Here is a 144,179-nt window from a genome sequence, read left to right on the forward strand (position 1 = left end):
GGTTGTAGGTGGCCGTTTCCCCCTCCACTGATACAGGGTAAGATTCTTTTGGTGTAGGGCAGCGGTTCTCAAACTTGGTCCTCTGGACCCAAAGGGGTACATGTTTTGTTTTTTGCCCTAACACGACACAGCTGATTCAAATGATCAAAGCTTGATGATTAGTTGATTATTTGAATCAGCTGTGTAGTGCAGGGGGGAAACCTAAAGCGTGCTCCCAGAGGGGCCCCGGGACTGAGTCTGGTGTAGGGTAATCTGATCCTAGATCTGTGGTTAGGGAGTGACTTCTACCTCAATTGTGCGAAGTTTAACATTGACCAACCTCTTAAACCTACCAGCATCAAACTTCAGCCTCAATCATCAGAATCACCAATGTAGGGAGCAGGAGAAAGGGGGTGGGAGGGAAGGGGTGGGACAGAAGGGGTGGGAGGGAGGAAAGGAGTGGGAGGGAAGGGGTGGGAGAAAGGGGTGGGAGAGAAGGGGTGGGGGAAAGGGGTGGGAGGAAAGGGGTGGGAGGGAAGGAAGGGGTGGGAGGGAAGGAAGGGGTGGGAGGGAGGAAAGGAGTGGGAGGGAAGGGGTGGGAGTAAAGGGGTGGGGGGAAAGGGGTGGGAGAGAAGGGGTGGGAGGGAGGAAAGGAGTGGGAGGGAAGGGGTGGGAGGGAGGAAAGGAGTGGGAGGGAAGGGGTGGGAGGGAGGAAAGGAGTGGGAGGGAAGGAGTGGGAGGGAAGGGGTGGGAGTAAAGGGGTGGGAGTAAAGGGGTGGGAGGAAAGGGGTGGGAGGGAGGAAAGGAGTGGGAGGAAAGGGGTGGGAGGAAAGGGGTGGGAGGAAAGGGGTGGGAGGGAAGGGGTGGGAGGAAAGGGGTGGGAGGAAAGGGGTGGGAGGAAAGGGGTGGGAGGGAAGGGGTGGGAGAGAAGGGGTGGGAGATAAGGGGTGGGAGGGAGGAAAGGAGTGGGAGGGAAGGGGTGGGAGAGAAGGGGTGGGAGGGAGGAAAGGGGTGGGAGGAAAGGGGTGGGAGAGAAGGGGTGGGAGGGAAGGGGTGGGAGGGAAGGAAGGGAAGGGGTGGGAGGGAGGAAAGGGGTGGGAGGGAAGGGGTGGGAGGGAAGGAAGGGAAGGGGTGGGAGGGAGGAAAGGGGTGGGAGGGAAGGGGTGGGAGGGAAATTAATGGAGAAAAAAACGTTTTATTTTTGTTGTAATAATCACCAGAGATATATACGTACTTCAATGTTGCCATTATTTGTATTTTATTCCTAAGACATTGTTTTATTTTTTATTATTAAAAAGTCATAGGTGATATGAACCAACTGCTGTAAATATTCGTACTGTTCCGTTCAACTCAACAGCCAATAGGTGTTCACTATAGAACATTGCAGTCCAATGACCGAGCACAGTTTATAGGATAATCAGTCACAGAATCCCACAGTTTATAGGATAATCAGTCACAGAATCCCAGTTTATAGGATAATCAGTCACAGAATCCCACAGTTTATAGGATAATCAGTCACAGAATCCCAGTTTATAGGATAATCAGTCACAGAATCCCACAGTTTATAGGATAATCAGTCACAGAATCCCACAGTTTATAGGATAATCAGTCACAGAATCCCAGTTTATAGGATAATCAGTCACAGAATCCCAGTTTATAGGATAATCAGTCACAGAATCCCACAGTTTATAGGATAATCAGTCACAGAATCCCACAGTTTATAGGATAATCAGTCACAGAATCCCACAGTTTATAGGATAATCAGTCACAGAATCCCAGTTTATAGGATGATCAGTCACAGAATCCCAGTTTATAGGATAACCAGTCATAGAATCCCAGTTTATAGGATAATCAGTCACAGAATCCCAGTTTATATGATAATCAGTCACAGAATCCCACAGTTTATAGGATAACCAGTCATAGAATCCCACGGTTTATAGGATAATTAGTCACAGAATCCCAGTTTATAGGATGATCAGTCACAGAATCCCAGTTTATAGGATGATCAGTCATAGAATCCCAGTTTATAGGATAACCAGTCATAGAATCCCAGTTTATAGGATAATCAGTCACAGAATCCCAAATCCAGGTTCTCAAGGACCCCTTAGTATGCTGGTCTTAGTTCTGAAACTTTTTCATTCAGTTAACTTACAATTATCTATCAACTTAATTTAAACATACTTCATCAATTGAATGTAGTTTCATAAGTCCACTTTAAGTTGGATAAATAAGTTCTGTTTTGAATTGTATAGAAAATGAGAATAACCAGGGGCTCCTTGGGACCAGGATATGAAAAAATGGGCTACTACTGTATAATCTAGATTGTAGACACTTCATAGGCTATTACAGAGTACTTTGCTGTCAGTTATGGGTATATTGAATGCCTGTAAAGGAGTTTAGGTGCAGAATGAAGCTAGATAGAGAGGATTGATTGATCGATTGACACTTGGCTCATTTATCAGATTGGAAAGGGGACAACTTCCCACCTAATGTACCATTTCAAAACGGGACAAGCTTCAACTATGGCAAGCCAAGAGGAACAAATGACTAAGCCAGCAAATGCAATGTAACAACACTGATCACATCTTCTTATGAAAAGTGTTGAATTGATTGTAGCCATCGCCATTTTGGTTCAATGACAATAATGTTCTTTCTTAACATGAAATGTGTGGCCTCATTCAACTTGTGTAAACCCATCAACAATTGTCCATGGTTAATGAGATTAATATTGATAGTCACAATAACAAACAATATTGCACATTAGTTTTTACCCCTCTATGAGCATCATACTGTTACTAACACCCAGATGATGACGTCATGGGAACAGGGTGTAATCGTAGAAAGAGAATTTCTAGAATTGACATCTCCATTCAAGTCATGTTTATTTCCCTTCTTGTAATTATATTTCTATGGGTGTGATGTCAATCACAACACACTGGTCATGAAGCTTCACAATTAGGTTATAAAGGTTCATAAGAAGGTAATAAAGGTCACACTGTGTTCATGTTATGAATGAATTGACGCATGGCATTCGAAAAATGCAGTGTCTTAAAACATTTATGAACAATTTAGTGATGTAGAACATTCAGAACCTCTCGTAGGGACCATGTAAATGTTACAATGAGCTATTTTGTATTTAAAGTGGCCTCTTATGAATCGGTATGCCTTATGAACCTTCATAGCACCCTTATAAACAGCCACAATGGATGATGAAACTGTGCAAGGGAAATAAGGCTGTCATATATTGATCATGTCACAGCTAAGGGGGCCTCTTGTGGCTGCTTTAATATTCAGTTATATCACTGCATCATAAGGTGCTATGAATGTTTAAGGCATTATAAGACTTTGCAAGAAACCACTTCAGGTAGTTGTGTTACCAGATTTTCCTTTGTTTGTCAATCTGAATGGTGATGGTCTTTGTCGGTCTGTAAACCGGTCAAGTGTTGCAAAAGACAAAAAAACTTAGTGGAATTTCAGTATTTCACAACTTAACCGTGGATTAGTTTCCCCATAGACAACTTTTAGGTTGAGGAACCATCTAAAACACTCAGTAAAATACTTAACTTCCCTTTTAAAAACAAAGATCTTCTATTTTTTTCCCCCTTCCACCTTAGTTGAGGTATCCATGGAAATGCACGGAATCATGTTGGTTTGTAGACTATTGTGTAACTATTGAGTCAAGATTTATATTTTCTTTTAAGGACAATTTTAAGCTACTACAACTATTACTACTGCTAAAATTGAGATTCATAGAGAACTATACTTAAACGCTACCTGATAATTTAATAAATTCACAGATAAAGTAAGACAAAGTATATTGTTATTAAGGAAACCAAGATACTGTATAAGCAATATGTTATTTTAGTCAATAAAATGTAACAAAATCACAATGAAAAAAAAATGTAAAAAGGTTTAAAAGCATTGGAGAATATATGTCGCTTCTTTATTTTGTACTGCATTTTAGAAAATGTCCATTTTTAAAAACAGTTAACATACAAAACAGGTTTCAGTGTGTTTATTTGTTAGTGTGTACTGTGTGTATACAATATGAAGGAATGTATCAAACAAATAGGGAAATGTAATGAAACACTAACTTTATTACAAAACATAGCCAGATACATTTTCTGACTAATATCATATAAAAATGAAAAACAAAAGTATTTCAGACCCCATCTCTCTGCGGCAGGTGGTGCTAACACACCACGGTGACAACAAGTCATGGAAATGTCCACCTACTGCGTCTCCCGACCAATCGTTCTGGTGTGACTGTTTTCTCTCAGGGTTGTGGATCCAGCATGACTTCGCAGGTGCGTCCCAGCTCTCCCAGTTTGACCCTGGCGTACTCTGCTCTGTTCAGGGCCATCTGACAGTCCTTCCTAGCTGAGTATGTGGAGCCTTCGTGGGGCTGGCCTGTGGCAACCTGCAGGGGAGAGAGAGAGAGAAGGCAGTGTGTGAAAGGGAGAAATGTAAGTGTTCAGTTAGGTGAATGTGGGCCGTTCTGACTAGCAGAATGCTACACTACCAGGTGAATGTGGGCCGTTCTGACTAGCAGAATGCTACACTACCAGGTGAATGTGGGCCGTTCTGACTAGCAGAATGCTACACTACCAGGTGAATGTGGGCCGTTCTGACTAGCAGAATGCTACACTACCAGGTGAATGTGGGCCGTTCTGACTAGCAGAATGCTACACTACCAGGTGAATGTGGGCCGTTCTGACTCGCAGAATGCTACACTACTAGATGAATATGAAATATGCATAACTTTGATGCAGAAATAATCTATGCTACTATTGTACTTAGAAAAGCCAATAGGCTATAGTATAGTCACATAATTGGAGTCATATCTACACTGGCAAGTTACATTTCTATGTTTCAGTTCCCGGTGTGGCACACCATGTGTGTGTCTGTGTGCAAGGCCACGCATGTTTGTGTCAGTCTGTGTGTCTGTCTCTTCTTTGTCCTACCTGTGTGAGGTATTTGATCTGTGAGCTGAGTTCAGTCTCCACTCTGCTGACCGAGCCAGTAAACTGACTAAGCTGTCTGTCCAGGAAACTGGCATTGTGCTTGTCTTTAGACAGCTCCAACACGATGTTACCTAGAGAAGATTAACACAGTAAACAGTATTAGGCATATATGTATTTACGTACAGATACTGACATTGTGCTTGTCTTTAACATCTCCAGGCAATGTTACCTGCAGGAGTCAGAATATGAGCACAGAAATCAACATTATCAAAGAGTAGTCTAGTCTACAGATATAGAGATAATCGAGCGAAAATGAATGCCTATTCCTTCGAGAGCTCTATTTCTAATAGAATAAATGTGTGGCTACCTACAGCTAACTAGTTATACGGAACATGACACAGGTACAGCTAGCTCTGGTCCAGCAAGCCGCACTGTGGATCAGAGCTAACACACTGGGCACTGTGGATCAGAGCTAACCCACTGGGCACTATGGATCAGAGCTAACCCACTGGGCACTGTGGATCAGAGCTAACCCACTGGGCACTATGGATCAGAGCTAACCCACTGGGCACTGTGGATCAGAGCTAACCCACTGGGCACTATGGATCAGAGCTAACCCACTGGGCACTATGGATCAGAGCTAACCCACTGGGCACTATGGATCAGAGCTAACCCACTGGGCACTGTGGATCAGAGCTAACCCACTGGGCACTGTGGATCAGAGCTAACCCACTGGGCACTATGGATCAGAGCTAACCCACTGGGCACTATGGATCAGAGCTAACCCACTGGGCAAAAACTAGTTAAATAAACGTCGTTTCCAAGTCATAAACAAATCCATGTGATGATGTAGAATCAACGAAGAAGACGAATTAGATTTGCAAAGTCATGAACTTAAGGTAATTTCGTATTGTTTTAAACTTTTAACGTAAATCCAATTACACTGTGAAATGTTTTGTTGATTTCACTCAACCAGGTGTACCAGATGTAAATCAAAACCAGACGTTGAACTGACGTCTGTGCCCAGGTGGAATATATAGCTAGCTAGGTACGTGTTTCTTATTACAGAGTAGTTGAACAGTTGTTGCTGCCGGCAGGGATAACGTTATACACTAAGTAACGGTAGCTACTAACCGGCGCACTGCAGAATCGTTGCAATTTGATTCTCAACCTCCTCCAAAGCTCTCAGTCGGTCATTCGCCATCACTTTCACTCACTGGGAGTAATACAATCAGAGAAACGAATCTTCACAGAAACGGCTACGGCACAATATCGTAGCTAACAGTTTGTTAACTCAATGCATTAATCCAAAATGCTGCCAAACTCATTCGTGTCAAACCCACACACTAAAGAAAGCGAACATCATCAAAAGCCCTTCTGAGAAAGGGCGCATAGAAATAACGTCAACACATTAGGTGCGTAAATATTTCCGTCGTACAATGATGACGTTGTAGCGTGGCGAAGTGGCAAGATGGCTGCAACAGCGGCTTGGATGCATGGCCCCGCCAATATGCGGTTAACCGAGGGTCTGTTGTCTGTTCTGAAAGAGCAGCGGCCCGAATATTTACCTGCACTTTTAGCAAATTACCGGGAGCATGGAGTGGTTTCGACTCAGGTAAAATTAGCCAGCTATTATTGGAAGTAGCCACGGATGGCAGCATCCCATCGGCGCCAGTCCGTAGCATCTGTTCCAATGCAATGGACTCGTGCTAGTCTTTGTTTTCCCGTTTACTGTTGTGTCATAGCTATATAGCTTGCTACATAGCTAACTATATTGAAGTTTTGCTTCCGAAGTGTGTATAGTAGGGTCGATCGCCTGGTTCCTGTCTCTTACTTCTCGCTCCGCTTCTAACCCCCAGAGTTCGGCAGCAGTTGGTGGTCTCGTGGGACTCAGCAATGCCAAACTCGGAAACAGCAAAACCAGGTTTGAGGGCCTGTGTCTGCTGTCAGTGTTGGTCAAGGATAGTTCTAGCGATGTGTTCCAGCAACACTGTCTGTCTTGGCTAAGGTCCCTACAGCAGGTCATACAGGTAAGATACACATGTATGGACTGGAAACACCTGTAGACTTTCACCATAAACACACACCTATGGCAAACATCTGGGGTGTATTCATTATTTCTTGCAAAGGTAATTGTTTATTGTTTCAGAACCAAATGGATGCAAACAGCACAAACATAATAAAATGAGGACCAACCTGAATATGTCCAATTTAAAACTCTAAATGTTTTGCAACAGAATCGGTGTAATAAGTACACCCCTCAATTAAGAAATGCAGGTCTTGTAACTAGTAACTTCATCGGTCCAAAACATTCACAATGAGACAAATCAAACCTGCACAACACAAAGAAATAAAATACCTCTTTCTCATCTGAAATCATGGGGACGTCAGAAAGAGCTGGGGTGTATCGATTAGTCGCAGACTGTAGCAAAACGTTTTGCTATGGTCTTCAACTCGAGAGCTAAATGTATTCCTTTTCACACTTAAAACATTTAGTCTCTCTCTCAGTCCCAGGCCCCTCTCCCATCCATCCAGCTAGCGGTGGGTGTTCTCCAGGACCTGCTCCAGTACTCCTCCCAGCTACCTGAGCTGGCCAGGGAGGTGGGCCTCAACTCTATCCTGGGGATCCTCACCTCCCTGCTAGGCCTCAAGTCTGAGGTAAGACTAACGCTTAAATTGGGCCAGTACACATTGGTACTGAGTTCTGGCACCTCCTAATTTTCAACAGCTCCAGTACCAGCAGTTCTTATGGAATATTGGCTGTAAAATATGAGTACCAACACTCAAAATGAGTACCTGCACCTATTTAATTCCACTTCAAGCGCTGTAATTGCGTAGGCTGAAGGATACCGTTTGAAGTAAATTGGGATGGTGGCAAAATCTGCAAGATTTTGTTGTAGAATGTTTGTAGAATGTTTCAGATTGTTGGTAGGACTGTTGCAGTGACCGTATTTCCGCCACACCGTCAGTCATGACCACAGTCAAATTCCAGGTGACCGTTGAGTCACGGTAATCTCCTCTTATGCACTCTGGACATGTGTTGGTAGTAGAGGTCGACCGTTGAGTCACGGTAATCTCCTCTTATGCACTCTGGACATGTGTTGGTAGTAGAGGTCGACCGTTTACGATTTCTAAACGCCGATACCGATTATTGGAGGACCAAAAAACGCCAACGCCAACTAGTAATATCATCAACCATGTGTAGTTAACTAGTGATTGTTATTGTTTTTTATAAGATAAGTTTAATGCTAGCTAGCACCTCACCGTGGCTTCTTGCAGCACTCGCGTAACAGGTAGTCAGCCTGCCACGCAGTCCCGTGGAGTGCAATGTAAGGCAGGTGGTTAGAGCGTTGGACTAGTAACCGGAACGTTGCAAGATTGAATCCCCGAGCTGACAAGTTAAAAATCTGTTGTTCTGCCCCTGAACAAGGCAGTTAACCCACCGTTCCTAGGCCGTCATTGAAAATTAGAATGTGGTCTTAACTGACTTGCCTAGTTAAAATATATTTTTATTTTTTTTATAAATGTGTGTGTTCTTGTATGTGTTTATTTGAATGAGTGTGTGTATATGCATGTGTACAAACACCTGAATGGCATTAGCCTCAGGCAAACCGACATTAGTTGTAAAAACACTGCCACTTAGTGTCATTCAAATGTACTTTTTACTATGATTTATTAGACTTTTTAAAACATTTTTGATTTACTTTTATCTTTGACCATCATTCTATTTCTCACACAGCAACTCCACTCCCACTTGTCTCCAATTCCACATACCAACCCTCAGCTTCCCTCAGCCCATCCCATCTATCTCTGCTGGCCACCCACTTTGCTGGCCAACACATCTTTCAACTATACTGTGATGTTTAATGTACAATGTCAATCTATCTCATCGAATAGAATCCACAGATTGCGAGTTGAAGATAAATACTTTTGCTAAGAGTATTAGTATATTAGTAATTGACTGACCCGGTCTCTCCAGATCTCCTATTTCTAGGGCCAATTTTAGATCAATGCTATGCATTTTCAGCCATTCCTGAACCTGGGACCAGAAACAGGCTACCTGAGGGAAATACCAAAATAGATGGTCTATTGATTCTGTATCCTCACAACAAGATCTGCAGAGCTTCGACGATTTATATGCCCCAAATATTCAACATTTTGTTGGTGGCAAGGATTCTATATAATAATTTTAGCTGAAAAGCACAGAGTCTTGAATCTTGCGTTGTTTTATATATTTATGTACCATGGAATCGGTACCTCAAAAATCTCTTCCCAACTATTTTGCAGTCTGTTTGGCACAGTTGTCAACATCCTGGTCCTCAAATGAAAATGGTATACAGACAGACCAGTTCCTCCTCCCGCTGCCACCCATCTCCTCGTATTCAGCTCTGCTTGTTTGAAAAAAAGAGGGACTTTTTTCAAAGTATAATTTTCAATTAATTGAAAATGAGACATGGCAATCTGCACAAAGGCAAAAAGGCCATTTCTAAACAATGGATGAGCTTTTCTTAATAATCTACTTGAGAACCATTTAGGGTTCAAATAAAACTTTTGAATAAGTGAAGCTTTTAGAGGTTAAGTGCTTTTATATTTAATAATCTCAACCCACCCAATTCATATTTATTATATAGATAGGCATGTTTTATTTTGTCTGGTTTAGCGTCCCAGATAAAGCAAAATATTTGTTGCTGATATGATTTGAAAAATGAATAGGCAGGATTTTATCAGGAATAGGCAGCGCCATAAGTAAGTGAGTAAACTGAGATATGACTAAGGAGTTAATCAGGGCAATTTTTCCATCAATAGACGGGTATTTACCTCTCCATGGTGGCAGGATTTTGTCTATTTTACAAGTTTTCTATTGAAATTCATTGTGGAGAGTTTATTATATATTTTGTGATATGAATACCGAGTATGTCTACTTCTCCATCAGCCCGTTTTTATAGGTAAACTGCAGGGTAATTTAAATGTTGTATTTTTTTAAGGATCCAATATGTAGTATTGTACACTTATCACAATTAGATTTTAGTCCAGAAAGTACAGAAAAGTTATCTAGATCTTCAATGAGACATTGCAGCTTGCGGACTTAATATAAAACTTGAGTTATCGGCATACATGGACACCTTTGTTTTTAAGCCTTGGATTTTTAATCCTCTAATGTTGTTATCTGATTTTAATAGCTAGCATTTTGATGGCCATAACGAATAGATGTGGTGACAGGGGACACCCTTGTTTAACTCCTCTTGACAATTCAAAACTCTCTGACAAGTAGCCGTTATTTACTATTTTACATCTGGGGTTGCTATACATTATTTCTTAACCATTTTATAAGAGAATTACCGAAATTGAAAAAATCCAGGCATTTTTAAATAAAATACTGTCTTACTTTATCAAATGCCTTTTCAAAATCCGCTATAAATACCAGTCCTGGCTTCTTATATGTTTCATGATGTTCTATTATTTCCAGTAGTTGTCAAATAATATCTCCAATGTATCGTCCATGTAAAAAACCTGTCTGATCAGGATGAACAATACCTGGTAAAACCCTTTTTAATTCTGAGTGCTATGCATTTTGCTAGTATTTTTGCATCACACCATTGAAGTGTAAGGGGCCTCCAGTTTTTTAGATAGACGGGGTCTTTATATTTGCCATCTGGGTCTTGTTTTAATAATAGATGAAATCAGACCTTCCTGCTGAGTACCTGACAGACTACCATTTCTATATTTCTATAGGAGTAGTTAAACAATCTAACAATGGAGCTTTTAGTATATCAAAAAATGCTTGATATACCTCTATTGGTATGCCTTCAAGCCCTGGGGTTTTTCCAGACTGAAAGGATTTTATAGCCTCAAGAAGTTCTTCCTCTATAATTTGGCATTCACACTGTTTCTGTACATTTGTTAATTTTCCATTTTTTAAAATATTATTTGGAAAGAATTCCTTACCATAATCTTCATTCAGTGGGAAAGGATGAGGCGGAAAAGAGAACATCTGCCTAAAATAATTGGCTTCCTCTTTTAAAATATAATAACTCGTTACTGAAGTTTCTGCAAATTATTTTTGTTAGCGTTCCTGTATTGGAGATTCAGGAAGACTTTAGTGCATTTATTTCTCCATATTCCATCCAGTTTGTTTTATTTTTTTAATAGTTTACATTAGATCGTTCTTGAATAAGTTCCTCAAGTTCTTTTTGTTTTTCCTCTAAATTATTTAGTATCTCTGTAGTATCCATCCACATGTTAGAGCTTTCGCATGCATTTCCTTCTCCTCTCTCTCCTTCGTTCCTTTCTTGAGGATGCAGAGAGAGGGGCCGTCAGTAGTTTATTTAAATCTGTTTAGTTGTGAAAACGTACAATGTTTCTGGAACAGATTTCACCTGCTTTCCCAAATGAAGCACTGGGTAATCACAGCAGTGTGGTTGCAGAGCCCATGATGTATAGAGTTTTGGTGAAACATCACCTGTCGCCCAGCAGTTGATGTGTGACGTGAAATATGTTTTCTTTTTAGCCTAGACATTTCTTTATGTAATGCCGTGTGAAAACAGAGTTTAGATGTTTTTCACTAACAAGACGAGGATTCCAGCTGCTAATATACACTGCTCAAAAAAATAAAGGGAACACTAAAATAACACATCCTAGATCTGAATGAATGAAATATTCTCATTTACTTTTTTCTTTACAAAGTTGAATGTGCTGACAACAAAATCACACAACAATTATCAATGGAAATCAAATTTATCAACCCATGGAGGTCTGGATTTGGAGTCGCACTCAAAATTAAAGTGGAAAACCACCCTACAGGCTGATCCAACTTTGATGTAATGTCCTTAAAACAAGTCAAAATGAGGCTCAGTAGTGTGTGTGGCCTCCACGTGCCTGTATGACCTCCCTACAACGCCTGGGCATGCTCCTGATGAGGTGGTGGATGGTCTCCTGAGGGATCTCCTCCCAGACCTGGACTAAAGCATCCGCCAACAGTCTGTGGTGCAACGTGGCATTGGTGGATGGAGCGAGACATGATGTCCCAGATGTGCTCAATTGGATTCACGTCTTGGTAACGGGCAGGCCAGTCCATAGCATCAATGCCTTCCTCTTGCAGGAACTGCTGACACACTCCAGCTACATGAGGTCTAGCATTGTCTTGCAGTAGGAGGAACCCAGGTCCAACCGCACCAGCATATGGTCTCACAAGGGGTCTGAGGATCTCGTCTCGGTACCCAATGGCAGTCAGGCTACCTCTGGCGAGCACATGGAGGGCTGTGCAGCCCCCCAAAGAAATGCCACCCCACACCAGGACTGACCCACCGCCAAACCGGTCATGCTGGAGGATGTTGCAGGCAGCAGAACGTTCTCCACGGCATCTCCAGACTGTCACGTCTGTCACGTGCTCAGTGTGAACCTGCTTTCATCTGTGAAGAGCGCAATTGGCGAATTTGCCAATCTTGGTGTTCTCTGGCAAATGCCAAACGTCCTGCACGGTGTTGGGCTGTAAGCACAACCCCCCCCACCTGTGGACGTCAGACCCTCATACCACCCTCATGGGGTCTGTTTCTGACCGTTTGAGCAGACCTTTGCACATTTGTGGCCTGCTGGAGGTCATTTTGCAGGGCTCTGGCAGTGCTCCTCCTTGCACAAAGGCGGAGGTAGTGGTCCTGCTGCTGGGTTGTTGCCCTCCTACGGCCTCCTCCACGTCTCCTGATGTACTGGCCTGTCTCCTGGTAGCGCCTCCATGCTCTGGGCACTACACTGACAGACAGCAAACCTTCTTGCCACATCTCGCATTGATGTGCCATCCTGGATGAGCTGCACTACCTGAGCCACTTGTGTGGGTTGTAGACTCCGTCTCATGCTACCACTAGAGTGAAAGCACCGCCAGCATTCAAAAGTGACCAAAACATCAGCTGGGAAGCATAGGAACTGAGAAGTGGTCTGTGGTCCCCACCTGCAGAACCACTCCTTTATTGGGGGTGTCTTGCTAAATGCCTATAATTTCCACCTGTTGTCTATTCCATTTGCACAACAGCATGTGAAATGTATTGTCAGTCAGTGTTGCTTCCTAAGCTGACAGTTTGATTTCACAGAAGTGTGATTAACTTGGAGTTACATTGTGTTGTTTAAGTGTTCCCTTTATTTTTTGAGCAGTGTATTTAAGGCTGCTCGCTATAAAACCAGAGTAGACGACCCGGTGTGACACATTAAACTGCGGGAAAGCGGCCTCCATTCACTATTTTGCTGTTCACTACATGCATTGTTCCCCCCCTGCCCTTTTCTTACCCATTTGATAATGGGCCATTCTAAAATCGAAACAAATTTGACATATTAGTAAAGATGCAATTTTTAAATTGAGAATAGTCTAATGGGTGAAAATATGATCACTTGATGAGAGAACAGCTGTGCAGCCGGAGACCAGGAACTTTTTATTCCCACTCTTCATTTAGTCACTAGTCTATAGTCGCATCATGCAGCACACATATGGTTTTTTCTAAGGTTTGTATCAGTCACAACTGAAGTTGCCAAGGAACTCTAAATCTAGTGTATCGGACCTGTTTCAAATGATCACGTTTACGCTCAACATAGCCACCCGCTCCGGAATGGGAACAATATCATCTTAATATAAATGAATGCCACAGGACTTATCAGCATATCTTGTCAGCTAAATGAACAAGCCTACAGCCTATGGCATGGAGCATAGCCAGATTAACATACAGTAGGACAACTCACATTCTGTTCTTCTAAAATACATTTTCTTCACATCATAATGTTTCTTTAGACCTGACTAAAATAAATAACGTATTTCTTGTGATGTTTTAGAATATATATATATTTTAAACTTAAAAAAAAAAATGTAGATGTTCCAAAGGTGTGCATCAGTGGCTTGTATGTGGAGACCAGGAGATGCTAAACGTGTTTATGTTAATTAACGGTCAATAAGCGTGACCATAACCTGGCTGGCGTTAGTTCATTACCGCCACACTCCTAATTGTAGTTACAGGTTGGAAAACACTTGTTTTTGTCTCTGCCAGTTTCATCTAGCAGCCATGGAGGGGATGACTGCATGTATGACCTTCTACCCCAGAGCCTGTGGCTCCCTGAGGGTGAGTAGTACACATCACACATTCATTAGATTACAAATGAGATGCTTGTCTTTTCGTGTTCTGTTTGTTTAGGAGACACTGTGTTGTATTTCTGTCTCTGCCAATTGGTGTTCTTATGAGGACACCCTGAGGGGTATACGAATAAGCAGGATCAAGCCAGCTAACTTGCTTAAATGTTAGGAAATAACTTTTTTGTAAGATAAGCTTATCTCAGGCATGGTCTAATTAAATCAACAACCAAAAAACAGATATCCAAGTTTAGCTTTCTTAATGAACCCCAAAATCAGTAGTTATTTCTGGTTGTTTATCCAAGTTAGCAGCTAAATCATTGATCCTGCTTTGTAGTAAACCACTCTGATGAAGGCTAAGGGCTGAATGGCATTGGTATTAATACTTGCATCTCTCTCTCAAATTATAAAATACATCTAACCAAATCTGCCCTACTATCCCCCGATGGAGGGCTCCATCTCTACTTATGGAATCTCAATCGTTTCCCGTTTTGAAGTATTTGGGAATAGATTCCATCCCTACAACGCTCAAATCAATAAAATTCCACCTCGGTAGATGGACTTGTGTCCCGGTTGCTTTAACCAGCCGAATATCGGTTGTTAAAATGAATAGGAATATATTACCAAGACTGAATTTCTGTAGTTCAATGCTTCCCAAGTCCCCCTTCTGGCTGTTAGGATAACATCCCATAATGCGGTTTAAAATGTATGTGACACATAAGCGAACCCAAAGAGGGAAATACGTTGGAGGACTAAACTTTAAATTGTATTTCCAGGCACTAGAATTTCTCTCCATCCTAAATTGGTTTAGACATTACTCTTCTGCCCCCTGGCTGAGTATAAAGAGAGGTCTGGTGTCTCCTATGGCCCTGGAAGAACTGGTCTCCAATGATGTTTCCCTTAAACAGTGTAAACTAAGCTTTGGTCCTATTATTGACCACATCATTTCTATTTGGTGCAACATTTAAAAACAATAACACAATAATGTCCTGCGATCTGGATGGTGGCCTTTTGGTCCAAATGTGGAATATGTACTCTTACCGATATCATGGACAGTGATGGTTCGAGACATTTTAGGAATGGAGGCCCACTTCTTTTTATGTTTTATTTTCCTGTTTATACATACTTTATTATTCAGCTTTATTTCTTACCCCTTTATTTTCTTATTTTTGAGTGGCAGCTTACATGTTTTTATAAACTTACCACTTACCAACCCCCCGAAAAAAAACAAATACACATTTGATCAAGTTTTTAAAAATCTACTTTCACTGCCCTTCCACTGTTGTGGAATTTCCTCTTCACTGACAATTAGTCTTCAACAGGACAAGCTGGGTGCCTGTTTCCTATCCAAAATGGACAGTGTCATCCCTGAAGTCCAAGAGGTGGCGTGTGAGTGTTATGGTCGTCTGCCTTGTCTGGGCGGAGTCTTGGAGAGAGGGGGAGGCGGGCGTAGAGCCGAGGGATGGACCAATCAGCTTCACTGCCTGCTGGCCTCGGCCAATGGCATGCTGGCACAGCTCTACCAGAGCACAGAGTCCGGTAAAATAACACTTCTATGAACTGAAATCTTGGAACAACATGGTGGTCTTAGACCATCCATGTCATGAGTATCTGATGTGATTTTCTCTCTCTCTTCTGTGGTCTAGAAGGGATGGTGCCATATGAGGGGCCAGGTGTAGAGCTCCCCTCCCCTCCCCTGGACGACACGGACCCCCTCGTCCTCCTCCAGCTCCAACACAGATACAGAGGTGTCTGCCTGGCACTCAAACACACCCTCGGGTAGGTGCACATAGTGTTTTAACACACTCAAACACACCCTCGGGTAGGTGCACATAGTGTTTTAACACACTCAAACACACCCTCTGGTAGGTGCACATAGTGTTTTAACACACTCAAACACACCCTCGGGTAGGTGCACATAGTGTTTTAACACACTCAAACATACACACTCCTACCTTTATTTCTCTACCCTTCTATTTGAACCAAAAGGTCTCTTTTCCAAGTAAAAAAAAAAAGAAGTACCATTTTGTTTATGTAAGTGATGAGTGTTTGACAGTGATTTGTTTCTCTCAGTGTGGACCCGGCCTCTGCTGTGCGTTTGCCTGTACAGCAGGTTCTCAACCTGGTCTGTCGCGCCCTGGCCGTTAGCTCCAAGAGCATAGTGAGTTGACTTCCAGAATGTACAAGAACTGAGCGACCGTGTAGTTGGTGTATGACCACTAGTGTATCTCTGCGTGTCTTGCCTTCCAGAATGTAACAGGTGATGGGTCTGTGCGACTGCTGGTGTTACCTTCCATACACAACCATACTGTAAAGGTTCTGCATGCTCTCATCACAGCGTAAGTACTCTACTGAAGGCAACCCAAATGCTAGCTGGGTCAAATCTGACAAGCTGTATCCCATCTAGTCAAAAACCTGTCTGAAAACAAGGAAATGTGTTTTTGGTTGCCTAGGCAACGACCTCCGTAATGCAGCAGAACACATCTGTTGTGCTCATGCCAACTCCATTGCTGTCATTTTGTCGTCAAGCAATGAGTTGGCATGACAACACATACAGATCTGGTACTCGGGCTACCCCAGTGCTGGCTTTTAAAATAATAGTGTTTTATTGGGTGTGTTTTATTCATTTGTGGACTGATGGACTTAGTGATTGATTTCTTCTTACTCCCTGCTGTATGTTCCTCAGTGTAGGCAGTGGGTTGGTGCAGTACTCAAGTATGTTACAGAGACTGTTCTCTCAGACTCTGTCTGCCTGGACCCCTCTACCTGAAACCAATCTGGGACAACAGCGAGCATTCAGGTAACTTACAACGCATACATGCGCGCGCACACACATACATTTAAATATTTTAATTGGTTTCCTATGTGTTTCTACTTTGACTCATAGTGCAGTGCGAGTGTCCCTGTACCGAACCTTAGAACTCTGGGTCAAGGTGGGAGGAGCCTCAGCTGGTGTGCTGCAGGGAAGCCCCACCCACTCCGAGATCCTACTGGCCCACCTGCTGGGTGACATCACGCCGGGAGCGGACTCTGTCAGGGTGATAAGATCTGATTGGTTTATTGGAATGGCGAAAGCTTAGGATGGTCATTACTATGGCTCTGTCTGAAATTAAACCTATTCCCTATGTAGTGCACTGCTTCTGGTCAACATTATTCACTCACCCTCCTAATGCCTCACTGTCTGTCTAACGCCAACCTCCCTTCTTTTTATCCCCCTCCTTTCTTCTCTCTCCCCCTCCACTTCTCTCTCCCCTCCACCTCATTCGCTCTCTCTCTCCACTCTCCACCCCTCCTCAGCTCCGTGCGGGCCAGTCGACAGTGGCTGATCTGGTTTCCAGCAAGCCCTGCCCTAAAAGCCGGAAGCCTGGATTGGGCATGGGCAACGGGGGCGGAGCCTCTCTGCAGAGGAAAGGAGACTCGCTGGCCAATCAGGACACATGCGTGTCTGCACTCAGAGGTGAGGGGGCGGGGGTTTATCTCATGCAGTTCCATTTTTAGAGAAGTGTAAACTAAATAAATGATTTTGGTTGTCTTTTAATTGTATTTTTCTGAGTCATGTTGCCAGTGAATATTTGTAGCATTACAGACAGGTGAATGATATCTTGACTAGCCGTGCTGTGGTGAGAGTACAGGACCATTGACTCTCTCTCCTTTACAGCACTGAGACAGATCATACTGACCAGTGGAACTCTGCTGAAGGAAGACATACACAAGGTCAGTTCTGTGTGTTGTATTCTTCTATAATCCTTCCCCATAGTGTTTATGATACTGTGTGTGTTGTATTCTATAAACCTTCCCCATAGTGTTTCTGATACTGTGTGTTGTATTCTTCTATAAACCTTCCCCATAGTGTTTATGATACTGTGTGTGTTGTATTCTTCTATAAACCTTCCCCATAGTGTTTATGATACTGTGTGTTGTATTCTTCTATAAACCTTCCCCATAGTGTTTATGATACTGTGTGTTGTATTCTTCTATAAACCTTCCCCATAGTGTTTATGATACTGTGTGTGTTGTATTCTTCTATAAACCTTCCCCATAGTGTTTATGATACTGTGTGTGTTGTATTCTTCTATAAACCTTCCCCATAGTGTTTATGATACTGTGTGTGTGTTGTATTCTTCTATAAACCTTCCCCATAGTGTTTATGATACTGTGTGTGTTGTATTCTTCTATAAACCTTCCCCATAGTGTTTATGATACTGTGTGTGTTGTATTCTTCTATAAACCTTCCCCATAGTGTTTATGATACTGTGTGTGTTGTATTCTTCTATAAACCTTCCCCATAGTGTTTATGATACTGTGTGTGTGTTGTATTCTTCTATAAACCTTCCCCATAGTGTTTATGATACTGTGTGTGGTATTCTATAAACCTTCCCCATAGTGTTTATGATACTGTGTGTGTTGTATTCTTCTATAAACCTTCCCCATAGTGTTTATGATACTGTGTGTGTGTTGTATTCTTCTATAAACCTTCCCCATAGTGTTTATGATACTGTGTGTGTTGTATTCTTCTATAAACCTTCCCCATAGTGTTTATGATACTGTGTGTGTTGTATTCTTCTATAAACCTTCCCCATGGTGTTTATGATACTGTGTGTGTTGTATTCTTCTATAAACCTTCCCCATAGTGTTTATGATACTGTGTGTGTTGTATTCTTCTATAAACCTTCCCCATAGTGTTTATGATACTGTGTGTGTGTTGTATTCTTCTATAAACCTTCCCCATAGTGTTTATGATACTGTGTGTGTTGTATTCTTCTATAAACCTTCCCCATAGTGTTTATGATACTGTGTGTGTTGTATTCTTCTATAAACCTTCCCCATAGTGTTTATGATACTGTGTGTGTTGTATTCTTCTATAAACCTTCCCCATAGTGTTTATGATACTGTGTGTGTTGTATTCTTCTATAAACCTTCCCCATAGTGTTTATGATACTGTGTGTGTTGTATTATTCTATAAACCTTCCCCATAGTGTTTATGATACTGTGTGTGGTATTCTATAAACCTTCCCCATAGTGTTTATGATACTGTGTGTGGTATTCTATAAACCTTCCCCATAGTGTTTATGATACTGTGTGTGGTATTCTATAAACCTTCCCCATAGTGTTTATGATACTGTGTGTGTTGTATTCTTCTATAAACCTTCCCCATAGTGTTTATGATACTGTGTGTGTTGTATTCTTCTATAAACCTTCCCCATAGTGTTTATGATACTGTGTGTGTTGTATTCTTCTATAAACCTTCCCCATAGTGTTTATGATACTGTGTGTGTTGTATTCTTCTATAAACCTTCCCCATAGTGTTTATGATACTGTGTGTGTGGTATTCTTCTATAAACCTTCCCCATAGTGTTTATGATACTGTGTGTGTTGTATTCTTCTATAAACCTTCCCCATAGTGTTTATGATACTGTGTGTGTTGTATTCTTCTATAAACCTTCCCCATAGTGTTTATGATACTGTGTGTGTTGTATTCTTCTATAAACCTTCCCCATAGTGTTTATGATACTGTGTGTGTGGTATTCTTCTATAAACCTTCCCCATAGTGTTTATGATACTGTGTGTGTTGTATTCTTCTATAAACCTTCCCCATAGTGTTTATGATACTGTGTGTGTTGTATTCTTCTATAAACCTTCCCCATAGTGTTTATGATACTGTGTGTGTTGTATTCTTCTATAAACCTTCCCCATAGTGTTTATGATACTGTGTGTGTTGTATTCTTCTATAAACCTTCCCCATAGTGTTTATGATACTGTGTGTGTTGTATTCTTCTATAAACCTTCCCCATAGTGTTTATGATACTGTGTGTGTTGTATTCTTCTATAAACCTTCCCCATAGTGTTTATGATACTGTGTGTGTTGTATTCTTCTATAAACCTTCCCCATAGTGTTTATGATACTGTGTGTGTTGTATTCTTCTATAAACCTTCCCCATAGTGTTTATGATACTGTGTGTGTTGTATTCTTCTATAAACCTTCCCCATAGTGTTTATGATACTGTGTGTGTTGTATTCTTCTATAAACCTTCCCCATGGTGTTTATGATACTGTGTGTGTTGTATTCTTCTATAAACCTTCCCCATAGTGTTTATGATACTGTGTGTGTTGTATTCTTCTATAAACCTTCCCCATAGTGTTTATGATACTGTGTGTGTTGTATTCTTCTATAAACCTTCCCCATAGTGTTTATGATACTGTGTGTGTTGTATTCTTCTATAAACCTTCCCCATAGTGTTTATGATACTGTGTGTGTTGTATTCTTCTATAAACCTTCCCCATAGTGTTTATGATACTGTGTGTGTTGTATTCTTCTATAAACCTTCCCCATAGTGTTTATGATACTGTGTGTGTTGTATTCTTCTATAAACCTTCCCCATAGTGTTTATGATACTGTGTGTGTTGTATTCTTCTATAAACCTTCCCCATAGTGTTTATGATACTGTGTGTGTTGTATTCTTCTATAAACCTTCCCCATAGTGTTTATGATACTGTGTGTGTTGTATTCTTCTATAAACCTTCCCCATGGTGTTTATGATACTGTGTGTGTTAATGCCTTCTCTGTCTCTCTCCCCCCAGCGTCTACACGATGTCGTCCTCCCGTTGTGTGTACGCCTGCAGCAGCAGCACGGGGGAGACTGTGGGGCTGGGGGTGTTAGTGGTCAATACGGTAGTGCCCTCCCTCGTAGGGAGCTGTACCGTCTGCTCCTAGCCCTGGTCCTAGTGCCCCCACCTCGATGGCCCCCACCCCTCACCTGTACGGTGTCCATACTCAGTCACGGACGCAGGGATCGGAGCCTGAAGGTAGGGGGAAATATGCATGCAGGTACTGCACAGGCAGGGACCTCCATCCCCCCCACACACACACACACACACACTGGATGCAGCATTTAGATATGGAGGGGGAGTAGAAGGGTAGGTAGGTATGGAGGGAGGGGGAGTAGAAGGGTAGGTAGGTATGGAGGGAGGGGGAGTAGAAGGGTAGGTAGGTATGTATGGAGGGAGGGAGGGGGAGTAGAAGGGTAGGTAGGTATGTATGGAGGGAGGGAGGGAGAGTAGAAGCGTAGGGAGGAAGGGAGGGAGAGTAGAAGGGTTGGTATGTATGGAGGGAGGAAGGGAGTGAGAGTAGAAGGGTAGGTAGGTATGGAGGGAGGGAGGGAGAGTAGAAGGGTAGGTAGGTATGGAGGGAGGGAGAGTAGAAGGGTAGGTAGGTATGGAGGGAGGGAGAGAGTAGAAGGGTATGGAGGTGTGGAGGGAGGGAGAGTGGGTAGGTATGGAGGGAGGGAGAGTGAGTAGAAGGGTAGGTATGGGGGGAGGGAGAGTGAGTAGAAGGGTAGGTATGGAGGGAGGGAGAGTAGAAGGGTAGGTAGGTATGGAAGGAGGGAGAGTAGAAGGGTAGGTATGGAGGGAGAGTGAGTAGAAGGGTAGGTAGGGAGGGAGAGTGAGTAGAAGGGTAGGTATGGAGGGAGGGAGAGTGAGTAGAAGTGTAGGTATGGAGGGAGGGAGAGTGAGTAGAAGGGTAGGTATGGAGGGAGGGAGGGAGAGTGAGTAGAAGGGTAGGTATGGAGGGAGGGAGGGAGAGTGAGTAGAAGGGTAGGTATGGACTGGGCTAAATGTCTCTCACACACGACTCTGTCGACATCCTGGTGTTTTGTTTTGTTGGTCTGTGTTTAAGCAACCAAGTAAACATTTCTCCTGCCTCATCAATTACACTGGAAATACAAACATTCTAATATACACACACAACTCCACCACACACACTAACTGGTATAACACACGCCCCATATTTATAAACTTGGTGGTTGTAGCCCTAAATGCTGATTGGCTGACAGCTGTGGTATACCATGGTTATGACGAAACATTTATTTTTACTGCTCTAATTACGTTGGTAGCCAATGGCGATGGTTTGTGGACCCCTTGACCTTGACCTTTTCCTCATACTGTTACGTTTCAGCCTTATTCTAAAATGGATTAAAAACAATTGTTTCCCCTCAATCTACACGCAATACCCCATAATGAAAAATCATAAACAGGTTTTTAGTTTTTTTTTTATGCCAATGTGTTAGTTTCTTATTATCACATGTACATAAGTATTCAGACCCTTTACTCGGTACTTTGTTGAAGGACCCGTTGGCAGTGATTACAGCCTTGAGTCTTCTTGGGTATGATGCTTCAAGCTTGGCACACCTGTATTTGGGGAATTTCTCCCATTCTTCTCTGCAGATCCTCTCAAGCTCTGTCAGGTTGGATGGGGAGCGTTGCTGCCCATCCAACCTGTGCCTCGACATGCAGAGACTTGTCCCAAAGCCACTCATGCGTTGTCTGGGCTGTGTGCTTAGGGTCATTGTCCTGTTGGAAGGTGAGCATTCAACTCAGTCAGGTACTGAGCTCTTTGGAGTTTTCATCAAGGATCTCTCTGTACTTTGCTCCGTTCCTCTTTCCATTGATCCTGACTAGTCTCCTAGTCCCTGCTACTGGAAAACATCCCCACAGCATGGTGCTGCCACCACCATGCTTCACCGTAGGGATGGTGCCAGGTTTCCTCCAGACATGACACTTGGCATTCAGGCCAAAGAGTTCAATCTTGGTTTCATCAGACCAGAGAATATTGTTTCTCAGTCCTTTAGGTGCCTCCAAGAGGGCTGTCGTGTGCCTTTTACTGAGGAGTGGCTTCCATCTGGCCACTCTACCATAAAGGCCTGATTGGTGGAGTGCTGCAGAGATGGTTGTCCTTCTGGAAGGTTCTCCCATCGCACAGAGGAACTCTAGAGCTCTGTGGTCGTTACCATTGTGTTCTTGGTCACCTCCCTGACCAAGGCCCTTCTACCACGATTGCTCAGTTTGGTCGGATGGCCAGCTCTAGGAAGAGTCTTAGTGGTTCCAAACTTCTTCCATTTTAGAATGATGGAGGCCACCGTGTTCTTGGGGACCTTCAATGCTGCAGAAATGTTTTGGTACACTTCCCTAGATTTGTGCCTCGACACAATCCTGTCTCGGAGCTCTTTGGACAATTCCTTCGACCTCATGGCTTGGTTTTTGCTCTGACATGCGCTGTCAACTGTGGGACCATACAGTGGGGCAAAAAAGTATTGTCAGCCGCCATTTGTGCAAGTTCTCCCACTTAAAAAGATGAGAGAGGCCTGTAATTTTCATCATAGGTACACTTTCAACTATGACAGACAAAATGAGAGAAAAAAATCCAGAAAATCACATTGTAGGATTTTTAATGAATTTATTTGCAAATTATGGTGGAAAACTTTTGTTATTGACCAAATACTTATTTCCCACCATAATTTGCAAATAAATAAATTAAAAATCCTATACTGTGATTTTCTGGAATTTTCTTTTCTCATTTTGTCTGTCATAGTTAAAGTGTACATATGATGAAAATTACAGGCCTCTTTCGTCTTTTTAAGTGGGAGAACTTGCACAATTGGTGGCTGACTAAATACTTTTTTGCCTCACTGTATATAGACAGGTGTGCCTTTCCAAATCATGTCCAATCAGTTTAATTGACCACAGGTGGACTCCAATCAAGTTGTAGAAACATCTCAATGGTGATCAATGAAAACAGGATGCACCTGAGTTTAATTTCGAGTCTCATAGCAAAGGGTCTGAATACTTATGTAAATAAGGTATTTCAGTTTTTTTAAATTTGTTTGCAATAAATACATAACCTGTTTTTACTTTGTCATTATAGGGTATTGTGTGTAGTAGATTGGTGAGATTTTTTTCTTCATTTAATTCATTTGTAGAATAAGGCTGTAACATAGTGAAGGGGTCAGAATACTTTACGAATTCACTATATTTAAAGGAAAACGCTCCCCAAAAACTATCTTTTGGTATTTGTTTAATTCGTCCACTGTTGTTATAGTCCCCAAAAAATGTTTTGCAGGTCAGCAATCAGGTTTTGTCTTGAAAAAGGAAAACTGTTGGCAATCAAGTTAACTGTGAATATAAGGAATGTTTTGGGAGAGTCAACAAGAGTTTTGCGGTGTCGTGTTACACTCAGGCTGTTGACTAGTTAGACATGTTTAGAGATACTCTCGGAAAATGTGTGTATATATCGTAGGAGTATTTTCCACCTGTACGGTTATTTTCTCCTTTTTGTTTATTTTGCTCAGGCAAATTTTTGTCCATAGTTAAATGTACTGGAATTAGTGACCTTTGGAATGCACTTGCTTACTGATCTTACTCTCCATCTGTGTCTCTGTTTCTGCCCCTCTCCTCAGGTGTCCTCCTTCTGCACTGAGGCCCTGACCATATGCAACTCCCTTCTCCACCCCCGCACCCCATCCCTCTGCCTCCCCCTGCCCCCCCTCACCCTCAAACCCAGCCCTGCCACTTCCCTCCTCACCCCTTCCCAGGCCTCCAGCCTCACCCTCCCCACTCTCCTCGGAGGGCCCTTCCCAGGCCGACACTCACTCGGCCTAGGCCACAATCTCCTAGGTTCCCTGGACAACCACCTGTCTCTGGTTCCTCCGGGGCTCTCTGGCCAGGGCTCTACCCCAGGAGACCTGCTCCTTTCCCCCCATCAGGGCGAGCTGGCAGGGCTGGGGCTCTCAGAGGGCCAGAGACCCGTCTTCATCCGTTACGACAAAGAGGAAGCGGAGGATGTGGAGATTTCACTTGAGAGCGACTCAGACGATAGTGTTGTCATCTTCCCACGGGGGATGCTGATGTTAGAGAACCAAGATGGCATCAGCACCGTGGCCACTCTCCCCGTGTCTTCCTTAGTACCAGGTGGGGTCACTCTCCCCGTACCCGGTCCAGGGGACGACCCAGGCGGTGACATCTCCCTCCCCCTCGCCAATGACCTCCCCTCCACCTCCCTCCCTCACCCTCTCCTCCCCTCCTCCTCCGCTCCTAACTCCATCAACTCATTCCCTCCAGCTCCACTAGCCTCTCTGGTTCCCCCCCTCAACTCCACCGGCGTGACCCAGCTCGGTGCTCCCTCTGTGGGGCTAGGAGTTGGGGCTGACTCCCTCCCTGGAGCCCAGCTCCAGCAGATGTTGCTTCAGGGCCAGTCACCAGTCCCAGGTCAGCCCACACCACTGGGTCTCCCCATACAGGTAAAATCACAAAGAAATGTGAGTTATAGATATCTCATTAAAAGCAAGTCTGTGAAGTGGTAGATCTGTTCTATGTGCACTATTTCTATGTTTCCCCCCTTAAGTTTTGTTTTTACGTCCGGTTTTGTACACCAGATTTAAATAGCTGAAAATACTATATTTTGGGTTATTTAAAAGATATATGGTACAATGGTTCTCTACACTATGCATTGCTTGTTTCACAACATGATCCGACAGATGTTTTTAAAGTGTTCTACCTCTGTCTACAGATGCTCCAGAACCAGCTAGCTCAGCCCAGCAGAGCCCTACAGCAGCAACAGGCCAGTGAGGAAGATCATTCTGTTATTAATATCAACAGCTCTGATGAGGAAGAGGAGGAGGATGAAGAGATGGAGGATGAGGATGAGCTGGGAGAGGAGGAGGATGAGGAGGGGTTGGAGGATGAAGAAGAGGAGGAAGAAGGGAGCGATTTCCCCGATGAAGAAGAAGAGTTTTATGGAGAAGAGTTTGATGACTATGAGGAGGAAGAGGGGGAGGAGGAAGAAGAGGAGGAGGATGAGGAGGAAGAAGAGGGAGAGATCAGGCCGTTGGACAGAGAAGGGAGGAGAGGAGGAATGGGGAGGGAGGAAGGAGAGGTGCTCAGAGAAGTGCCGGAAGATGGAGGGATGGGCGGATTCTGTGTGGAGGGAGAGATGGAAGGAGGTATAGAGGAGCTGGGGACTAACAGAAGGGTGTACGGGGAAGAAGGGGTGAAGGCTCAGGAGGTAGAGAGCATCGGTGTGCTGGAGGAAGAGAGGGAAGGAGAGGAGGATGACGCTGATGGAATGAACGACCCGACAATGCCTCAGATTCTCTGTGTGACGGGCGGAGCTCTGGAAGAGAGGGAGGAGGTAGGGGAGGGGCATGGGCAGGAAGTGGGGTCATGTGAGCAGCAGGGAGCTGATCGTCCAGAGGCAACGCCCTCTTCTGAAGGCCCCACCCCTCAACACAAACAGGAGGCAGAGCCTGCACAGGAAGTGAGGGTGGGCGGCAGCGACCAGCCGTCCAATCAGGGAGAAGAACCAGCAAAACAGGGCGGGGACTCTGCTAAAGAGGAAGTTAAGCCATCAGCCGCTCCGAGCGAGACAGAGGGGGAGGAGCCTGAACGAGAGAAAGGAGGAGAAGAGGGAGAGGAGGATGGAGAAGAGGATGGGAGAGGGATTAAGAGGAAGAGGGAGGGAGAGGAGGAAGGAACAGGACAGGGCACAGAGAAGAAAAAGGTAAGAACTCTTTCTCAGACCTTTAACCTTTCACATTCCAAGCCTTTTAGCTGATTTTACAACACATGTTCTCAGGAGTGACTTCCTTGGACATGGTTTGTGTGTAGATACGGTGAGCTCCGTAAGTCTCGGGACAGTCAATGGTTTTTTTGTCTCTGTACTCCTGCACTTTGAAATGATGATATAATGACTATGAGGTTAAAGTGCAGACTGCCAGATCTAATTGGAGGTTAATTGGATGCTCCTATGATTACGGATAATCCTGAATGAATCGTGAATAATAATGATGAATGAGAAAGTTAGAAGCTCAAATATCATATCCCCCCAAAAATGCCAACCCCCAGTTCTTGTAATGGTGACAGGTTAGCATGTCGTGGGCTTATGATATTTGTGCATCGAACTTTCTCACTCATCGTTATTCACGGTTCATTCAGGACAATCTGTAGTCATTGTAGCATCCACATTAATGTAGAAGTGTTTAGAAATCTATTCTATTCACAATAAAAGTGACTCCAAATTGACACAATACATTATTTACCTTTAATTTATATTGTGAACAAAATAATCTGAAACACAACCAAAACAAACAGCAAAAAAAAATGCATCTAACAAGTTTGTAGAGTTACAGGCTTGATGTATCATTGCATGCTATGAATATTGGACCAAATACTAAACTTTTGACAACGTTAATAAACAGAAGTGAATTTGTCCCAATACTTGGTGGTCCCCTACAATGTCCCCTACAAAAAGTGCTGTAATTTCTAAACGGTTCAACCGTTATGGATGAAAATGCCCTCAATTAAAGCTGACAGCACTTTAACCTCAAGTCATTGTATAATTTCAAATCCAGAGTACAAAACAACAACTGTCACTGTCCCAGTTTTGGAGCTCACGGTATACCAAGTATCTGTTTTAAGATACAAAATGCTAGTTAATGACTGTTGTCCAGTTCCTGAGCCACAGAATAATGTAAATCTAACCTGTGTTTCTGTTGTCTCTGTCTCTCTGTCTCTCTCTGTCTCTCTGTCTCTCATCTCTCTCTGTCTCTCTCTGTCTTGTCTGTCTCTCTCTGTCTTGTCTGTCTCTCTCTGTCTTGTCTGTCTCTCTCTGTCTTGTCTGTCTCTCTCTGTCTTGTCTGTCTCTCTCTGTCTCGTCTGTCTCTCTCACACCCAGTTGGATGAAGAAGTCATGGCGTCCATGTTGGCTGATTTTGTAGCCTGCCCTCCAGACGACGAGGAAAAAGGTCCCTCCGCATCCAACCTCCCCTCTTAAAGATGTCCAGCCATGGCTTCGTCACCAAACCATCAGAACAACTTGTTTTCTACCCCCTTCTTATAGTCTCACATAAGGTTTCAAAATTCTCAGGTTTTCCCGACATGTCGGTTGCGAAGACTCCCAGAATCGTGAGGGAATAAAGCATGAAATCCTCTGATCAGAATTTCTGGGAAACCTGTGTATTTTGAGAAGGTTACCACTGCATTTTGCATCTCACACTACTATTCATTACCAACCTGCAGCTTAGACCATGTTGAAAACATTGAAAATTGCCATATAGTCTCTGTATGACTTGTTGTTTATTTCATCGGAAATCGACTTCCACACTTTTTTAGATGTTGGAGATGGAATGTTCCTAAAATAAAAATGACGATTCGACTTCCAGGAAAGTGAAAGCATTTGTAATACACTCTGGACTCCATATTCAATTCATATTTTATATATATATATATATATAATAAAACACCAGTTAGTTTACATCAACCTTAAAGTCTTGGACATCAAATGATTGAAACACACAGCAGTGAAGACTGCAGCTTTTCAGTAGTGCTGTGTGGTACCCTACAGTTAGTGAGTGTAGTCGTGGTGGGGGTAGTACTGCTGTGTGGTACCCTACAGTTAGTGAGTGTAGTCGTGGTGGGGGTAGTACTGCTGTGTGGTACCCTACAGTTAGTGAGTGTAGTACTGCTGTGTGGTACCCTACAGTTAGTGAGTGTAGTCGTGGTGGGGGTAGTACTGCTGTGTGGTACCCTACAGTTAGTGAGTGTAGTCATGGTGGGGGTAGTACTGCTGTGTGGTACCCTACAGTTAGTGAGTGTAGTCGTGGTAGTACTGCTGTGTGGTACCCTACAGTTAGTGAGTGTAGTCGTGGTAGTACTGCTGTGTGGTACCCTACAGTTAGTGAGTGTAGTCGTGGTAGTACTGCTGTGTGGTACCCTACAGTTAGTGAGTGTAGTCGTGGTAGTGTTAGTAGTAGTGTGGTTTTGGTCACCTATCATGTTCATGTTTTTGAGGTCTTATATACAGTATCAATTCTTTTTGTTATAAAATAAATTTACTTCAAAGACAACTGCTGAAAGTCTCTCTTGATGTTTCAGATGAAGTTTTAGTTTGACTTTGGGAATTGATTAACTCCCTACCTACTGTAACAACTCACCCTACTGTTAGTATGAATGCTTCATTTAGGTTTCACTTTTAGAGGGTTTTTTTCAGCCTACATAGCACTGTGCTACTCTGTACTTTTTAAAAACTGGAAGTGTGTTGAGTGGTGTGTCCAATATCTAGTATATTAGTGCAATGCAGGCTGAGCTGTGATCATTTTATTACTCAACTCATAGTCTCTTGTGGACAGACATTGTAAAGATTACTCATAGCAGAACTATCAGTAGCCATGGGGCATCTTGACTGAAAGGTCCCGGAAGTGTCTTGTGTGACCAGTATTACTCGAAGAGGAACTATTGACGATGATAAACCAATGATAAGCGCAACTGGCAAGAAGTCAATGGAAGGACGTTCACTAGTAGACAATCTAGTACCATGTTGACACTAGGTTATAACCTGGGGCATCTTGACCGAAAGGTCTTATATTCTTCATGAAGTGTGACTGTTGTTTCTGTGTCTTCACCCATTTTGTGTAGTGTGTCTAGCTTCCTCTATCCCTCTGTTGACTTGGGCCAGTCGAGTGCTAGGAACATATATGTAACTAGGTTGGTGGAAGATGTAACAGACTGAGACGGTCAGAATGTCTGACACACACACACACACACTCACTCTAGGGATGACGTCACCATTTGGGGGGTGCTTCTAGAGAGTTTAGGCTGCAGATTTGGTGTGAGGGGAGTAGAATGGAACAGCTGTGTTCTGTAGAACACTATAGAATTTTTCAGAATGATGGAATGTTTAGAACAGACATGACTAATCCACAGGATGGAGATTCTACACATGACAAGATAGAACTTCCGATCTCTCCCACTTGGACTGAACACACACGGCAGACAATCTATAGATATTCTCAGACCACATCTTAGATAGCAGCCTGGTCTCAGACTAGATATAACATAGTAAACTAAGTCCGGAATACTCTTAATTATTATGATAGGTTACATTTGGTATGGTTACATAAGACGAAAGATTACTTAAGGCCAAAATGAAAGTAGGGTGGTTGGACGGTTTTGTGTATAACGCGAACGTCTAGCAACCCAAAGGTTGTGTATTAGAATCTCATAATTTTAGCTAATTAGCAACTTTACTACTTTTTAGCTACTTTGCAACTGCTTATCATGTTCACTAACAATTCCCCTAACCATTTAACCTAACTCCTAACGCCAAGCCTCGCTAACGTTGGCCACCTAACCAACATTAGCCACAACACATTGGAATTTGTAACATATTGTACAAATTGCATTTCCTAACATATCATTTGAAATGGATGATGGACATCCACAAATGAATACATACCACCGGAAACCTATCATACAGTATGATACTAATTGGAGTGTTCCAGGATTTACGTTGATTATGTTACGTCTACCCCTGAGTCCAGGCTGTGCATAGAAGCTATTAGCAGAACGACTAACAGGATGCTTGTTGGCATGCAGTACCAGTTGCAAGTTTTAATATTTTCTACATTATAGAATAATAGTGAACACATCAAAATTATGAAATAACAAAAATGGAATCCTTTAGTAACCAAAAAATTGTTAAACAAAAACATATTTTTTGACATTTGACAACTTTTGCACACTTGAATGAGTAGGTGTGTCCTAACTTCTGACTGGTACTATATGTGAGAACCTAATTTGAACGTCGAGTCATATTTTCTCCGAATGCATTTCCTTTTTTTAAATTCTCTGTATTAGACTTCCCTACAGGGGTTGTCTAAAGAGAACATCTGAAATTACACTAATACACTATAATATATTATATATAACAGTGTGTAAACTATTGTATGGAGGTGTATGCTGAGGAGAGATGCTTGTTGTGTTTACATAATTTTGGACTGCAGGTTTTGAAAGATCTCTCCGATAGTGATTGTTTGTCAACCTTGTCTGTCTGTAGGGACTCGTTGGTGTGCTTCCTTGTGCGAGAGAGTGGAAGGGGGAGCAGAGAACGGGTGTGTGTAGACCTAAACAAAGTGAGAAAGAGAGAGTGCGAAGCCAATTCATTAGTTTGGAAATGTGGACAGGTAGTAAAACCATGTAAATGATTGAGGAAGGGAGAGATGTGGTCTCATCAGAGAGGATGTTTGCAACATTGCAGATTGCAGTTGGACCACTGAACCGGTGCACAGTAGTGTGAACAAGCTAACTGTCTGTGAGATTTCAGAGAGAGGGGGAAGAGAGGGAGAGTTACTGACACAGAAACAAAGCAGAGGGGGAAAGAGAGAGGCAAAGAGAAACATTAGACAGTGGACTTTCTGTTCCTTTCACTAACAGCTGAGGTATGTCCTTCCTTTTTGTTTTTACTGTGGACTGTGTTTGTACCTCAGGGACTGCAAGGTAGAAACATACTGAAACGCAAGGTCAAAAAGTATAGAACGTTTTGAACAGTTTGAACTTGAAATCCTCTGTTCAGTAATTTGAGGAGAACCAAGAGTATAGATATAGATGTGAGACTGCAGTGGTAGTTCTTACCAGTGTAGTTCTGTAAACTACAGTCGTTACTCATATTGTGGTGTACGAGACTAAAACCAGACCGTGTAGAGTGTCATAAATAACTACCTGCATCCGAATGGTTGACTTAACAGAGTGTGTTTGAATCTGCACTATGTTGTCATTTAAACATGACAAACACAATAGCACACAGTAATTCCCTTTATGGCAATGCTTGGTGTCAGAAATATCTATCTGCATTTCTATGGCTGAAAAGCAGAAGTTTTGCTGTGGTAGTCTTTTGAGACCAGGTTGTAGGACAGGGACTGTGGACATTATGTTGTTCTCAAGTTGCGAATGCCGTCTTTTCATCATTGTCTTCGGAACAAGCTATGCTCAGAACCACGCAGCAGAGCACTATTGCCTCTTAACGGGGAAAACCTTTTTAAAGCTGATAGTTTCAACCTTTAAAACTACATGAATACCACCAACTGGTGTATGATGTATTTCCTAATGAGCCACTGTTCCAGTTAATCGGCTCGCTCAACTCTCCCCGTACAGTCGACCACAGACTAAAGGATTGGGTTACTCCCAGAATGCTTTATAGAACACATAAAACACTGACACAAAGGGGTGATAATAGAAATAGAATTAATAGAATACATTAATAGAATTCTGGCTCAACTCTCACAGTAAATTCTAATGCCTGAAGGATTGGAATACCCTTAGAATGCTATTATAATGGAACACCGACACCAATCTTTCTACACAAAGATGTGATATTTCTGTTTAGCTGCTTCTACATCTGCATTGCTTCCTGTTTGGGGTTTTAGGCTGGGTTTCTGTATAGCACTTTGAGATATCAGCTGATGTAAATACATTTGACATCATTGTCTCACCATTTGTTTTCGCTATAATAGAATAAAAATAGCACTTGCCCCAAGGCATGTGGGTATTCATTTACTTGACTGTTGAAGTCAATTCTGAAGAAAGCCTACACGGGATTGTGCAACCGTTCAACGCTATTGTTTAATACCAATGGCACCACCCACACCGTATCACAGGCAAACATAACCTGTTCTGTGAGAGTTACACTGCATATAATCATTGAGCAGGCACTCTTACCCAGAACAACTTACAGTAGTCCATTCCCATGGGAGTTGAACCCACAACCCCAGTGTTGCAAGCACTGCTCTACCAACTGAGCCAATATGAAACTACTTGGCAACACTCTTTGGTTGCTTCACAAATAGCACCCTATTCCCTATATAGTGCACTACTTTTGACCAGGGTCCATAGGGGCCTGTTAAAAGTAGTGCACTACATAGAGAATAGGGTGCCATTTTGGAGGCAGAATAAGTTAATAAGTGATATCACTGTAGGGAAAGAGCTGAACCGACGACACACCAGGAAAAAATGACATCTAAAAGCACAGGTGCAAACAGCAGCTTAAAGTGAGGTAAGAGAGAGGAGCTCCACTTCCTGTTTAGCTGGATATCCTCATGGTGGTACTGAGTGTATCTACCTGGATGTCCTCATGGGGGTATTGAGTGTATCTACCTGGATATCCTCATGGGGTACTGAGTGTATCTACCTGGATATCCTCATGGGGGTACTTAGTGTATCTACCTGGATGTCCTCATGGGGGTACTGAGTGTATCTACCTGGATATCCTCATGGGGTACTGAGTGTATCTACCTGGATATCCTCATGGGGGTACTGAGTGTATCTACCTGGATGTCCTCATGGGGTACTGAGTGTATCTACCTGGATGTCCTCATGGGGTACTGAGTGTATCTACCTGGATATCCTCATGGGGTACTGAGTGTATCTACCTGGATGTCCTCATGGGGTACTGAGTGTATCTACCTGGATAGCCTCATGGGGGTACTGAGTGTATCTACCTGGATATCCTCATGGGGTACTGAGTGTATCTACCTGGATGTCCTCATGGGGTACTGAGTGTATCTACCTGGATATCCTCATGGGGGTACTGAGTGTATCTACCTGGATGTCCTCATGGGGTACTGAGTGTATCTACCTGGATATCCTCATGGGGTACTGAGTGTATCTACCTGGATGTCCTCATGGGGTACTGAGTGTATCTACCTGGATATCCTCATGGGGGTACTGAGTGTATCTACCTGGATATTCTCATGGGGGTACTGAGTGTGTCTACCTGGATGTCCTCATGGTGGTACTGAGTGTATCTACCTGGATATCCTCATGGGGGTACTGAGTGTATCTACCTGGATGTCCTCATGGTGGTACTGAGTGTATCTACCTGGATGTCCTCATGGTGGTACTGAGTGTATCTACCTGGATGTCCTCATGGGGGTACTGAGTGTATCTACCTGTTTACCTGGATGTCCTCATGGGGGTAATGAGTGTATCTACCTGGATGTCCTCATGGGGGTACTGAGTGTATCTACCTGGATGTCCTCATGGGGGTAATGAGTGTATCTACCTGGATATCCTCATGGGGTACTGAGTGTATCTACCTGGATATCCTCATGGGGGTACTGAGTGTATCTACCTGTTTACCTGGATGTCCTCATGGGGGTACTGAGTGTATCTACCTGGATATCCTCATGGGGGTACTGAGTGTATCTACCTGTTTAGCTGGATACCCTCATGGGGGTACTGAGTGTATCTACCTGGATATCCTCATGGGGGTACTGAGTGTATCCAACTGGATATCCTCATGGGGGTACTGAGTGTATCTACCTGTTTAGCTGGATACCCTCATGGGGGTACTGAGTGTATCTACCTGGATATCCTCATGGGGGTACTGAGTGTATCTACCTGTTTAGCTGGATACCCTCATGGGGGTACTGAGTGTATCTACCTGGATATCCTCATGGGGGTACTGAGTGTATCTACCTGTATACCTGGATGTCCTCATGGGGGTACTGAGTGTATCTACCTGTTTAGCTGGATACCCTCATGGGGGTACTGAGTGTATCTACCTGGATATCCTCATGGGGGTACTGAGTGTATCTACCTGGATGTCCTCATGGGGGTACTGAGTGTATCTACCTGGATATCCTCATGGGGGTACTGAGTGTATCTACCTGGATGTCCTCATGGGGTACTGAGTGTATCTACCTGGATATCCTCATGGGGGTACTGAGTGTATCTACCTGTATACCTGGATGTCCTCATGGGGGTACTGAGTGTATCTACCTGGATATCCTCATGGGGGTACTGAGTGTATCTACCTGTTTACCTGGATGTCCTCATGGGGGTACTGAGTGTATCTACCTGGATATCCTCATGGGGGTACTGAGTGTATCTACCTGTTTAGCTGGATACCCTCATGGGGGTACTGAGTGTATCTACCTGGATATCCTCATGGGGGTACTGAGTGTATCCAACTGGATATCCTCATGGGGGTACTGAGTGTATCTACCTGGATATCCTCATGGGGGTACTGAGTGTATCCAACTGGATATCCTCATGGGGGTACTGAGTGTATCCAACTGGATATCCTCATGGGGGTACTGAGTGTATCTACCTGGATATCCTCATGGGGGTACTGAGTGTATCTACCTGGATATCCTCATGGGGGTACTGAGTGTATCTACCTGTTTAGCTGGATACCCTCATGGGGGTACTGAGTGTATCTACCTGGATGTCCTCATGGGGGTACTGAGTGTATCTACCTGGATGTCCTCATGGGGTACTGAGTGTATCTACCTGGATGTCCTCATGGGGTACTGAGTGTATCCAACTGGATATCCTCATGGGGGTACTGAGTGTATCTACCTGGATATCCTCATGGGGGTACTGAGTGTATCTACCTGGATATCCTCATGGGGGTACTGAGTGTATCCAACTGGATATCCTCATGGGGGTACTGAGTGTATCTACCTGGATATCCTCATGGGGGTACTGAGTGTATCTACCTGGATATCCTCATGGGGTACTGAGTGTATCCAACTGGATATCCTCATGGGGGTACTGAGTGTATCCAACTGGATATCCTCATGGGGGTACTGAGTGTATCTACCTGGATATCCTCATGGTGGTACTGAGTGTATCCAACTGGATATCCTCATGGGGGTACTGAGTGTATCCAACTGGATATCCTCATGGGGGTACTGAGTGTATCCAACTGGATATCCTCATGGGGGTACTGAGTGTATCTACCTGGATATCCTCATGGTGGTACTGAGTGTATCCAACTGGATATCCTCATGGGGGTACTGAGTGTATCCAACTGGATATCCTCATGGGGGTACTGAGTGTATCCAACTGGATATCCTCATGGGGGTACTGAGTGTATCTACCTGTTTACCTGGATGTCCTCATGGGGGTACTGAGTGTATCTACCTGGATATCCTCATGGGGGTACTGAGTGTATCTACCTGTTTAGCTGGATACCCTCATGGGGGTACTGAGTGTATCTACCTGGATATCCTCATGGGGGTACTGAGTGTATCCAACTGGATATCCTCATGGGGGTACTGAGTGTATCCAACTGGATATCCTCATGGGGGTACTGAGTGTATCCAACTGGATATCCTCATGGGGGTACTGAGTGTATCTACCTGGATATCCTCATGGGGTACTGAGTGTATCTACCTGGATATCCTCATGGGGTACTGAGTGTATCTACCTGGATATCCTCATGGGGGTACTGAGTGTATCTACATGTTTACCTGGATGTCCTCATGGGGGTACTGAGTGTATCTACCTGTTTAGCTGGATATCCTCATGGGGGTACTGAGTGTATCCAACTGGATATCCTCATGGGGGTACTGAGTGTATCTACCTGGATATCCTCATGGGGGTACTGAGTGTATCTACCTGGATGTCCTCATGGGGGTACTGAGTGTATCTACCTGTTTACCTGGATGTCCTCATGGGGGTACTGAGTGTATCTACCTGTTTAGCTGGATATCCTCATGGGGTACTGAGTGTATCTGCCTGGATGTCCTCATGGGGGTACTGAGTGTATCTACCTGGATGTCCTCATGGGGGTACTGAGTGTATCTACCTGGATGTCCTCATGGGGGTACTGAGTGTATCTACCTGGATGTCCTCATGGGGGTACTGAGTGTATCTACCTGGATGTCCTCATGGGGGTACTGAGTGTATCTACCTGGATGTCCTCATGGGGGTACTGAGTGTATCTACCTGGATGTCCTCATGGGGGTACTGAGTGTATCCAACTGGATATCCTCATGGGGGTACTGAGTGTATCCAACTGGATATCCTCATGGGGGTACTGAGTGTATCTACCTGCATACCCTCATGGGGGTACTGAGTGTATCTACCTGGATATCCTCATGGGGGTACTGAGTGTATCCAACTGGATATCCTCATGGGGGTACTGAGTGTATCTACCTGGATATCCTCATGGGGGTACTGAGTGTATCTACCTGGATATCCTCATGGGGGTACTGAGTGTATCCAACTGGATGTCCTCATGGGGGTACTGAGTGTATCTACCTGGATACACTCAGTACCCCCATGAGGGTATCTACCTGGATATCCTCATGGGGGTACTGAGTGTATCTACCTGGATATTCTCATGGGGGTACTGAGTGTATCTACCTGGATATCCTCATGGGGGTACTGAGTGTATCTACCTGGATGTCCTCATGGGGGTACTGAGTGTATCTACCTGGATATCCTCATGGAGGTACTGAGTGTATCTACCTGGATATCCTCATGGGGGTACTGAGTGTATCCAACTGGATATCCTTATGGGGGTACTGAGTGTATCTACCTGGATATCCTCATAGGGGTACTGAGTGTATCTACCTGGATATCCTCATGGGGGTACTGAGTGTATCTACCTGGATATCCTCATGGGGGTACTGAGTGTATCTACCTGGATACCCTCATGGGGGTACTGAGTGTATCTACCTGGATGTCCTCATGGGGGTACTGAGTGTATCTACCTGGATATCCTCATGGGGTACTGAGTGTATCTACCTGGATATCCTCATGGGGGTACTGAGTGTATCTACCTGGATACCCTCATGGGGTACTGAGTGTATCTACCTGGATATCCTCATGGGGTACTGAGTGTATCTACCTGGATACCCTCATGGGGTACTGAGTGTATCTACCTGGATATCCTCATGGGGTACTGAGTGTATCTACCTGGATACCCTCATGGGGTACTGAGTGTATCTACCTGGATATCCTCATGGGGGTACTGAGTGTATCTACCTGGATGTCCTCATGGGGGTACTGAGTGTATCTACCTGGATATCCTCATGGGGGTACTTAGTGTATCCAACTGGATATCCTCATGGGGGTACTGAGTGTATCTACCTGGATATCCTCATGGGGGTACTGAGTGTATCTACCTGGATATCCTCATGGGGGTACTGAGTGTATCTACCTGGATATCCTCATGGGGGTACTGAGTGTATCTACCTGGATATCCTCATGGGGTACTGAGTGTATCTACCTGGATACCCTCATGGGGTACTGAGTGTATCTACCTGGATATCCTCATGGGGGTACTGAGTGTATCTACCTGGATGTCCTCATGGGGGTACTGAGTGTATCTACCTGGATGTCCTCATGGGGGTACTGAGTGTATCTACCTGGATATCCTCATGGGGGTACTTAGTGTATCCAACTGGATATCCTCATGGGGGTACTGAGTGTATCTACCTGGATATCCTCATGGGGGTACTGAGTGTATCTACCTGGATATCCTCATGGGGTACTGAGTGTATCTACCTGGATGTCCTCATGGGGGTACTGAGTGTATCTACCTGGATATCCTCATGGGGGTACTGAGTGTATCCAACTGGATATCCTCATGGGGGTACTGAGTGTATCTACAGTACCTGGTATGATACACCATAGAACACTTTTATTAAGTTACTTAATCTGTCCCTTCATATGTCAAGGTGATTTAAGAGCTTGAGGATGTATTCTCCCTCCATTGTAAGTCTAGAGGTGCAGGTATGTTCCTAACAGGTGTGTTCTCATAACTGTCTAACTGATGTAGGCTACTCATCCATGCATGTCCTTAGACTCCCTGGTAGAATTGACCCTTAGGCACACAGATGTAGGCTCGTTCCTCCACTACAACAGGGCATTGCATGCCAAATTGCCAGTAGATGTGGTGACAGTGTTTTGTCATTTTGGATGTCATAAAATGTTTTGTCAATATTGTGTGTGTGTGTGTGTGTGTGTGTGTGTGTGTGTGTGTGTGTGTGTGTGTGTGTGTGTGTGTGTGTGTGTGTGTGTGTGTGTGTGTGTTAGATGGAGGAGTATAATGTGACAGTTGCTACAGGCACATCAGAGTATTCAGGGACCAATAACTACATATACATTACTCTGGTGGGAGAGAAAGGAGACAGCGAGAGAACAACACTGGATAACCCTGGACTGGACTTCTGTAGAGGAGCGGTGAGTATGGCAGCACTGTGTGTGTGTGTGAATTCATGCTCCAAACCCTTCTCTCTCACTCAAAAGGATCAGAATAACATCTCCCTCCCTCCCCATCTCCCGCTCCCTCCCTCCCCATCTCCCACTCCCTCCCTCCCTCCCCATCTCCCACTCCCTCCCTCCCCATCTCCCACTCCCTCCCTCCCCATCTCCCACTCCCTCCCTCCCTCCCCATCTCCCACTCCCTCCCTCCCCATCTCCCCTCCCTCCCTCCCCATCTCCCGCTCCCTCCCTCCCTCCCCATCTCCCACTCCCTCCCTCCCTCCCTCCCCATCTCCTACTCCCTCCCTCCCCATCTCCCGCTCCCTCCCTCCCTCCCCATCTCCCACTCCCCCTCCCTCCCCATCTCCCACTCCCTCCCTCCCTCCCTCCCCATCTCCCACTCCCTCCCTCCCCATCTCCCCTCCCTCCCTCCCCATCTCCCGCTCCCTCCCTCCCTCCCCATCTCCCGCTCCCTCCCTCCCTCCCCATCTCCCGCTCCCTCCCTCCCTCCCTCCCCATCTCCCGCTCCCTCCCTCCCTCCCCATCTCCCACTCGCTCCCTCCCTCCCCATCTCCCACTCCCTCCCTCCCCATCTCCCACTCCCTCCCTCCCCATCTCCCGCTCCCTCCCTCCCTCCCCATCTCCCACTCCCTCCCTCCCTCCCCATCTCCTACTCCCTCCCTCCCCATCTCCCACTCCCTCCCTCCCCTCCAGGTGGATGAATACAAGGTGTGTAGCCCGGCTCCTCTGGGTCGTGTCCTTTTGGTGCGCCTGGAAAAACAGAAGTACTGGGTAGAGGATAACTGGTTCTGTCTCTATGTCACCGTGGCGCCACCAGGTGGTGGTACAGCCCTCACCTTCCCCTGTTACCGCTGGCTCATAGGAGATGTCAAGGTGGAGCTACGAGAAGGCACAGGTAAATGGTAAAACAAAGAGGTTGCCCTTCAAGATACCGATCTCAAGTTTTGTGATAAAGGTTAGGTTTTGGGGCGAGAAAGCTGATCCTAGATCTGTGTCCTAAATTTGGTGAAAACAAAGGATGAAGGTCAAATAGAGGTTAGAGAAGGATGTGAGTGAGTCATCTCACTGTCTGTATCCTGTTCCCTTTCTCTCCCCTGCTCTCTCTCACTCCCTCCTTCAGCAATGAGACTCAGTGACGACACCTCTCCTCAGCTTTTGGCTCACAGAAAAGCAGAACTGCAGGAGAGACAAGCGGTATACAGGTCAGTTACATTACAGAAATGTTGTAAGAGACATATGCATCCATTTACAGTATGTGTTCATGCACAAACATGTATACACACACACACACGTCTCAATTCCAATCCCTCAAGAAACTGAGCCAAGTTCTTGCGGTTGTGTTTGTCTGTTGTTTATCCAGATGGGTTGCATGGGCTCCTGGGATTCCCAAGTGTATTGATGCGAAGACCGAGGCAGACCTTCATCAGGATGTTCGCTTCGACAATGAGAAGAGGAGTGACTTTGAGAGCTCCTTACACTATGCGTGAGTCATACAGACCCCCAACCCTATGCCCTTCCCACATTGCCTAATATACAGTTGAAGTCGGAAGTATACATACACCTTAGCCAAATACATTTAAACTCAGTTTTTCACAATTCCTGACATTTAATCCTAGTACAAATTCTCTGCTTTAGGTCAGTTAGGATCACCACTTTATTTTAAGGATGTGAAATGTCAGAATGATAGTAAAGAGAATTATTTATTTCAGCTTTTAATTCTTTCACAACATTCCCAGTGGGTCAGACGTTTACATACAATCAATTAGTATTTGGTAGCATTGCCTTTAAATTGTTCGACCCAAGTTAAACGTTTCGGGTAGTCTTCCACAAGCTTTCTACAAGTGAATTTGAGCCCATTCCTCCTGACAGAGCTGGTGTAACGGAGTCAGGTTTGTTGTCCTCCTTGCTCGCACACACTTTTTCAGTTCTGCCCACACATTTTCTATAGGATTGAGTTTAGGGCTTTGTGATGGCCACTCTAATACCTTGACTTTGTTGTCCTTAATTAAGCCATTTTGCCAAAACTTTGGAAGTATGCTTGGGGTCATTGTCCATTTGGAAGACCCATTTGCAAACAAGCTTTTAACTTCCTGACTGATGTCTTGAGATGTTGCTTCAATATATCCACATGATTTTCCTACCTCATGATGCCATCTATTTTGTGAAGTGCACCAGACCCTCCTGCAGCAAAGCACCTGCACAACATGATGCTGCCACCGCCGTGCTTCACGGTTGGGATGGTGTTCTTCGACTTGCAAGCCTCCCCCTTTTTCCTCCAAACATAACGATGGTCATTATGGCCAAACAGTTCTATTTTTGTTTCACCAGACCAGAGGGCATTTCTCGAAAAAGTATGATTTTTGTCCCCATGTGCAGTTGCAAACCGTAGTCTGGCTTTTTTATGGCGGTTTTGAAGCAGTGGCTTCTTCCTTGCTGAGCGGCCTTACAGGTTATGTCGATATAGGACTCGTTTTACTGTGGATATAGATACTTTTGTACCTGTTTCCTCCAGCATCTTCACAAGGTCCTTTGCTGTTGTTCTGGGATTGATTTGCATTTTTCGCACCAAAGTACGTTCATCTCTAGGAGACAGAACAAGTCTCCTTCCTGAGTGGTAAGACGGCTGCGTGGTCCCATGGTGTTTATTCCATTTCCAATTGACTCAGGCTAATTGACATCATTTATCAGAAGCTTCTAAAGCCATAACATAATTTTCTGGAATTTTCCAAGCTGTTTAAAGGCACAGTCAACTTAGTGTATGTAAACGTCTGACCCACTGGAACTGTGATACAGTGAATTAAATGTGAAATAATCTGTCTGTAAACAATTGCTCGAAATATTACTTGTGTCATGCACAAATTTCAACTGTAGTTGCTTCCTTATTTTAAGAAAATGTGTATGAAAATGTTTTTTCCTGTTGTCTCTCTTTTTCTCCCCTCTCCCTCCCTCCCCATCCCTCATTCCCTCCCCATCCCTCATTCCCTCCCCATCCCTCATTCCCTCCCCCCTCTCTCAGTCTTCTAGAGCTGTCTTTGAAGAAGCTAGCCATCAGGTTTGGGAAGTCATGGGACAATCTGGAAGACTTCAAACGATGCTTCTGGAAACTCAGGAGCCCCATATCTGGTAGAGTACAATGGCACATAAATAGACTACTGAATAGAGCATTGTGGGTACTGTTGTACGTAATGCTACAGGTACACAACATGGCCAAAGTATTCAACCCGCCCGCCCTTCAGATACACACTATTTAATGACTCCAAAACTGTCCACCCTGCGGGATATAACCGTGGGGACTGGGGTTATGTGTCAACCCGCGCATCGCTAGAATTTCAACGTGGCACCGTTATAGGATGCCACCTTTCCAACAAGTCGGTAGGTAAAATTTCTTCCCTGCTAGAGCTGCCCCGGTCAACTGTAAGTGCTGTTATTGTGAAGTGTACAGAAATGAGATTGCCGAGAATAACAGTGTGGAATAACTTGATTGGCCTGCACAAAGCCCTGACTTTAACCCCATTTAACACCTTTGGGATGAATTGGAATGCCGACTGCGAATTGGAATGCCAGGCTCGACCTCACTAATGCTCTTGTGGCTGAATGGAAGCAAGTCCCTGCAGAAATGTTCCAACATCTAGTGGAAAGCCTTCCCAGAAGAGTGGAGGCTGTTATAGCAGAAATGTTCCAACATCTAGTGGAAAGCCTTCCCAGAAGAGTGGAGGCTGTTATAGCAGAAATGTTCCCACATCTAGTGGAAAGCCTTCCCAGAAGAGTGGAGGCTGTTATAGCAGAAATGTTCCAACATCTAGTGGAAAGCCTTCCCAGAAGAGTGGAGGCTGTTATAGCAGAAATGTTCCAACATCTAGTGGAAAGCCTTCCCAGAAGAGTGGAGGCTGTTATAGCAGAAATGTTCCAACATCTAGTGGAAAGCCTTCCCAGAAGAGTGGAGGCTGTTATAGCAGAAATGTTCCAACATCTAGTGGAAAGCCTTCCCAGAAGAGTGGAGGCTGTTATAGCAGAAATGTTCCAACATCTAGTGGAAAGCCTTCCCAGAAGAGTGGAGGCTTTTACAGCAGCAAAGGGGGAGGGACCAACTCCATATTAATGCCCATGATTTTGGAGTGAGATGTTCGTCATACTTTGGAGTGAGATGTTCGATGTACTTTTGGAGTGAGATGTTCGACGTACTTCGGAGTGAGATGTTCGACCTACTTTGGAGTGAGATGTTCGAACTACTTTGGAGTGAGATGTTCGACCTACTTTGGAGTGAGATGTTCGACCTACTTTGGAGTGAGATGTTCGACGTACTTCGGAGTGAGATGTTCGACCTACTTTGGAGTGAGATGTTCGACCTACTTTGGAGTGAGATGTTCGACCTACTTCGGAGTGAGATGTTTGGCGTACTTTGGAGTGAGATGTTCGGCGTACTTCGGAGTGAGATGTTCGGCGTACTTCGGAGTGAGATGTTCGGCGTACTTCGGAGTGAGATGTTCGGCGTACTTCGGAGTGAGATGTTTGGCGTACTTCGGAGTGAGATGTTCGGCGTACTTCGGAGTGAGATGTTTGGCGTACTTCGGAGTGAGATGTTCGGCGTACTTCGGAGTGAGATGTTCGGCGTACTTTTGGGCATGTATTTTATTAGAGTTAGAGGTGCTAGTCCTCGTAGAGCACATATGTCAGAGTCAAGGCCCGCGGGCCACATCCGGCCCGCGAGAAGGTTTTTTACGGCCCCTGGGATGATCTTGATTTATTATTAGAACCGGCCCGCAGACCGCAGCAAGCCGGCAGCCCGCAGATCTTTTACACGCACCAATACTACATTTCCCACAATGCAACGGTGACGCACCGAGCAGTAGGCTGCTTCATTTCAATATTTATTGGCACAGCAGTCGTCAGCATCACAGTAAAATTAACTTTCAGATACCCATCAAAAATGGCAAAACGGAAGGTGGACACTGAGAACCGGGGTTTCAAACAAGGTGGGAGTCGGAGTATATGTTCACGGAGGTAGCTGGAAAACCTGTGTGTCTTCTGTGTGGAGAAAGTGTGGCGGTACTGAAAGAGTATAATCTGAGACGACATTATGAAACGAAACACGCGGACAAAAACAAGAATATGGACATGGAACAAAGGCTACAAAAGGCAGAGGAATTAAAACGAGGCCTCAAATCTCGACAGGCTCTGTTCAAAAAAGCCAAATCACAAGGCCAGGCTGCTGTCAAGGCCAGTTTTATTTTGGCAGAAGAGATCGCTAAATCAGCCCGGCCATTTACGGAGGGGATTTCATCAAAAACTGCATGATTAAAGTTTGTGACGAAGTTTGCCCAGAAAAAAGGCAACTCTTTTTAAATGTGAGTCTGAGCAGAAACACCATTGCCGAGAGAGTAGACCAGTTGTCCATCAATCTAAAAGAGCAGCTTGTGAAAAAGGGAAAAGATTTCATTGCATATTCCTTGGCTGTGGATGAGAGAAAGGAATAAAGGAAATTTGTCTTTTGTGTCTGTTGAAAATTAAAGATTACTGACAGAGCCATAAGAAAATATTGCTTTATTTATCTGATCATATTGGAATATATTTGTTAGGTTTTCAGTAGGTTCAATTAGGTTCACTAGACTATATGCGTCATTTAAAAATTTTTCAATGAACATTCGAACAGTCCGGCCCTCGGCTTGTAGCTAAATTTTTTATTTGGCCCTCCGTCCATTTGACTTTGACACCCCTGTCGTAGAGTATAGGCCAACACTTTTTTTATAGCTGTCTCTTCCTGTATTTTTGGGGAAGTGAGGCCTCTGAATATTGCAACACCAGTGTGTGTAACTCAGTCGGCATATAGCATTTTCAATCTTTGATTAAACAATTGTTTCTCCTTCAATATATAGTCCATTTATTAATATTCTGATACTACAGATCACTCTTTTGTTGTTTACAATTTTTTCTGCACAGCTTTAAATGTAAACTTGAAGGGTATTCAAGGTTTTAAAAGGCTTCTAAAGTTTGGTCTATTTCCACTTTAACATGTCAGACTTGATTTGCCCTAATGAAAAATGTATCAACCCTTACAAAAAATGTCCATGCATTATAATCCACATAATCATTCACATTTCCTGTTGCTGCAGGATAATGTTGCTGCTGTTGCAAACTGTTCAAACTAAGATCTTACATCTGTACGGAATAAGCCTTCTCTGTCTTCACCCTGTCAGTCCTATTATATATTTGTGTAGATTGTTTATGAAGAATTGTTTATTCAGACAGTATTTTTTAATTTTGTGATTGATCAATTGATTCTCCCTATGATTCCAGAGTACTGTATGGAGCACTGGAAGGAAGACTCGTTCTTCGGGTACCAGTGTCTGAACGGTTCAAACCCCAGAATGATCCAGCGCTGCAAGAAGCTTCCGGGAAACTTTCCCGTCTCTGGAGACATGGTGCAGGGGTCGCTGGCCCCAAGAACCACCCTTGAGAAGGAACTCAAGGTGGGGCCTCTCTGTCTGCATTCCAAATGCCACCCTATACTAACCCTAATGCTAGATTCATGTCCATATCTTGGAACAACCCTAACGCCACCCTCAACCCTAACGCCACCCTCAACCCTAACTCCACCCTCAACCCTAACGCCACCCTCAACCCTAACGCCACCCTCAACCCTAACGCCACCCTCAACCCTCAACCCTAACGCCACCCTCAACCCTAACCCTAACTCCACCCTCAATCCTCAACCCTAACTCCACCCTCAACCCTAACTCCACCCTCAACCCTAACTCTCCACCCTCAACCCTAACCCTAACTCTCCACCCTCAACCCTAACGCCACCCTCAACCCTAACGCCACCCTCAACCCTAACGCCACCCTCAACCCTAACGCCACCCTCAACCCTCAACCCTCAACCCTAACGCCACCCTCAACCCTAACCCTAACGCCACCCTCAACCCTAACCCTAACGCCACCCTCAACCCTAACCCTAACTCCACCCTCAACCCTAACGCCACCCTCAACCCTAACTCCACCCTCAACCCTCAACCCTAACTCCACCCTCAACCCTCAACCCTAACTCCACCCTCAACCCTAACTCCACCCTCAACCCGAACCCTAACTCCACCCTCAACCCGAACCCTAACTCCACCCTCAACCCTAACTCCACCCTCAACCCTAACTCCACCCTCAATCCTAACTCCACCCTCAACCCTCAAACCTAACTCCACCCTCAACCCTAACCCTAACTCCACCCTCAACCCTAACTCCACCCTCAACCCTAACTCCACCCTCAACCCTAATTCCACCCTCAACCCTAATTCCACCCTCAAACCTAACTCCACCCTCAACCCTAACTCCACCCTCAACCCTCAACCCTAACTCCACCCTCAACCCTCAAACCTGACTCCACCCTCAACCCTAACCCTAACTCCACCCTCAACCCTAACCCTAACTCCACCCTCAACCCTAACTCCACCCTCAACCCTAACTCCACCCTCAACCCGAACTCCACCCTCAACCCGAACTCCACCCTCAACCCGAACTCCACCCTCAACCCTAACTCCACCCTCAACCCGAACTCCACCCTCAACCCGAACTCCACCCTCAACCCTAACTCCACCCTCAACCCTAACTCCACCCTCAACCCTAACTCCACCCTCAACCCTAACGCCACCCTCAACCCTAACGCCACCCTCAACCCTAACGCCACCCTCAACCCTAACGCCACCCTCAACCCTAACGCCACCCTCAACCCTAACGCCACCCTCAACCCTAACGCCACCCTCAACCCTAACGCCACCCTCAACCCTAACGCCACCCTCAACCCTAACGCCACTCTCAACCCTAACGCCACTCTCAACCCTAACGCCACTCTCAACCCTAACGCCACTCTCAACCCTAACGCCACTCTCAACCCTAACGCCACCCTCAACCGTAACGCCACCCTCAACCCTAACTCCACCTCAACCCCAACCCTAACCCTAACTCCACCTCAACCCTAACTCTAGTCTCAACCCTAACCCTAGTCTCAACCGTACCCTAGTCTCAACCCTAACCCTAGTCTCAACCCTAACCTCAACCGTCTCTACATATTTTCATGCTCTCTCTAGGCGGGTAACATCTACTTGGTAGACTATGCCATCATGGATGGTGTTCCTACCAACGTAATCAGAGGGAAACCACAGTACATCGCTGCTCCTCTCTGTCTGCTGTATGAACACCCAGACCAGGGACTCATACCCATCGCCATACAGGTAGGGCTGGACACACACACAGACTATCCTAATATTGAGTTGCACTCCCTTTTCCCCTCAGAACAGCCTCAATCTCAACAAGGATAGTAAAAGCCACAAACATACACGTTATCTATCCCCCCTCTTCTCCAGCTAGGGCAGACTCCTGGCTTGGACACGCCCATCTTCCTGCCTAAAAACCCGCCCCTGGCCTGGCTATTGGCCAAGATCTGGGTCCGTCACTCAGAGTTCCAGGTGTTCCAGCTCCTGTCCCACCTGTTGAGAACTCACCTGGTGGTGGAGGTGTTCTGTGTGTCAACACTACGACAGCTACCTGCCGTCCATCCAGTATATAAGGTAGGGGGGGGTGCTGTGGCTAACCCCTCTCTGTCTCTACTGTAGCTCCTGGTTCCTCACCTGGTGGTGGTGTGGAGTGGTGTGGCTAACCCCTCTCTCTGTCTCTACTGTAGCTCCTGGTTCCTCCTGGTTCCTCACCTGGTGGTGGTGTGGTGTGGCTAACCCCTCTCTCTGTCTCTACTGTAGCACCTGGTTCCTCCTGGTTCCTCACCTGGTGGTGGTGTGGTGTGTGCTGTGGCTAACCCCTTTCTCTGTCTCCACTATAGCTCCTGGTTCCTCACCTGGTGGTGAGGTGGTTTTTACTGTGGCTAACCCCTCTCTCTGTCTCTACTGTAGCTCCTGGTTCCTCCTGGTTCCTCACCTGGTGGTGGTGTGGAGTGGTGTGGCTAACCCCTCTCTCTGTCTCTACTGTAGCTCCTGGTTCCTCACCTGGTGGTGGTGTGGAGTGGTGTGGCTAACCCCTCTCTCTGTCTCTACTGTAGCACCTGGTTCCTCCTGGTTCCTCACCTGGTGGTGGTGTGGTGTGTCCTGTGGCTAACCCCTCTCTCTGTCTCTACTGTAGCTCCTGGCTCCTCACCTACGCTATACTCTGGAGATTAACTGCAGGGGGCGCACTCAGCTTCTCTCACCCGACGGCATCTTCAAAAGGGTATGTCAGTCTTACCGTTCTATTCCTTGTTTACATTTTAGCAGACACTTACAGTAGAGTGCAAACATTTTCGTACAGCCCCCCCCCCCCCGTGGGAATTGAACCCGCAACTCTGGTGCCACACAGGACCCCAGTATCTTGAGGGCTCAACTGACCCTATATTGTTGTATTGAGGCAGCTTCAGAAACAACATGTTTTTTAAAAACATAGGATAGTTTTGAAATAGACAAGAGTATAATTGATGATGAAATACTCTCCCTCCAGGTGGTGTCTACAGGAGGAGAGGGGCTTCTGATCCTAGCCCAGAATGAGTACAAAGTCCTGACCTACCGCTCTCTGCAGCCCGACCAGGACTTCCAGAAGCGTGGAGCCACCAAGCTCAGAAACTACTTCTACAGGGAATACAGCCTGATGCTGTGGGACGCCATACACAGGTACAATATCCATCACCACTCCTTTATGACCACAGAAATATTGTTTATAAGGTTGTCGGAGGAAAGCAGGGAGAGAACATGGTCTTCATGCCTGAAATATGGATATGTTGAAATGCACATTGGGAAAATAAGCTTTTTCACCCCCCCTCTTTCTCCCTCCCCAGTTTTGTCTCAGGGATGGTGTCACTGTACTACCATTATGACAGTGATGTAGTGGAGGACACTGAGCTGCAGGCCTGGATAAAGGACATCGCTGAGGAGGGCTTCGTTGATGTGCCCAGATTTGGTCAGTCATCCACCACTACCCCCACCTCCTCAGACTCAGGACTGGATTCAATCCGTAAGCGTGGAAGATCTGCATGGCAGAGCGGTTGACATTTAAAGGCAACGTCACCGTGTTCGTGGAATTGCATTCTCAGAAAATGCTGCATATGTCTGCTGAATCCGAAATTACCTTTAAATGTCAACCGCGCTGCAACACAGATCTTCAGCGCTACGGATGGACCCCTAGTTGATAATGATGATTACTTACTGGGTAATATTGACTGATGTGTGCTTCCTCTCAGGTCTGGCCAGGGAACTACACAACAAGACAGAACTAATCACACTGCTGAGTGTCGCTATCTTCACAAGCTCAGCACAGCATGCAGCCACCAACAATGGACAGGTACAGTACACACACACAGTCTTGTACAGCTAACCTTATGGGAGCACACAATTCAGTCCCATTCCAAATCCTATTTTCCATAACCATTTATCCTAACCTAGCTCTAAGTTTTGTTTGTTTACTGTTCTTGTGGAGACTTCTGTCTGGTCCCCACAAGAATAGTAAAAAAACAAACAAACACACACCTATTAAGTTACTCATCTCACTCTAACATAGTTTGACTGGTGTGCGTGGGTACCCAACACCCCGTGCACAATGCGCCACCCTCCCCCGACGGATAAGGACGCTGTTACCATGGAGATGATCATGGACACCCTCCCAGACGTCAGCCAAACATGTTTGGAGATGGCGATCACATGGCACCTGGGTCGGCCACAACCGGACGCAGTAAGTTAAATCAACAGTGGGTCACGTTTATAATATGAAATGAGATGAAACTAGAATGCAACGCTCGTCTCCCGCCTCTTCTTCCCCACCTTTGGTTATAAACATAGATGGGTAAACTCTGATCACAAGGCACGGTGAAAAAAAGCAACACTCCCTGTACTTACAATCATAAAATAAAACCAGAGATTCATATAGCTAAATGTAAATATTTCAAGCTAGGATTCTTCACTTCTCCATTTTGTATTTTGTCTCTAGTCTCAGAATTCCCAGACGTCTGCAGATAGACTATTTCCTCTCCACTCTCTTTTCATGCATTTTAGTTCCCCCTCTCTCCCTCCCTACAGGTCCCATTGGGTCAGGACCAGTATAGAGTCTTACTCTTCCTCCTTTCGCCCATTTTTCTCATTGGGTCAGTACCAGGAGCAGTACTTTACTGAGACCCAAGCACATACTAACCCTACACACCCTCCTTCTCCCCTCTCTCCCTCCTTCTCCCCTTCTCTCTTCCTTCTCCCCTTCTCTCTCCCTCCTTCCTTCAGATTCCATTGGGTCAGTACCGGGAGCAGTACTTCACAGAGTCCCAGGCCCAGGAGGTGATTGACAAGTTCAGACAGGAACTGAAGGAGATAGAGGAACACATCCTGACCCAGAACGAGGGACTAGAGCTGCCCTATCTTTTCCTCCTGCCCAGCCGCATCGAGAACAGCATCACTATATAATATACTGAACAGAAATATAAACGCAACAATTGTAAAGATTTTACTGAGTTACAGTTCATTTAAGGAAATCAGTCAATTGAAATAAACTCATTAGGCCCTAATCTATGGATTCCACATGACTGGGAATACAGATATGCATCTGGACACACAAAAAAATCTATTTTTAAATAGGGGTTGTGGATCAGGAAACCAATGAGTATCTGGTGTGACCACCATTTCCCTCATGCAGCGCAACACGTCTCCTTCGCATAAAGTTGACCAGGGTGTTGATTGCAGCCTGTGGAATGTTGTCCCACTCCTCTTCAATGGATGTAAGAAGTTGCTGGATATTGGCAGGAACTGAAACACGATGTTGTACACGTCGATCCAGAGCATCCCACACATGCTCAACGAGTGACATGTCTTGTGAGTATGCAGGCCATGGAAGAACCAGGCCATTTTCAGCTTCCAGGCATTGTGTATAGATCCTTGTCACATGGGGCCGTGAATGGCACGACAATGGGCCTCAGGATCTTGTCACGGTATCTCTGTGCATTAAAATTACCATAGATAAAATGCAATTATGTTGACTGTTCGTAGCTTCTGCCTACCCATGCCATAACCTGTTTACATCAGTAAACTGCTTGCGCACAACGTCATACATGTGGTCGGCGGTTGTGAGGCCGGTTGGACGTACTGCCAAAATCTCCAAAATGACATTGGAGCCGGTTTATGGTAGAGTAATGAACATTAAATTCTCTGGCAACAGCTCTGGTGGACATTCCTGCAGTCAGCATGCCAATTTCACACTCCCTCAAAACTTGAGACATTTGTGTTGTGTGACAACTGAACATTTTAGAGTGGCCTTTTATTGTCCCCAGCACAAGGTAATGATCATGCGGTTTAATCAGCTTCTTGATATGCCACACCTGTCAGGTAGATGAATTATCTTGGCAAAGGAAAAATACCCACTAACAGGGATGTAAACATTTTTTACTGTGATCTTTTATTTCCGCTCATGAAAAATGGGACCAACACTTGTTGGGTTTATATTTTTTTGTTCGATGTAATAACAGAACCAAAAGCTTACCTTGACTAGGGAAGAGTTCCCAATGTTGAGTAGGCAAAACAAGCTAACTGCATTCACTGCTCAACTAAACTACTAGCTAGCTGTAGTTTATGCTTTCAGCACTAGATTAACTCTTTGGTCCTTTGATTGGGTGGACATGTCAGTTAATGCTGCAAGAGCTCTGATAACTTCCAGAGGATGTCCTCCAACCTTTCATTATTACTGTGTAAATCTATGGAAGGTGGTGAGAACCACAATTCTCCTAGGTTTTGTATTGGAAGTCAATTTACCCAGAGGAGGGAAACTAGATGTCCACCAGCTACACCATGGTGCTACTGTAGATCTTTATTGCAAAAGTGTGTTTTAATTATTTGGAGGCATGTGAATATATTTAGTATAGTTTTAACTTTAATATTTCACTATTTTTCTTTTTCTGAAATTCACTGATGAGGATGATCCTCCCCTGTGAAGCCTTCACTGATACATAGTGTAATAACAGACTATAGATTAAAACCAGGGACTGGAGCTGCCTTCCCTTTTCCTACTGCCCAGCTGCATAGTGAACAGCATCACTATAGAGCAGGAATTCCCAAACTCAGTCCTGCACGTTTATGACCCTACTCAAATAAAACGTTATTTTTTAAAACTACTCAAACAATCAGGATTTATTACATCAAACTGTATCAAGGCTGGACAAAATTCAAAACTTTTGATTAGATTTCCAAAACTAAAAAGCCAAGAGATCTGACAGAACAGTTCATGAGAAAGCAGAGAAATTAGCAATCTGTCCAATAAGGCACTAGATTAGAATAGAACATACAAAGAACAGCTTCTGTCACATAAGGCGCAACATTCAAGAAGTTCTAAAAAAAGCACTAGAAGTTCAAACTTCTGTGCAGCTTCTAAAACAAGTTAAGGCGTCAAACAAATACAACTATAATTTGAGAAATTGCAAGATTTTTTTTTTTTACCTGAGGGGAAGACAGGCACAGTGAATTAACATAAAGCAGTTATTATTCCTAATTCTGTAGATGCTAGGAAGGAAATAATACAACTCTGGTGATTTGATTTCAGTAGATTAATAATAGCACGGTGTTAGTGATTAACAAATATATTGATCATACATAGGCTTACTCCCAATTCTCCACCCTCCTTCCAAAGTGTGCACTTGCAGACTCCCGCCCATGGATTCAAGAGTGCTGGAAACTCCCTCCAGACAACGCTTACATCAATCCCATGCTTTAAGTCCATGATGGCGACTGTACAAGTGCACACTTTGGGAGAAGTGTGGAGAATCAGGACACAAGGCAGACAATAACAATGCTACCATCAGGGCTTGGGTCAATTCCATTTCAATTAAAAAAGTAAACCAAATTCCAATTCAAAATTTTTCTCATTGGAATTTCAGGGTACTTCCTGAATTGTCTGGAATCAGCCCCAACCCTGGTTACCATTCATTCATATTTAAAACAGAACATGTATGGAAAAAGACACTTCTCCAGACAGTGTAAGGCGGTGGTGCTGCAGCCTGCAGTACCATGGCTAGTCCAGCAGGTGGTATCAGTCCTGCAGTACCATGGCTAGTCCAGTAGGTGGTGCTAGCGCACCATGTACTCCTTGCGATGGTTGAGTTTAATCTGGCAAAAGGAGAGAGCGGCAACCAGCACATAGATACCAGCTGCGATGAAACAGTTGTATCCAACCTGGTTATAGAGTTTGTTGATGGTGTGGAGAGGATCTTGACTGGAGGAGAGAGGGGGACAGGGGTCAAGGGGTGAGAAAAAGAGTGGGAAAGGGACACAGGTGACAAATTGGAAAAACCAAGACACTAAAAACACACTGTTGAAGCCCACTACTCCACAAGGAGCTGAAAGTAATAAATCAAGGCAAGTAAATCAAAACACAAAAGGAAAAATTCTACTCAAACTATATTTTGGTATCCGTTTCATTAGTCCACTGTTGACACAGTCCCAACATGTTTTGCTTGACTGCTGACAAGTTTTGGACTTTCAAGAAGCAAAGTGTCTCTTGCCCCATCATGATGATGATGATCATGATGATGATGATGCAATATGCATCGATGTGGCAAGTGACACTTCTTGAAAACTTGACATGCCAAACATTTTGGCACTGTATCAACAGTGGACTAATAAAATAAAAAAATAATTTGAGTGGTATATTCCCTTAAAAGAAGCAACAGCATCCAACCTCCTAGGGTCAGTTGAGTTTCCTCCCCTAATTAATAAGAATAGGATTGAGGGAGAGAAAGCTGCACTAGAACCATCCTAAACATATACACACACACTACTCTACTGTGTATCCTCACCTATGTTACATTAGAGCCACATGCGTGTCTCTCGAGTGTGACTTTTCTGACGCTATTCTTCCACTGTGAGTCAGGTGTCCAGAGACTGACTGTGTGACTGTGTGTGTGGACTCACTCATTGTGCATGTCTTCCTCTTTGAAAGGCACATCCTCTATCAGCATTGCAGAGTGGGTGGTGAAGAAAATACCCAACATCGCCTAGAGAGAGACAGACAGACAGCGATTATTTGTAAGGAGTAAATGACAGTAGTAGTAGGTCTTATTTTGCTTGTATCAGCAGTGCAGAGTGTATAATACTAGAACAAATGTGAATGTCATGAGTAGAACAAACACCCTAAAGTGAAACTGAACTACTCAAATCTAGAGAGTTTCTTTGACTACAAGAAGCATATATAGTCAGTGGCTGTAGGATAACACCACAACAAACACCATCAGTACCCTTCTGTCTAGGTCTTAATGAGGCAAACCAAGCCATAGATAGCTATTACAATCCAGCTGTAATGAACGAGCTAGTTAAAATTATGTATACTGAGCTGGGGCTCACACATTGTCATATGCAATGAAAAAAAACATTACCATACTATCTTGGTTGTCTATCAATAACCGAGTCATTTAACAATCACTGTACACATTCTGATAATAAGCAACTAAAACCACTGTACTATAAGTTACAAGTTATATTACCAGCATTATGACTCCCCAGATGCTGATGACAATACCGCAGGCGGCCAACTTGGGACCGCAAAATAAACATGAAACCATAGTTTAACGACTCAAACGACGACGTAAACTCAAAAGTTGACGTATCACTACGGGAACTGTCGTAGTTCTCAAGTTAAATAGTAGAAAAAAGGCACTTGGACAGCTGTTTTGTCGTCTAACCAGTTGTTACGAGGAGCTCGAGCTCAGTCACCAGTATGTCAGGTGACTTATGGAAACCGGAAAAACGTTTTTCAATGGATATGTTCAAGAATAAAAAACGTTGCTAAAATTGACAGCGATGATGTTTATGGAAATATGTGTATTTAACTAAGAATATTTTAAAATATTTTAAATTCCACTTATTATTATTTTTTCTGATGAGATAACTACACTGAACAGTTCCAGCGATATGGCCAAGTGCTTAGGGTGTGTTCGTAAATTCACTCCGGAGTCCCTGAATATACTCTGGGCGTTCGTAAATTCAGAGCGTTTCGCTCTTGGAGTGTTCAGAGCGCACACAGCCTGCATTGCAACCAAGCTAGCTAAACCTTAAACTACACTAGCTATCTACGTTAGCATCTTTAAACAGTGGAAAATATAAAGTGTCGGTGACTGTAACTGTGCTGCTGGCAACAATTTAATAACGTTTTTTTTCTGTTGCCAACATTGCATATTCAACAGCTGTTGCGTGTTCATAAATTCCTCAATTATTCTTCCCTCTGGCACACTCGGACGAGTGTTCTGAAATCGGAGTAGATTGCCAGAGTGCATGTACGAACGCACCCTTAATAACTGTGTCGAAATTTAGCTATAAAGGTTTTGAAACCTCACGTAATGTTATGATGTTGCCACTGCTATAAAATAACATTACATTACAATATTGATTTTCCTTTATTCGCTACAATGTTTAAAAGGGGTTAAAGAAAATTGAAACATAGTTATGAATTTGGACCAATCGTGAACACTTCGCGTGGATTTTGGACCAATCATCGCTTGGAATTCACCAGCGCACGTTAGGACTTCCGTTTGTCTATTGATGTCGTTTGTGTGTGTTATTTATTTAATTGTACGTAAAAATAGCTGATTATTGCACACAAAACACATGTACTGTGTTACTAAAATGTAACGGGTCACTGAAACAATTTGCATATTGCAGACACGAATATCAATATTGTAGGACGCGTTGCGGACGAAGTTGTCCTTTGTTTTGCCAGCCTGCAGTGCAAGCTAGCTAGCTAGCTAGCTAAACCTGAAACTAAACTAGCATCTCTAAATAGTGTTCTTTCTCGGAAAATCGGAGTCAGTACAGCAACTACAAAAAGCAAAATGACTTCAGCCTCAACGAAGGTAGGTTGGTTTTAGCCCTTGTTATCTAACGTTATATTTGTTATTTAGCAAGATGCTGCAAATCAAATCTAGCTAACGTTCAAAATAGAAAGCTAACGTCGTTAATTTCAATTTGTACCTGTGTAGAACAATAGCTAGGTTTATTCCAAAGATAAACATGTATTTTACTGTCTTTGCTATACCAAGGAAACTCTTTTGAAAATGCATAATTCGTTTTATGATAAGTCAGGCAAGGACGTGGCTGAATTAAAGTTTTGGCAAAGTTGTCCTTTATGCGTGTATATAAGCCACCACATAGTGGCGCTGTCTACATGGTGCAAAACCCCTCAATTATCGGCTCTTAAACATTTCATTCTGCATTAGAACAGTACAAAATACCAAATCTGTAAAACATGAACAAGTCCTATATTGCTATAATATGCCATCAGGCATTGCCTTGCAGTTGTTATACAGTTGGTCACACATACCAGGGTTGAGTTCAATGCCAGTCAATTCAGATAGTAAACCAAATTCCAATTCAAAATGTTCCTCATCCAAAATCATTGAAGAGAATTGGAATTTAAATGGAATAGAAGCCAACCCTGATACATACTGTACTCCAACCTTAGCTACTGCATCAAAATAAAATAGGAGAGGATAATTCAAAGGTATTAGTGTTTTTGAGTTGTTTTCTGGGTTCATGTCACAGGTTGGAGAGATCTTCTCAGCAGCAGGAGCAGCTTTCACGAAGCTGGGTGAGCTGACCATGCAGCTGCATCCCGTGGCTGACTCCAGCCCTGCAGGGTGAGGGGAACACACACCGTAGGGTTGGGCCGATATAGGATTCAACTGAATGTCGTGATATTTGACATTGACAATATATTGTGAATTGCCAAACTATACTCTATTTGAACTTTACAACTCAAAACTGTGGTTTTATAAGTTAGTATGTTGAAAATGAATTAAGTCATATTTGTTTGCCATATGATCATATATTGAGAATGCAACTATAATGTCATAAGTGTAGTCGTAATCATTTAGTCATTAGCGGCGCAGAATTATTATATCGGCTATTGCGATATTTGGAATAGCATATCGTAGAAGAGGTCTCCCCAAATATCACCCAACCCTAACACACACACACCAAGTTGCATGTAGATAAAGAACTGTATCAATTGGCCTATGTAGCATTCCATGTCTCTATTCTACATTATAAGCCTGTCTACTGACCACGACTTGGTTATTTTTGGGCTTGTGTCACTGGTAGGAGACTCTGATTCATTTGCTGTGCTCTGTGGAATATTCATGCCAAGAAAAACACAGAGGAAACACTGCTACGTCATTACCACCCTCTCTTAGTCACTGGGCGGTGGAGGTGATCCCCTCAGTCTGAGGGGTTCTGAATGACCATGAGGAAACAGAGCATTAATTGCTGATCACCTATTGAGTGTTACCGCTGTGAAATGGCTAGCTAGTTAACGACTGGGTGTTACCACTGTGAAATGGCTGGCTAGTTAGCGACTGGGTGTTACCACTGTGAAATGGCTAGCTAGTTAGTGACTGGGCATTGCCACTGTGAAATGGCTAGTTAGTGACTGGGTGTTACCACTGTGAAATGGCTAGCTAGTTAGTGACTGGGCATTGCCACTGTGAAATGGCTAGCTAGTTAGCGGTGGTGACGTCACTTGCTCTGAGACCTTGAAGTAGTTGTTTCCCTTAGGTAACAATACTTCGTAGGTGACTGTTGTCGATGTGTTCAGACGTTGGGACAAAGAGAGATGGAAGCAACAGTGTTCGGTGAACAGAATGACTGATCTATAATCATAATGGGTAGTTATTTAGGATGCAAGGTGATTTGTAGATCAGCGATTCTGCAATCTGTGCAATCCAACTGCAATGTAGCTTAGTGGATCTGAAACACGCCCTGTGTGTCATTGCAGAGCTAAGTGGACGGACACTGAGATTGAGCAGCTGAGATCGGCCGTGGTGAGATTTGGTGATGACCTGAACTCTCTCAGCTCTGTCATCAAGGAGCGTACCGTGTAAGGACACACTCTCCCTCTTCTTCGTCTTTCCCCTTTCTCTCCCTGTCTTCTCATTCCTAATGGCCTCTTATCAAGTTCTATTTGTCCCCTTCACAAGTATAGTGAAATGCTTAACAAGCTCTAGCCAACAGTGCAGTAAAATCAAAGTAGTATAACAAATAATACGACAAAATAGATCTAATAAAGAAGCATGTCTCTCTACGTGTCATTTATTCTCTTTCTCCTTCACCCGGTCTCGCTGACTTACCTTGTATCTCTTTCTCTCATTGAACACTTCACGTCTAAGTGGTGTCCAGTCAGGTCTTAGCTCCAAAGCTAAGAAGATAGATAGACTATCAGTGACACAGGCCCTGATGAGATAAACCATCACTAGAAGATCATCCGTTGTACTGTCTGTCTACTAGTGCTAAAGATCTGTATCAAATTATGATGGTTTCCTTTTTTCAAAGTGTTTGATGACAGGTTACTGGTTGAATCCTCACCACCACCGCTAACCTCCCACCTTGTTTCTCCTCATCAGGGCTCAGATTAAAACCACAGTCAAGAGGAAGCTATATGACGAGAGTGGGATGCCCATCTCCACCGACTCCCCAAAGAAGACCGTAAAGAAGACCGCTGTTACCATGGCCACCACGGCAACTCCAACTGTCATCGCTGTGCCAACTGCTCAGGTCATCTTGCCAGCAGGTCTCCAGGGCAACGTGACCGTGGCTCCTCCCACTATGAAGAAACAGAAGACCTCAGGTGAGTGGAGATGGATGAAGGAATCATTCAGCTTTGTAGTTATATTCATCTTGGCAATGCTTTTTATTCACACTACACACTGAAATCTACTTAGGGCACTTAATGAAGACATGAAGTGTGGGAACATCCATTTATTGACATTTTATCAAAGCATCATACTGATGCATTGTTTTTCAACAAAATGTCCATATCATATTTCCGAGGTTTTTACATTTAGCTAACCATCCCATCCTCTCTTCCTGCCTGTGTGTTATAACGTGTTCCAGCAGACGTGACCCTGAGTGCTCTGAATGACTCTGATGTGAACTCTGACTTGGAGGGACTGGGAGAGGGATCTAACTCCAAGAAACTAAACTTCGATCAGGGTGAGAGACACAACGGCCTTCTTTACTACTAGGGGTGCATCTATATGTTAATTTTGATCGATATCCGATAATTTCCTTGCCAAAAAACCCTGATATCGATATTAAAACTGTTAGCGGCCTTTGAAGCATTCTAGTACAGTTAAATAGTTGACGCAGCGGTCTAAGGCACTGCATCTCAGTGCAAGAGGCCTAACTACAGTCCCTGGTTCGGCGCACAATTGGCCCAGCGTCATCAGGGTTTGGCCGGGGTAGGCCGTCATCGTAAATAGGAATTTGTTCTTAACTGACTTGCCTAGTTAAATAAAGGTTACACACACACCACACTGACCAAAAAGTTATTTTTTTGGCATTTATGTATGTCCGCATTGCCAGTTAAACATAATCAAAACCTATTTCTTTCACTTACTTGTTGTGCTGTTTCGTTGTTTATTTGTTCAGTCGTTTAATTCTCAACCAGGATTTCATCATACATGTCAAGCAGTGAAGTTTCAGCTGTCTGTCTGTCTGTCCGTGGCCTCTTCCTCGGTGCCCACTGTCACTGTGTCCATTCCCATCTTGTCCAGCGGTGTATGTAACATTTCATGTAAACCCTGTTTCTTGTCTGCATCAAAGTAGCAGTCCTTGTACCTAGCATGGAGCATGGTGGTGACACAGTAGAGGCTGAGAGAATGCCTGTTAAAGAAGTAGCGGTCCTTGTACCTAGCATGGAGCATGGTGGTGACACAGTAGAGGCTCAGAGAGAAGGCCTGTTAAAGAAGTAGCGGTCCTTGTACCTAGCATGGAGCATGGTGGTGACACAGTAGAGGCTCAGAGAGAATGCCTGTTAAAGAAGTAGCGGTCCTTGTACCTAGCATGGAGCATGGTGGTGACACAGTAGAGGCTCAGAGAGAATGCCTGTTAAAGAAGTAGCGGTCCTTGTACCTAGCATGGAGCATGGTGGTGACACAGTAGAGGCTCAGAGAGAGGGCCTGTTAAAGAAGTAGCGGTCCTTGTACCTAGCATGGAGCATGGTGGTGACACAGTAGAGGCTCAGAGAGAATGCCTGTTAAAGAAGTAGCGGTCCTTGTACCTAGCATGGTGGTGACACAGTAGAGGCTCAGAGAGAAGGCCTGTTAAAGAAGTAGCGGTCCTTGTACCTAGCATGGAGCATGGTGGTGACACAGTAGAGGCTCAGAGAGAATGCCTGTTAAAGAAGTAGCGGTCCTTGTACCTAGCATGGAGCATGGTGGTGACACAGTAGAGGCTCAGAGAGAAGGCCTGTTAAAGAAGTAGCGGTCCTTGTACCTAGCATGGAGCATGGGGGTGACACAGTAGAGGCTCAGAGAGATTGCCTGTTAAAGAAGTAGCGGTCCTTGTACCTAGCATGGAGCATGGTGGTGACACAGTAGAGGCTCAGAGAGAAGGCCACTGAATCACTTGTTCACAGTCTCCAGTACCTTTGTAAGTTTTAACGCCCCCGGTCTCTGTCGTCAGTTTTGTTGAGCAGGTGTTTCAATGCCATGACAGAGGGTATCACGTCTGTTGCAGACGCAGTTGATGAGCTTATTTCTCCAGTCAGTTGTTTGAATGAAGAAAGCTAGTGTGTTCATGTTTCCAAGTTTCAAACATGTTCTCAAATACCATTTGAAATGGCAGCAGTGGTTTTGAGAACCAGCACATTCTTGAGCATGCAATATGCTATATTGTAATTACTTCGCCACCATGGCCTATTTATTTCCTTAACTTACCTCATTTGCTCTCACTGTATATAGACTCTTTGTTCTACTGTATTATTGACTGTATGTTTTGTTTATTACATGTGTAACTCTGTCGTTGTATGTGTCGAACTGCTTTGCTTTATCTTGGCCAGGTCGCAGTTGCAAATGAGAACTTGTTCTCAACTAGCCTACCTGGTTAAATAAAGGTGGGGGGGAGAAACAAAATGCCGACCCGCTGTGCAGACTCAGCATGCTTATGGGGCTGACATCGCTGGTCCAAATGTCAGTCGTGACGCCCATAGCAAGTAGCTCATGGATGTGTTTCAACAATACTGTGTAACTTCGGTAAGGCAACATCTGAAAATAGCGCACTTGATAGTGTGTACCGGTGCTCGACCAGACGGCAAAAGCCAACATCCACGACAGCGAACAGTGGATTGTCAAAGGCAATGAATTCCGTTATCTTGGTGTTAATGGATTTCACCTTTGAGTTGTCTCGCTGAAATGTTCTTACTCTTTCAAATGACTGCTGGACTTCAACTTGTCTAGTTGTTGTAGGTGTGCGCTTAGTATTTTTCTGCTTTTTGTTCTGTGTAGAGCTGTATTTTGTGTCATTACATCATCTACTTATGTTTATATAGGTTACACACCCGCTTTGACATTGGTTTTGCACATCTGCGTTTCACTAGACAGAGATCCGGTCGATGCTGATGTTGGCATTTTTAGCTAATATTGTCCGATTCCGATATGCTCACCGATATATTGTGCATCCCGAGTTACTACTATTCACTACTGCTGATCGTGATAACGCACAGCCTTTGGCTTAGGCTTTTGTTCATCAAGATCAACCTATTTGGCCGGGGTAGGCCGCCATTGTAAATAAGAATTTGTTTTTAACTGACTTGCCTAGTTGAATAAAGGTTAAAAAATGCTGTATCTGAAAACTGTAGGGCAATTCCACGGTGAAGGAATTGTGCGGAGACTCCTGAATTTTCACTTGTATTTCAATGTATTTATGCCAAAGAAAAAAATCATTGATTTTCGAAGTTTAACAAACCATTACAACTCTACGAGCAATGACTTGAGCATTTTACAAACACACATTTACTGAAAGAACTGCTCAGATGCAACGTTTGGTAACAGAAAATCTCCCTCATTTTGTGACCACGGTTTCCAAAAACGTAAATAAAATAAAAATAATAAAATTTAAAAAAGTTAAATATCTGCTCTGAATTAACATTCAACAAAATAATGGGGCGTCAGCGATGACACATTGACTTTGAAAAATAATCTTTTAGTTATTGAACTACAGTAAGTGAAGTGGGTTTACACCCAGTTACGGAATTTCATCATGGTTCACTGATCTGTACTAGACAGAAATGCATAATTAAGGATATGAATGTCATTGTTTTCATGGTGTTGTATCCTAAATAGGTATATAAATATGCAATATCCTCCTTTGCATAATTTGGGATTATTCTACACACTGGCTATTATTTTAATGAGTAACCAAGACCAAATTTGGTTGGTCCAGACCAAATCAGAACCAATCATAATGTCTTTGGTAGTGTACTCAACTATACTGTCCAAACTTGTGAACCCAACTGTAGTTTGTGACTATGATTTCCCCATTGTAGCTAGTTAGTGATTTGGTATTGGAATAAAGTTTTAATCACTTAATTCATAAACAAAATGTAATATCAGCAAGAACACTTTTTGACATGTCTACCCATTCTTGATACTTATGTGAACTTTCATAAAAAATATATGGGCTTAGATATACTGAACTAAAATATATAGGCTTAGATATACTGAACTAAAATATATGGGCTTAGATATACTGAACTAAAATATATGGGCTTAGATATACTGAACTAAAATATAAACACGCAACAATCAACGATTTTACAGAGTTACAGTTCATAAGGAAATCAGTCAATTGAAATGAATTAATTAGGCCTTAATCTATGGATTTCACATGACTGGGCAAGGGTGCAGCCACAGGTGGGCCTGGGAGGGCATAGGCCAATCAGAATGAGTTTTCCCCCACAAAAAAAGTGCTTTTATTTCAGAAATAAATACTCCTTGGTTTCATCAGCTGTCGGGGTGGCTTGTCTCAGAAGCCGGATGTGGAGGTCCTGGGCTGGCATGGTTACACATGGTCTGCGGTTGAGGCCGGTTGGACGTACTGCCAAATTCTCTAAAACAGCATTGGTAGAGAAATGAACATTACATTCTCTGGCAATAGCTCTGGTGGACATTCCTGCAGTCAACATGCTAATTGCAGGCTCCCTTAAAACTTGAGACATCTGTGGCATTGGGTTGTGTAACAAAACTGCACATTTTAGTGGCCTTTTCCCCCCAGCACAAGGTGCACCTGTGTAATGACAATGCTGTTTAATCAGCTTGTTGATATGCCACACCTGTCAGATGGATGGATTATCTTAGCAAAAGGAGAAATGCTCACTAAAAGGGATGTAAGAAAAATTGTGCACAACATTGAGAGAAGCTTTTTGTGTATGTAAGATTTCTGGGATCTTTTATTGCAGCACATGAAACATGGGACCAACACTTTACATGTTGCGTATATATTTTTGTTCAGTGTTTATGGGTTTTTGGTAACGGAGTTAAAGCACAAGGCAATGTTTCTTAAACTTATAGAAGGCAGAACATTTTCTCAAATGAAAGTGTTATGTTGGCAGGGGTCTGTACTTCAACATTGTTTTGATATATTTGTCTGGAAGATGTTTAAGACCCCCTTTCCATCTGTTTGACCATAAAACAAAACCGTGGCTTAATTCAAATTTTGGGGATGGAAAATGGTTGAATGTATGTATATATGCTGTAATTTCCCCCCCAAAAATAGAGATCCTTAGTTTTCATTTAGCATGTTCCTTTTCTTTATCTAGACTATACTTTTCACATATTGCAGAAACTATACTGTATAACAGTTTCAGGGGGAAAAGTAAATTCTATTTTTCAACTAAAGTGTTTCTTCCCTGTTTTCTCTCCAGACAACCTGAACCTCGATTCCGGCCTCATCATGAACTCAAGTGACCTGCCGCTCCTCTCTCGTTGACCTCTCACCATTCGACCTTCAGACAACCTCTTGGCTCCATCCCAAATGGCACCCTATTTCCTACATAGTGTACTAGTTTTGACCAGATGCAGTGCACTTAATAGGGTGCCATTTGAGCAGCCCAGGCATCTCTTCTATGAACAACAGCTGAGATCCTTCTGAAGATTTGCTTTGGCAGATCTCTATGGTTGTGTCTAAAAAGGATCCCTATTTAGTGCACTGCTTTTGGCCAGGGCCTACGATGCTATTGCTCTGGCAAAATAATTATTTCAGACACAAATTTCTCTTGCATGAGGAATGTGTTGGTGGATGTAAATAGTGTTATTTTCTTTCATACTTAGTTTTTTTTAACCATGCAAAAAGCTACTCTGCGGTGAGTCCTAGAGTCCAGGCTGATACGAGTGACCAAGGCCTGTAGTGTGTCAATTGCCACTCTTGGTTTATGGCTATACATGAATTATGATGTTGGTACCTGTCGTCAAAAGTATTCCTTTATCTAGGCAGCCCTGCGACAATTGTAAACATTCGTATACTTAAGCAATAAGGCCTGGTATATGGCCAATACACCACGGCTAAGGGTTGTTCTTACGCATGATGCAATGCGGAGTGTCTGGCTACAGCCCTTAGCTGGCCATATCACAAACCCCAGAAGAGCCTTACTGCTATTATAAACTGGTTACCAATGTAATTAGAGCAGTAAAAATACATAGTCACCCCTGTGGTATATGGTCTGATATACAATGGCTTTCAGCCAATCAGAATTCAGGTCTCAAACCAGTTTATAATGGATCATTGAGTTATTCATGAAATCCACCACTAAAAAGACAACTGTTTGAAAATCCTACTGGATAATGTCGCTATGAACTCAGAATTGTATCAAGGCATAGGAATTGTTTACAAATTGAGTTTAGTGTACAGTATTTTCCTTTATGAAACACTGTGGCAAATAACATTGATCAAAACATGACCCACCTTCATCCTTCAGTCCCCCCCCCCGAAAACATTTGTCCCTGCCTGTTTCGTATAGAGGCCTCTCTCTAAAGACAGTGATGATGAAATTACTTGTGACTTGCTGAATTATGGTGAATAAAAGTTGAATTTAATACAACTAATGTAGTTGGCAGTAATTTATCAGGAGTCTTTATTAAAATAAATGCTTTACAATTGAAGATCCTGGTGGACACAGTAAAGGGTTGTGAAACCCCATTTACACCACCACACACACTAGCCCCCATTTACACCACCACACACACTAGCCCCCATTTACACCACCACACACACACTAGCCCCCATTTACACCACCACACACACACACTAGCCCCCATTTACACCACCACACACACACTAGCCCCCATTTACACCACCACACACACACTAGCCCCCATTTACACCACCACACACACACTAGCCCCCATTTACACCACCCCACACACACTAGCCCCAATTTACACCACCACACTAGCCCCCATTTACACCACCACACACACACACACAAGCCCCCCTTTACACCACCACACACACACTAGCCCCCCTTTACACCACCACACACACTAGCCCCCATTTACACCACCACACACACACTAGCCCCCCATTTACACCACCACACACACACTAGCCCCCCATTTACACCACCACACACACACTAGCCCCCATTTACACCACCACACACACTAGCCCCCATTTACACCACCACACACACTAGCCCCCATTTACACCACCACACACACTAGCCCCCATTTACACCACCACACACACTAGCCCCCCATTTACACCACCACACACACTAGCCCCCCATTTACACCACCACACAATAGCCCCCATTTACACCACCACACACACACAAGCCCCCCCATTTACACCACCACACACACACTAGCCCCCATTTACACCACCACACACACTAGCCCCCATTTACACCACCACACACACACACTAGCCCCCCATTTACACCACCACACACACACTAGCCCCCATTTACACCACCACACACACTAGCCCCCATTTACACCACCACACACACTAGCCCCCCATTTACACCACCACACACACACTAGCCCCCATTTACACCACCACACAATAGCCCCCATTTATTTTCCAAAAGCTATGAATCAAATTAAACACCAACCCTCAAATGAGAGCCACAACATAAAATAGTCCACCATGATGCCACTAACTGCTGATAAAAATTAACTACTGAGTAAAAGAATAGTGGTACAGTACAGAATATGAACACAGCAATTGATGCCATTTCAGGCTGATGGGTGGATAAAGATGTATTGTAGACAAGTGTGTGTCTGGCGTTAGCAGCACAAGCCATACTGGCAGCCCAGAGACAGGCTAGCTACCAGTAATGATGTGCTGCTAACGCCAGACACACTGGAGAGAGGAAGAGAGACCAGCAGGCAGACCAAGGGAGAGCCCAAGAGCCAGGCCAACAGAGACGGATAGACCTCTCTGGAGCCAGAGACACTAAAGACCGAAGAGACCAGCCAAGTCGACTGTCAGACTGGAGAGGAAGAGAGTAGAGACCATCCGACCACCTGGCCTTAGTTTGTAGCGAGACGCCACCAGGCAGGTCGACAGGCCTCAGTCTCCAGACAAACTGAGGAGAGGCCAACCAGCAGGACTACCAGGCCCCTCTGTCTGGAGCCAAAGGCCTCTGTCATTAGGAGTGTCAGACTGGGAGGGATCAACACTGAATCATGGTCTTTATAATTAGATAAATGTAACAATGGGGTGTGACTTGATTCATTCCTAGAGTAGAAATAACTGGAACATTGTCTTTCCTTTGAGTAATATCGGATTACAAAAGGTCACACTGACAATCACAAAGTTGTGTTTAGATACATAAGTATTTTTTCCAATGAGAGGAACAACCATGTCATGCTGAAAAGCTAGCAACAAACGGAATGCCTATCTAAAAAGGGGCAAAACACATGACATTGAGATAACAGTAAAACTGTCATGTTGACAACGTTACAGATTATACAAACACCACTGACATCAACTGCCAGTGCAGATAAGGGGGTCCTGCTTAGGAATGCAACATTGATCTGTCAGAATGTGAATTGCAGAACTCTTCTTTTGGAATGGGCGTGATTCCAAGGGCTCCCAGTGACAGCACATCATGATTTGGAGTTGCTTTTATATGCCTGCAAAACATGATGTGCTGCTAGAGGGTACCCAGGAGAGAGAGAGAGAGGATTCTCCATGGTATGGAGCTGTGGAGATAAAAACAAAACAACAACTGATAAATTACATAACATTGACAAGATTTTCCCACTCATAGTTCAGTACAAGCTTATTCTAGCACTTTCTTTAAATTACACAGAACAGAACCAAGATAATACATATAGGCCTGCAACATAGTTTAAAGACATGTCATTTTTACACTTGTGGCAAATTGCTTCTAGAGTTATATCAAAGAAACAGGAGTTATGCTTTCTTCAATAAAAAAATAAAGAGCAAAGAGAGAGATTTTATGATTTTCTTGGCAAATGCAATACCGAGTAAATTCAATGTAATTGATAGGAATTTAAATTATAATACAAATGTACTTACATAACTTCAATTATTTGAGACCACAAAATGGACGGTGAGAAAGTGGACAAAATGGTGGATGAAGATAACTAACGAGAAGTAGAGAAGACACTTTCTGAACAGTTCACTAACTACACCAAAGGTGCTCACATTCATCTATTCACATTTGATCAGAATGTAAAGAAACTTAGTCCGTCAAAATATACTTTTAAAAAACAACACTATTTGTATAATATTTCATCCTTACCATTTTTGCCTGTTTTACCCTTTTCTCCAGGTTTTACAGAGATTGTGTACTGAAAAGACTGCTACAAGCGACAGAAAAATACAAATACAAGCCAACAGGACCACATCCCCATACATCAATAATCATTATGAAATCATCAGAATTATTTTTTAGTTGCAACAACAAAGAAGATCACGTTAACCCAACCTTTGCCTAGAACATAGTCCAACATATTTACCCCCCCCCCCTTTCCCCCACCACCTCCTCACCAAAACAGTAACATTATGTACTGCAGACTGCCAAACAGATTCACAAAAATAATGTGTTGAAATTAACACATTTGACTCGATATGTAGAATCATAGCTAAAACGTGTGCCAAGCAGTGCCTATTCTAAACAAGAGAGCACCTGAGGAGACAGTGATTCTCATCAAGACAAGCTCCCCACCATCTATCCCAATAGTAAAAACAGGAATAGGAATTTGAACGTCTATTAAAAAAAAAAATATATATATATATATAGATATTTGAGAGAAAAAGAAAAAGGGCCTGATCATAGAAATTACAGACACCACAATGAAACCGGATTGAAAATGTTCCTGGAACACCCTGTGCAGCAAAGACCCATGGAACGTGGTAGGGCCTCGTTGGACCTCACTGTCTTCAAGACAAGATCATCTTCAAATTTGAGTAGACTGTGCATGTGTGTGAGTAAATGTGTGTGTGTGTGGACGGAAAGGAGGGGGAGAGGAAAAGAAGGGAGAAAAGAGAAGTGAAAAGTAGGGAGGCCGAGGGCAAAGAGAGAAACTGTCCCCACAGGTGTGAGCTTGACAATGAAATTGACTAGCAGCGATGCACCTGAGCTCCAACTAACGTAGCAACCACAAGACACACACCTCAGAGAGAGGGAGGGAGAGAAAATCAGAGGGCAGAGGATGCACAATAGGCCTCTCTGACTGTGTGGCTACAAGGGGACAGTTCTTGGCTTTAGGAGTTGAAATAGAACTGTTGTGGCCCTCGAATCAGGCTAATCAAACACACAATTGAATATACATTTGAGAGAAGTCAAACATGCGCTACAGTATGGTGTTATCAAGACACGGAAGGGTCACTTGGCAGTTTAAACAGCTGATGTGTCAGATATGGCTACGCTAACACAATTCCAGTTTAAGAATACAGATAAGAGACAACCAATTCATACATTTCTTTTGTTGTTTAATCTAGACACATATCTGGAATCCGTTTTGTGAACTGTTGAAAAAAAAGTCAGAGAGACAACCTAGGAACAGTAATTAGCCAATGAAGCTAATTACTGAAATATGGAAAAATCTCTAAAAGCTACAAAAAGTATTACCTAAGTAGTGCTGGATTTTTTAAAATTGTAATTGTAGTGATAGTCGTTGTATTAAGTAAGAAAAATATTTGTTTTTTAGGAAGGGGGAGGTAGAAAAACATATTGCACACACCCTGTGGTGTGCTTAAACTTTACACTTAGAAAAGTTGGATTTCCAAGGCATAAAGTATACCGAAATGAAACTTTTCACAGAGATACTATTGATATGAATTCATTTTAACCAAATTAAACACTAATTAGCCATACTTTTAGACTTTTAAACAAAATCACAATTTTAACCCTGCAATGTGGAAGAGAGAAAACTACTTCAAGGTCAAATAGCAAGCATTTGTCCTAGTAGGGCCAGAGACCAAAACCAACACAGTATTAATTAATTGCAACCTAATTCACAACTTTCATGCAATTAGACATTCAAAACCATGTAAAGAGCAGAAGGGTATAAACTACTAGCTTATTTGAGGCTAGTGCCACACGACCACATTCACAGTATTATTGAAATCAGAAAAAGTAGGCTTATTAGACGACATTTAAACAAGCCAGTGATCAGAATGCAGTCATCAAGCATCCGTTTCTGTCTCTCCCTATGGCCAGATGGGCTCATTCAAAAAGAGTAAGGACATAAAGAACAGGGGAGAGAGAGGAGGACTGACAGAGAACAAACGAGAACGAGCAGGGTAGAAGGAAAGAAAGAGAGAGGGAGGGCAGGGGAGAGAGAGATGTACAGGGTAGTAGAAAGAACACAGTTTTCAGTCTCTCCCTCTCTGGCCTATGCTTGTCACTCTCCATTCAAACCAGAGACCATTTTAAAATACCTGAAACAGAGAGAGGGAGAGGGAAAGAAGAGAAGGAGAAAAAGGGATTCACTTACCTCGGGGGAATGGTTGGGAGCCAATAACAATCTGAACACCACCTTCAAATTCAATCCAGTTCACACCATGTGTGTTAGCAGACTATTTCTCCTTATATTAATGCACCTCTTCAAAATGTTCTAAAGGCCAATTGTTCTCTCTACACACACACACACACACACACACACACACACACACACACACACACACACACACACACACACACACACACACACAAGTAGCTTCAACTAAAACTTCACTAATAACACTGACTCTAAACAGAAAAAAAATAACATTTAGATTCTTAAAGGAAATGTGTATCACTTGGGGAATAACCCAACCCAACCTAAAATAATAATAATATATAAAAATAAAAAAGTAAAAGAAGCCCTATAATTGGGGGGCTTCCCTTTCTAATTGGGGACACTTCCTGAACCAAGTCCTAGAATTTTCCCCCAAAACCTTTGGTTCTTTTACACCCCCCCCTATAAAAAACGAGGTCAAATGGGACTTCCTCTGATAAATAAAAGTTAAATTTAAAAAAATGAAATGCCCCTGTACTACACCCAAACCATAGTCCCACTTACCCTCCAGCCCCCCTCCCCCCCCCCTCCTCTTCACCCCACCGGGCCCCAGGGCAGGCTCCTGTGCTGTGCAGTCCCTCTCGGCTCTACGCTGAAGCTAGTGAGGAGGCTTGGGAACTTAGTAGGCATAAAAAGGCAAGGGGAGCTGTTACTCTTTTTCCCACGACATCACTTTCTACAATAAAAATTGTCATTTTCGGGGCCGCCCAAAAATCAGAAAAAAAATCTGGGGGTTGACGAGGTACCTGGGGAGACCGGTGTGAAATTTGGGGGTCGTGAAGTGAAGCGTCCGGCTGGAAAAAATTAATTAGCGAGGGTAAGTTTTTGTCTAGTCTGGGCTGCACTAGTGCAAGCTGCAGACGCCACTCGCTTCGGTTTCTTGACGTCTTGCCAAGGCTTTCACTCTGCCAACGAAGGGAGAAAGAGAGAAGGAGGGAGAGAGAAGGGAGGGGGGACAAGAGGGAACAGGCTAGACTGCGGAAAAGCACAGAGAGAGAGGGAAATAAAAATTAAGGAAAGTGTTGTTGCGCGTTTGTGTGTTTTTTTCTTCCCACAGCGACAATGCTGAGTTTCTCAGCAAAAAGTCATAAAAAAGTAATAAGCCACAAACCACAAATGAACGTCCCCGAGCTGAACAATAAAAACAATTGAGATACGACTACTTTCCAAGATTGGCCCAAGTCCCATTTCGCATTTGACAGAAAAGAAAAGGACGAGCGAGCGAGTGAAAAGAATAGGAGAAAAATACAACAAATATTTAAAATTGCAATCTGAGTCTCACCGACCTTTGAGGTGTCCGGCATTGTCGATAGAACAGAAAAGCAGCATTGAAATAATTTGACTAGGTTCAGTGAGGAGTGGAAGGAAGATAGCAAGCACACAACGTGGAGAAAATCTAGTACTGGATCTACAGATAGTTTTACCGAGGACAGAGGGCCTCAAATGCACACACACACACACACACACACACGAGTGCACGTACAAACACGCGCACACACACAATACGAAAATAAAAAGACAAAGGCCTAGAATGCCAGAATAATAAATAGAATGTTGAAACTTCATACACAATTCTGAGATTCTGACTCCAAAGTAAAAGATATCATAGTTGACTTGGCAGAATCCAAATACTTCTGAATAGGCACTGTCTGGTTATTCTGGTAGCTGTTGGTAACGGGACCAGTACAAAAGCTTAATCATTACATTCTAATTTTTTTTATGCCACAGCATTCAACTGGCAAGCACAAATGAATCCAGTCACAGGCAATCATTATTAGCCTACCAGTATATGCCATGTGGTGTGAGCTAAGAAGACAGTCAATATATCCAACCTCAGAACTATCAATGAAATATAGTCTAAAATCTTACCCTCAGCAAGCCAAGCACACAACCCAAATCAACTGCGTTGTGAAAATAGCTTCAGATAATATACACACAAACCTCCCAAAATGCACTGTGACGCAGAAGCTTCAGAAAAAGACTCTACAACTAGCCAGTCAGTCACCTGGGAAGAACTGAGCCATACAAATATGGCCCATGATACAGCAATGCTCTGTGTCTTACTGTCTGACATCCGTTACTCAAAATTAGGCCATGTTAAAATAAGAGATATATTTCACTCCATATAAGGAATATTGTATGCATTTAATCAACCTCGATTTGAAAGAACACCTGTTTCATAGCAGTGCCATATGATAGCCTGAATATATTGTGGTTCTGTAGAAGTCAAAAGTCTGAGCTGAGTCAGATTGTATATTTCTTGTCTATTTTTGTAGGGCTTGTGCTAAAATGGCACACACACACACACAATGCACTAGAATAGAAAATACTAGTGGACGTTTTAGCAATAGTATACAGAAATCTGAACCTCAAACTATAAACACTCAAACACTATATCATACTGTATATATATATATATATAGTTTATATATATATATACACAGTTTAGATTAAAAGGTTAGGGTGTGGTATTCAGTAAAACCGTGACATATTGTTTACTACTGTAATGCCTTTTCAAAACCAAGGCAACTGTACACTATATTATTTTATTTTGGATTCATTGACATGCATACGTTTTCCTTGACCAGAATATACATGCAAAGTAGATGAATGATTTGCTCCACGAAATATGAATCTATTCTAGAATGCAGTTGAATGAATGGGACTATTTGAAGTTATGAAAAGGACCAAAGGAAACAATATATTTGTATTGTACAAGTACAGTACGTGGCATCGACCGTGACGCAGTTACAAACGCACGCACCTCGAAGATTCGATATGGAGGTCTCTGTTTCTAACTAGGATCAATTCAATAATCCCTATTCAATCTATCTTGTGCATTATTCTAAATATTTCATGAAACAAATGCAACTAAATGTATCTCTATCAACCAACAAATTTACATCTTGAGAATGTGAAATGATGCACCGACTAAAACATTTACGGTTTAAATCTAAAACTTGATGCTTGAACGGTATCATTTATCAGAGGGAAATCTTAGCTAAAAGTAAGCAGGTGGCAACATAGCTACGGCCAAAGAGACAGACAGGCAACTATCGTTAGCACACTTTACAGGGAACTAGATGGCTACTTAGTATAATTTGCACATCAAAGAAAGTAACAATGTTGCAAGCTAATTCAAACTACGGGAGCACTGATCTGTTAGCCAGTCGGCCAATGCAACCTTGTAAAAACGTTAGGTAACATTTTATGATAGCTATATCCATATATTATGTTTAGTGTTTATATGGCACAGTACGGGGGTTGGGTCGAGAAGAAAAATGCTGATTCAGATCATGTCTTTGCAATTCGTTTTCCACTTGCCCTCCCACCCCACATTTGATCGTTTATACTACACATTTAATTCATTTGAACGATGTACTCAACCCTTTGTAACATTTTGTAATTGAATGCAGTTTATTTTGATTATGTTCTAGTTCAGCACATATTTCATTTGAACATACGAGGGGGTGGAGTAGATTCTCGAGAGGGGTGTCATGAGCGGATTTTGGGGAGGGGTCCGTGAACCAAACCTTTGGTCTCTAAAACGTGGGTGTGACAGCGAGGTAGTAAAAATCTGTTCTGGAAATAAAATCATTATCCGTAACTTTTAATAAACTTATTTTAGCAACTACATCGCCTGGCTTGCTTCCTCTGACAATGTAAAAAGAAGAATAATAATATTCGTTTGCAATTCGCCTCAATCTCGTTTCGGTGTCAAACTAAAGATTTCAACATCAACTAAACGTGGCTGTCCCACCAGTCATATTAACATAGTAATAGCCGAATTGCTAGTCACCCTTGCTAGCTACAGTAGATTTAGATTGAAATACTAAGTTACAATTATTGTTGAAATCTATATTTCATGGCTAACGAACATAAACTACAGTTAGCTTTTGTTTATTTTTAGTTAGTTACTAAACTATTACTAACAGTGCAGCTATCTAGCCTGCTAAAATGCGTACCTTGAGAAAATACATCCTCGTCCGATGAAGAAACGATCATTCTTGCAACAAACAAAAAAAACATAACCCTTCTAAATGCAATTCAAAAAATATAAATTAATTCGTTAAATACGTTTTTCTACCCAGACATTCATTCTCTTGCAGAAGAAGTTTGAAAATGGCGCCAATGCAGTGCATCGGCAGCTCTACACACACTGGTGACACCGAGAAAAAGGGGAGAAAAAATGTATATAAATGTGAACGGTCAAATTATATTTTTTTACAAAATGAATGAGGTGTGTAATCTTCGGCCTAATCCATATTGCTATTCACTTTTGCTTAAAATTGCTCCTATGATTTAATTTAATTTTTTTTGTTCAATTGTAATAACCGTCAAAGCTTGTTCTAGTCGTAATGCAGCACGGGAAATGACATAATCGGTTTTGTTTTGAATTTCCAAACCGGGAAAGGGTGAAATGGGAGGATTTGTCGCCCCCTCTAGCATGAGTTTATCAATGCATTCGTTCAGCAACGTATGCCTATGAATTTCACTCCTCAACCGGGCCATAAGATAGGCCTTGAGCTGTAGAGCAGGGTCCTGCCCCCCCACACTACACAGCTGATTCAAATAACCAACTCATCATCAAGCTTTGATTATTTGAATCAGCTGTGTAGTGCTGGGGGGGGCAGGACCCTGGCCTTGAGGACATAAAGTGCCTTGACTAGAATGGTAAACAATTTGTTTAACCAGCATGTAATATGCATTAGATATATTTTCAGATAAGAATACACTGTCTTCAAAATATGTACGCTACTATGTCGTTCTGTGTGTACAAAGATGGAACTCAGCCATTCAGTTGGCATCCGGCCTGCTACATTCTCCTGTTTCTCAGATGCCTTGCTCAAATGATGGACAATAAATAGCTCTTCATCCAATGTTGATACTTCTTTTTCTGGAACAGAGAGAGACAGAAAGAGATGGGGAGACAGAGGGAAAGAGAGAGAGAAACTCCCAAAAGTGGAACTATTTAACTAGCAATTAAAGCATAAATGTCATACCATATCTCTGGTATGCTCCTGTACAAGGCATCTAGTGGTTCAGAATGGTAGGCCTTATTTCTTCTTTGGTGAGGTTTAACAGCGATTGGCATATAATATGTTGCATTACTGCCTCCAACTGAACTATAGTGTAGATCCATTACACTTTGTGATACAACATGGGGAAGGGGAACCGGGGAAAATAAAACAACATAAATGTATATTTTTATTTTATAATTGTTTTATTTTTCCCAGTTCCTCTTCCCCATTTTGATTCACAAAATACTAATTCAAACCCCCTATACTCATTCAAAGCCATTACCTTATACTACTACTTTAACCCGATCTGATCCTACCCCAGGCCAACGACCTGAGAAGCCTGGGACACTACCACTCAACACACCCTGTAACTTTTCTGAAGTCAAATCTCGTACCCCCAAGTACTTCTCTGCAGCTGCTACCACAACATCTATTTTCTGTGACTTACGCTGACTTACTTAGGGGTTGTGACCATTAGGGATCAAGGGGATAGTCAGTCAACAACATATGAAATTCCAGAAGGAAACAGTGTGGTTATTTTTTTTTTTACGTCTAGTTTTCCATTCTAACAGCAGATTAGTATATGTACTTACACAACCAAAAAGTATCATTTACCTAGAACTCAGAACTAAAAGCAACAACAACCTAAGCTAGGTCTTTACGGTCCACCAGTCTCACCTCACTTTCATTTGCGCAAACGGAAGGACAGAGTAGAGTAGGTCCCATTATCCATGGTTCCTGACAAGTGCTTGTGACATCCCTATGGTCTCTAGATTGTAGAACGTAGATAATTAGATCATTGTTTTTAAATGGATCTCTATGTATTTCTTGTTATAAATATGTGACTTGGGTCTTTGGCTGCTCTCTACCCAGCATTGATGTTGTCTGATATGTATGAACTGTAAAAAAATAAATATATATATTCTAGAATTTACAACCCCATTCCATGTTAAGTCAAGTATATATGAACTGTAATATCTTTCCTGCTAAAATAAAGTATTATGAAAAATACACACACATACAGTGGGACAAAAAAGTATTTAGTCAGCCACCAATTGTCCAAGTTCTCCCACTTAAAAAGATGAGAGGCCTGTAATTTTCATCATAGGTACACTTCAACTATGACAGACAAAATGAGAAGAAAAAAAATCCAGAAAATCACATTGTAGGATTTTCAATTAATTTATTTGCAAATTATGGTGGAAAATAAGTATTTGGTCACCTACAAATAAGCAAGATTTCTGGCTCTCACAGACCTGTTCTTTAAGAGGCTCCTCTGTCCTCCACTCGTTACCTGTATTAATGGCACCTGTTTGAACTTGTTATTAAATAACATTTATTTATATAGCCCTCCGTACATTAGCTGATATCTCAAAGTGCTGTACAGTAACCCAGCCTAAAACCCCAAACAGCAAGCAATGCAGGTGTAGAAGCACGGTGGCTAGGAAAAACTCCCTAGAAAGGACAAAACCTAGGAAGAAACATAGAGAGGAACCTGGCTATGTGGGGTGGTCAGTCCTCTTCTGGCTGTCCCGGGTGGAGATTGTAACAGAACATGGCCAAGATGTTCAAATGTTCATAAATAATAATAATCACAGGCAGAACACTTGAAACTGGAGCAGCAGCATGGCCAGGTGGACTGGGGACAGCAAGGAGTCATCATGTCAGGTAGTCCTGAGGCATGGTCCTAGGGCTCAGGTCCCCCGAGAGAGAGAAAGAAAGAGAGAGAATTAGAGAGAGCATACTTAAATTCACACAGGACACCGGATAGGACAGGAGAAGTACTCCAGATATAACAAACTGACCCTAGCCCCCGACATAAACTACTGCAGCATAAATACTGGAGGCTGAGACAGGAGGGGTTATCAGTATAAAAGACACCTGTCCACAACCTCAAACAGTCACACTCCAAACTCCACTATGGCCAAGACCAAAGAGCTGTCAAAGGACACCAGAAACAAAATTGTAGACCTGCACCAGGCTGGGAAGACTGAATCTGCAATAGGTAAGCAGCTTGGTTTGAAGAAATCAACTGTGGGAGCAATTATTAGGAAATGGAAGACATACAAGACCACTGATAACCTCCCTCGATCTGGGGCTCCACGCAAGATCTCACCCCGTGGGGTCAAAATGATCACAAGAACGGTGAGCCAAAATCCCAGATCCACACGGGGGGACCTAGAGAATGACCTGCAGAGAGCTGGGACCAAAGTAACAAAGCCTACCATCAGTAACACACTACGCCGCCAGGGACTCAAATCCTGTAGTGCCAGATGTGTCCCCCTGCTTAAGCTAGTGCATGTCCAGGCCCATTTGAAGTTTGCTAGAGAGCATTTGGATGATCCAGAAGAAGATTGGGGGAATGGCATATGGTCAGATGAAACCAAAATATAACTTTTTGGTAAAAACTCAACTCATCGTGTTTGGAGGACAAAGAATGCTGAGTTGCATCCAAAGAACACCATACCTACTGTGAAGTATGGGAGTGGAAACATCATGCTTTGGGGCTGTTTTTCTGCAATGGCACCAGGATGACTGATCCGTGTAAAGGAAAGAATGAATGGGGCCATGTATCGTGAGATTTTGAGTGAAAAACTCCTTCAATGCCCTTGCTGATGGAAGTAACTGTAATTTTTTATCATAGGTACAATTCAACTGTGAGAGACGGAATCTAAAACAAAAATCCAGAAAATCACATTGTATGATTTTTAAGTAATTAATTGCATTTTATTGCATGACATAAGTATTTGATACATCAGAAAAGCTGAACTTAATATTTGGTACAGAAACCTTTGTTTGCAATTCTAGAGATGATATGTTTCCTGTAGTTCTTGACCAGGTTTGCTCACACTGCAGCAGGGATTTTGGCCCACTAATCCATAAAGACCTTCTCCAGATCCTTCAGGTTTCGGGGCTGTCGCTGGGCATTACGGACTTTCAGCTCCCTCCAAAGATTTTCTATTGGGTTCAGGTCTGGAGACTGGCTAGGCCACTCCAGGACCTTGAGATGCTTCTTACGGAGCCACTCCTTAGTTGCCCTGGCTGTGTGTTTCGGGTCGTTGTCATGCTGGAAGACCCAGCCACGACCCATCTTCAATGCTCTTACTGAGGGAAGGAGGTTATTGGCCAAGATCTCGCGATACATGGCCCCATCCATCCTCCCCTCAATACGGTGCAGTCGTCCTGTCCCCTTTGCAGAAAAGCATCCCCAAAGAATGATGTTTTCACCTCCATGCTTCATGGTTGGGATGGTGTTCTTTGGGTTGTACTCATCCTTCTTCTTCCTCCAAACACGGCGAGTGGAGTTTAGAACAAAAAGCTCTATTTTTGTCTCATCAGACCGCACGACCGTCTCCCATTCCTCCTCTGGATCATCCAGATGGTCATTGGCAAACTTCAGACGGGCCTGGACATGCGCTGGCTTGAGCAGGGGGACCTTGCGTGCGCTGCAGGATTTTAATCCATGACGGCGTAGTGGTTACTAGTGATTTTCTTTGGGACTGTGGTCCCAGCTCTTTTCAGGTCATGGACCAGGTCTTGCAGGGTAGTTCTGGGCTGATCCCTCACCTTCCTCATGATCATTGATGCCCTACGAGGTGAGATCTTGCATGGAGCCCCAGACCGAGGGTGATTGACCGTCATCTTGAACTTCATCCATTTTCTAATAATTGCGCCAACAGTTGTTGCCTTCTCACCAAGCTGCTTGCCTATTGTCCTGTAGCCCATCCCAGCCTTGTGCAGGTCTACAATTTTATCCTCGATGTCCTTACACCCTCTCTGGTCTTGGCCATTGTGGAGAGGTTGGAGTCTGTTTGATTGAGTGTGTGGACAGGTGTCTTTTATACAGGTAACGAGTTCAAATAGGATCAGTTAATACAGGTAATGAGTGGAGAACAGGAGGGTTTCTTAAAGAAAAACTAACAGGTCTGTGAGAGCCGGAATTCTTACTGGTTGGTAGGTGATCAAATATAGTGCCTTGCGAAAGTATTCGGCCCCCTTGAACTTTGCAACCTTTTGCCACATTTCAGCCTGAAATGTGGCAAAAGGTCGCAAAGTTCAAGGGGGCCGAATACTTTCGCAAGGCACTGTACTTATGTCATGCAATAAAATGCAAATGAATTACTTACAAATCATACAATATGATTTTCTGGATTTTTGTTTTAGATTCCGTCTCTCACAGTTGAAGTGTACCTAAAAAATACAGACCTCTACATGCTTTGTAAGTAGGAAAACCTGCAAAGTCGGCAGTGTATCAAATACTTGTTCCCCCCCACTGTATGTATGTATATATATATATATATATATATATATATATATATATATATATATATATATATATATATATAACAGTTGAAGTCGGAAGTTTACATATACATATAAACTCCGTTTTTCACAATTCCTGACATTTAATCCTTTTTGGTCAGTTAATTCCCTGTCTTGGTCAGTTAGGATCACAACTTTATTTTAAGATTGTGAAAAGTCAGAATAATAGAAGAGAGAATGATTTATTTCAGCTTTTATTTCTTTCATCACATTCCCAGTGGGTCTTTACATATGCTCAATTAGTATTTGGTAGCATTGCCATTTCTCCTGACAGAGCTGGTGTAACTGAGTCAGGTTTGTAGGCCTCATTGCCCTCATACGCTTTTTCAGTTCTGCCCACAAATTTTCTATAGGATTGAGGTCCGGGCTTTGTGATGGCCACTCCAATACTTTGACTTTGTTGTCCTTAAGCCATTTTGACACAACTTTGGAAGTATGCTTGGGGTCATTGTCCATTTGGAAGACCCATTTGCGACCAAGCTTTAACTTCCTGATTGTTGTCTTGAGATGCTGCTTCAATATATCCACATAATCTTCCTCTCTCATGATGCCATCTATTTTGTGAAGTGCACCAGTCCCCCCTGCAGAAAAGCACCCCCACAACATGATGCCGCCACCGCTGTGCTTCACGGTTGGGATGGTGTTCTTCGGATTGCAAGCCTCCCCCATTTTCCTCCAAACATAACGGTTCTATTTTTGTGTCACCAGACCAGAGGACATTTCTCCAAAAAGTACGATCTTTGTCCCCATGTGCAGTTGCAAACCGTACTCTGGCTTTTATGGTGGTTTTGGAGCAGTGGCTTCTTTCTTGCTGAGTGCCCTTTCAGGTTATGTCGATATAGGACTCGTTTTACTGTGGATATAGATACTTTTGCACCTGTTTCCTCCAGCATCTTCACAAAGTCCTTTGCTGTTGTTCTGGGATTGATTTGCACTTTTCGCACCAAAGTACGTTAATCTCTAGGAGACAGAACCCGTCTCCTTCTTGAGAGTTATGATGGCTGCATGGTCCCATGGTGTTTATATTTGTATACTATTGTTTGTACAGATGAACGTGGTACCTTCAGGCATTTGGAAATTGCTCCCAAGGATGAACCAGACTTGCGGAGGTCTACAATTTTTTTTCTGAGGTATTGCCTGATTTTGATATTCCCATGATGTCAAGAAAATAGGCACTGAGTATGAAGATAGGCCTTGAAATACATCCACAGGTACACATCCAATTGACTCAAATTATGTCAGTTAGCCTATCAGAAGCTTCTAAAGCCATGAAACAATTTTCTGAAAATTTCCAAGCTGTTTAAAGGCACAGTCAACTTTGTGTATGTAAACTTCTGACCCACTGGAATTGTGATACAGTGAATTATAAGTGAAATAATCTGTCTGTAAACAATTGTTGGAAAGATTACTTGTGTCATGCACAAAGTAGATGTCCTAACCAACTTGCCAAAACTATAGTTTGTTAACAAGAAATTTGTGGAGTGGTTGAAAAACGAGTTTTAATGACTCCAACCTAAGTGTATGTAAACCTCCGACTTCAACTGTATCTATATATATATATATATATATACATATATATATACATATATATATATATATACATATATATATACATATATATATATATATACATATATATACATATATATATATACATATATATATACACATACATATACATATATATATACATATATATATATATATATATATATACATACATACACACATACATATATATATATATAGATACATATATACATATATGTATATAGACACATATATATATATATATATATACACATACATATATATATACATATATATATATATATATATACATACATACATACATACATACATACATACATATATATATATATATATATATATACATATATACATATGTATATAGACACATATATATATATATATAGATACATATATATAGATACATATATATAGATACATATATATAGATACATATATATATATATATATATAGATACACATATATATATATATATTATAGAATGTACCATGCCTTGCAAAAGTATACATCTCCTTGGCATTTTTCCTATTTTCTTGCATTGCAATCTGTAATTTAAATGGATTTTTATTTGGATTTCATGTAATGGACATACACAAAATAGTCCAAATTGGTGAAGTGAAATGAAAAATATATATATTTCTAAAGATGATTATTTTTTAAACTGAAAAGTGTTGCGTGCATATGTATTCACCCCATTTGCTATATATCTGTTACATACTGTCACTGTCCCTTCCTCCTATTTTGCTGATCTAGACATTTGGTTTAGGCAAACTCTGACCAGGGCAAATCACACACACGCACACACACACCTCACAACAACCAGGCAATGTATACAATTTACATCCGTGCTAAATACATTACGCAAATAGCTACTTATTTAATTAATCTATAGATACAGCTACATGCAAAATAGCACTAGCACACCTACATATGTATGTATCATTGACAACCTGTTTATTCAATAGAAAATGATTGTAGAATAGAACGTCAAAAGGAAGTGACATTAAACTCACTCCTGTGATGACGTGTAAATGCATGTAAACCAGCACACAATCCCAACGCTCCCTGTGTGCATGTGTGTGTATATCTACATTATGTGTGTGCATATCTATGTGTGTATGTCTATATCTATGTGTGTGTGTTTGTGTATATCTGTGTGTGTGTATATCTATGTGAGTTTGTGTGTGTGTGTATATCTAAGTGTGTCTGAATGTGTGTTTGTGTATATCTATGTGTGTTTGTGTATATCTATGTGTGTGTGTGTGTGTATCTATGTGAGTTTGTGTGTGTGTGTGTGTATATATCTATGTGAGTTTGTGTGTGTGTGTGTATATATCTATGTCTGTGTGTGTGTATATATCTATGTGAGTGTGTGTATATCTATGTGAGTGTGTGTGTTTGTGTGTATATCTATGTGTGTGTGTGTGTGTATATCCATGTGAGTGTGTGTGTTTGTGTGTATATCTATGTGAGTGTGTGTATATCTGTGTGTGTGTGTGCTTGTGTGTATATCTATGTGTGTGTGTGTATATCCATGTGAGTGTGTGTGTTTGTGTGTATATCTATGTGAGTGTGTGTATATCTATGTGTGTGTGTGTGCTTGTGTGTATATCTATGTGTGTGTGTATATCTATGTGTGTGTGTATATATATATATATATATGAGTGTGTGTGTGTATATCTGTGTGTATATCTATATGTGTGTGTGTGTGTTTGTGTGTGTATATCCATGTGAGTGTGTGTGTTTGTGTGTATATCTATGTGTATGTGTGTTTGTGTGTATATCTATGTGTGTGTGTATGTTTTGTAATTCTATGAATCTTACCCAGTTGATTAACTCACCCACTCGCCCAAATCTTAAATGCCCAGATAAATCTACCCTGATTGACTTGACGGCCTCTCTTTTAAATTGCACATTCAACAACTTACAAATAAATTGAAGCTGAAATTGGTATTTTATTTTAGGAATAAGGCCTGTTTTTCTTTTGAAGCCAGAAGGAGGCTCGTACCAGCTACATTTATGCCTTTACTAGACTATGGGGATATTTTATATATGAATGCTTCCACTCAGTGTTTGAGATCAATTGACACTCTTTACCATGGAGCATTGTGATTTATTTTAAACTGCAAAACCCTTACGCACCACTGCACTTTGTATACCAGGGTTGGCTGGCCTTCTCTAGTCACTCGTAGGCTCAGTCACTGGTATACTTTTATTTACAAAGCCATTTGGGGTTTACTGCCTTTTAATTTGTGCATTTTTATTGTTCAGAAATGTGGTGGGTACTCTCTTCATTCGCTGGACCTTATCCTGCTAACTGTTCCAAATGTCCCAACTGAATTTGGTAAAAGGGCTTTTATGTACTCTGCACCATCGTCTTGGAACACCTTACAAAATACTTTTAAACTGGAAGAACTTGTCCCGATTGGTGTTTTTAAATCACTGATGAAGGATTTTGAGGCTGATTCCCTGACCTGTCAATGTTTTTAATTTGCTGTTTTATACTCTTGTGAATTCAATGGTTGTAGTTTTTCATGTTGTCTGCCTGTAATTTTTTTGTAATGACTTGGTGCTGCCTGTCTTGACCAGGGCGCTCTTGAAAAATAGATTTGAATCTCAATGAGCCCGTCCTGGTTAAATAAAATAAATAAAAAATATCTATGTGTGTGTGTATATCTGTGTGTATATATATATCTCACTCCGGTGATGAGGTGTAAATGCATGTAAACCAGCACAGAATCCCAACGCTCCCTGTGTGCATGTGTGTGTATATCTACATTATGTGTGTGCATATCTATGCATGTGTGTGTATATCTATCTATGTGTGTGTGAATGTGTTTGTGTATATCTGTGTGTGTGTGTGTTTGCGTGTATATCTATGTGTGTGTGTATATCTATGAGTGAATGTGTGTATATCTATGTGAGTGTGTGTGTATATATCTGTGTGTGTGTGTATATCTGTGTGTGTGTGTATATCTATGTGTGTGTGTGTGTATATCTGTGTGTGTGTGTGTATATATCTATGTGTGTGTGTGTGTGTGTATATCTGTGTGTGTGTGTGTATATCTGTGTGTGTGTGTGTATATCCATGTGAGTGTGTGTTTGTGTGTATATCTATGTGTGTGTGTGTGTGTGTATATCTGTGTGTGTGTGTGTGTATATCTCTGTGTGTGTGTGTGTATATCCATGTGAGTGTGTGTTTGTGTGTATATCTCTGTGTGTGTGTGTGTATATCCATGTGAGTGTGTGTTTGTGTGTATATCTGTGTGTGTGTGTGTGTGTATATCTGGGTGTGTGTGTGTATATCTCTGTGTGTGTGTGTGTATATCCATGTGAGTGTGTTTGTGTGTGTATATCCATGTGAGTGTGTGTATATCTGGGTGTGTGTGTACATCTATGTGTGTGCGTGTATATCTGTGTGTGTGTGTGTATATCTGGGTGTGTGTGTACATCTATGTGTGTGTGTATATCTGGGTGTGTGTGTACATCTATGTGTGTGTGTGTATCTGTGTGTGTGTGTGTGTGTGTATATCCATGTGAGTGTGTTTGTGTGTGTATATCCATGTGTGTGTGTGTGTGTATATCTGGGTGTGTGTGTACATCTATGTGTGTGTATATCTGTGTGTGTGTGTACATCTATGTGTGTGTGTATATCTGTGTGTGTATCTGTGTGTGTGTGTGTTACTCCCTCACAGAACTGTAGATGCCAACAGTCCCAAACAGGAACCTTGCTCAGGGACCTTGTCGTCGGCTGATCGGTAGACGTTGTTGTCGTTACAACCATAATGTATGCAGGCTGATATAACACTCCTTTCAATAGCCCCAAGTAATTGAGTTGAGCTGTGCTCACGCTACTTTGTTCTCCTGTGTGGTTTTAGTAATGTCCCTTTCTGTGACTGACTCCTTTGACGATCATCATAGATGAAAACATGCAGGAGACAGAACAGAACTGAATGAAATGTTTACCGACAACATTCATCTCAACGTGTCCAAACAACAAGAATAAAAACTAACCGGTAACACTTTGTTTGAACTCTACATCATAACACTCATTATTATTATTTTATTTAACCAGGCAAGTCAGTTAAGAACAAATTATTATTTACAATTATGGCCTGGGAACAGTGGATTAACTGCCTTGTTCAGGGGCAAAATGACAGATTTTTACCTTGTCAGCTCTAGGATTTGATCTTGCAACCTTTCAGATACTGGCCCAACGCTCTAACCACTTGTCTACCTGCCGCCCCTACACTCTCACCACTAGGCTACCTGCCGCCCCTACACTCTCACCACTAGGCTACCTGCCGCCCCTACACTCTCACCACTAGACTACCTGTCAGCCCCTACACTCTAACCACTAGGCTACCTGCCGCCCCTACACTCTCACCACTAGACTACCTGTCAGCCCCTACACTCTCACCACTAGGCTACCTGCCGCCCCTACACTCTCACCACTAGGCTACCTGCCGCCCCTACACTCTCACCACTAGACTACCTGTCAGCCCCTACACTCTCACCACTAGGCTACCTGCCACCCCTACACTCTCACCACTAGGCTACCTGCCGCCCCTACACTCTCACCACTAGACTACCTGTCAGCCCCTACACTCTAACCACTAGGCTACCTGCCGCCCCTACACTCTCACCACTAGGCTACCTGCCGCCCCTACACTCTCACCACTAGTCTACCTGCCGCCCCTACACTCTAACCACTAGTCTACCTGCCGCCCCTACAGACTAACCGCTAGGCTACCTGTCGCCCCTACACTCTCACCACTAGGCTACCTGCCGCCCCTACACTCTCACCACTAGTCTACCTGCCGCCCCTACAGACTAACCGCTAGGCTACCTGTCGCCCCTACACTCTAACCACTAGACTACCTGCCACCCCTACACTCTAACCACTAGTCTACCTGCCGCCCCTACAGACTAACCGCTAGACTACCTGCCGCCGCTACACTCTAACCACTAGTCTACCTGCTGCCCCTACACTCTAACCACTAGTCTACCTGCCGCCCCTACACTCTAACCACTAGGCTACCTGCCGCCCCTACACTCTCACCACTAGACTACCTGTCAGCCCCTACACTCTAACCACTAGGCTACCTGCCGCCCCTACACTCTCACCACTAGGCTACCTGCCGCCCCTACACTCTCACCACTAGTCTACCTGCCGCCCCTACACTCTAACCACTAGTCTACCTGCCGCCCCTACAGACTAACCGCTAGGCTACCTGTCGCCCCTACACTCTAACCACTAGTCTACCTGCCGCCCCTACACTCTAACCACTAGTCTACCTGCCGCCCCTACAGACTAACCGCTAGGCTACCTGTCGCCCCTACACTCTAACCACTAGACTACCTGCCACCCCTACACTCTAACCACTAGTCTACCTGCCGCCCCTACAGACTAACCGCTAGACTACCTGCCGCCGCTACACTCTAACCACTAGTCTACCTGCCGCCCCTACACTCTAACCACTAGTCTACCTGCCGCCCCTACACTCTAACCACTAGGCTACCTGCCGCCCCTACACTCTAACCACTAGTCTACCTGCCGCCCCTACACTCTAACCACTAGTCTACCTGCCGCCCCTACACTCTAACCACTAGGCTACCTGCCGCCCCTACACTCTAACCACTAGTCTACCTGCCGCCCCTACACTCTAACCACTAGTCTACCTGCCGCCCCTACACTCTAACCACTAGTCTACCTGCCGCCCCTACACTTTAACCACTAGTCTACCTGCCGCCCCTACACTCTAACCACTAGTCTACCTGCCGCCCCTACACTTTAACCACTAGTCTACCTGCCGCCCCTACACTCTAACCACTAGTCTACCTGCCGCCCCTACACTCTAACCACTAGTCTACCTGCCGCCCCTACACTCTAACCACTAGTCTACCTGCCGCCCCTACACTCTAACCACTAGTCTACCTGCCGCCCCTACACTCTAACCACTAGTCTACCTGCCGCCCCTACACTCTAACCACTAGGCTACCTGCCGCCCCTACACTCTAACCACTAGTCTACCTGCCGCCCCTACACTCTAACCACTAGTCTACCTGCCGCCCCTACACTCTAACCACTAGTCTACCTGCCGCCCCTACACTCTAACCACTAGTCTACCTGCCGCCCCTACACTCTAACCACTAGTCTACCTGCCGCCCCAGTAGCCTAGTGGTTAGATGATTATAATGCTATCAGAATCAACTTTATTTGGTGTAATATAACGCATAGTTTGAATAATGTGCTAGCAAACAACCATTACATTTCAACACTTGGATGACAATGACATTAGACCTAGATCGATCCATGGGAAGCAATGGTCATTTAGTAATCCCTTATAATATTCCAGTTATTTCCCCCTAAAACATTAACAGTCCAGACATACACATTTGATTTCCCACAAACAAAAAAAAACAGAGAGAAAACAAAACTGGTCGACGTGATGTCACGTAATGAATGTAAAACTGGGCGTAATGATGTCACGTAATGAATGTAAAACTGGGCGTAATGATGTCATTTCAACCAGTTTTGCTCACTGGGTATAAAAAGAAAACAAAACGCTGTGCAATTCAATGAAACAGTCTTTAGGAGTGATGAAGTCTCTTCACAGTGATTTGACTCATCCTTTCGTTTGAAGAAGCGGCGTCTAATCTGTCATCGATTAATTGTGACATCACCGACACCAGGATTCCATTTTATGTGATGACACCATAGAATTAGAATGATTAGAACGATTCTATAGTGATGGGCATTCTCATAGAGATTGAACCCTGGAGAGGAATTTCTAGTACGAAATCTGCGGCACAAACTGTCCCCCATCTTGCCTGGGACTGGGTCAGAGTGATGTCATATCCTGTACCTCCAGCAGCATGGCGTCCTGTTCCGTCCTCAGCTGGTCTCGAGCCTGGAGGTGAACCACCAGCTCAGTGCTCAGGTCTGATGACACACACACACACACACACACACACACACACACACACACACACACACACACACACACACACACACACACACACACACACAAAAATGTAAGGTCAAAGGCAGTGTGAAATTAAGGTAAAATAACGAGGTTAGTATAACTTCTTAATGAAAAAGGTGAAATATACTGCATCTATTAAATATAATGTAGCCTATATCTAATATCAAAGTATATCCAGTGTATTAGCCGAGTGACCCTCACCTTGTATTGCCTTACTGAGAGAGTTTCTGTGAGTGTTGAGTTCTTTGAGACTGGAGGCCTGCAGGTCACTATGGTCTCGCTTTCTATTCTTCAAAAGTGGATCACCACACACTAGGCTCTGAGACACAGGGGACAGAGTGAAGGGCAGAATAACTGGTTAGACCCTGAGACACAGGGGACAGAGTGAAGGGCAGAATAACTGGTTAGACCCTGAGACACAGGGGACAGAGTGAAGGGCAGAATAACTGGTTAGACCCTGAGACACAGGGGACAGAGTGAAGGGCAGAATAACTGGTTAGACCCTGAGACACAGGGGACAGAGTGAAGGGCAGAATAACTGGTTAGACCCTGAGACACAGGGGACAGAGTGAAGGGCAGAATAACTGGTTAGACCCTGAGACACAGGGGACAGAGTGAAGGGCAGAATAACTGGTTAGACCCTGAGACACAGGGGACAGAGTGAAGGGCAGAATAACTGGTTAGAACCTGAGACACAGGGGACAGAGTGAAGGGCAGAATAACTGGTTAGACCCTGAGACACAGGGGACAGAGTGAAGGGCAGAATAACTGGTTAGACCCTGAGACACAGGGGACAGAGTGAAGGGCAGAATAACTGGTTAGACCCTGAGACACAGGGGACAGAGTGAAGGGCAGAATAACTGGTTAGACCCTGAGACACAGGGGACAGAGTGAAGGGCAGAATAACTGGTTAGACCCTGAGACACAGGGGACAGAGTGAAGGGCAGAATATAAGATAACTAAGGATAAAACCGAAGAACCAAACACTGTGGGCCTCGAGGACAGTACGGTGATCAGCCCTTAGTCCCTCCTTCCTAACCACTCCAGTAGATGTCAAGGGTTGTATCAGAAGGCAAGGGAAAGCAAGCACCATATTGCTTAAACCTATAATCTCTCTCACCTTCCGTTTCTGTTCTGTTCTCAGCTTGTTTTTGAGTACACTCAGCGCAGCCTTGAAGCCTGATGATTTGCTTTTGGTTGCAGCTGGGAACTGGGGCTGCTGGGACACCTGCACGCTGCAACCATTCTTTACCACCATTTTGGAATTCTGTAGTGGCCAAAACAAAATGGTGACAGGGCTTTAAGATCGAGATTTGTAATTAAAATAAAACTTTATTTTCTTTCTGATTGATATTAGTTGTAGCACTCTACCTATGACTGACCTTACCTTTTGAGGGTGTACTTACCTTTGTGCAAATCGTTACCCCAGAATCCTCCTCCTCTTCTTCTTCGCTCCCGCTGTCATTGATGAAGCACAGCTGGAGGTTCATCTGATTTGAAAGACTGAGGAGGACAAACCATTTTTTTGTTGGTGTTAGAATCATGAACAAATCCCACTTGTGTGATGAAACGGCGGGAGAAGCGTAAAGGTCAAAGGTGAGACACAAACTCACAACCTTGTGGGCAAGAATCAGTCGATACTGTAGTTTTATTTTAGTAAATCGGTCTAGATGTAGTTTTATTTTAGTAAATCGGTCTAGATGTATTTTTATTTTAGTAAATCGTTCTAGATGTAGTTTTATTTTAGCAAATCGTTCTAGATGTAGTTTTATTTTAGTAAATCGGTCTAGATGTAGTTTTATTTTAGTAAATCGGTCAAGATGTAGTTTTATTTTAGTAAATCGGTCTAGATGTAGTTTTATTTTAGTAAATCGGTCTAGATGTAGTTTTATTTTAGTAAATCGGTCTAGATGTAGTTTTATTTTAGTAATTCGGTCTAGATGTAGTTTTATTTTAGTAAATCGGTCTAGATGTAGTTTTATTTTAGTAAATCGGTCTAGATGTAGTTTTATTTTAGCAAATCGGTCTAGATGTAGTTTTATTTTAGTAAATCGGTCTAGATGTAGTTTTATTTTAGTAAATCGGTCTAGATGTAGTTTTATTTTAGTAAATCGGTCTAGATGTAGTTTTATTTTAGTAAATCGGTCTAGATGTAGTTTTATTTTAGCAAATCGGTCTAGATGTAGTTTTATTTTAGTAAATCGGTCTAGATGTAGTTTTATTTTAGCAAATCGGTCTAGATGTAGTTTTATTTTAGTAAATCGGTCTAGATGTAGTTTTATTTTAGTAAATCGGTCTAGATGTAGTTGATTAATCTGTCTAGATGTAGTTTTATTTTATTAAATTGGTCTAGATGTAGTTTTATTTTAGTAAATCGGTCTAGATGTAGTTGATTCATCTGTCTAGATGTAGTTTTATTTTAGTAAATCGGTCTAGATGTAGTTGATTCATCTGTCTAGATGTAGTTTTATTTTAGTAAATCGGTCTAGATGTAGTTGATTCATCTGTCTAGATGTAGTTTTATTTTAGTAAATCGGTCTAGATGTAGTTGATTCATCTGTCTAGATGTAGTTTTATTTTAGTAAATCGGTCTAGATCTAGTTGATTCATCTGTCTAGATGTAGTTTTATTTTAGTAAATCGGTCTAGATGTAGTTGATTCATCTGTCTAGATGTAGTTTTATTTTAGTAAATCGGTCTAGATCTAGTTGATTCATCTGTCTAGATGTAGTTTTATTTTAGTAAATCGGTCTAGATGTAGTTTTAGTTTATTTGTCACGGATCCCCCCGGTACTGCTGCTCATTCTGTTCACCAGTTCCGGAGGTCTACATCACTGGCTTCTAGGCTTCACTGAACGGGATTCATTATCATCAATCCCGGACTGTCTTGTCTGATTACACACCTGGTTCCCATTTCCCCTGATTAGCATTTTATATTTGTGCCTTCTTTTGTTTGGGTACAGCCCAGTGTTTTTGTATACGTGTTAGTTTTGGGTGTATTAAAAACCCTTATTGTGTATTCCTGTGCCTGTCTCCAAACTCCTTTACACCAGCATGACGTAGTTTATTCATCGGTCTAGATGTTGTTTTAGTTTATTCATCTGTAAAGATGTCGTTTTAGTTTATTCATCTGTAAAGATGTTGTTTTAGTTTATTCATCGGTCTAGATGTTGTTTTAGTTTATTCATCTGTAAAGATGTCGTTTTAGTTTATTCATCTGTAAAGGTGTCGTTTTAGTTTATTCATCTGTAAAGATGTCGTTTTAGTTTATTCATCGGTCTAGATGTCGTTTTAGTTTATTCATCTGTAAAGGTGTTGTTTTAGTTTATTCATCGGTCTAGATGTCGTTTTAGTTTATTCATCGGTAAAGATGTCGTTTTAGTTTATTCATCTGTAAAGATGTCGTTTTAGTTTATTCATCGGTAAAGATGTCGTTTTAGTTTATTCATCGGTAAAGATGTCGTTTTAGTTTATTCATCTGTAAAGATGTCGTTTTAGTTTATTCATCTGTAAAGATGTCGTTTTAGTTTATTCATCTGTAAAGATGTCGTTTTAGTTTATTCATCGGTAAAGATGTCGTTTTAGTTTATTCATCGGTAAAGATGTCGTTTTAGTTTATTCATCGGTAAAGATGTCGTTTTAGTTTATTAATCTGTAAAGATGTCGTTTTAGTTTATTCATCGGTAAAGATGTCATTTTAGTTTATTCATCGGTAAAGATGTCGTTTTAGTTTATTCATCGGTAAAGATGTCGTTTTAGTTTATTAATCTGTAAAGATGTCGTTTTAGTTTATTCATCTGTAAAGATGTCGTTTTAGTTTATTCATCGGTAAAGATGACGTTTTAGTTTATTCATCGGTAAAGATGTCATTTTAGTTTATTCATCTGTAAAGATGTCGTTTTAGTTTATTCATCTGTAAAGATGTCGTTTTAGTTTATTCATCGGTAAAGATGTCGTTTTAGTTTATTCATCTGTAAAGATGTCGTTTTAGTTTATTCATCGGTAAAGATGTCGTTTTAGTTTATTCATCGGTAAAGATGACGTTTTAGTTTATTCATCGGTAAAGATGTCGTTTTAGTTTATTCATCTGTAAAGATGTCGTTTTAGTTTATTCATCTGTAAAGATGTCGTTTTAGTTTATTCATCGGTAAAGATGTCGTTTTAGTTTATTCATCTGTAAAGATGTCGTTTTAGTTTATTCATCGGTAAAGATGTCGTTTTAGTTTATTCATTCAACCATTGTAAAAAAACAAAGACATCATGTTTATCAATGCCAGGGTTGCTGCATTACTATCTGGCTGGGGACTGTACTTTTACTGTTGAACAACACGATCATAATATTATGTTTCGTAGACAGCATCATGCTTCGTACCGAGCGGTCAGGGCTGTCACGCGGCTATTGCAGTCCTCCGCCTCTCCTCCGTCCTCCCAGCTCTCTTTACTCTTCCCTCGATCTCTCTCTCCTGGCCGGCTCATAGACAGCATCTTCCCCTGTTCCAGGACACTGGAAGACTAGAAATGAATTAGATTTAGGAAGCGCAAGATATGGAGGGTATCCCCTGTATGTAAAACCTTTAGTTACTAACTATTGTGTATGTGGTATCTTTCAACCAGAGACGTGGTGTAAACTCATGTAAACGCTGTTTCAGCACCTCTCTTTATTTGAGTGAGTGTTGAGTCACCTATTTTCTATTTCAGAAACATACTTTAAAAGTAAAGGGAGCGGTACTTTATTCACTGTGACCAGCGTTTACCCATGTTATTTTATGTTGAACTACATCACTGCTTTCAATGCAAAACTAGCCACTGAACAGAGCACTTGACTTAATGAAATTCCATTCATGGAAACGTTTGTTTGTAACACAGCTTCACTGACACACATAGCACACTTCCCTCCAACAAACAGATCACAGGCCTAAACTGTATCACCTGTCCCCATCCATAAGTAACTGACAGTATTCAAACCCTGACCCTTGCCTTCTCCCACCTCATCCCCCTCTGCTCTCTATGTCCCCATCTTCTCTCCCTGTCCAAAAACACCTGCCCATCCATAAATAACAGACAGCATTCAACTGTAACCTCGAACACACATATACACACCTTTGTCTTCTCTCTCTTTTCCTCTTCCTGTTTCTCTAGCTCGGCGATGCGCAGGCTCAGCGCCTCCCAGTGCATTATGGGTAGGCCCAGGTCATCCTCTCCGTACGAGCCCTCCTGCCACACCAACGATGCTTCCTCTGCATCTTCATCTTCCTCCTCTTCATCACCTTCCACTTCAGCCTCGCTCTCTTTCTCCTCTTCCTCCATCTCGTCGCTGTCCTTCTCCTCTCCCAGCTCCCTCTCTCTCTCCTTTACTCCCTCCATCTCTTGTGTCAGTAGGAGAGAGTTCCAGGGTGGGTAGATTTCACACTGCTCTGGGGAGGACGGGGCAGTTCTGTTGGTATAACAGAAAGACTAAATAGTTGTTTATTAATACTTTATAAACAGGCTAGAAATAAATATGAACCTACTGTTAAAACAACTATATTACACTGCTTGGTGTTAGGCCTGCTACTTCAAAATTATGATATGCAAGGAGACAATTTGACTTTGAAGAAGCTATAAACATTATTCAAAGGAACATTTTAGGATGACTTGAAGTTAGTGACAACAGAGGAGACAGGATACGTTTGTTTTTAAAAATATATATATTTTTTTACCTTTAACTAGGCAAGTTAGTTAAGAACAAACTCTTATTTACAATGACGGCCTACCCCGGCCAAACCTTAACGCGGACAATGCAATATACAGAGCATTCAGAAATTATTCAGACCCCTTGACTTTTTCCACATTTTGTTATGTTACAGCCTTATTCTGAAATTGATTAAATTGTTCCCCCGCTCATCAATCTACACACAATACCCCATAATGATGAAGCAAAACAGGTTTGGATTACATTTTAGCAAATGTATAAAAAAATATAAGAAATTGAAATATCACAAGTATTCAGACCCTTTTCTCAGTACTTTGTTGTAGCATCTTGGCAGCGATTACAGCCTCGGGTATTGGGTATGATGCAACAAGCCCACCCATGGCTATACCCCTGCCCAGTCATGTGGAATCCGTAGATTAAGGCCTAATGATTTCATTTCAATTGACTGATTTCCTTATATGAAGTGTAAGATCGTTAATTGTTGCATGTTGCGTTAATTTTTTTCAGCGTAAACATTTATATGTATACTACGGACTCTGACATTGCTCGTCCTAATATTTCTTAATTCCATTATTTTACTTTTAGATGTGTGTGTATTGTTAGGTATCACTGCACTGTTGGAGTTAGGAACACAAGCATTTCGATACACCCTGCAATAACATCTGCTAAATATGTGTATGCGACCAATAACATTTGATCTGAAGTGTGTACAGTGCAAGACTGCATAATCACATAAATAAAGTTATACCAAGGTGTTTTCAAGACTGAAACACCAGAAAGGCGACAGTAAGTGAGTGTGTAGGTCTAGGGGAAGCCTAGAAAAAACGAGAAGTGACACATGACACGTATCGATAGAAGTAGCACATACGTATATTGTTTAGATAGCCAGTGATCGATTGTGTAACCCAATAGCTATCAGAATCACTTACCAAATTCCCCCGGGTGTAGAAACTTCTTGACCTGTCAACCCGTGGGAGACGATGATTGTGCCCACATAACTTTCTATCTCTTCCTTGAGCAAAAAAAATATTCCTAGTTTCCCTTTATTCTCCTTCCTCCTCTCCCTCCTTACTTTCCACCCTTATTTTCATTCCCCAGTTCTTTCATTCTGCATTTGTGGCTCACTTTAACCGGAGTAGGGCGTTGAACTGCAAGACTATCCAACGTGTGGTTAAGATTGAAATGATCGTTTGTTACAAGTGGCGCAGTTACATTCGTAGCCTAAAGGTTATAACGGTTTTAGTAGCCAAGAAAATCCACTAATTTGTACGCCAAAACAATAAAAGCAAACGTGTAAACCTTCAGGAATTTCACGGCTTTTCGTTAAGGACACACAGGGAGCAAGAGAGATGAGGGGTGGAGAGAAATGACGGGCTGAAGAAGTAACGAAAAATTGCTAGGTATCCAATTTCACCGTTTTTACTGGACGACTGACGTTCAACCGAACTGAAGAAAGTACATTTGATTGGGTGACTTTAAATTCTGATTGACAGGGAGATGACAGCAAGGAGAACACAGGCAATTGTTAGTGAACTGTGTTTAGTAACTTCGTAGTCTATTCCCTTTGTACCATTAGTATTTTGGCAAGAAGTCACACGCCAGCAAATCCATACAAGTTGATAATATATCCACACTAATAATTCGCTGTTGAAATTATTATGGCTCTAGGCAGGTTATGCAATAGGGTGTAACCACTTTACTCTGTTTATGTTAGTCGATGTAAGGTGAAAATACATCGATTAAATATATTCTGAAAGTGAATACATTTGTGATTCTAATACAGTTTATTTTTTTTATGCAGAAGTTTAGGTCTAACTATTGTGATTCTCGCCACAATTTGAATTCTTTCACATGGGGCTGATTTATTTGCATGTAATCTATTATCTTTATTAATGATTTGGTTTAAATCCCTCTAAAACCAAGGGCTTAGTTAAATGTCATTATGTCATCGTAGTGGAGATGATTTACGATGACTAGTGTGCGTGTATGTGGGTGACAAGACAGGAACAGTGACGCCCAGTTTTAGGCCTTATTAAGGGTGATTCCTCACGTAATCCTCTATTTCTGTGCTTACACTGCCGTCTTGTGGCCAAACCAAGACACTACAACCTCCTTTACGAAACATGCTAAATTGATAGATTGTAATTTCTTAGAAACTGGAAGAGGTTAAATGTGTTAAAGATGTATTTTGTCTTGTACATGTACTTAGGATATACTGCAGTCAGAGGGAAAATGAATACTTGTACAATACTACAGTACAGTACAGTGCAGTCAGGCTCCTGAGTGGTGCATTGTTCTAAGGCACTACATCTCAGTGCAAGATGCGTCACTACACTATATCATCTGGTCATGATTGGGAGTCCCATAGGGCGGTGTACAATTGGCCCAGAGTCACCAGCGTAGGCTGATATTGTAAGTAAGAATTTATTCTGACTTTCCTAGTTAAATAAAGATTGAATAAAAAAAATAGCACAGTCAAGCTTATGATTTTAGTAGACTCAGTAATACTTTTAATTAAACCAGGCAAGTCCGTTAAGAACGCTGGGACAGTTGTGCGTCACCCTATGGGACTCCCAATCACCACCGGTTGTGATACAGCCTGGAATCAAACCAGGGTCTCTAGTGACACCTCTTGCACTGAGATGTAGTGCCTTAGAACGCTGCACCACTCGGAAGCCACGATTTGCTTTTAGCAAAAATTGACCTTCCACAGTAAAGATATACAGTATACTGGGTTGTATAGACTGTAGGCAATATGATTTGGGTTATCAGTCTGTTTGTTGTGACATTTTCCTCACAAATGATCCAATGTAATTCAATATGAGAGTTAACATAAATCTAAAATTACTCTGTATCACAGGTCAGAGAGAGAGACTAAAATCAAATACAGTTTTATTAGTCACATACACATGAACTCAGCAAAAAAAGAAATGTCCTCTCACTGTCAACTGCGTTTATTTTCAGCAAACTTAACATGTGTAAATATTTGTATGAACATAACAAGATTCAATAACTGGGACATAAACTGAACAAGTTCCACAGACGTGTGACTAACAGAAATGGAATAATGTGTCCCTAAAAAGGGGGGTCAAAATCAAAAGTAACAGTCAGTATCTGGTGTGGCCACCAGCTGCATTAAGTACTGCAGTGCATCTCCTCCTCATGGACTGCACCAGATTTGTCAGTTCTTGCTGTGAGATGTTACCCCATTCTTCAACCAAGGCACCTGCAAGTTTCTGGACATTTCTGGGGGGAATGGCCCTCACCCTCTGATCCAACAGGTCACAGACATGCTCAGTGGGATTGAGATCCGGGCTCTTTGCTGGCCATGGCAGAACACTGACATTCCTGTCTTGCAGGAAATCACGCACAGAACAAGCACTATGGCTGGTGGCATTGTCATGCTGGAGGGTCATGTCAGGATGAGCCTGCAGGAAGAGTAGGATATCTTCCCTGTAATGCAGTGTTGAGATTGCCTGCAATGACAACAAGCTCAGTCCGATGATGCTGTGACACACCGCCCCAGACCATGACGGACCCTCCACCTCCAAATCAATCCCGCTCCAGAGTACAGGCCTCGGTGTAACGCTCATTCCTTCAACGATAAACTTGAATCTGACCATCACCACTGATGAGACAAAACCGAGACTTGTCAGTGAAGAGTACTTTTTGACAGTCCTGTCTGGTCCAGCGACGGTGGGTTTCTGCTCATAGGCAACGTGGTTGCCGGTGATGTCTGGTGAGGACCTGCCTTACAACAGGCCTACAAGCCCTCAGTCCAGCCTCTGTCAGCCTATTGCGGACAGTCTGAGCACTGATGGAGGGATTGTGCGTTCCTGGTGTAACTCGGGCAGTTGTTGTTGCCATCCTGTACCTGTCCCGCAGGTGTGATGTTCGGATGTACCGATCCTGTGCAGGTGTTGTTACACGTGGTCTTCCACTGCGAGGATGATCAGCTGTCCGTCCTGTCTCCCTGTAGCGCTATCTTAGGTGTCTCACAGTACGGACATAGCTATTTATTGCCCTGGCCACATCTGTAGTCTTCATGCCCCCTTGCAGCATGCCTAAGGCACGTTCACGCAGATGAGCAGGACCTGGGCATATTTCTTTCGGTATTTTTCAGAGTTAGTTGAAAGGCCTCTTTAGTGTCTTACATTTTCATAACTGTGACCTTAATTGCCTACCGTCTGTGAGCTGTTAGTGTCTTAACGACCGTCCACAGGTGTATGTTCATTAATTGTTTATGGTTAATTGAACAAGCATGAGAAACAGTGTTTAAACCCTTTTACAATGAAGATCTGTGAAGTTAATTGGATTTTTACGAATTATCTTTGAAAGACAGGGTCCTGAAAAATGGACGTTTCTTTCTTTGCTGAGTTTATTTAGCAGATGTTATTGCAGGTGTAGCGAAATGTTTGTGTTCCTACCTCCAACAGTGCAGTAATGTCTAACAATACACAAATCTAAAAGTAAAAGAATGCAATTAAGATACATAGAAATATTAGGACGAGCAATGTCGGAGCCAGTGAATATATACAGTACCAGTCCAAAGTTTGGACACACCTACTCATTCCAGGGTTTTCCTTGATTTGTTTTACTATTTCTACATTGTAGAATAATAGTGAAGACATCAAAACTATGAAAAAACACATATAGAATCATGTAGTAACCAAAAAAGTGTTAAACAAATCAAAATAAATTTTATAGCCACCCTTGATGACAGCTTTGCACATTCTTGGCATTCTCTCAACTAGCTTCATGAGGTAGTCACCTGGAATGCATTTCAATTAACAGGTGTGCATTGTTAAATGTTAATTTGTGGAATTCATTTCCTACTTAATGCATTTGAGCCAAACAGTAGTGTTGTGACAAGGTAGGGGTGGTATACAGAAGATCGCCCTATTTGGTAATAGACCAAGTCCATAAAATGTCAAGAACAGATCATTTAAGCAAAGAGAAACAACAGTCCATCATTAATTTGAGACATGAATTTCAGTCAATCCGGAAAATAGTTTCTTCAAGTGCAGTCGCAAAAACCATCAAGCGCTATTATGAAACTGGCTCTCATGAGGACCGCCACAGGAAAGGAAGACCCAGCGTTACCTCTGCTGCAGAGGACAAGTTCATTAGAGTGCACCTCAGAAATTGCCGTCCAATTAAATGTTTTACAGAGTTCAAGTAACATACATCAATTGTTCAGAGGAGACTGCGTGAATCAGGCCTTCATGGTCTAATTACTGCAAAGAAACCACTAATGAAGCTCACCAATAATAAGAAGAGACTTGCTTGGGCCAAGAAACACGAGCAATGGACATTAGACGGGTGGATATCTGTCTTTTGGTCTGATGAGTCCAAATTTGAGATTTTGGTTCCAACTGCTGTGTCTTTGTGAGACGCAGAGTAGGTGAAGGTATGATCTCCATAGGTGTGGTTCTCACCGTGAAGCATGGAGGAGGTGGTATGATGGTGTGGAGGTGCTTTGCGGATGAAACTATCAGTGATCTTATCGGCTCTTAACCAACCATGCTATTTTGATTGTCTTTTCGCGATGTACGTTACTTGTTTTGTGTATAATGTTGCTGGTACCGTCTCTTATGACCGAAAAAAGCTTCTGGACATCAGAACTCACCTCAAGTTGGACGAGGAGTTATTTTTCAATGAGTCAGATGCAAGGGATATACTACTGACGCCCGACCAGGCCCAAGTCCCTGTGATTTGCTGGAAAAGGTAATGTAGGTTTTGCAGAAAGAGATCGGATGCCTTGTGAGGATAAGGATATTCTGCCCTTTCCTTCCGTTCTGCTAGCTCACGTTCAATCGCTGGGAGATAAATGGGACGAATTGAAAGCTTGTATATCCTACCAATGGGAGATTAAAAACTAATATCTTGTGTTTCACCGAGTTGTGGCTGAACGATGACATTAAGAACATACAGCTGGTGGGTTATACACTATCGGCAGGACAGAACAGCAGCCTCTGGTAAGACATGGGGCGGGGGCCTATGCGTTTATGTAGACAACAGCTGGTGCATGATATGATATCTAAGAGTATCTCATGATAAGCTGTAGACCACACTATCTACCTAGAGTTTTCATTTGTATTTTTCATAGCTGTCTACATACCACCACAGGCCGATGCTGGCACTTAAACCACAATCAATGAGCTGTATTCTGCATATTTGTAACAACAGCTGGTAACAACAGCTGGTGCACAAAATATAAGGAAGTCTCTAGATTTTGCTCGCCTGAAGTAGTATATTGTGATAAATTGCAGGCCACACTACTTGCCTAGAGAGTACTCAGCTATACTTTTCGTGGCTGTTTATTTACCACCACAGACAGATTATGGCACTAAGACCGCACTGAGTCAGCTGTATAAGGAAATAAGCAAACAGGAAACCACTCACCCAGAGGCTGCGCTCCTAGTCGCCGGAATCTTTAATGCAGGGAAACTTAAATCAGTTCTACAAAATTTCTATCAACATGTTAAATGTGCAACCAGAGGGACTAAAAATTCTAGACCACCTGCACTCCACACACAGAGATGCGTACAAAGCTCTCCCTCTCCCTCCATTTGCTAAATCCGACCACAACTCTATCCTCCTGATTCCTGCTTACAAGCAAAAATTAAAGCAAGAAGCACCAGTGACTCGGTCCATTAAAAAAAAGTGGTCAGATGAAGCAGATGTTAAACTACAGGACTGTTTTGCTATCACAGACTGGATTATGTTCCGGGATTCCTCCGATGGCATTGAGGAGTATACCACATCAGTCACTGGCTTCATCAATAAGTGCATCGAGGACGTCGTCCCCACAGTGACTGTACGTAAATACCCCAACCAGAAGCTATGGATTACAGGCAACATTCGCACTGAGCTAAAGGGAAGAACTGCCGCTTTCAAGGAGCGGGACTCTAACCCGGAAGCTGATAAGAAATCCCGCTATGTCCTCCGACGAGCCATCAAACAGGCAAAGTGTCAATACAAGAATAAGATCGAATCGTACTACACCGGCTCTGACGCTGGTCAGATGTGGCAGTATTTGCAAACTATTACAGACTACAAAAGGGAAGCACAGCCGAGAGCTGCCCAGTGACAAGAGCCTACCAGACGAGCTAAATAACTTCTATGCTCGTTTCGAGGCAAGTAACACTGAAACATAAATGAGAGCATCAGCTGTTCCGGACGACTGTATGATTACACTCTCCGCAGCCGATGTGTGTAAGACCTTTAAACAGGTCAACATTCACAAGGCCGCAGGGCCAGACGGATTACCAGGACGTGTACTTCGAGCATGCGCTAACCAACTGGCAAATCTTCACTGACATTTTCAACCTCCCCCTGTCTGAGTCTGTAATACCAACATGTTACAAGCACACCACCACAGTCCCTGTGCCCAAGATTGCTAAGGTAACCTACCTAAATGACTACCGACCCGTAGCACTCACATCTGTAGCCATGAAATGCTTTGAAAGGCATGGCTCACATTAACACCATTATCCCAGAAACCCCAGACCCAGTCCAATTTGCATACCGCATCAACAGATCCACAGATGATGTAATCTCTATTGCACTCCACACTGCCCTTTTCCACCTGGACAAAAGGAACACCTATGTGAGAATGCTATTCATTGGCTACAGCTCAATGTTCAACACCATAGTGCCCACAAAGCGCATCACTAAGCTAAGGATCCTGGGACTAAACACCGCCCTCTGCAACTGGATCCTGGACTTCCTGACGGGCCGCCCCCAGGTGGTAAGGATAGGTAACAACACATCCACCACGCTGATCCTCAACACGGGGTCCCTCAGGGGTGCGTGCGTGCTCTGTCCCCTCCTATACTCCCTGTTCACTCATGACTGCCAGACACCATCATTAAGTTTGCTGAAGACAACAGTGGTAGGCCTGATCACTGACAACAATGAGACAGCCTATTAGGAGGTCAGAGACCTGACCGTGTGGTGCAAGGACAACAACCTCTCCCTCAACATGACAAAGGAAATGATTGTGGACTACAGGCAAAGAAGGACCTTGCAGGTCCCCATTCTCATCAACGGGGCTGTACTGGAGCGGATTGAGCTCTTCAAGTTCCTTGGTGTGACGGTATGACAAAATCTATTCCCCCTCAGGAGACTGAAAAGATTTGGCATGGGTCCTCAGATCCTCAAAAGGTTTTACAGCTGCACCATCGAGAGCATCCTGACGGGTTGCATCACTGCCCGATACGGCAACTGCTCGGGCTCCGACGCAAGGCGCCACCGAGGATAGTGCGTACGGCCCAGTACATCACCAGGGCCAAGCTTCCTGCCATCCAGGACCTCTACACCAGGCAGTGTCAAAAACCCCAGCCACCCCAGTCATAGACTGTTCTCTCTTCTACCGCATGGCAAGCAGGACCGGAGCACCAAGTCTAGGTCCAAGAGGCTTCTAAACAGATTCTACCCCCAAGCCATAAGACTCCTGAACAGCTAATCAAATGCCTACCCAGACTATTTGCATTGCCCCCCCCCCCATGCTGCTGCTACTTACTCTCCGTTATTATCTATGCATAGCCACTTTAATAACTCTACCAACATGTACATAATTACCTCTACACCGGTGCCCCCGCACATTGACTCTGTATCGGTGCCCCCTGTATATAGCCCCCTATTGCTATTTACTGCTGCTCTTCAATTATTTGTTATTCTTATCTCTTACTTTTGGGGTATTTTCTGAAAACTGCATTGCTGGTTAAGGGCTTGTAAGTAAGTATTTCACTGTAAGGTATTTGTCACGTGACAAATATATATATATTTTTTGTGGATTTATTTAGAATTCAAGGCACATTTAACCAGCATGGTTACCACAGCAGTCTGCTACAATACGACATCCCATCTGGTTTTGGCTTAGTGGGACTATTATTTGTTTTTCAAAAGGACAATGACCTTTCGTTTAGATGTTTCGTTTAGATGTCTATATAAGGTCCGGCCTTCAGGCCTTTATGGTGGTGGCCAGACGGAAGCCACTCCTCAGTAAAAGGCACATAAAAGCCCCCTTGGAGTTTGCCAAAAGGCACTTAAAGACTGTCAGACCATGAGAAACAAGATTCTCTGCTGAAACCAAGATTGAACTCTTTGGCCTGACTGCCAAGCGTCACGTCTGGAGGAAACCTGGCACCATCTCTGCTGTGAAGCATGGTGGTGGCAGCATCATGCTGTGGGGATGTTATTTGGCAGCGGGGACTGGGAGACTAGTCAGGATCGAGCGAAATATGAACGGAGCAAAGTACAGAGAGATCCTTGATGAAAACCTGCTCCAGAGTGTTGAGGACCTCAGACTGGGGCGAAGGGTCACCTTCCAACAGGACAACAACCCTCAGCACACAGGCTGTAACTTAACAAAATGTGAAAAAAGTCGAGGGGTCTGAATACATATGTCGGCTCAATCGTAAATTATCTTTGCACATGTACAATGGGGCAAAAAGTATTTAGCCAGCCACCAATTGTGCAAGTTCTCCCACTTAAAATGATGAGAGAGGCCTGTAATTGTCATCATAGGGTCCTGTGTGGCTCAGTCGGTAGAGCATGGCGCTTGCAACGCCAAGCGTCGTGGGTTCGATTCCCGCTGGGACCACCCATATGTAAAAAGTAGTGGCCCCAGCCGACTTGTAAGTCGCTTTGGACAAAAGCGTCTGCTAAACGGGATATATTATTATTATTATTACACTTCAACTATGACAGACAAAATGAGAAGAAAAAATCCAGAAAATCTCAGGATTTTCAATCTATTTATTTGCAAATTATGGTGGAAAATAAGTATTCGGTCACCTACAAACAAGCAAGATTTCTTGCTCTCACAGACCTGTAACTTCTTCTTTAAGAGGCTCCTTTGTATTCCACTCATTACCTGTATTAATGGCACCTGTTTGAACTTGTTATCAGTATAAAAGACACCTGTCCACAACCTCAAACAGTCACACTCCAAACTCCACTATGGCCACAACCAAAGAGCTGTCAAAGGACACCAGAAACAAAATTGTAGACCTGCACCAGGCTGGGAAGACTGAATCTGCAATAGGTAAGCAGCTTGGTTTGAAGAAATTAACTGTGGGAGCAATTATTAGGAAATGGAAGACATACAAGACCACTGATAATCTCCCTCGATCTGGGGCTCCACGCAAGATCTCACCCTGTGGGGTCAAAATGATCACAAAAATCCCAGAACTACATGGGGGGACCTAGTGAATGACCTGCAGAGAGCTGTGACCAAAGTAACAAAGCCTACCATCAGTAACACACTACGCCGCCAGGGACTCAAATCCTGCTTAAGCCAGTACATGTCCAGGCCCGTCTGAAGTTTGCTAGAGAGCATTTGGATGATCCAGAAGAAGATTGGGAGAATGTTATATGCTCAGATGAAACCAAAATAGAACTTTTTGGTAAAAACTCAACTCGTCGTGTTTGGAGGACAAAGAATGCTGAGTTGCATCCAAAGAACACCATACCTACTGTAAAGCATGGGGGTGGAAACATCATGCTTTGGGGCTGTTTTTCTGCAAAGGGACCAGGATGATTGATCCGTGTAAAGGAAAGAATGAATGGGGCCATGTATCGTGAGATTTTGAGTGAAAACCTCCTTCCATCAGCAAGGGCATTGAAGATGAAACGTGGCTGGGTCTTTCAGCATGACAATGATCCCAAACACACCGCCCAGACAACGATGGAGTGGCTTCGTACGAAGCATTTCAAGGTCCTGGAGTGGCCTAGCCAGTCTCCAGATCTCAACCCCATAGAAAATCTTTGGAGGGAGTTGAAAGTCCGTGTTGCCCAGCAACGGCCCCAAAACATCACTGCTCTAGAGGAGATCTGCATGGAGGAATGGGCCAAAATACCAGCAACAGTGTGTGAAAACCTTGTGAAGACTGACAGAAAACGTTTGACCTCTGTCATTGCCAACAAAGGGTATATAACAAAGTATTGAGATAAACTTTTGTTATTAACCAAATACTTATTTTCCACCATAATTTGCACATAAATTCATTAAAAATCCTACAATGTGATTTTCTGGATTCTTTTCTCCAAATTTTGTCTGTCATAGTTGAAGTGTACCTAGGATGAAAATTACAGGCCTCTCTCATCTTTAAGTGGGAGAACTTGCACAATTGGTGGCTGACTAAATACGTTTTTGCCCCACTGTATATACTGTATATATTCACACAACTGGTGACCGAAGTCAGCGTGCGACCGAAGTCTGCCTGCCTCAAGGAGTCGCTAGAGCGTGATGGGACAAGGACATGCCTGCCTCAAGCACTGCGATGCCTTAGACCGTGCCACTCTGGAGGACCCTTGACTTTACCTTTCTATCTGCTTCATCAGTACAAACCTGAGAGAGAGAGAGAGAGAGAGAGAGAGAGAGAGGAGAAAAATAGATGTAATATACTATAACATAATGATATGATTCTGTCTGACAGGTAAGAGAGGAGAGAGCAGAGAAAGAGATACTCAGTATGACTGGTCAGCAGCAAGGTGTCTTTATTTTGTTGCAATTTCACAAACAACAAGATAGCATTCATGAACATTCATCAAAAGCCATTCTAATGTATTATTTAAAGTACTAGTGACCATAACAAATGAGGATGCAGGAGTAGTAGTAGTACTAGTATACAGTAAATACTATACTGTATAAACATAATAATAGTAATACTCTAGTACTAGTATGCTGTCTATACTGTGTATACCATTATAGTATACTCTATGTACTAGTACACTGTAGTAATACTGTTGGATAAAAAACAAATATATATAACAAAAGAGAAATAAATAAGAGAAAAATAAATAGAACATAAGATAAAAAACTAGAACAATTCAAATCAAAGGATGTCACACACACACACACACACACACACACACACACACACACACACACACACACACACACACACACTTATCCAGGTATAGCCTCCCTTTCATTGTTAATGGTAATAATATCCATCCATCATCATCATCACACAATAAATGTCAATGCACTTAAATATCAAATATATTTTCATCATATGTTTTATATTATTGCTCACGTCAACTATAATCTCAAAGCTATAGTAGTCGTAATAATCGTAATAATAATCAAAATACAAATCAGTACATCAGGGAATATATCGCTACAGAAAATAACAGTCATACATTTGGAGTAGAATACAGAGAAAGGGGGTGGGTGCTTGGGACATGCACCAGGGGATATTATTGGAGGAGAAAGGTTAAGCAGGCCCTCTTTAATGGACAAGAGGTGCTTGAGCAGCTGTCACTCACTCATCATCGGAACACTCCTGCACACAGCCATTCATACACACCACAGGAGGCTGCAGAGGGCAGAAGGGCTCATAATAATGTCAGGAACCAAGCAAATGGAATGGCATCAAATACCTGGAAACCATGTGTTTGATACCATTCCACCTATTCCGCTCCAGTCATGACCACGAGCCCGTCCTCCCCAATTAAGGTTAACACCAACCTCCTGTGATACACACGTGCATTATTTTCAGTCAAACAAAGTGGTCATGTCCCAAATAGCATCCTAATCCTTACATAGTGCACTACTTTTGACCAGGGCCCACTACCTTTGACCAGGGCCCTATCGCAATAGAGGCCATTTGGGACTCACCCAGTATCTAAATAATTACAGACAGTCTTTCAGTTTTTACAATTCTTTTCAATATACATTATATATTTTATTTTTAAAGCTAGACTACTCTACTCCAGTCATTAAATAGGAGTTCTACATGCCAGGTAAATAAACCAATCACAATGCTTCACAGGAAGACCCACTGACCAATCACAAGGCTGATCCTGATTTCTTCCACAGTGTCAACGGACGCGAGTTCAAATCAATATGACGTCACGCACATGTGACATCACAAATAGACGACGTCACACACCATCACACAGATGGACACAGACAGACAAACGAAGAGACAGACAGACAGCTGTAGAGTTATACAGACAGAGGTGGACAGAGGTCCAGACTGACAGTAAACATACACAGTCAGTGAGGCTGACAGACTTATCACAAAGCCCTCAAGAGAGCAGCCAAACTCACAACAGTCCATTATACTGACACAGTAGTTGGTGTAAACCTGAAGCATGCAAGTGTAACAGTAAAATAACATACTGAAGAAGAGGAATCAAAACCCACACAGAGGTATTATGCACATATGTCCCATTAAAGATCAATAACTACAGACAGGAGGAGCACAGAACCCTGTTATACTCTTTTTCAATCCCCCTCCATCTCTCCCCTCTACCTGATCTCTCTCTCATCTCACGCCTATTCCACTCTCTACTCCACCCCCCTCTCCACCCTCTCTCTCCTTCAAACCCAGCCACCGCAGCATACAGCACAGCCAGGCCTGTCAGTCTCATAGCCAGTGAAAGGCAGACGCAGCATCCTGCTGTTTCACACACGCTGTATGTGAATTACACACACACACACAGTGAATCACACACACACACACACACAGAGTGAATTACACATACACACACACACACACACACACACACAGAGTGAATTACACACACACACACACACACACACACTGAGTGAATTACTTCAGCCTCCATTAGACTAACAAGAACGTTCATCCTCTGGGGACACGGAGAGATGGATGGAAGAGAGAGAGAGAGAGAATTGAATTGATGGGAGGGAGCGAGATAGGAATAGAAGAGAGAGGAGGAGGGATAGATGGAGAGGGGATGGAGGAGAGAAACACATCAACCGTTGGTACAGAGACAACATCAGCAGTACACACACACACACGCACACAAAATATAATAATACGCACTAAAACAAACAGTAGGTGTATTGGCATACATGAGGGGTTAGTTTAGCTACATATAGGTGATTGACAGAGATATGTGAATATATGCAGACAAGTGCATACACAGTCCATAAACACACTATGGATTGGAAACCAATACCAAAGCAGAGATCAACAAGATGGACATGTAACACACACACACACACACACACACACACACATCCAGGAATAGCCTCCCTTTCATTGTTAATGGTAAACTGTTTCAGTGCAGTTATTTTCTAACCCAGAACACAGGAATTTACATGGCTCCAGATTCCTAGACTAACATAACAGTTGATCAGTGGTTTTAGGTTTTACATTTGGACCCACACACTCAATCCCAAATCACACTATATTCCCTATGTAGTACTCTTCCTAGTACACTACTTTGACCAGAGCCAAGTGGTGCACAATTTGAGACAGCAGAAGACACTACACAGAGATACAATGAACAGCACTATATAAAGAAGAATCAAGAGATCAAGACAAGTGAACAGATACATAGACAGACAACACTAAAGATAATTTCAAATGAGCAGATCGTGAAATTTGTATCAATTGGAAAATAATAAAGTTAAAACACACACACACACACACACACACACACACACACACACACACACACACACACACACACACACACACACACACACACCCCTATACAAACTCATCATCATTGACCATCTCCTTCCATAACTCCTGTCTGATGAATAGTCTTATAGACTTGCTATAACCTCTGCAATGGAAACCAGAAAAAACACATTGAGTTAAATATAATAGCTTCAACATATCAAGCCTCAACATATCACATGAAGACATGTAGGATAATATGGAAGGACATGGTCAGCATCTCTCTCTCTCTCTCTCTCCTCTCCTCAGAGGTCAGTGCAGCGCTCCTGCTTGCTGTAATGGTCGAACTGGCTCTTCCAATGCATCATGTAGGAGGACCAGCGATGGAACTCCACCTTCCACTGACGCTCCGCCTCGTCTATGTTATCTGGGGAGGAAGAGAAAGAGAAGGAGGAGAAAGGGAGCGAGAGAGATATTACTACAAGTGAAAGACAGAGTTACCACTCTCACCCACAGATGGAATCACACACTATCAGTCAGAGAGGAACCCAGGGTGGGAGACCCTGTTTTTCTGACCAGAGGTCATAAGTTAGGGTCAGAGGATTACAGACATGTTTCACACAGATCTCTAACATTAACACATACTGACGAAGGAGGAGGGAATACTGACTAAGGAGGAGGGAATACTGACAAGAGGGAATACTGACAAGAGGGAATACTGACAAGAGGGAATACTGAGGAAGGAGGAGGGAATACTGACAAGAGGGAATACTGAGGAAGGAGGAGGGAATACTGACAAGAGGGAATAATGAGGAAGGAGGAGGGAATACTGACAAGAGGGAATACTGACAAGAGGGAATACTGACAAGAGGGAATAATGAGGAAGGAGGAGGGAATACTGACAAGAGGGAATACTGACAAGAGGGAATACTGACAAGAGGGAATAATGAGGAAGGAGGAGGGAATACTGACAAGAGGGAATACTGAGGAAGGAGGAGGGAATACTGACAAGAGGGAATAATGAGGAAGGAGGAGGGAATACTGACAAGAGGGAATACTGACGAAGGAGGGGGGAATACTGACGAAGGTGGAGGGAATACTGACGAAGGCGGAGGGAATACTGACTAAGGAGGAGGGAATACTGACTACGGCGGAGGGAATACTGACTAAGGCGGAGGGAATACTGACTAAGACAGAGGGAATACTGACTAAGGAGGAGGGAATACTGACTAAGGAGGAGGGAATACTGGCGAAGGAGGAGGGAATACTGACTACGGCGGAGGGAATACTGACTAAGGCGGAGGGAATACTGACTAAGGAGGAGGGAATACTGACTAAGGCGGAGGGAATACTGACGAAAGAGGGGGGAATACTGACGAAGGAGGGGGGAATACTGACGAAGGAGGGGGGAATACTGACGAAGGAGGGGGGAATACTGACGAAGGAGGGGGGAATACTGACGAAGGCGGAGGGAATACTGACGAAGGAGGGGGGAATACTGACGAAGGAGGGGGGAATACTGACGAAGGAGGGGGAATACTGACGAAGGCGGAGGGAATACTGACGAAGGAGGGGGAATACTGACGAAGGAGGGGGAATACTGACGAAGGAGGGGGAATACTGACGAAGGAGGGGGGAATACTGACGAAGGAGGGGGGAATACTGACGAAGGTGGAGGGAATACTGACAAAGGTGGAGGGAATACTGACGAAGGAGGGGGGAATACTGACGAAGGAGGGGGAATACTGACGAAGGTGGAGGGAATACTGACAAAGGCGGAGGGAATACTGACGAAGGCGGAGGGAATACTGACGAAAGAGGAGGGAATACGGACGAAGGAGGAGGGAATACTGACGAAGGAGGAGGGAATACTGACTAAGGCGGAGGGAATACTGACTAAGGAGGAGGGAATACTGACTACGGCGGAGGGAATACTGACTAAGGCGGAGGGAATACTGACTAAGGAGGAGGGAATACTGACTAAGACAGAGGGAATACTGACTAAGGAGGAGGGAATACTGGCGAAGGAGGAGGGAATACTGACTAAGGCGGATGGAATACTGACAAAGGAGGAGGGAATACTGGCGAAGGAGGAGGGAATACTGACTAAGGCGGATGGAATACTGACAAAGGAGGAGGGAATACTGACTAAGACAGAGGGAATACTGACGAAGGAGGAGGGAATACTGACGAAGACAGAGGGAATACTGACGAAGGAGGAGGGAATACTGACGAAGGAGGAGGGAATACTGACGAAGGCGGATGGAATACTGACAAAGGAGGAGGGAATACTGGCGAAGGAGGAGGGAATACTGACGAAGGAGGAGGGAATACTGACGAAGGAGGAGGGAATACTGACGAAGGAGGAGGGAATACTGACAAAGGAGGAGGGAATACTGGCGAAGGAGGAGGGAATACTGACTAAAACAGAGGGAATACTGACTAAGGCGGAGGGAATTCTGACGAAGGCGGATGGAATACTGACTAAGGCGGAGGGAATACTGACGAAGGAGGATGGAACACTGACGAAGGAGGGGGAATACTGACGAAGGAGGAGGGAATGAAGGGGAGATTAAATATAGTGGGGAGAACAAGTATTTGATACACTGCTGATTTTTCAGGTTTTTCTACTTAAAGCATGTAGAGGACTGTCATTTTTTATCACAGGTACACTTCAACTGTGAGAGACGGTATCTAAAACAAAAATCCAGAAAATCACATTGTATGATTTTTACGTAATTAATTGCATTTTATTGCATGACATAAGTATTTGATACATCAGAAAAGCAGAACTTAATATTTGGTACAGAAACCTTTGTTTGCTATTACAGAGATCATACGTTTCCTGTAGTTCTTGACCAGGTTTGCACACACTGCAGCAGGGATTTTGGCCCACTCCGCCATACAGACCTTCTCCAGATCATTCAGGTTTCGGGGCTGTCGCTGGGCAATACGGACTTTCAGCTCCCTCCAAAGATTTTCTATTGGGTTCAGGTCTGGACACTGGTTAGGCCACTCCAGGACCTTGAGATGCTTCTTACGGAGCCACTCCATAGTTGCCCTGGCTGTGTGTTTCGGGTCGTTGTCATGCTGGAAGACCAAGCCACGACCCATCTTCAATGCTCTTACTGAGGGAAGGAGGTTGTTGGCCAAGATCTTGTGGTACATGGCCCCATCCATCCTCCCCTCAATACGGTGCAGTTGTCCTGTCCCCTTTGCAGAAAAGCATCCCCAAAGAATGATGTTTTCACCTCCATGCTTCACGGTTGGGATGGTGTTCTTTGGGTTGTACTCATCCTTCTTCTTCCTCCAAACACGGCGAGTGGAGTTTAGACCAAAAAGCTCTATTTTTGTCTCATCAGACCACATGATCTTCTCTCATTCCTCCTCTGGATCATCCAGATGGTCAATGGCAAACTTCAGATGGGCCTGGACATGCGCTTGCTTGAGCAGGGGGACCTTGCGTGCGCTGCAGGATTTTAATCCATGACGGCGTAGTGTGTTACTAATGGTTTTCTTTGAGACTGTGGTCCCAGCTCTCTTCAGATCATGGACCAGGTCCTGCAGTGTAGTTCTGGGCTGATCCCTCACCTTCCTCATGATCATTGATGCACTACGAGGTGAGATCTTGCATGGAGCCCCAGACCGAGGGTGATTGACCGCCATCTTGAACTTCATCCATTTTCTAATAATTGCGCCAATAGTTGTTGCCTTCTCACCAAGCTGCTTGCCTATTGTCCTGTAGCCCATCCCAGCCTTGTGTAGGTCTACAATTTTATCCCTGATGTCCTTACACCCTCTCTGGTCTTGGCCATTGTGGAGAGGTTGGAGTCTGTTTGATTGAGTGTGTGGACAGGGGTCTTTTATACAGGTAACAAGTTCAAACAGGTGTAGTTAATACAGGTAATGAGTGGAGAACAGGAGGGCTTCTTAAAGAAAAACTAACAGGTCTGTGAGAGCCGTAATTCTTACTGGTTGGTAGGTGATCAAATACTGATGTCATACAATAAAATGCAAATTAATTACTTAAAAATCATACAATGTTATTTGAACTACAGGGAACGTATGATCTCTGTAAAAGCAAACAAAGGTTTCTGTACCAAATATTAAGTTCTGCTTTTCTGATGTATCAAATACTAATGTCATAAAATAAAATGCAAATGAATTACTTAAAAATCATACAATGTGATTTATGGATTTTTTTTTTTTAGATTCCATCTCTCACAGTTGAAGTGTACCTATGATAAAAAATGACAGACCTCTACATGCTTTGTAAGTAGGAAAACCTGCAAAATCAGCAGTGTATCAAATACTTCTTCTCCCCACGGTATAGAGTTAAAGAGTTAAAAATGAAAGATGATAGTTTGACTAGGATTGGTGTTAAAACAATTCAAAAACAAATACAATCTGAACAGTATATTGCACCATATCAAAGAAAAATAAGTAACAATGTGCAAAACTGCAGCATCCCACTGAAAACATTAAACTGGTCCCTCTTTTCTCTCTCTTCTTTGCTGCCATGTTATAACCAGCAGCACACAGCAATGTTGACCATATTTTACTTTTATGAGAGATTTGCATTCAGAAATGCTAGCTGCCTCACTTTCGAGGGGCTGATGCAGTTTCTTCTCTCAGTAATTATTTGTCCCGTTTTCGAGAAGACCCTCTCAGAGGGAACGGATGTAGCCACTATGCAGAGTCTCCCTGTCATGACTTTAGTAAGCTGTGGGTAGACAGAGGCCTTGTTCCTCCACCAGCTCAGAGGATCTGCAGATCGTTGGAGGAGGGGCTCCTCCAAATAGGATCGGACCTCCATTATGGCATCTGCGAGGGATTCCTTCGTGCTGCATCCCCAGTTGTTCTCTCGTCAAACAGCATCCAAACAGAAGACGTTTGTGGCACTACTGCTGGTGCTTCTTCTCCATCTGATCCCTCTTCTGTCTGTTGCCCTGGTGCCTGAGCCAGCTGACTGCTGGGGATGTCCCTCCCTGATGCTGAGGTTATTCTTTGAAGAGCCTCATCAATTGCTCTGGCATCACTGAAGGCTAACTTCTTACACCGGGGTCAAGTGTAGCGGTTTGTGATTGCACGTGATTATATTCCATTCTGTGGAACTTTCTGTCCATTGATGAACATAGGGTGTCCATCAACGCTGTCACATGACCTGTGGTTACATTTGCTTCTCTCTGGCGGCTGGCTGTGATTCGCTGCAGACCCTTACACAGGAGTATCATTTGTGAGGCTGTCACATCGCTGAAAAGAGAGAACAGTAACTTATTAGTTCAGGTTTGTGTTTTGTCTACTGACACTACATTCTCATCTACTGCTCATATACACATATCATACTGGATTAAATAGTGATGTAGTAATAACTGCTTACTCTACCTTTCTCCACTGTTCTCCACAGTGACCTGCTCTAAGGGTTCCAGGACTCTACACACCTCCTCCATCACCTCCCATTCCTCTCGGGTCAGAGCATCAACAGGTGCATTGACAATAGCCAGGGTAGAGATGATGGCATCCTTTAACTCAAGAAACCGCTTCAACATTTAAAATGGCAAACTGCAGTAGCTTTTTGGAGTCTTTCCCACACTGAAGCCTGTGTGCTCTCGTACAGTTGTGGAATAAGTGATTTTAAAAGGGTTTTCCTGCTTGGAATTGTGTACATTGGATTTAGACTATTGCTATAATTTCTAAAACCTCTGTCCTCCACGATTGAAAATTACTGGAAATTGGTGGCAATCATTTTAGCCAATGCAATATCAATTTAGCCTTGTTTTGCTACAGACATAGACTTTGGCATAAACTGGTCCATAGAAGACTGTTGCTGTGGGTCGTGGAGTAGGTCTACTTGGCTGAGTGGATACATCTCCTCGTGTGGAGGTGCTGGCTCCACCACTATCACTAGCAGGTCTACTTGGCTGAGTGGATACATCTCCACGTGTGGAGGTGCTGGCTCCACCACTATCACTAGCAGGTCTACTTGACTGTGTGGATACATCTCCACGTGTGGAGGTACTGGCTCCAACACTATCACTAGCAGGTCTACTTGACTGTGTGGATACATCTCCACGTGTGGAGGTGCTGGCTCCACCACTATCACTAGCAGGTCTACTTGACTGTGTGGATACATCTCCACGTGTGGAGGTGCTGGCTCCACCACTATCACTAGCAGGTCTACTTGACTTGAGTGGATACATCTCCACGTGTGGAGGTGCTGGCTCCACCACTATCACTAGCAGGTCTACTTGACTGTGTGGATACATCTCCACGTGTGGAGGTGCTGGCTCCACCACTATCACTAGCAGGTCTACTTGACTGAGTGGATACATCTCCACGTGTGGAGGTGCTGGCTCCACCACTATCACTAGCAGGCCCGCTAGTTTCTCGAAGCTCTGCTACAGCTGGCAGACTTGTTTTCGAGTTGCTGTGCTGTGCGTTTTGTTGCCAACCTATTTTGCTACCTGACAACTTTACGGTTTTTACTTTTTAATTACTGAGATAGATAGATAGATAGATATATCTATCTATATTCCCCCCCCCCAACTTTTTCACTCCGGACGATTTATCTGGACACGATTCGTCAGGACCTCCAACAGCCGAAGCTAAGTAGTAACATTAACAGTCAGAGATCACCAAGCGCAACATAGCTTCTGCGTGTAAATCAGCTAGAAAGATGTGTCGGCATCGAGTAATTGTCTCTGGCCCCCTCCCAGTTAGGGGGACTGATGAGCTCTACAGCAGTCTCACAACTCAATCGCTGGTTGAAAACTGTTTTCTGCCCCTCCCAAAAGTTAGAATTTGTAGATAATTGGCCCTCTTTCTGGGACTCACCCACAAACAGGACCAAGCCTGACCTGCTGAGGAGTGATGGACTCCATCCAAGCTGGAGGGGTGCTCTCATCTTATCTACCAACATAGACAGGGCTCTAACTCCTCTAGCTCCACAATGAAATAGGGTGCAGGCCAGGCAGCAGGCTGTTAGCCAGCCTGCCAGCATAGTGGAGTCTGCCACTAGCACAGTCAGTGTAGTCAGCTCAGCTATCACCATTGAGACCGTGTCTGTGCCTCGACCTAGGTTGGGCAAAACTAAACATGGCGGTGTTCGCCTTAGCAATCTCACTAGGATAAAGACCACCTCCATTCCTGTCATTATTGAAAGAGATCATGATACCTCACATCTCAAAATAGGGCTACTTAATGTTAGATCCCTTACTTCAAAGGCAATTATAGTCAATGAACAAATTACTGATCATAATCTTGATGTGATTGGCCTGACTGAAACATGGCTTAAGCCTGATGAATTTACTGTGTTAAATGAGGCCTCACCTCCTGGCTACACTAGTGACCATATCCCCCGTGCATCCCGCAAAGGCGGAGGTGTTGCTAACATTTACGATAGCAAATTTCAATTTACAAAAAAAAAAGACGTTTTCGTCTTTTGAGCTTCTGTTCATGAAATCTATGCAGCCTACTCAATCACTTTTTATAGCTACTGTTTACAGGCCTCCTGGGCCATATACAGCGTTCCTCACTGAGTTCCCTGAATTCCTATCGGACCTTGTAGTCATAGCAGATAATATTCTAATCTTTGGTGACTTTAATATTCACATGGAAAAGTCCACAGACCCACTCCAAAAGGCTTTCGGAGCCATCATCGACTCAGTGGGTTTTGTCCAACATGTCTCTGGACCCACTCACTGTCACAGTCATACGCTGGACCTAGTTTTGTCCCATGGAATAAATGTTGTGGATCTTAATGTTTTTCCTCATAATCCTGGACTATCGGACCACCATTTTATTACGTTTGCAATTGCAACAAATAATCTGCTCAGACCCCAACCAAAAGAACATCAAAAGTTGTGCTATAAATTCACTGACAACACAAAGATTCCTTGATGTCCTTCCAGATTCCCTCTGTCTACCCAATGACGCCAGAGGACAAAAATCAGTTAACCACCTAACTGAGGAACTCAATTTAACCTTGCGCAATACCCTAGATGCAGTTGCACCCCTAAAAACTAAAAACATTTCTCATAAGAAACTAGCTCCCTGGTACACAGAAAATACCCGAGCTCTGAAGTAAGCTTCCAGAAAATTGGAACGGAAATGGCGCCACACCAAACTGGAAGTCTTCCATCTAGCTTGGAAAGACAGTACCGTGCAGTACCGAAGAGCCCTTACTGCTGCTCGATCATCCTATTTTTCTAACTTAATTGAGGAAAATAAGAACAATCCGAAATTCCTTTTTGATACTGTCGCAAAGCTAACTAAAAAGCAGCATTCCCCAAGAGAGGATGACTTTCACTTTAGCAGTGATAAATTCATGAACTTCTTTGAGGAAAAAAATATGATTATTAGAAAGCAAATTACAGAGTCCTCTTTAAATCTGCGTATTCCTTCAAAGCTCAGTTGTCCTGAGTCTGCACAACTCTGCCTGGACCTTGGATCAAGAGAGACGCTCAAGTGTTTTAGTACTATATCTCTTGACACAATGATGAAAATAATCATGGCCTCTAAACCTTCAAGCTGCATACTGGACCCTATTCCAACTAAACTACTGAAAGAGATGCTTCCTGTGCTTGGCCCTCCTATGTTGAACATAATAAACGGCTCTCTATCCACCGGATGTGTACCAAACTCACTAAAAGTGGCAGTAATAAAGCCTCTCTTGAAAAAGCCAAACCTTGACCCAGAAAATCTAAAAAACTAATCGGCCTATATCGAATCTTCCATTCCTCTCAAAAATCTTAGAAAAGGCTGTTGCGCAGCAACTTACTGCCTTCCTGAATACAAACAATGTATACGAAATGCTTCAGTCTGGTTTTAGACCCCATCATAGCACTGAGACGGCACTTGTGAAGGTGGTAAATTACATTTTAATGGCATCGGACCGAGGCTCTGCATCTGTCCTCGTGCTCCTAGACCTTAGTGCTGCTTTTGATACCCATCGATCACCACATTCTTTTGGAGAGATTGGAAACCCAAATTGGTCTACACGGAGAAGTTCTGGCCTGGTTTAGATCTTATCTGTCGGAAAGATATCAGTTTGTCTCTGTGAATGGTTTGTCCTCTGACAAATCAACTGTAAATTTCGGTGTTCCTCAAGGTTCCGTTTTAGGACCACTATTGTTTTCACTATATATTTTACCTCTTGGGGATGTTATTCGAAAACATAATGTTAACGTTCACTGCTATGCGGATGACACACAGCTGTACATTTCAATGAAACATGGTGAAGCCCCAAAATTCCCTTGCTAGAAGCATGTGTTTCAGACATAAGGAAGTGGATGGCTGCAAACTTTCTACTTTTAAACTCAGACAAAACAGAGATGCTTGTTCTAGGTCCCAAGAAACAAAGAGATCTTCTGTTGAATCTGACAATTAATCTTAATGGTTGTACAGTCGTCTCAAATAAAACTGTGAAGGACCTTGGCGTTACTCCGGACCCTGATCTCTCTTTTGAAGAACATATCAAGACCATTTCAAGGACAGCTTTTTTCCATCTACGTAACATTGCAAAAATCAGAAACTTTCTGTCCAAAAATGATGCAGAAAAATTAGTCCATGTTTTTGTCACTTCTAGGTTAGACTACTGCAATGCTCTACTTTCCGGCTACCCGGATAAAGCACTAAATAAACTTCAGTTAGTGCTAAATACGGCTGCTAGAATCCTGACTAGAACCAAAAAATTTGATCATCATATTACTCCAGTGTAGGGAGGCCTAAACTGGCTTCCTATCAAAGCAAGGGCTAATTTCAAGGTTTTACTGCTAACCTACAAAGCATTACATGGGCTTGCCCCTACCTATCTCTCTGATTTGGTCCTGCCGTACATACCTACACGTACGCTACGGTCACAAGACGCAGGCCTCCTAATTGTCCCTAGAATTTCTAAGCAAACAGCTGGAGGCAGGGCTTTCTCCTATAGAGCTCCATTTTTATGGAACGGTCTGCCTACCCATGTCAGAGACGCAAACTCGGTCTCAACCATTAAGTCTTTACTGAAGACTCATCTCTTCAGTGGGTCATATGATTGAGTGTTGTCTGGCCCAGGAGTGGGAAGGTGAACGGAAAGGCTCTGGAGCAACGAACCACCCTTGCTGTCTCTGCCTGGCCGGTTCCCCTCTTTCCACTGGGATTCTCTGCCTCTAACCCTATTACAGGGGCTGAGTCACTGGCTTACTGGGGCTCTCTCATGCCGTCCCTGGAAGGGGTGCGTCACCTGAGTGGGTTGATTCACTGATGTGGTCATCCTGTCTGGGTTGGCGCCCCCCCCTTGGGTTGTGCCATGGCGGAGATCTTTGTGGGCTATACTCAGCTTTGTCTCAGGATGGTAAGTTGGCGGTTGAAGATATCCCTCTGGTGGTGTGGGGGCTGTGCTTTGGCAAAGTGGGTGGGGTTATATCCTTCCTGTTTGGCCCTGTCCGGGGGTGTCCTCGGATGGGGCCACAGTGTCTCCTGACCCCTCCTGTCTCAGCCTCCAGTATTTATGCTGCAGTAGTTTATGTGTCGGGGGCTGGGGTCAGTTTGTTCTATCTGGAGTACTTCTCTTGTCCAATTCGGTGTCCTGTGTGAATCTAAGTGTGCGTTCTCTAATTCTCTCCTTCTCTCTCTCAGAGGACCTGAGCCCTAGGACCATGCCCCAGGACTACCTGACATGATGACTCCTTGCTGTCCCCAGTCCACCTGGCCGGGCTGCTGCTCCAGTTTCAACTGTTCTGCCTTATTATTATTCGACCATGCTGGTAATTTATGAACATTTGAACATCTTGGCCATGTTCTGTTATAATCTCTACCCGGCACAGCCAGAAGAGGACTGGCCACCCCACATAGCCTGGTTCCTCTCTAGGTTTCTTCCTAGGTTTTGGCCTTTCTAGGGAGTTTTTCCTAACCACCGTGCTTCTACACCTGCATTGCTTGCTGTTTGGGGTTTTAGGCTGGGTTTCTGTACAGCACTTTGAGATATCAGCTGATGTACGAAGGGCTATATAAATAAATTTGATTTGATTCACAGTTGGGTGCACAGTTCGCATATGGCGGTGTAGGTTGTACATAGAACCGGCTTTATATAAGATTTTGTTTTGCAAATTCTATACTGTGTTCTAACATTGTCTACATTATTAAAATGCATCCAAAAGCTACTGTGCTTCCGACTCATTTTCCAGCTGTTGTTTCCACAGCTGTCCTTCCTCCCTCTCCTCGGCTGCTAAGTGTGTGACTGTGAGTGAGTTGGCTCGGCCCTCCCTCACGCATCTTTGGTTCATTGGTTGACACTGCGTGTCTGATTGACAGGAACAACAGGTGAGGCTGTTAGTCTGAGCAGACAGTCAGAACGAATGTGCGCGCTTGAGTATTTAGGCCTATTTTATTTAGTTTCCCTTTTTCGTTATTTTAATTAGTTAATTCTATTCATTTAAATATTTTGAATATTCATATCTTTATTTAAAAAATATTTTTATAAATAGATTCGGCTCTTCTGATATGCGAGCCGGCTCCCAACGTTCACCTACAAGAGCCGGCTCTTAGAGCCGACCCATCTCTATTCTCTTCCTCCTGCTAATCTGTCTCAACTGGCACCCTATTGAGTTTATAGTGAACAGGCTGCCCTATGGGCAAAAGTAGTGCACTTTATAGAGATTAGGGTGCGATTTGGAATGCGGTCAGTGTTTAATTTGAGCCGAGTCCTGTTCTACGTTTTGAACTGTTATGTTCCTGAACCTATTTGGCCAGATCCTGTACCTCCCGTGGCATAAAAAAAAAATCACTCACTTTTTTTCAATGTAAAAATTATAATAAAAGCGAGTAAAGTTAATTTGAGTTGCCTCTTCGTTAATTCTCCTGCCCCCTCAAAAAACGTCATGTGAAAAAGTAGATTTTCAGCCCGGGCCTAATACGTTTAAAAAAAGACCACATTTTTCACAACTTTTTGTTCAACTTCTGTAAAATGCCTCTACTCTAATGCTCTATGCCACTACGCAAATGCAATGATATGCATGCAATGCTTTATTATAAAGGTGATTTATCTTTCTCAGGCATTCTGGTACCTCAGAACTCCTCAGGTCACCCCCCTCGCGCACTCACTTTTTGTGCCCCACCTCCCGATTTATAAATTAACCACTGGATGTAACATCTGGTTCCCAAGAATGTGTGCATGGCATTTACATGCCAGAGCTAACCTAAAATCTATGACATCATTGTCCTATACTTCTTCATCCAATCTGACTCTGGGTCAGTTTAGCAGGGAGTTCGCAATACTGACCACGAACAAAGTTCCACTGCAAAACCAAACAATCTACACCATCTCACCCCCTCCCCCCTCACTCGCCCCTTCTCTCTCACTCTCTTTTCCTCCCGCCCCCCCTCTCTCTGTCTCAGTTCTTTTTATAGTTCTATCAGTCAGTTGAGTATTTTTCTCTGCAAAAGACAGTTAGCTGCACAGAGCTCCCTCAGAATATTCATGAACCCTCTGTATAAATCAGTTGAATATGTACTTGCAGCCCAATAATTAATTCAATAATGAATATGCGTGTGTAACCCCCTTACCGGTGATATTGAGGAGGCGTGGCAGAAAGCGGTTCCAGAATGCACACAGCTGGTTCCGCAGGCCCTTGTGGATCTTCAGAGATTCTGTGTTCAGCCCCACGTGTTTTTGCTCACTGTTGGTGAACTGCGGCCACATCTGCCTGCTATCCACACTGCCGTCAAAATTGATGTTGGGGTTACTGGAGAGAGAGGTGGAAGGAAGGAATCAGAGAGTGGAGGAGAGATGTGCCCCTCTCTCTCTCCCCCTCTCTCTCGCTCTCTCCCCCTCTCTCTCGCTCTCTCCCCCCTCTCCGCCCCTCTCTCTCGCTCTCTCCCCCCTCTCTCTCGCTCTCCCCCCTCCCCTTCTCTGTATTCACCTGCTCTCTCTCTATCCCACCCACCCTCTATATCTCTCTATCCCACCCACTCACCCCTCTCTAACCCTCTCTATCCCACCCTCTCTCTCTCTATCCCACACTCTCTCTCTCTATCCCACCCTCTCCCTCTCTATCCCACACTCTCTCTCTATCCCACCCTCTCCCTCCCTCTATATCCCACCCTCTCCCTCCCTCTATCTCTCACACCCTCTCTCTCTCTTCCACCCTCTCCCTCTCTCTCACCCTCTCTCTCTATCCCACCCTCTCCCACCCTCTATATCCCACCCTCTCCCTCCCTCTATATCCCACCCTCCCTCTCTATCTCTCCCACCCACCCTTTCTCTCTCCCACCCTCTCTCTCTCTCTCTCTCCCCCCCTCTCTCTCTCTATCCCACCCTCTCCCTCCCTCTCTATCTCACCCTCTCTCACCCTCTCCCACCCACCCTCTCTCTCTCACCCCCTCTCTCTCTCTCACCCTCTCTCACCCCTCTCTCTCTCTCCCACCCTCTCTCTCCCACCCTCTCTCCCTCCCCCCCTCTCTCTCTCCACCCTCTCTCCCTCTCTCTCTTCCACCCTCTCTCTCTCCCACCCACCCTCTCTCTCTCCCACCCACCCTCTCTCTCTCCCACCCACCCACCTCTCTCTCCCACCCACCCACTCTCTCCCACCCACCCACCCTCCCCACCCACCCTCTCTCTCTCTCCCACCCACCCTCTCTCTCTCTCCCCACCCACCCTCTCCCCACCCACCCTCTCTCTCTCTCTCCCACCCACCCTCTCTCTCACCCACCCACCCTCTCTCTCTCTCTCCCACCCACCCTCTCTCTCTCCCACCCACCCTCTCTCTCTCTCTCCCACCCACCCTCTCTCTCTCTCCCACCCACCCCCTCTCTCTCTCCCACCCTCTCTCTCCCACCCTCTCTCCCTCCCCCTCTCTCTCCCACCCTCTCTCCCTCTCTCTCTTCCACCCTCTCTCTCTCCCACCCACCCACCCTCTCTCCCACCCACCCTCTCTCTCTCTCTCTCCCACCCACCCTCTCTCTCTCCCACCCACCCTCTCTCTCTCCCCACCCACCCTCTCTCTCTCTCCCACCCACCCTCTCTCTCTCTCTCTCTCTCTCTTTCCACCCAACCTCTCTCTCTCCCCACCCTCTCGCTCCCTCTCTATCCCACCGTCCCTCTCTCTCTCTATCCCACCCTCTCTCTCTCTATCCCACCCTCTCACCCTCCCTCCCTCTATCCCTCCCTCCCTCTATCCCTCCCTCCCTCCCTCCCTCCCTCTATACCACCCTCTCTCTCGCTCTCCCTCTCCCACCCTCCCTCTTTCTCTCTCCCACCCTCCCACTCTCTCTATCCCACCCTCTCTCTCTCTATCCCACCCTCTCTCTCTCTATCCCACCCTCCCTCTCTCCCCACCCTCCCTCTCTCTCTCTATCCCACCCTCTCTATCCCACCCCCTCTCTCTCTATCTCACCCTCTCTCTCTCTCCATCCCACCCTCTCTCTCTCTCCATCCCACCCCCTCTCTCTCTCTCTCTCTCTCTATCCCACCCTCTCTCCCTCTCTCTCTCTATCCCACCCTCTCTCCCTCTCTCTATCTATCCCACCCCCTCTCTCTCTCTCTCTATCTATCCCACCCTCTCTCTCTCTCTCTATCTATCCCACCCTCTCTCTCTCTCTCTCTATCTACCCCACCCTCTCTATCTATCCCACCCTCTCTCTCTCTCTCTCTCTCTCCACCCTCTCTCTCTATCCCACCCTCTCTCTCTCTCCCACCCTCTCTCTCTCTCTCCCACCCTCTCTCTCTCTCCCACCCTCTCTCTCTCTCCCACCCTCTCTCTCTATCCCACCCTCTCTCTCTATCCCACCCTCTCTCTCTCACCCTCTCTCACCCTCTCTCACCCTCTCTCTCTCTCTCTCTCTCTCACCCTCTCTCTCTCTATCCCACCCTCCCTCTCTCACCCTCGCTATCTCACCTTCCCTCTCTCTCTCTCCCCCGCCCTCTCTCTCTCTCTATCCCACCCTCTCTCGCTCTCACCCTCTCACCCTCTCTCTATCCCACCCTCTCCCTCCCTTTCTATCCCACCGTCCCTCTCTCTCTCTCTATCCCACCCTCTCTCTCTATCCCACCCTCTCACCCTCCCTCCCTCTATCCCTCCCTCCCCTATCCCTCCCTCTCTCTCTCTCTCTCTCTCTCCCACCCTCCATCTCTCCCACCCTCTCTCTCTCTCGCTATCCCACCCTCTCTCCCTCTCTCTCTATCCCACCCTCTCTCTCTCTCTCTCTCTCTCTCTCTCTCTCTCTCTATCCCACCCTCTCTCTCTATCCCACCCTCTCTCTCTATCCCACCCTCTCTCTCTATCCCACCCTCTCTCTCTCTATCCCACCCTCTCTCTCTCTCACCTTCTCTCACCCTCTCTCTCTATCCCACCCTCTCCCTCCCTCTCTATCCCACCGTCCCTCTCTCTCTCTCTCTCTCTCTCTCTATCCCACCCTCTCCCTCTATCCCACCCTCTCACCCTCCCTCCCTCTATCCCTCCCTCCCTCTCTCTCTCCCCTCCCTCTATCCCACCCTCCCCCTCTCTCCCACCCTCCATCTCTCCCACCCTCCCTCCCTCTCTCCCTCTCGCTCTCTCTCTATCCCACCCCTCGCTCTCTCTCTATCCCACCCTCTCTCTCTCTCTCTCCCTCTCTCTCTATCCCACCCTCTCTCCCTCTCTCTCTATCCCACCCTCTCTCCCTCTCTCTCTATCCCACCCTCTCTCTCTCCCACCCTCTCTCTCTCTCTCACCCTCTCTCTCTCTCTCTCTCTCTCCCACCCTCTCTCTCTCTCTATCCCACCCTCTCTCTCTCTATCCCACCCTCTCTCTCTCTCTCTATCCCACCCTCTCTCTCACCTTCCCTCTCTCTCCCTCTCTCGCTATCTCACCTTCCCTCTCTCTCCCTCTCTCGCTATCTCACCTTCCCTCTCTCTCCCTCTCTCGCTATCTCACCTTCTCTCTCCCTCTCTCGCTATCTCACCTTCTCTCTCCCTCTCTCGCTATCTCACCTTCTCTCTCCCTCTCTCGCTATCTCACCTTCTCTCTCCCTCTCTCGCTATCTCACCTTCTCTCCCTCTCTCGCTATCTCACCTTCTCTCTCCCTCTCTCGCTATCTCACCTTCTCTATCCCTATCTCACCTTCTCTCTCCCTCTCTCGCTATCTCACCTTCTCTCTCCCTCTCTCGCTATCTCACCTTCTCTCTCCCTCTCTCGCTATCTCACCTTCTCTCTCCCTCTCTCGCTATCTCACCTTCTCTCTCCCTCTCTCGCTATCTCACCTTCTCTCTCGCTATCTCACCTTCTCTCTCCCTCTCTCGCTATCTCACCTTCTCTCTCCCTCTCTCGCTATCTCACCTTCTCTCTCCCTCTCTCGCTATCTCACCTTCTCTCTCCCTCTCTCACCATCTATCTCACCATCTCACCCTCTCTCTCTCTATCCCTCTATCCCACCCTCTCTCTCTCTCTCTTTCTCTCTCTCTCTTACCCGGTGCGTGCAAAGTTAGCCCAGTATCTCATCATGCGTCGGCTCAGTTTCTCCTCCTCGGCTGTGTAGTTGAGTCTCTTCTCCAGTGGCATGCCGAACACAAACTCTATCTCGTAACCATGGATAACGCCCATCCACCCAGGCCACGCCAGGTTAGACGCACGGTGGTCAAACAGGTACAGGTACACTCCACCTATAGAGTTCGGGGTAGAGCATACAATAAAATAGGAGACCAGAATGAATCCATGACCAAGATGGCTGCCTAGAGCTATGCAGGACTATGACATCAACCACTCTGGTGTATCATACTTTATATCTGTAACAGGCAAACAGGTACACTCCACCTGCGATCAATGGAGGGATAGGAGAGGCAATGGTAGAGCATGGTGCTTGTAACACCAGAGTAGTGGGTTTGATTCCTGGTACCACTCATACGTCAAATGTATGCATGCATGGCTGTAAGTCGCTTTGGATAAAAATGTCTGCTAAATGGCATATATTATATTATAACACAGTACTTTGAGTTAGACTTTTTGTTTGAACAACACAACAATACATTATGAGTGAAATAGTCTTCCTTCCAAAAAAATGTCAATTAAGCATGTTAAAAAAAAACATCTTTCTGTGTTGGAATGGAGTGGGCGTATAGATACACACGGCGAGGCTTAACGTGACCATGGTGGGCGTATAGATACACACGGCGAGGCTTAACGTAACCATGGTGGGCGTATAGATACACACGGCGAGGCTTAACGTGACCATGGTGGGCGTATAGATACACACGGCGAGGCTTAACGTGACCATGGTGGGCGTATAGATACACACGGCGAGGCTTAACGTGACCATGGTGGGCGTATAGATACACACGGCGAGGCTTAACGTGACCATGGTGGGCGTATAGATACACACGGCGAGGCTTAACGTGACCATGGTGGGCGTATAGATACACACGGCGAGGCTTAACGTGACCATGGTGGGCGTATAGATACACACGGCGAGGCTTAACGTGACCATGGTGGGCGTATAGATACACACGGCGAGGCTTAACGTGACCATGGTGGGCGTATAGATACACACGGCGAGGCTTAACGTGACCATGGTGGGCGTATAGATACACACGGCGAGGCTTAACGTGACCATGGTGGGCGTATAGATACACACGGCGAGGCTTAACGTGACCATGGTGGGCGTATAGATACACACGGCGAGGCTTAACGTGACCATGGTGGGCGTATAGATACACACGGCGAGGCTTAACGTGACCATGGTGGGCGTATAGATACACACGGCGAGGCTTAACGTGACCATGGTGGGCGTATAGATACACACGGCGAGGCTTAACGTGACCATGGTGGGCGTATAGATACACACGGCGAGGCTTAACGTGACCATGTCCCCGAGGAGGGTACAGACACAGTTTACTCCCTTCACTCCCATGTTAAATTTCCTACTTTACTCATAACCCAACCACGTCTGAATTATTGTTTTTTGATCATTCTATGAACATTTTGTACATGGTTGGTCATTTTTAAGATACTTTCATGTCGTCTTTTAAAATCAACAAACTATATCATACCTAAAAACACTGATTCTAACTGTAAAAATGTTAGCGTGAACAGATGTATATTCCATGCGACAGTTTGTCACGATTATCAGCCAAACAGCCAATTCCAATGGACTTTCTTCAGCTAGCTAACGATAGCTGACTAACCCTGCTTTCATAGATGCCGACAAGCTGCTGTGTACCGTTTTGTTTGAACAATAGCAGGAGAAATGACCGCCAAATTAAGTTTCATCAACTGCCCGAGGACCAGGTTAGACGAACCTCATGGTTTCAGGCTATACGACCCAATGATGATGGAAAGCTGTTGGCTCCGGTTACTCAATAAATTGGTGTGTTTCGAAGCACTTCACTCACAGTAAGTCGCTAGCTAATACTTGTTTGTATCTAACTAGCTATGTGTATTGCCTGTGTAACCCTGGAGATTCCACCATGTAGGTGTAGATATCACCATAGTCTACTAAGGTGGTCTCCCCAGCTGGTCTCCAGCAAGATGAAAGGACATATAGTCAAGCCAACAAGAATCAACTTTTCTAGATACCGAGACTTCAGACAAAGACAGGAAGCAGTTACGCGGCATGTCTAAGACTAGCAAATTAGATCCAGATTAATTTCTCTCACTAGACTGCCAGCTAATGTCAGTTAAACGGGGAGAAAAAGATAGCGGTAAACAAACAGGGACGTCAGTATAATGTGACAGCTTTACTGTCAGTATAATGTGACAGCTTTACTGTCAGTATAATGTGACAGCTTTACTGTCAGTATAATGTGACAGCTTTACTGTCAGTATAATGTGACAGCTTTACTGTCAGTATAATGTGACAGCTTTACTGTCAGTATAATGTAACAGTGTTAGCAGGTCAGTATAATGTGACAGTGTTAGCAGGTCAGTATAATGTAACAGTGTTAGCAGGTCAGTATAATGTAACAGTGTTAGCAGGTCAGTGTAATGTAACACTGTTAGCAGGTCAGTATAATGTGACAGTGTTAGCAGGTCAGTATAATGTGACAGTGTTAGCAGGTCAGTATAATGTGACAGTTTTACTGTCAGTATAATGTGACAGCTTTACTGTCAGTATAATGTGACAGTGTTAGCAGGTCAGTATAATGTGACAGTGTTAGCAGGTCAGTATAATGTGACAGCTTTACTGTCAGTATAATGTGACAGTGTTAGCAGGTCAGTATAATGTGACAGTTTTACTGTCAGTGTTAGCAGGTCAGTATAATGTGACAGTGTTAGCAGGTCAGTATAATGTGACAGTGTTAGCAGGTCAGTATAATGTGACAGTGTTAGCAGGTCAGTATAACGTGACAGTGTTAGCAGGTCAGTATAACGTGACAGTGTTAGCAGGTCAGTATAACGTGACAGTGTTAGCAGGTCAGTATAATGTGTCAGTGTTAGCAGGTCAGTATAATGTGACAGTGTTAGCAGGTCAGTATAATGTGACAGTGTTAGCAGGTCAGTATAATGTAACAGTGTTAGCAGGTCAGTATAATGTGACAGTGTTAGCAGGTCAGTATAATGTGACAGTGTTAGCAGGTCAGTATAATGTGACAGTGTTAGCAGGTCAGTATAATGTAACACTGTTAGCAGGTCAGTATAATGTAACAGTGTTAGCAGGTCAGTATAATGTGACAGTGTTAGCAGGTCAGTATAATGTGACAGTGTAAGCAGGTCAGTATAATGTGACAGTGTTAGCATGTCAGTACAATGTAACAGTGTTAGCAGGTCAGTATAATGTAACAGTGTTAGCAGGTCAGTATAATGTGACAGTGTTAGCAGGTCAGTGTAATGTAACAGTGTTAGCAGGTCAGTGTAATGTAACAGTGTTAGCAGGTCAGTATAATGTGACAGTGTTAGCAGGTCAGTATAATGTGACAGTGTAAGCAGGTCAGTATAATGTGACAGTGTTAGCATGTCAGTACAATGTAACAGTGTTAGCAGGTCAGTATAATGTAACAGTGTTAGCAGGTCAGTATAATGTGACAGTGTTAGCAGGTCAGTATAACGTGACAGTGTTAGCAGGTCAGTATAATGTGACAGTGTTAGCAGGTCAGTATAATGTAACAGTGTTAGCAGGTCAGTATAATGTGACAGTGTTAGCAGGTCAGTATAATGTGACAGTGTTAGCAGGTCAGTATAATGTGACAGTGTTAGCAGGTCAGTATAATGTGACAGTGTTAGCAGGTCAGTATAATGTGACAGTGTTAGCAGGTCAGTATAATGTGACAGTGTTAGCAGGTCAGTATAATGTGACAGTGTTAGCAGGTCAGTATAATGTAACAGTGTTAGCAGGTCAGTATAATGTAACAGTGTTAGCAGGTCAGTATAATGTGACAGTGTTAGCAGGTCAGTATAATGTGACAGTGTTAGCAGGTCAGTATAATGTGACAGTGTTAGCAGGTCAGTATAATGTGACAGCTTTACTGTCAGTATAATGTGACAGTGTTAGCAGGTCAGTATAATGTGACAGTGTTAGCAGGTCAGTATAATGTAACAGTGTTAGCAGGTCAGTATAATGTGACAGTGTTAGCAGGTCAGTATAATGTGACAGTGTTAGCAGGTCAGTATAATGTGACAGTGTTAGCAGGTCAGTATAATGTGACAGCTTTACTGTCAGTATAATGTGACAGTGTTAGCAGGTCAGTATAATGTGTCAGTGTTAGCAGGTCAGTATAATGTGACAGTGTTAGCAGGTCAGTATAATGTAACAGTGTTAGCAGGTCAGTATAATGTGACAGTGTTAGCAGGTCAGTATAATGTGACAGTGTTAGCAGGTCAGTATAATGTGACAGCTTTACTGTCAGTATAATGTGACAGTGTTAGCAGGTCAGTATAATGTGACAGTGTTAGCAGGTCAGTATAATGTAACAGTGTTAGCAGGTCAGTATAATGTGACAGTGTTAGCAGGTCAGTATAATGTGACAGTGTTAGCAGGTCAGTATAATGTGACAGTGTTAGCAGGTCAGTATAATGTGACAGTGTTAGCAGGTCAGTATAATGGGACTGTTTTACTGTCAGTATAATGTGACAGTGTTAGCAGGTCAGTATAATGTAACAGTGTTAGCAGGTCAGTATAATGTGTCAGTGTTAGCAGGTCAGTATAATGTGACAGTGTTAGCAGGTCAGTATAATGTGACAGTGTTAGCAGGTCAGTATAATGTGACAGTGTTAGCAGGTCAGTATAATGTAACAGTGTTAGCAGGTCAGTATAATGGGACTGTTTTACTGTCAGTATAATGTGACAGAGTTAGCAGGTCAGTATAATGTAACAGTGTTAGCAGGTCAGTATAATGTGACAGTGTTAGCAGGTCAGTATAATGTGACAGTGTTAGCAGGTCAGTATAATGTGACAGTGTTAGCAGGTCAGTATAATGTGACAGTGTTAGCAGGTCAGTATAATGGGACTGTTTTACTGTCAGTATAATGTGACAGTGTTAGCAGGTCAGTATAATGTAACAGTGTTAGCAGGTCAGTATAATGGGACTGTTTTACTGTCAGTATAATGTGACAGTGTTAGCAGGTCAGTATAACGTGACAGTGTTAGCAGGTCAGTATAATGTGACAGTGTTAGCAGGTCAGTATAATGTGACAGTGTTAGCAGGTCAGTATAATGTGACAGTGTTAGCAGGTCAGTATAATGTGACAGTGTTAGCAGGTCAGTATAATGTGACAGTGTTAGCAGGTCAGTATAACGTGACAGTGTTAGCAGGTCAGTATAACGTGACAGTGTTAGCAGGTCAGTATAATGTGACAGTGTTAGCAGGTCAGTATAATGTGACAGTGTTAGCAGGTCAGTATAATGTGACAGTGTTAGCAGGTCAGTATAATGTGACAGTGTTAGCAGGTCAGTATAATGTGACAGTGTTAGCAGGTCAGTATAATGTGACAGTGTTAGCAGGTCAGTATAATGTGACAGTGTTAGCAGGTCAGTATAATGTGACAGTGTTAGCAGGTCAGTATAATGTAACAGTGTTAGCAGGTCAGTATAATGTGACAGTTTTACTGTCAGTGTTAGCAGGTCAGTATAATGTGACAGTGTTAGCAGGTCAGTATAATGTGACAGTGTTAGCAGGTCAGTATAATGTGACAGCTTTACTGTCAGTATAATGTGACAGCTTTACTGTCAGTATAATGTGACAGCTTTACTGTCAGTATAATGTGACAGCTTTACTGTCAGAATAATGTGACAGCTTTACTGTCAGTATAATGTGACAGTGTTAGCAGGTCAGTATAATGTGACAGTGTTAGCAGGTCAGTATAATGTGACAGTGTTAGCAGGTCAGTATAATGTGACAGTGTTAGCAGGTCAGTATAATGCGACAGTGTTAGCAGGTCAGTATAATGTGACAGTGTTAGCAGGTCAGTATAATGTGACAGTGTTAGCAGGTCAGTATAATGTGACAGTTTTACTGTCAGTGTTAGCAGGTCAGTATAATGTGACAGTGTTAGCAGGTCAGTATAATGTGACAGTGTTAGCATGTCAGTATAATGTGACAGTGTTAGCAGGTCAGTATAATGTGACAGTGTTAGCAGGTCAGTATAATGTGACAGTGTTAGCAGGTCAGTATAATGTGACAGTTTTACTGTCAGTGTTAGCAGGTCAGTATAATGTGACAGTGTTAGCAGGTCAGTATAATGTGACAGTGTTAGCATGTCAGTATAATGTGACAGTGTTAGCAGGTCAGTGTAATGTAACACTGTTAGCAGGTCAGTATAATGTAACAGTGTTAGCAGGTCAGTATAATGTGACAGTGTTAGCATGTCAGTATAATGTAACAGTGTTAGCAGGTCAGTATAATGTGACAGTGTTAGCAGGTCAGTATAATGTGACAGTGTTAGCAGGTCAGTATAATGTGACAGTGTTAGCAGGTCAGTATAATGTGACAGTGTTAGCATGTCAGTATAATGTGACAGTGTTAGCATGTCAGTGTAATGTAACACTGTTAGCAGGTCAGTGTAATGTAACAGTGTTAGCAGGTCAGTATAATGTGACAGTGTTAGCAGGTCAGTATAATGTGACAGTGTTAGCAGGTCAGTATAATGTGACAGTGTTAGCAGGTCAGTATAATGTGACAGTGTTAGCAGGTCAGTATAATGTGACAGTGTTAGCATGTCAGTATAATGTAACAGTGTTAGCAGGTCAGTATAATGTGACAGTGTTAGCAGGTCAGTATAATGTGACAGTGTTAGCAGGTCAGTATAATGTGACAGTGTTAGCATGTCAGTATAATGTGACAGTGTTAGCATGTCAGTGTAATGTAACACTGTTAGCATGTCAGTGTAATGTAACAGTGTTAGCAGGTCAGTATAATGTGACAGTGTTAGCAGGTCAGTATAATGTGACAGTGTTAGCAGGTCAGTATAATGTGACAGTGTTAGCAGGTCAGTATAATGTGACAGTGTTAGCAGGTCAGTATAATGTGACAGTGTTAGCAGGTCAGTATAATGTGACAGTGTTAGCAGGTCAGTATAATGTGACAGTGTTAGCAGGTCAGTATAATGTGACAGTGTTAGCAGGTCAGTATAATGTGACAGTGTTAGCAGGTCAGTATAATGTGACAGTGTTAGCAGGTCAGTATAATGTGACAGTGTTAGCAGGTCAGTATAATGTGACAGTGTTAGCAGGTCAGTATAATGTGACAGTGTTAGCAGGTCAGTATAATGTAACAGTGTTAGCAGGTCAGTATAATGTGACAGTGTTAGCAGGTCAGTATAATGTGACAGTTTTACTGTCAGTGTTAGCAGGTCAGTATAATGTGACAGTGTTAGCAGGTCAGTATAATGTGACAGTGTTAGCAGGTCAGTATAATGTGACAGTGTTAGCATGTCAGTATAATGTAACAGTGTTAGCAGGTCAGTATAATGTAACAGTGTTAGCAGGTCAGTATAATGTGACAGTGTTAGCAGGTCAGTATAATGTGACAGTGTTAGCAGGTCAGTATAATGTGACAGTGTTAGCAGGTCAGTATAATGTGACAGTGTTAGCAGGTCAGTATAATGTGACAGTGTTAGCAGGTCAGTATAATGTGACAGTGTTAGCAGGTCAGTATAATGTGACAGTGTTAGCAGGTCAGTATAATGCGACAGTGTTAGCAGGTCAGTATAATGTGACAGTGTTAGCAGGTCAGTATAATGTGACAGTGTTAGCAGGTCAGTATAATGTGACAGTGTTAGCATGTCAGTATAATGTGACAGTGTTAGCAGGTCAGTATAATGTGACAGTGTTAGCAGGTCAGTATAATGTGACAGTGTTAGCAGGTCAGTATAATGTGACAGTGTTAGCAGGTCAGTATAATGTGACAGTTTTACTGTCAGTGTTAGCAGGTCAGTATAATGTGACAGTGTTAGCAGGTCAGTATAATGTGACAGTGTTAGCATGTCAGTATAATGTGACAGTGTTAGCAGGTCAGTGTAATGTAACACTGTTAGCAGGTCAGTATAATGTAACAGTGTTAGCATGTCAGTATAATGTGACAGTGTTAGCAGGTCAGTATAATGTGACAGTGTTAGCAGGTCAGTATAATGTGACAGTGTTAGCAGGTCAGTATAATGTGACAGTGTTAGCAGGTCAGTATAATGTGACAGTGTTAGCATGTCAGTATAATGTGACAGTGTTAGCATGTCAGTATAATGTGACAGTGTTAGCATGTCAGTGTAATGTAACACTGTTAGCAGGTCAGTGTAATGTAACAGTGTTAGCAGGTCAGTATAATGTGACAGTGTTAGCAGGTCAGTATAATGTGACAGTGTTAGCAGGTCAGTATAATGTGACAGTGTTAGCAGGTCAGTATAATGTGACAGTGTTAGCAGGTCAGTATAATGTGACAGTGTTAGCATGTCAGTATAATGTAACAGTGTTAGCAGGTCAGTATAATGTGACAGTGTTAGCAGGTCAGTATAATGTGACAGTGTTAGCAGGTCAGTATAATGTGACAGTGTTAGCATGTCAGTATAATGTGACAGTGTTAGCATGTCAGTGTAATGTAACACTGTTAGCATGTCAGTGTAATGTAACAGTGTTAGCAGGTCAGTATAATGTGACAGTGTTAGCAGGTCAGTATAATGTGACAGTGTTAGCAGGTCAGTATAATGTGACAGTGTTAGCAGGTCAGTATAATGTGACAGTGTTAGCAGGTCAGTATAATGTGACAGTGTTAGCATGTCAGTATAATGTAACAGTGTTAGCAGGTCAGTATAATGTGACAGTGTTAGCAGGTCAGTATAATGTGACAGTTTTACTGTCAGTGTTAGCAGGTCAGTATAATGTGACAGTGTTAGCAGGTCAGTATAATGTGACAGTGTTAGCAGGTCAGTATAATGTGACAGTGTTAGCAGGTCAGTATAATGTGACAGTGTTAGCAGGTCAGTATAATGTGACAGTGTTAGCAGGTCAGTATAATGTGACAGTGTTAGCAGGTCAGTATAATGTGACAGTGTTAGCAGGTCAGTATAATGTGACAGTGTTAGCAGGTCAGTATAATGTGACAGTGTTAGCAGGTCAGTATAATGTGACAGTGTTAGCAGGTCAGTATAATGTGACAGTGTTAGCAGGTCAGTATAATGTGACAGTGTTAGCAGGTCAGTATAATGTGACTGTTTTACTGTCAGTGTTAGCAGGTCAGTATAATGTGACAGTGTTAGCAGGTCAGTATAATGTGACAGTGTTAGCAGGTCAGTATAATGTGACAGTGTTAGCAGGTCAGTATAATGTGACAGTGTTAGCAGGTCAGTATAATGTGACAGTTTTACTGTCAGTGTTAGCAGGTCAGTATAATGTGACAGTGTTAGCAGGTCAGTATAATGTAACAGTGTTAGCATGTCAGTATAATGTAACAGTGTTAGCAGGTCAGTATAATGTGACAGTGTTAGCAGGTCAGTATAATGTGACAGTGTTAGCAGGTCAGTATAATGTGACAGTGTTAGCAGGTCAGTATAATGTGACAGTGTTAGCAGGTCAGTATAATGTGACAGTGTTAGCAGGTCAGTATAACGTGACAGTGTTAGCAGGTCAGTATAATGTGACAGTGTTAGCAGGTCAGTATAATGTGACAGTGTTAGCAGGTCAGTATAATGTGACAGTGTTAGCAGGTCAGTATAATGTGACAGTTTTACTGTCAGTGTTAGCAGGTCAGTATAATGTGACAGTGTTAGCAGGTCAGTATAATGTGACAGCGTTAGCAGGTCAGTATAATGTGACAGTGTTAGCAGGTCAGTATAATGTGACAGTGTTAGCATGTCAGTATAATGCGACAGTGTTAGCAGGTCAGTATAATGCGACAGTGTTAGCAGGTCAGTATAATGTGACAGTGTTAGCAGGTCAGTATAATGTGACAGTGTTAGCAGGTCAGTATAATGTGACAGTGTTAGCAGGTCAGTATAATGTGACAGTGTTAGCAGGTCAGTATAATGTGACAGTTTTACTGTCAGTGTTAGCAGGTCAGTATAATGTGACAGTGTTAGCAGGTCAGTATAATGTGACAGTGTTAGCAGGTCAGTATAATGTGACAGTTTTACTGTCAGTGTTAGCAGGTCAGTATAATGTGACAGTGTTAGCAGGTCAGTATAATGTGACAGTGTTAGCAGGTCAGTATAATGTGACAGTGTTAGCAGGTCAGTATAATGTGACAGCTTTACTGTCAGTATAATGTGACAGCTTTACTGTCAGTATAATGTGACAGCTTTACTGTCAGTATAATGTGACAGCTTTACTGTCAGTATAATGTGACAGCTTTACTGTCAGAATAATGTGACAGCTTTACTGTCAGTATAATGTGACAGTGTTAGCAGGTCAGTATAATGTGACAGTGTTAGCAGGTCAGTATAACGTGACAGTGTTAGCAGGTCAGTATAACGTGACAGTGTTAGCAGGTCAGTATAATGTGACAGTTTTACTGTCAGTGTTAGCAGGTCAGTATAATGTGACAACTTTACGGTCAGTATAATGTGACAGTGTTAGCAGGTCAGTATAATGTGACAGTGTTAGCATGTCAGTATAATGTGTCAGTGTTAGCAGGTCAGTATAATGTGACAGTGTTAGCAGGTCAGTATAATGTGACAGTGTTAGCAGGTCAGTATAATGTGACAGTGTTAGCAGGTCAGTGTAATGTAACACTGTTAGCAGGTCAGTATAATGTGACAGTTTTACTGTCAGTGTTAGCAGGTCAGTATAATGTGACAGTGTTAGCAGGTCAGTATAATGTGACAGTGTTAGCAGGTCAGTATAATGTAACAGTGTTAGCAGGTCAGTATAATGTGACAGTGTTAGCAGGTCAGTATAATGTGACAGTGTTAGCAGGTCAGTGTAATGTAACAGTGTTAGCAGGTCAGTGTAATGTAACACTGTTAGCAGGTCAGTATAATGTGACAGTGTTAGCAGGTCAGTGTAATGTAACACTGTTGGCAGGTCAGTATAATGTAACAGTGTTAGCAGGTCAGTATAATGTGACAGTGTTAGCAGGTCAGTATAATGTGACAGTGTTAGCAGGTCAGTGTAATGTAACACTGTTAGCAGGTCAGTATAATGTAACAGTGTTAGCAGGTCAGTATAATGTGACAGTGTTAGCATGTCAGTGTAATGTAACACTGTTAGCAGGTCAGTATAATGTGACAGTGTTAGCAGGTCAGTATAATGTGACAGTGTTAGCAGGTCAGTATAATGTGACAGTGTTAGCAGGTCAGTATAATGTGACAGTGTTAGCAGGTCAGTATAATGTGACAGTGTTAGCAGGTCAGTATAATGGGACAGTGTTAGCAGGTCAGTATAATGTGACAGTGTTAGCAGGTCAGTATAATGTGACAGTGTTAGCAGGTCAGTATAATGGGACTGTTTTACTGTCAGTGTTAGCATACGTATCATGCAAATAATTTGTTGTTGTGACAGCCAAGTATGTGAATAACAATGTGTGACGCTGCTGAAAACGTTTATTGAAATGACATAAGTGTCAGTAGTTTGCTTAGGATGATGCCAAATCTAGTCTAATTACATGGGATTACTCTACTCGGGGGCGTGGTCACCTTAAGTCAAGCCGGTATCAAAAATATTAATGTGAGTAGTTGAGGGTTAAAAAAAATGCAAAAATTCTCACATTTTCGCTTTGCCACAAATAAGAGTATAGTATGAGCCAACAACATTATTTGGGTATGAGTTAACAGAATTTGAACTTTTAAAAGTAAGATTTTCACTGAACAGTTACTTTAAAAACCAACCAGACATTAAACAACATATTTGAAAAAACATTTGTGAACAATTCTTACTTTGTGAGTTCCCGTCCTTGGTCATGGCCCCAGCGTTGCCCGCCTGTTGTCCATTGTTGGCACCCAGGTTAGGGTGGAGCTGGGAGTAGGTCCTGGCAAACTGCTGCAGAGGGCAGATGACATTATGGTCTCCGACCACGTCATCCAGGGAGTCTCGGTTCTTCACTCCATTGTTCTCATCAAACCAGTCAGTGTACTGTAACACAAAATTTATTAGACTGGTATTCAAACCGGAGACCTTGATACAACACAACTTTATTAGACTGGTATTCAAACCGGGGACCTTCATACAACACAACTTTATTTGACTGGTATTCAAACCGGAGACCTTGATACAACACAACTTTATTTGACTGGTATTCAAACCGGGGACCTTCATACAAAGCAACTTTATTAGACTACTTGATTCACTAATCACATACATCCAGCAACCCTCAAGGTGCCAGATCAATTTCCGCTTTTTTACAGAGCCCGGCTTAACCTGGGTTTCTAACCAGCAACCTTTTGGCTACAGGTCCACCTCCTTATCCTGCTGGTCCGCCTACCTGCAGCACCACAGCCTCCTGGCCGATTTCGTTGGCATGCGGGACACTCAGCTTCACGCTCTCCAGGAAGTCCTCACGGGAGATCAATGACTCGTTGTCCTATGGAGGGCCAATGAAAGATTAGGGTGCAATTGTATTAGTGTCATTGGAACGCACACACAAAATATAATAATATGCACTAAAACAAACAGTAGGTGTACTGGCATACATGATTGGTCCTTTAAACCTTCTGTATAACATATAGTATGCATGTATATTGTTCTGTATGTAACATATAGTATGCATGTATATTGTTCTGTATGTAACATATTGTATGTATGTATATTGTTCCCTATGTAACATATTGTATGTATATTGTTCCCTATGTAACATATTGTATGTATATTGTTCCCTATGTAACATATTGTATGTATATTGTTCCCTATGTAACATATTGTATGTATATTGTTCTGTATGTAACATATTGTATGTATATTGTTCTGTATGTAACATATTGTATGTATATTGTTCCCTATGTAACATATTGTATGTATATTGTTCCCTATGTAACATATTGTATGTATATTGTTCTGTATGTAACATATTGTATGTATATTGTTCCCTATGTAACATATAGCTTGGAAAATAAATAAATGCGACTCTGGATGACAACATAGTGATGGTTGTTTCCAACATTAGGGAGGTTTCCTAAAGAATTGAAATCCACTTCGTGTTTTGTTCCGTGAAACGATACTAATGACTATCGAGATACTGGTATCGTCATGGCCCAAACACACACACACACACACACACACACACACACACACTTGCTGAAGCCGGGGGCTCCGTAGAGGAGGAAGAAGGAGCCCTCGTCCTGGTTGACTCCCAGCAGGATTTGGGTGTCTTTGATGTTGCCTGATGACAGCATGGCCTCTGGGTTGTCAGGAAGGACCACGCCATCGATGACCGGCACAAAGGAGAAACGGAAGATGGCCGACCATGGCATGACCTGGGAAAGAAAGGTAAATAATATCAAATAAACCATAGGGACCCTATTCACTAGAACTGTACTACTTATTCATGATCAAATATAAATGTCAACACAAAACCAACACAAAGACTCTTTATTTCTCTATTTAGCCTAATTTATATCACATTCCTCCAATATCTAAAATATAAACGTCAAATAAAGTGTAAATGCACACAAACAAACATTTTAAAGTAAAATAAACATATATACACACAAAGGTAAACATAAATGCAAAGCTTTATACAAAATGAAAAAGCTTTGTGTAAAACGGAAATATTAAAAGGTAAAACATGAATTTCAAACTTTCCGTAAGATGTAAAAATGTACGTAACACAGCAATGTAAATGACCTGCCACTCCTGGTCGATGAGGTCCTGGGGGGGCTTGTTACGGAGACAGTCCACCAGCTCTGTGTCGTTACCCCCAGAGGGACAGCCCACCAGTTTCCCCAACATGGCAGCTCTCCGCTGGGCTTCAGCGGGCGTAACAGTGGCCCAGGGACAGTTGGGGACTCCACTCTGGAGGATGGCTCGGGTGAAGGTGGGGCGGCTGTCTGGAGACAGGAGGTGTATTCCCACAGAGACTGCTCCTGCACTCTCCCCAAAGATGGTCACCTACGAGTAGTAGTAGTTCATAATATTAATATTGAATTTGTAGAGAGCATCTCCCAAGCACGCATGCATGAACGCACACACACACACAAACTCTTTGTTATCATTACCTGCTTGGGGTTGCCCCCGAAGATATGTATGTTATTCTGGATCCACTGGAGGGCCATACGTTGGTCTAGAAGCCCCACATTCCCAGGGGCCTCCGAAGAGCCAGGAAGAGCCAGGAAACCAAAGGCCCCAACACGGTAGTTCATGGACACCACCACCACCTTCTCAGAGTGGGCCAGGTAACGTCCATCATACACATCCAGGGACGAGGAGCCACTGTAGAACAATACAAATCAATATAACATTATTGTCCATATGTTACATGGAACAATGGAACTTTGTCTCTGGATAGAGAGCACGTTGTCTTTTGTTCATTTATCAATCAGATATCACACACACCAAGCACCCCTGGATGGAGAGCATGTTGTGCCTTGCACAAGGGCACAATTGTAGTTAAGGGATTGTTGTTAGGATGTGAACCCAGAAGCCCTCTAGTTGCAAGATCAAACCCTCCAGTTACAGGGCCATCTGCTTAGCACACTGGGCTACCTACCTGTAGAAGCCTCCACCGTAGATCCACACCATCACGGTGAGGTTGTGAGGTCTGGGGGAGGTTGGTACCCAGACGTTGAGGTATAGGCAGTCCTCACTCATCTCCCTGTTGGAATCAGATCAAATCAAACTGGATTTAGTGAACAAATCCATTTAAAATCACAAAAACACACTTTACCGTAAAGTAATGAAAGGAAGTAAAAGAGAATAAATAACATGAAAACCAAACGTCCCAAATACCCCGTTTCCTACATAGTGCACTACACGGACAAGTTCTGGCCTGGTTTAGATCTTATCTGTCGGAAAGATATCAGTTTGTCTCTGTGAATGGCTTGTCCTCTGACAAATCAACTGTAAATTTCGATCATCCTATTTTTCCAACTTAATTGAGGAAAATCAGAACAATCCTAAATGTTTTTTTGATACTGTCGCAAAGCTAACTAAAAAGCAACATTCCCCAAGTGAGGATGGCTTTCACTTCAGCAGTAATAAATTCATGAACTTCTTTGAGGAAATAATCATGATTATTAGAAAACAAATTATGGACTCTTCTTTAAATCTGTGCATTCCTTCAAAGCTCAGTTGTCCTGAGTCTGCACAACTCTGCCAGGACCTAGGATCAAGAGAGACAAGTGTTTTAGTACTACATCTCTTGACAAAATTATGAAAATAATCATGGCCTCTAAACCTTCAAGATGCATACTGGGCCCTATTTCAACTAAACTACTGAAAGAGCTGCTTCCTGTGCTTGGCCCTCCTATGTTGAACATAATAAATGGCTCTCTATCCACCGGATGTATACAAAACACTAAAAGTGGCAGTAATAAAGCCTCTTGAAAAAGCCAAACCTTGATCCAGAAAATATAAAAAACTATCGGCCTATATCGAATCCTCCATTCCTCTCAAAATGTTTAGAAAAGGCTGTTGCGCAGCAACTCACTGCCTTCCTGAAGACAATTTATACGAAATGCTTCAGTCTGGTTTTAGACCCCACCATAGCACTGAGACTGCACTTGTGAAGGTGGTAAATTACTTTTTAATGGCATCAGACCGAGGCTCTGTATCTGTCCTCGTGCTCCTAGACCTTAGTGCTGCTTTTGATATCATCGATCACCACATTCTTTTGGAGAGATTGTAAACCCAAATTGGTCTACAGGGACAAGTTCTGAAAGATATCAGTTTGTCTCTGTGAATGGCTTGTCCTCTGACTAATCAACTGTACATTTTGGTGTTCCTCAAGGTTCCGTTTTAGGACCACTATTGTTTTCACTATATATTTTACCTCTTGGGGATGTCATTTGAAACCATAATGTTAACTTTCACTGCTATGCGGATGGATGACACACAGCTGGACATTTCAATGAAACATGGTGAAGCCCCAAAATTGCCCTCGCTAGAAGCCTGTGTTTCAGACATAAGGAAGTGGATGGCTGCAAACTTTCTAATTTTAAACTTGGTCAAAACAGAGATGCTTGTTGTAGGTCTCAAGAAACAAAGAGATATTCTGTTGAATCTGACAATTAATCTTAATGGTTTACAGTCGTCTCAAATCAAACTGAAGGACCTCGGTGTTACTCTGGACCCTGTTCTCTCTTTTGACGAACATCTTTGTCCAAAGATTATGCAGAAAAATGAATCCATGCTTTTGTTACTTCTAGGTTAGACTACTGCAATGCTCTACTTTCCGGCTATCTGGACAAAGCACTAAATAAACTTCAGTTAGTGCTAAATACAGCTGCTAGAATCCCGACTACAACCAAAGAATTTGACCATATTACTCCAGTGCAAGCCTCCCTACACTGGCTTCCTGTCAAGGCAAGGACTTATTTCAAGGTTTTACTGCTAACCTACAAATCATTACATGGGCTTGCTCCTACCTATCTCTCTGATTTGGTCCTGCCGTACATACCTACACGTACGCTACGGTTACAAGACGCAGGCCTCCTAATTGTCCCTAGAATTTCTAAGCAAACAGCTAAAGGCAGGGCTTTCTCCTATAGAGCTCAATTTTTATGGAATGGTCTGCCTACCCATGTGAGAGACGCAAACTCGGTCTCAACCTTTAAGTCTTTACCGAAGACTCATCTCTTCATTGGGTCATATGATTGAGTGTAGTCTGGGCCAGGAGTGTGAAGGAGTGTGAAGGTGAACGGAAAGGCCTCTAACCCTATAACAGGGTCTGATTCACTGGCTTACTGGTGCTCTTTCATGCCGTCCCTAGGAGGGGTGCGTCACTTGAGTGGGTTGAGTCACTGATGTGATCTTCCTGTCTGGGTTGGCACCCCCCTTGGGTTGTGCCATGTTGGAGATCTTTGTGGGCTATACTCGGCCTTGTCTCAGGATGGTAAGTTGGTGGTTGAAGATATCCCTCTAGTGGTGTGGGGGCTGTGCTGTGGCAAAGTGGATGGGGTTATATCGTTACTGTTTGGCCCTGTCCGGGGGTATCATCGGATGGGGCCACAGTGTCTCCTGACCCCTCCAGTCTCAGCCTCCAGTATTTATGCTGCAGTAGTTTATGTGTCGGGGGGCTAGGGTCAGTATGTTATATCTGGAGTACTTCTCCTGTCTTATCCGGTGTCCTGTGTGAATTTAAGTATGCTCTCTCTAATTCTCTCTTTCTTGCTCTCTCTCGGAGGACCTGAGCCCTAGGACCATGCCTCAGGACTACCTGGCATGATGACTCCTTGCTGTCCCCAGTCCACCTGGCCGTGCTGCTGCTCCAGTTTCAACTGTTCTGCCTGCGGCTATGGAATCCTGACCTATTCACCGGACGTGCTACCTGTCCCAGACCTATTATTTGACCATGCTGGTAAGTTATGAACATTTGAACATCTTGGCCATGTTCTGTTATAATCTCCACTCGGCACAGCCAGAAGAGGACTGGCCACCCCTCATAGCCTGGTTCCTCTCTAGGTTTCTTCCTAGGTTTTGGCCTTTCTAGGGAGTTTTTCCTAGCCAACGTGCTTCAACACCTGCATTGCTTGCTGTTTGGGGCTTTAGGCTGGGTTCCTGTACAGCACTTTGAGATATCAGCTGATGTACGAAGGGCTATATAAATACATTTGATTTTGAACAGAGTCCTAAGAGCCCTCGTCAAAAGTAGTGCACTAAATAGGGAATATAGTGCATTTAGGGACGCAACAAGAGGGTGTCTTAAACAATCAACCAGTTACGGTTCCACATCTCAGAACCCTGGAAAATGTCAAAGTAAATGTAAACCTGTTCGGGTTCCACATCTCAGATCCTTGGAACCCGGGGAAAGAGGTGTCAATGAACTGATAGCAGGCATTGGGGTAGGAGCTAGCGTCGAACACTCCCGACCACGGCTTCTTTGGCTCCGCCTTACGGAAGCGCTTCTTGCCCAGCGGGGGCTCTGCGAATGGGATGCCGAGGAAAGCAGTCACGTGACTCCTGTCGGGCGTCGGTAGGCGGATGCCGCGTAAGCTTCCTGCCCGCGTTGTCACGATGAGTTCCGGAGAGTCGCTCTGGGAACAAGAGAGTGAGGCGAGGAGCGAGAGGAAGACGGTGGAGGTCTTCATGATGTTGTTGTTTTCTGTGTTGTTTACTTCCTGGTTCTAGTTTCAGGTAGTCAGAAGTTTGTGGTCTATGTTCTGTCTTGAGTCCCTCAGATCTAGATAAAGAGAAATAGAAAAAGAGGAAGAAAGAATGAAAGATAAATATAGATATGGAAAAAGGGAGAGAGTGAGGCTTGAAAAAAGATGATATGATAGGGATTTACTAAGCGACTGCGTGAGGTTGGCTTTACAAAGACAAGGGAAAGGAAATAACTTGAAGCAATATTCAATATTGAAGGAAGACATGACACTATAGGAGTCAAATTAATCAGATTAATCAAATTAACTCAGCTGATATGGAGGCAAGGATCTCTAAAACATACACACGTGAAGTTGTAAGTTGTTGTTTAGGTTTTGCGATGTGTGGTTGCCATAGCGACATGATTAGTTTGGGATGCATTTACATTTATAACTGTCAGTTTAGTTTCCTTACATTTAGTGTTAGTTTCCTTACTTTAATAACTGTCACTTTAGTGTTAGTTTCCATACATTTATAACTGTCACTTTAGTGTTAGTTTCCTTACATTTTGCATCATTCCATTACTAGATTATTCTTTTTGACTTTAATTTCTCTCAAGTTCCTGTGGTTGTTCCTGAGGTGGATCATATTAGGCTAATGTGTTACAAGTTGTGCAATAATTGGGGACATGTAGCATATTTGAATCATTATGGAACGCAGGCCATAGGTAGCAGTTTAAATCTGGAGCACGACTGGACCGTTATCATCACAGTTACATCAAGATGATTAGGGTAGATTTATAGGACTACTCTTCCAATTCTTCATGGATTGAACAATTGCACAATGGAACAATAGCACCTTTCAGGATGAATCAATCCACTATTTTTGATTCGCCAATATATTGTGTGCATAAAGGCTCTCCAACCCTGTTGTTTTTATTATTCATAAATACTTTCCTAACCCGAAATAATACAAGATCAGAGTATTTTTAAATCTACCAATTATCACTTAAAAGGAGACAAATATGCGTGTATTTACATGGCTTTTTTTCCATTGTCCCTAATATTCTTGATCGTTCTCTCCATATGTTCTTGTGTCTGTCGAGAACATTCAAATTAAAAAGGTACACCAAATGTAAAGGGATGGCTTTAGATAAATGTGTTGAAAACCCTATTCATTGAAAACTCTGTTGATTGAAAAATCTGTTGGCCAGCAAAGGTTTTTCAGCGGATGAATAAAATGTATTCGACACGAGAGAACCACGCCTGCAAAGCCTGTTATGCACCCGCATAAGATAATAATAACAACTACTGAGAAGTGCCTAGGAAAGGCGCGTGCCCAGGAAAGGCGCGTGCCCAGGAAAGGCGCTAGCCTAGGAAAGGCGCGTGCCCAGGAAAGGCGCTAGCCTAGGAAAGGCGCGTGCCCAGGAAAGGCGCTAGCCTAGGAAAGGCGTGTGCCTAGGAAAGGCGCGTGCCCAGGAAAGGCGCGTGCCCAGGAAAGGCGCTAGCCTAGGAAAGGCGCGTGCCCAGGAAAGGCGCGTGCCCAGGAAAGGCGCGTGCCCAGGAAAGGCGCTAGCCTAGGAAAGGCGTGTGCCTAGGAAAGGCGCTAGCCTAGGAAAGGCGTGTGCCTAGGAAAGGCGCTAGCCTAGGAAAGGCGCGTGCCTAGGAAAGGCGCGTGCCCAGGAAAGGCGCTAGCCTAGGAAAGGCGCGTGCCCAGGAAAGGCGCTAGCCCAGGAAAGGCGCGTGCCCAGGAAAGGCGCTAGCCTAGGAAAGGCGCGTGCCCAGGAAAGGCGCGTGCCCAGGAAAGGCGCGTGCCCAGGAAAGGCGCGTGCCCAGGAAAGGCGCTAGCCTAGGAAAGGCGCGTGCCTAGGAAAGGCGTGTGCCTAGGAAAGGCGCTAGCCTAGGAAAGGCGTGTGCCTAGGAAAGGCGCTAGCCTAGGAAAGGCGCTAGCCTAGGAAAGGCGTGTGCCTAGGAAAGGCGCTAGCCTAGGAAAGGCGTGTGCCTAGGAAAGGCGCGTGCCCAGGAAAGGCGCTAGCCTAGGAAAGGCGTGTGCCTAGGAAAGGCGTGTGCCTAGGAAAGGCGTGTGCCCAGGAAAGGCGCGTGCCCAGGAAAGGCGCTAGCCTAGGAAAGGCGTGTGCCCAGGAAAGGCGCTAGCCTAAGAAAGGCGTGTGCCTAGGAAAGGCGCTAGCCTAGGAAAGGCGTG

The 144,179-nt window shown here is 43.5% G+C and overlaps 8 protein-coding genes across 15 annotated transcripts in view; 4 read left to right on the forward strand and 4 right to left on the reverse strand.

Annotated features, from left to right (window-relative positions):
- Positions 1 to 387, forward strand: part of LOC135510329 (arrestin red cell-like) — a 112,858-nt gene extending 112,471 nt beyond the window's left edge. For all 3 annotated transcript variants that reach the window (XM_064931167.1, XM_064931168.1, XM_064931170.1), the window contains one exon: positions 1 to 387. This exon is cut by the window's left edge and continues 1,603 nt beyond it. The gene's annotated coding sequence lies outside the window, so the exon portion shown is untranslated.
- Positions 388 to 3,979: 3,592 nt separating this feature from the next.
- On the reverse strand, positions 3,980 to 6,347 carry LOC135510330 (mediator of RNA polymerase II transcription subunit 11-like). The gene is made up of 3 exons (XM_064931171.1): positions 6,078 to 6,347; positions 4,944 to 5,074; positions 3,980 to 4,399 (listed from the first exon to the last, which is right to left on the reverse strand). Exons 1-3 carry the CDS (start codon positions 6,145 to 6,147, stop codon positions 4,256 to 4,258), a joined length of 345 nt encoding a protein of 114 aa, XP_064787243.1. The 5' UTR covers positions 6,148 to 6,347; the 3' UTR covers positions 3,980 to 4,255.
- Positions 6,348 to 6,398: 51 nt separating this feature from the next.
- LOC135510331 (proline-, glutamic acid- and leucine-rich protein 1-like) lies at positions 6,399 to 28,721 on the forward strand. Its single transcript, XM_064931172.1, has 16 exons — positions 6,399 to 6,558; positions 6,803 to 6,973; positions 7,452 to 7,601; positions 13,967 to 14,038; positions 15,369 to 15,585; positions 15,693 to 15,825; positions 16,120 to 16,207; positions 16,297 to 16,385; positions 16,733 to 16,846; positions 16,934 to 17,084; positions 17,344 to 17,503; positions 17,705 to 17,760; positions 20,626 to 20,850; positions 24,279 to 25,118; positions 25,388 to 26,377; positions 27,551 to 28,721. The coding sequence occupies exons 1-16, from the start codon at positions 6,415 to 6,417 to the stop codon at positions 27,647 to 27,649; spliced, it is 3,699 nt and encodes a 1,232-aa protein (XP_064787244.1). The 5' UTR covers positions 6,399 to 6,414; the 3' UTR covers positions 27,650 to 28,721.
- Positions 28,722 to 30,708: 1,987 nt separating this feature from the next.
- On the forward strand, positions 30,709 to 51,778 carry LOC135510332 (polyunsaturated fatty acid 5-lipoxygenase-like). 3 transcript variants are annotated; one of them, XM_064931173.1, is made up of 15 exons: positions 30,709 to 30,764; positions 38,482 to 38,628; positions 39,364 to 39,565; positions 39,791 to 39,872; positions 40,031 to 40,153; positions 41,687 to 41,793; positions 44,965 to 45,137; positions 46,746 to 46,889; positions 47,022 to 47,225; positions 47,788 to 47,874; positions 48,139 to 48,308; positions 48,473 to 48,594; positions 48,875 to 48,975; positions 49,192 to 49,362; positions 49,902 to 51,778. In XM_064931173.1, exons 2-15 carry the CDS (start codon positions 38,482 to 38,484, stop codon positions 50,079 to 50,081), a joined length of 2,013 nt encoding a protein of 670 aa, XP_064787245.1. In that variant the 5' UTR covers positions 30,709 to 30,764; the 3' UTR covers positions 50,082 to 51,778. The 3 variants fall into 3 exon arrangements, with proteins under 3 accessions (XP_064787245.1, XP_064787247.1, XP_064787246.1); XM_064931175.1 differs by having other exon boundaries at positions 30,741 to 30,785; XM_064931174.1 differs by lacking the exon at positions 30,709 to 30,764 and adding an exon at positions 30,792 to 31,091.
- On the reverse strand, positions 51,763 to 54,399 carry LOC135510334 (ribonuclease kappa-A-like). Its single transcript, XM_064931176.1, has 3 exons — positions 54,140 to 54,399; positions 53,571 to 53,653; positions 51,763 to 52,872 (listed from the first exon to the last, which is right to left on the reverse strand). The coding sequence occupies exons 1-3, from the start codon at positions 54,215 to 54,217 to the stop codon at positions 52,728 to 52,730; spliced, it is 306 nt and encodes a 101-aa protein (XP_064787248.1). The 5' UTR covers positions 54,218 to 54,399; the 3' UTR covers positions 51,763 to 52,727.
- A 736-nt stretch (positions 54,400 to 55,135) lies between these two features.
- On the forward strand, positions 55,136 to 64,523 carry LOC135510335 (chromatin complexes subunit BAP18-like). 4 transcript variants are annotated; one of them, XM_064931177.1, is made up of 6 exons: positions 55,137 to 55,504; positions 56,193 to 56,287; positions 57,424 to 57,525; positions 58,049 to 58,272; positions 58,539 to 58,637; positions 63,349 to 64,523. In XM_064931177.1, the coding sequence occupies exons 1-6, from the start codon at positions 55,484 to 55,486 to the stop codon at positions 63,411 to 63,413; spliced, it is 606 nt and encodes a 201-aa protein (XP_064787249.1). In that variant the 5' UTR covers positions 55,137 to 55,483; the 3' UTR covers positions 63,414 to 64,523. The 4 variants fall into 4 exon arrangements, with proteins under 4 accessions (XP_064787252.1, XP_064787249.1, XP_064787253.1 ...); XM_064931178.1 differs by having other exon boundaries at positions 55,139 to 55,504; positions 58,542 to 58,637; XM_064931180.1 differs by lacking the exon at positions 57,424 to 57,525 and having other exon boundaries at positions 55,136 to 55,504.
- Positions 64,524 to 84,303: 19,780 nt separating this feature from the next.
- LOC135510336 (schwannomin-interacting protein 1-like) lies at positions 84,304 to 94,464 on the reverse strand. The gene is made up of 7 exons (XM_064931182.1): positions 93,969 to 94,464; positions 92,448 to 92,781; positions 91,720 to 91,859; positions 88,755 to 88,851; positions 88,469 to 88,615; positions 87,550 to 87,667; positions 84,304 to 87,305 (listed from the first exon to the last, which is right to left on the reverse strand). The coding sequence occupies exons 2-7, from the start codon at positions 92,709 to 92,711 to the stop codon at positions 87,205 to 87,207; spliced, it is 867 nt and encodes a 288-aa protein (XP_064787254.1). The 5' UTR covers positions 92,712 to 92,781; positions 93,969 to 94,464; the 3' UTR covers positions 84,304 to 87,204.
- A 12,021-nt stretch (positions 94,465 to 106,485) lies between these two features.
- LOC135510337 (acetylcholinesterase-like) lies at positions 106,486 to 142,062 on the reverse strand. Its single transcript, XM_064931183.1, has 10 exons — positions 141,663 to 142,062; positions 138,445 to 138,549; positions 137,954 to 138,167; positions 137,583 to 137,846; positions 137,027 to 137,212; positions 136,225 to 136,323; positions 135,680 to 135,875; positions 123,861 to 124,053; positions 119,982 to 120,160; positions 106,486 to 107,862 (listed from the first exon to the last, which is right to left on the reverse strand). Exons 1-10 carry the CDS (start codon positions 141,980 to 141,982, stop codon positions 107,741 to 107,743), a joined length of 1,878 nt encoding a protein of 625 aa, XP_064787255.1. The 5' UTR covers positions 141,983 to 142,062; the 3' UTR covers positions 106,486 to 107,740.
- Positions 142,063 to 144,179: the final 2,117 nt, after the last annotated feature.

This window comes from Oncorhynchus masou, chromosome 23 (genome assembly GCF_036934945.1).
Source record: "Oncorhynchus masou masou isolate Uvic2021 chromosome 23, UVic_Omas_1.1, whole genome shotgun sequence".
NCBI lineage: Eukaryota > Metazoa > Chordata > Actinopteri > Salmoniformes > Salmonidae > Oncorhynchus > Oncorhynchus masou.

Bases quoted from the DNA above. Each gene is read 5' to 3' on its own strand.
- LOC135510336 (XM_064931182.1), bottom strand. From the start codon at position 92,711: ATGGAGGGAGTAAAGGAGAGAGAGAGGGAGCTGGGAGAGGAGAAGGAC. The intron at 88,852-91,719 runs GTACGAAGCATG...TGTCCTCCTCAG, and splicing joins GTGACAGCCCTGACCGCTCG to TCTTTCAAATCAGATGAACC. The intron at 87,668-88,468 runs GTGAGAGAGATT...CCTGTGTCTCAG, and splicing joins GAACAGAACAGAAACGGAAG to AGCCTAGTGTGTGGTGATCC.
- LOC135510337 (XM_064931183.1), bottom strand. From the start codon at position 141,982: ATGAAGACCTCCACCGTCTTCCTCTCGCTCCTCGCCTCACTCTCTTGT. The intron at 137,213-137,582 runs GTCATTTACATT...TTTCTTTCCCAG, and splicing joins TCATCGACCAGGAGTGGCAG to GTCATGCCATGGTCGGCCAT. The intron at 124,054-135,679 runs GTAAGAATTGTT...CGAACTCTATAG, and splicing joins CAAGGACGGGAACTCACAAA to GTGGAGTGTACCTGTACCTG.
- LOC135510334 (XM_064931176.1), bottom strand. From the start codon at position 54,217: ATGGTTTCATGTTTATTTTGCGGTCCCAAGTTGGCCGCCTGCGGTATT. The intron at 53,654-54,139 runs GTAATATAACTT...GTCTCTCTCTAG, and splicing joins TCTGGGGAGTCATAATGCTG to GCGATGTTGGGTATTTTCTT. The intron at 52,873-53,570 runs GTGAGTCCACAC...TCTCTCCTCCAG, and splicing joins GAGGAAGACATGCACAATGA to TCAAGATCCTCTCCACACCA.
- LOC135510335 (XM_064931177.1), top strand. From the start codon at position 55,484: ATGACTTCAGCCTCAACGAAG. The intron at 57,526-58,048 runs GTAAGGACACAC...TCTCCTCATCAG, and splicing joins GTCATCAAGGAGCGTACCGT to GGCTCAGATTAAAACCACAG. The intron at 58,638-63,348 runs GTGAGAGACACA...TTTTCTCTCCAG, and splicing joins GAAACTAAACTTCGATCAGG to ACAACCTGAACCTCGATTCC.
- LOC135510331 (XM_064931172.1), top strand. From the start codon at position 6,415: ATGGCTGCAACAGCGGCTTGGATGCATGGCCCCGCCAATATGCGGTTA. The intron at 17,085-17,343 runs GTGATAAGATCT...ACCCCTCCTCAG, and splicing joins CGGGAGCGGACTCTGTCAGG to CTCCGTGCGGGCCAGTCGAC. The intron at 20,851-24,278 runs GTAGGGGGAAAT...CCCTCTCCTCAG, and splicing joins GCAGGGATCGGAGCCTGAAG to GTGTCCTCCTTCTGCACTGA.
- LOC135510330 (XM_064931171.1), bottom strand. From the start codon at position 6,147: ATGGCGAATGACCGACTGAGAGCTTTGGAGGAGGTTGAGAATCAAATT. The intron at 5,075-6,077 runs GTTAGTAGCTAC...AATCTTCTCTAG, and splicing joins AACGATTCTGCAGTGCGCCG to GTAACATCGTGTTGGAGCTG. The intron at 4,400-4,943 runs GTAGGACAAAGA...TCTCCCCTGCAG, and splicing joins AGATCAAATACCTCACACAG to GTTGCCACAGGCCAGCCCCA.
- LOC135510332 (XM_064931173.1), top strand. From the start codon at position 38,482: ATGGAGGAGTATAATGTGACAGTTGCTACAGGCACATCAGAGTATTCA. The intron at 39,873-40,030 runs GTCAGTTACATT...TTGTTTATCCAG, and splicing joins GAGAGACAAGCGGTATACAG to ATGGGTTGCATGGGCTCCTG. The intron at 48,976-49,191 runs GTACAGTACACA...ACTCTAACATAG, and splicing joins CAGCCACCAACAATGGACAG to TTTGACTGGTGTGCGTGGGT.